The sequence below is a fragment of the Oncorhynchus gorbuscha genome, linkage group LG13 (assembly GCF_021184085.1).
Source record: "Oncorhynchus gorbuscha isolate QuinsamMale2020 ecotype Even-year linkage group LG13, OgorEven_v1.0, whole genome shotgun sequence".
NCBI lineage: Eukaryota > Metazoa > Chordata > Actinopteri > Salmoniformes > Salmonidae > Oncorhynchus > Oncorhynchus gorbuscha.
Genome location: NC_060185.1, coordinates 101,361,957 through 101,505,005, shown reverse-complemented (window position 1 = coordinate 101,505,005; position 143,049 = coordinate 101,361,957). Strand labels below are relative to the sequence as shown.

The 143,049-nt window shown below is 47.1% G+C and overlaps 2 protein-coding genes across 3 annotated transcripts in view; both read right to left on the bottom strand.

The window, feature by feature from the left end:
• The window catches only part of rps6kal (ribosomal protein S6 kinase a, like), a 144,068-nt gene extending 133,818 nt beyond the window's left edge, over positions 1-10,250 (bottom strand). The window contains exons 1-2 of the mRNA XM_046296269.1: positions 9,880-10,250; positions 344-403 (exon numbers count right to left, since the gene is read on the bottom strand). Of these exons, the coding sequence (XP_046152225.1) occupies positions 344-403; positions 9,880-9,942 (123 nt within the window). The 5' untranslated portion in view covers positions 9,943-10,250. The remainder of the gene's footprint in view (positions 1-343; positions 404-9,879) is intronic.
• Positions 10,251-55,404: 45,154 nt separating this feature from the next.
• Positions 55,405-132,911, bottom strand: LOC123994229 (highly divergent homeobox-like). Of its 2 annotated transcripts, XM_046296767.1 has the most exons (7): positions 132,745-132,911; positions 101,190-101,383; positions 85,835-85,981; positions 79,139-80,287; positions 56,638-56,730; positions 56,382-56,504; positions 55,405-55,816 (listed from the first exon to the last, which is right to left on the bottom strand). In XM_046296767.1, the coding sequence occupies exons 2-7, from the start codon at positions 101,256-101,258 to the stop codon at positions 55,553-55,555; spliced, it is 1,845 nt and encodes a 614-aa protein (XP_046152723.1). In that variant the 5' UTR covers positions 101,259-101,383; positions 132,745-132,911; the 3' UTR covers positions 55,405-55,552. The 2 variants fall into 2 exon arrangements, with proteins under 2 accessions (XP_046152723.1, XP_046152724.1); XM_046296768.1 differs by lacking the exon at positions 132,745-132,911 and having other exon boundaries at positions 101,190-101,619.
• Positions 132,912-143,049: the final 10,138 nt, after the last annotated feature.

Sequence of the window (143,049 nt, the reverse complement as noted above, 5' to 3'; positions counted from 1 at the left end):
TCCTCACACCCTCCATGTTCCTCACAGTGAGACACACCCCCATGTTCCTCACCCCCATGTTCCTCACAGTGAGACACACCCTCCATGTTCCTCACCCCCCATGTTCCTCACCCCCATGTTCCTCACACCCCCATGTTCCTCACAGTGACACACACCCTCCATGTTCCTCACACCCTCCATGTTCCTCACACCCTCCATGTTCCTCACACCCTCCATGTTCCTCACACCCTCCATGTTCCTCACACCCTCCATGTTCCTCACACCCTCCATGTTCCTCACACCCTCCATGTTCCTCACACCCCCCATGTTCCTCACAGTGACACACACCCTCCATGTTACTCACACAATGAGTAAAAGACTCTCCCTCGTCCATCGGCTCATCCAGGATCTGGTGACCATTAACCTGGAACACACACACACAGTAAACAACCACGTCAACACAAATTACACAACAACAGAGCTGACACACAACACGATGGGAGCGTTCCAGCAGGTCAATTTGGCTAAAACAAGAGCTGTTACAGACGAAATAAAATCTTAGTCGCCTGTTCATTCAACCAATCGGACATTTTTAAATTAGTATTTTTCCATATATAGACACACCCTATGTTTCATTAAAAAAAACAACTATATGCATTGAGCTTGACTGATGCTTAAAGCTTATGGTTTGATGAAATGAGACAAATGCCCCAAGAGGGAGTTAGAGATCTAGATGAACAGAAGAAAAAAAAACATTGCCCCAACTATTCTCCTCCTGCTTGCTTTCGCAGATTCTGCCATTATTCCTGAAGCTACCGGTAAAAGGCGGGGAGACTGCAGCCCTATGTGGAATGCCAATTTATCTTACCATTTCACCAATCTGCGTGCGTGCAAGTTATGGTTTTCACATGTACATTTTTGTGAAAGCTTCATTTAATTGATAACATCTAAATACCTCAATCATTGTCATGGGGTTAACCAAAAGTATATATATAAATCTAAATGCAAATTATACTAACCAAGAAATGTACTTCTATTGTCAACTACAGCACATTCGGGAAAGTATTCAGACCACTTGACTTTTATAAGATTTTGTTAAAATGGATTAAATACATGTTTTCCTCATCTACATACAATACCCCATAATGACGAAGCGGAAACAGGTTTTATTTTATTATATATATATATTTTTAAATGTACGTTAGTATTCAGTCCCTTTGCTATGAGACTCGAAATTCAGCCCACGTGCATCCTGTTTCCATTGATCATCCTTGATGTTTCTACAACTTGATTGGAGTCCAGCTGTGGTAGATTCAATTGATTGGACATGATTTGGAAAGGCACACACCTGTCTATATAAGGTTCCACAGTTGACAGTGTATGTTAGAGCAAAAACCAATCCATGAGGTCGAAGGAAATGTCCATAGCGCTCAGAGACAGGATTGTGTCCAGGCACAGATCTGGGGAAGGGTACCAAAAAATGTCTGCAGCATTGAAGGTCCCCAAGAACACAATGGCCTCCATCATTATTAAATGGAAGAAGTTTGGAACAACCAAGACTCTTCCTAGAGCTGGCTGCCCAGATAAACTGATCAATCGGGGAGAAGGGCCTTGGTCAGGGAGTTGACCAAGAAACCGATGGTCACTATGACAGCACTCCAGAGTTCCTCTGTGGAGATGGGAGAACCTTCCAGAAAGACAATCAGCTCTGCAGCACTCCACCAAGCAGGCCTTTATGGTAGAGTGACCAGACGGAAGCCACTCCTCAGTAAAGGGCACGACAGCCGGCATGGAGTTTGACAAAAAGCACCTAAAGGACTCTCAGACAATTAGAAACAAGATTCTCTGATCTGATGAAACCAAGATTGAACTCTTTGGCCTGAATGCCAAGCGTCAAATCTGGAAGAAACCCAGCACCAACCCTACAGTGAAGCATGGTGGTGGCAGCATCATGCTGTGGGGATGTTTTTCAGAGGCAGGGACTGGGAGACTAGTCAGGATCAGGGGAAAGATGAACGGAGCAAAGCACAGGGAGACCTTTGATGAAAACCTGCTCCAGAGCACGCAGGACCTCTGGACCTACCTGGGGCAAAGGTTCACCTTCCAACAGGACAACAATCCTAAGCACAAAGCCAAGACAACGCAGGAGTTGCTTCGGGACAAGTCTCTGAATGTCCTTGAGTGTCCCAGCCAGAGCCTGGACTTGAACCTGATCAAACATCTCTGGAGACCTGAAAATAGCTGTGCAATGGAGCTCCCCATCCAACCTGACAGAGCTTGATAGGATCTTCAGAGAAGAGAAACTACCCAAATAGAGCTGTGCCAAGCTTTTAGCGTAATACCCAAGAAGACTTGAGGCTGTAAACGCTGCCAAAGGTGCTTCATCAAAGTACTGAGTAAAGGCTCTAAATACTTATGTTAATGTGATTTATTTTTATACATACACATTTGCACAAATTTCTGAACCTGTTTTTGCTTTGTCATTATGGAGTATTGTGAGTAGATTGATGAGGGGAAAAAACAATTTAAATCAATTTTAGAATAACGTAACAAAATGTGTAAAAGTGTCTGAATCCAAGGGCACTGTAATATTCACTACCGAGCAACAGTTTTACAACACCGACTCATTCAAGGGTGTTTCTTTCTTTTTACATTGTAGAATAATAGTTTAGACATCAAAACTATGAAATAACAGATATGGAATAATTTAGTAACCAAGTGTTAAATCAAAATATATTTTATATTTGAGATTTTTCATATTGCCACCCTTTGCCTTGATGACAGCTATGCACACTTGGCATTCTCTCAACCAGCTTCACCTGGAATGCTTTTTCAACAGTCATGAAGGTGAGCACTTGTTGGCTGCTTTTCCTTCACTCTGCAGTCCGACTTATCTCAAACCATATAAATTTGGTTGAGGTCGGGTGGTTGTGAAGGCCAGGTCATCTGATGCAGCACGCCATCACTCTGCTTCTTGGTCAAATAGCCCTTACACAGCCTGGAGGTGTTTTGAGTCATTGTCCTGTTGAAAAACAAATACTAAGCCCAAACCAGATGGGATGGCGTATCGCTGCAAAATGCTGTGGTAGCCATGCTGGTTAAGTGTGCTTGAATATCTAAATAAATCACTGACAGTGTCACCAGCAAAGCACCCTCCACTAAACACCTCCTGCTCCATTCTTTACAGATGGAAACACACATGTGGATATCATCTGCTCACCCACACTGCATCTCACAAACACAAGGCAGTTGGGAACCAAAAATCTCCAATTTGGACTCCAGATCAAAGGACAAATTTCCACCGGTCTAAAGTCCATTGCTCGTGTTTCTTGGCTCAAGCAAGTCTCTTCTTATCATTGGTGTCCTTTAGTGGTGGTTTCTTTGCAGCAATTCAACCATAAAGGCCTGACTCAGAGTATCCACTCCTCCTGACTCACAGTAGTACCCGCAAAATCACCAGTCTCAACGTCAACAGTGAATAGACGACTCTGGAATGCCTGCCTTCTGGCAGAGTTGCAAAGAAAAAGCCATATCTCAGACTGGCCAATATTTATTTATTTATTAAGATGGGCAAAGGAACACAGACATTGGACAGAGGAACTCTGCCTACAAAGCAAGCATCCCTCTTCACTGTTGACTTTGAGACTGGTGTTTTGCGGATACTATTTAATGAAGCTGCCAGTTGAGGACTTCTGAGGCATGTTTCTCAAACTAGACACTAATGTACTTGTCCCCATGTTCAGTTGTGCACCGGGGCCTCCCACTCCTCTTTCTATTCCGCTTAGAGCTAGTTTGCACTGTTCTATGAAGGGAGTAGTACACAGCGTTGTATGAGTTCTTCCATTTCTTGGCAATTTCTCGCATGGAATAGACTTAATTTCTCAGTACAAGAATAGCCTGATGAGTTTCAGAAGAAAGTGTTTTGTTTCTGGCCATTTTGAGCCTGTAATCGAACCCACAAATGCTGATTCTTCAGATACTCAACTAGTCTAAAGGCCAGTTTTACTGCTTCTTTAAATCAGAAGTTTTCAGCTGTGCCAACATAATTGCAAAAGGGGTTTCTAATGCTCATAATTGCCTTTTAAAATGATAAACTTGGATAAGCTAACACAACGTGCCATTGAAACACAGGGATGATGGTTGCTGATAATGGGCCTCTGTACAACTATATAGATATTCCATTTAAAAATCAGCCGTTTCCAGCTACAATAGTCATTTACAACATTAACAATGTCTACACTGTATTTCTGATCAATTGGATGTTATTTTAATGGACAAAAAAAATGTGCTTTTCTTATTTATATGTGAGACTCCGTGTACACAGAGCATATGTCTACATATCGACTGCATGAACTTGTGATCAAAGTTCATGCAGGTTTTTATGAAGCCGCCTCAAGTCGCTGCAGTTACTCAAACAAGGGCAACACTGCCATGTTACACAGAGCCTTGATGTAGGCAACAACCGTGTCCGACTCCCAGATCCCCTGACGTTCGTCTACAGCTGGTCTTACTGCACAGCCAATGACTGCAGACCCTGTTAATATGACGCCAGATCAACATTCAAACTAGAGTCGATTGACGCACCTGTGGATAACAAAACAATACGCACCTGTGCATAACAAAACAATACGCACCTGTGCATAACAAAACAATACGCACCTGTGCTGTGGATAACAAAACAATACGCACCTGTGCATAACAAAACAATACGCACCTGTGCATAACAAAACAATACGCACCTGTGGATAACAAAACAATACGCACCTGTGGATAACAAAACAATACGCACCTGTGGATAACAAAACAATACGCACCTGTGGATAACAAAACAATACGCACCTGTGCATAACAAAACAATACGCACCTGTGCATAACAAAACAATACGCACCTGTGCATAACAAAACAATACGCACCTGTGCATAACAAAACAATACGCACCTGTGGATAACAAAACAATACGCACCTGTGCATAACAAAACAATACGCACCTGTGGATAACAAAACAATACGCACCTGTGGATAACAAAACAATACGCACCTGTGCATAACAAAACAATACGCACCTGTGGATAACAAAACAATACGCACCTGTGCATAACAAAACAATACGCACCTGTGCATAACAAAACAATCCACATAAAAAAATCTGTCAGTTTAAGCTGGGGATGTTTTTTTTGTTTTGCATTGGATGAGTCTCAAGACATAGGCATCTGACAATGTCTCACTTCCAGGCTGAAAGATGGCAGAACTAGAGTGGTGTTTGTCAGACCAGGAGACATCCCGAATATCTTCTCACAAAAACATCTGCAGCGTCCGAATCTATTATGACCACTCTACGGAAAGGGGAGACTCATGAATATGATGATGTTCTCCGTTCAGAGACGTCTCTGTACCGTCGACGTGACAACTTCTGTTTGGTCCAAACCGTTTGGGCTACAAACAAGTGTCACAGGACTCCTCTGAAGGTAACCAGTACCAGGCTTTTTTAAACAAATGGATGGTAGTTTTGAGGTGAAATGTGTCAAAACCAGCCTCTTCCAGATACACCAGCCTCTTCCAGATACACCAGCCTCTTCCAGATACACCAGCCTCTTCCAGATACACCAGCCTCTTCCAGATACACCAGCCTCTTCCAGATACACCAGCCTCTTCCAGATACACCAGCCTCTTCCAGATACACCAGCCTCTTCCAGATACACCAGCCTCTTCCAGATACACCAGCCTCTTCCAGATACACCAGCCTCTTCCACCCTACACCAGCCTCTTCCACCCTACACCAGCCTCTTCCACCCTACACCAGCCTCTACTGGCCTCAACCAGGAACACCAGCCTCTACCAGATACACCAGCCTCTACCAGATACACCAGCCTCTACCAGATACACCAGCCTCTACCAGATACACCAGCCTCTACCAGATACACCAGCCTCTACCAGATACACCAGCCTCTTCCAGATACACCAGCCTCTACCATCCTCCACCAGGAACACCAGCCTCTTCCAGATACACCATCCTCCACCAGATACACCAGCCTCCACCAGATACACCAGCCTCCACCAGGAACACCAGCCTCCACCAGCCTCCACCAGCCTCTACCATCCTACACCAGCCTCTACCATCCTACACCAGCCTCTACCATCCTACACCAGCCTCTACCATCCTACACCAGCCTCTTCCATCCTACACCAGCCTCTTCCATCCTACACCAGCCTCTTCCATCCTACACCAGCCTCTTCCATCCTACACCAGCCTCTTCCATCCTACACCAGCCTCTTCCATCCTACACCAGCCTCTTCCATCCTACACCAGCCTCTTCCATCCTACACCAGCCTCTTCCATCCTACACCAGCCTCTTCCATCCTACACCAGCCTCTTCCATCCTACACCAGCCTCTTCCATCCTACACCAGCCTCTACTGTCCTCAAACAGGAACATCGGCCTCTACTATCCTCCACCAGACATACAAGCCCACTGATAATCTCCCTCGATCTGGGGCTCCACGCAAGATCTCACCCCGTGGGGTGAAAATTATTACAAGAACGGTGAGCAAAAATCCCAGAACCACACGGGGGGGACCTAGTGAATGACCTGCAGAGAGCTGAGACCAAAGTAACAAAGCCTACCATCAGTAACACACTACGCCGCCAGGGACTCAAATCCTGCAGTGCCAGACGTGTCCCCCTGCTTATTAAGCCAGTACATGTCCAAGCCCGTCTGAAGTTTGCTAGAGAGCATTTGGATGATCCAGAAGAAGATTGGGAGAATGTCATATGGTCAGATTAATCCAAAATATAACTTTTTGGTAAAAACTCAACTCGTCGTATTTGGAAGACAAAGAATTCTGAGTTGCATCCAAAGAACACCAAACCTACTGTGAAGCATGGGGGTGGAAACATCATGCTTTGGGGCTGTTTTTCTGCAAAAGGACCAGGACGACTGATCCGTGTAAAGGAAAGAATGAATTGGGCCATGTATCGTGAGATTTTGAGTGAAAACCTCCTTCCATCAGCAAGGGCTTTGAAGATGAAATGTGGCTGGGTCTTTCAGCATGACAATGATCCCAAACACACTGCCCGGGCAACGAAGGAGTGGCTTCGTAAGATGCATTTCAAGGTCCTGGAGTGGCCTAGCCAGTCTCCAGATCTCAACTCCATAGAAAATCTTTGTTGCCCAGCAACAGCCCCAAAACATCAAGGCTCTAGAGGAGATCTATCTGCATGGAGGAATGGGCCAACAGTGTGTGAAAACCTTGTGAAGACAGAAAACGTTTGCTAACAAAGGGTATATAAACAAAGTATTGACATAAACTTTTGTTATTGACCAAATATTTATTTTACACCATAATTTGCAAATAAATTCATTAAAAAAATCCTACAATGTGATTTTCTGGAATTTTTTCTCTCATTTTGTCTGTCATAGTTGAAGTATACCTATGATGAAAATTACAGGCCTCTCATCTTTTTAAGTGGGAGAACTTGCACAATTGGTGGCTGACTAAATACTTTTTTGCCCCACTGTGTGTGTGTGTGTATATATATATATTGCTCAAAAAAATAAAGGGAACACTAAAATAACACATCCTAGATCTGAATGAATGAAATATTCTTATTAAATACATTTTTCTTTACATAGTTGAATGTGCTGACAACAAATTCACACAAGAATTATCAATGGATATCAAAGTTATCAACCCATGGAGGTCTGGATTTGGAGTCACACTCAAAATGAAAGTGGAAAACCATACTACAGGCTGATCCAACATTGATGTAATGTCCTTAAAACAAGTCAAAATGAGGCTCAGTAGTGTGTGTGTGACCTCCACGTGCCTGTATGACCTCCCTACAACGCCTGGGCATGCTCCTGATGAGGTGGCGGATGGTCTCCTGAGGGATGTGGTGCAGCGTTGGTGGATGGATCGAGACATGATGTCCCAGATGTGCTCAATTGGATTCAGGTCTGGGGAACGGGCGGGCCAGTCCATGGCATCAATGCCTTCCTCTTGCAGGAACTGCTGACACACTCCAGCCACATGAGGTCTTGCATTGTCTTGCATTAGGAGGAACCCAGGGCCAACCGCACCAGCATATGGTCTCACAAGGGGTCTGAGGATCTCATCTCGGTACCTAATGACAGTCAGGCTACCTCTGGCGAGCACATGGAGGGCTGTGTGGCCCCCCAAAGAAATGCCACCCCACACCATGACTGACCCACCTCCAAACCGGTCATGCTGGAGGATACTGCAGGCAGCAGAATGTTCTCCACGGCGTCTCCAGACTCTGTCACATGTACTCAGTGTGAACCTGCTTTCATCTGTGAAGAGCACAGGGCGCCAGTGGCGAATTTGCCAATCTTGGTGTTCTCTGGCAAATGCCAAACGTCCTGCACGGTGTTGGGCTGTATAAGCACAACCCCCACCTGTGGACATCGAGCCCTCATACCACCCTCATGGAGTCTGTTTCTGATCGTTTGAGCAGACACATGCACATTTGTGGCCTGCTGGAGGTCATTTTGCAGGGCTCTGGCAGTGCTCCTCCTTGCACAAAGGCGGAGGTAGCGGTCCAGCTGCTGGGTTGTTGCCCTCCTACGGCCTCCTCCACGTCTCCTGATGTACTGGCCTGTCTCCTGGTAGCGCCTCCATGCTCTGGACACTACGCTGACAGACACAGCAAGCCTTCTGGCCACAGCTCGCATTGATGTCCCATCCTGGATGAGCTGCACTACCTGAGCCACTTGTGTGGGTTGTAAACTCCGTGTCATGCTACCACTAGAGTGAAAGCACCGCCAGCATTCAAAAGTGACCAAAACATCAGCCAGGAAGCATAGGAACTGAGAAGTGGTCTGTGGTCACCACCTGCAGAACCACTCCTTTATTGGGGGTGTCTTGCTAATTGCCTATAATTTTCACCTGTTGTCTATCCCATTTGCACAACAGCATGTGAAATTTATTGTCAATCAGTGTTGCTTCCTAAGTGGACAGTTTGATTTCACAGAAGTGTGATTGACTTGGAGTTACATTGTGTTGTTTAAGTGTTCCCTTTATTGTTTTGAGCAGTGTATATATATAAAGAAAAAAATACAATGGCAAAAGTAAAAGATTTTTGTTGCATTTCAGCTAACTCTACCCCTCACCTCCTTCTCATAACAAGTCAAACTCTACCCCTCACCTCCTTCTCATAACAAGTCAAACTCTACCCCTCACCTCCTTCTCATAACAAGTCAACCTCTACCCCTCACCTCCTTCTCATAACAAGTCAAACTCTACCCCTCACCTCCTTCTCATAACAAGTCAAACTCTACCCCTCACCTCCTTCTCATAACAAGTCAAACTCTACCCCTCACCTCCTTCTCATAACAAGTCCAATCTGACGTGAATTTGACTGAATCTAGACCCATGATGACCGGCCCACCAGCCGTGTCTGAACGGTGGGACCGGGGACTCTGCTGGCAGCTACAACGTCAACACTAGCGCATTACAGTTTCATGTCTGGTACAGTCCCCAGCACGTCGAAACACGCGGATGGTTTACCGAACAATAGAAATGATGTAGTTATTAAGGACTGACTTTATAGCTAACGCAGTGACAGCCGCCGGTAATTGAGGCGTTAACGTTACTAGCCTGATAAATGAACGGACAAAACAACAGCTAACATCCACTCCAGCACCGAAGGAACTGGTGAAAACAGCCCAATATGAACCCGATACATTTCATCAAGGACAACAGTTGCTGCCTCAAAATAAACACAGTTCGCATAAATAATCTGCTAGTTTGCACCACTAGCATTAACCTGCTGCTCCTTTAGCATGCATGTTGTCTCACAGTTATATAGTCGCAATTTCATACGTTTTGCTGGGACATAAAACAGCCTTCCATCCCATGCAGAAGCTATAATAGTGAACTAACCTCACTACTAACACTGGTCACCTCCATTTTGTCCCAGGGTTCGTGCGGCTGGGAGAACGGCATCGTAGTCGGAGATAGACCGCTGCTCCAAGCCGAATCCCCCCCGCTGATAGCCCACCGGAGATTCTGCCTTCACGGTCGGGCACGAGACAGATCTGGGTCGCCGGCGCCTACTGCCCGGGGAAGATCAGACATATGGCAACCGATTTTACGTTCTTCTCCCATAGATTAATATGGGCGTCTCTATCCTCAGCATCAATGCACTGAGAGGCCATTGACGTAGCTCTGACGCAATTCAGTTAAGGATTTCCCCCATAATAGGCAAACAAACAAAGCAGGGAGAGCAGAGCAGAGGGGGAGAGGAAAGGAGAGCAGAGGAGAGGAAAGGAGAGCAGAGGAGAGGAAAGGAGAGCAGAGGAGAGGAAAGGAGAGCAGAGCAGAGCAGAGGGGGAGAGGAAAGGAGAGCAGAGGAGAGGAAAGGAGAGCAGAGGAGAGGAAAGGAGAGCAGAGGAGAGGAAAGGAGAGCAGAGCAGAGCAGAGGGGGAGAGGAAAGGAGAGCAGAGGAGAGCAGAGGGGAGAGGAAAGGAGAGCAGAGCAGAGGGGAGAGGAAAGGAGAGCAGAGCAGAGCAGAGGGGGAGAGGAAAGGAGAGCAGAGGAGAGGAGAGGAAAGGAGAGCAGAGGGGGAGAGGAAAGGAGAGCAGAGCAGAGGGGGAGAGGAAAGGAGAGCAGAGCAGAGTAGAGGGGGAGAGGAAAGGAGAGCAGAGCAGAGCAGAGGGGGAGAGGAAAGGAGAGCAGAGCAGAGGGGGAGAGCAGAGCAGAGCAGAGCAGAGCAGAGCAGAGGGGGAGAGGAAAGGAGAGCAGAGGAGAGGAAAGGAGAGCAGAGCAGAGCAGAGCAGAGCAGAGCAGAGGGGGAGAGGAAAGGAGAGCAGAGGAGAGGAAAGGAGAGCAGAGGAGAGGAAAGGAGAGCAGAGGAGAGGAAAGGAGAGCAGAGCAGAGCAGAGGGGGAGAGGAAAGGAGAGCAGAGGAGAGGAAAGGAGAGCAGAGGAGAGGAAAGGAGAGCAGAGGAGAGGAAAGGAGAGCAGAGGAGAGGAAAGGAGAGCAGAGCAGAGCAGAGGGGGAGAGGAAAGGAGAGCAGAGGAGAGCAGAGGGGGAGAGGAAAGGAGAGCAGAGCAGAGGGGGAGAGGAAAGGAGAGCAGAGCAGAGCAGAGCAGAGGGGGAGAGGAAAGGAGAGCAGAGGAGAGGAGAGGAAAGGAGAGCAGAGGGGGAGAGGAAAGGAGAGCAGAGCAGAGGGGGAGAGGAAAGGAGAGCAGAGCAGAGCAGAGGGGGAGAGGAAAGGAGAGCAGAGCAGAGCAGAGGGGGAGAGGAAAGGAGAGCAGAGCAGAGGGGGAGAGCAGAGCAGAGCAGAGCAGAGCAGAGCAGAGGGGGAGAGGAAAGGAGAGCAGAGGAGAGGAAAGGAGAGCAGAGCAGAGCAGAGCAGAGCAGAGCAGAGCAGAGGGGGAGAGGAAAGGAGAGCAGAGGAGAGCAGAGCAGAGCAGAGGGGGAGAGGAAAGGAGAGCAGAGGAGAGGAAAGGAGAGCAGAGCAGAGGGGGAGAGGAAAGGAGAGCAGAGGAGAGGAAAGGAGAGCAGAGCAGAGGGGGAGAGGAAAGAGAAAGGAGAGCAGAGCAGAGCAGAGCAGAGCAGAGCAGAGCAGAGCAGAGGGGGAGAGGAAAGGAGAGCAGAGCAGAGCAGAGGGGGAGAGGAAAGGAGAGCAGAGCAGAGCAGAGCAGAGGGGGAGAGGAAAGGAGAGCAGAGCAGAGCAGAGCAGAGGGGGAGAGGAGAGCAGAGCAGAGCAGAGGAAAGGAGAGCAGAGGGGGAGAGGAAAGGAGAGCAGAGCAGAGCAGAGGAAAGGAGAGCAGAGGGGGAGAGGAAAGGAGAGCAGAGCAGAGCAGAGGGGGAGAGGAAAGGAAAGGAGAGCAGAGCAGAGGGGGAGAGGAAAGGAGAGCAGAGCAGAGCAGAGCAGAGGGGGAGAGGAAAGGAGAGCAGAGGAGAGGGGGAGAGGAAAGGAGAGCAGAGCAGAGCAGAGCAGAGGGGGTGAGGAAAGGAGAGCAGAGCAGAGCAGAGCAGAGCAGAGGGGGAGAGGAAAGGAGAGCAGAGCAGAGCAGAGCAGAGGGGGAGAGGAAAGGAGAGCAGAGCAGAGCAGAGCAGAGGGGGAGAGGAAAGGAGAGCAGAGCAGAGCAGAGCAGAGGAGAGCAGAGCAGAGGGGGAGAGGAAAGGAGAGCAGAGCAGAGCAGAGGGGGAGAGGAAAGGAGAGCAGAGCAGAGGGGGAGAGGAAAGGAGAGCAGAGCAGAGGGGAGAGGAAAGGAGAGCAGAGCAGAGCAGAGCAGAGGGGGAGAGGAAAGGAGAGCAGAGCAGAGGAAAGGAGAGCAGAGCAGAGGGGGAGAGGAAAGGAGAGCAGAGCAGAGCAGAGGGGGAGAGGAAAGGAGAGCAGAGCAGAGGAAAGGAGAGCAGAGCAGAGGGGGAGAGGAAAGGAGAGCAGAGCAGAGCAGAGGGGGAGAGGAAAGGAGAGCAGAGCAGAGGGGGAGAGGAAAGGAGAGCAGAGCAGAGGGGGAGAGGAAAGGAGAGCAGAGCAGAGGGGGAGAGGAAAGGAGAGCAGAGCAGAGGAAAGGAGAGCAGAGCAGAGGAAAGGAGAGCAGAGCAGAGCAGAGGGGGAGAGGAAAGGAGAGAAGTGCAGAGGGGAAGAGGAAAGGAGAGAAGTGCAGAAGGGAAGAGGAAAGGAGAGCAGAGCAGAGCAGAGCAGAGGGGGAGAGGAAAGGAGAGCAGAGCAGAGGGGGAGAGGAAAGGAGAGCAGAGCAGAGCAGAGCAGAGCAGAGCAGAGGGGGGGAGGAAAGGAAAGGAGAGCAGAGCAGAGGGGGAGAGGAAAGGAGAGAAGTGCAGAGGGGAAGAGGAAAGGAGAGAAGTGCAGAAGGGAAGAGGAAAGGAGAGAAGTGCAGAGGGGAAGAGGAAAGGAGAGAAGTGCAGAGGGGAAGAGGAAAGGAGAGAAGTGCAGAGGGGAAGAGGAAAGAAGAGAAGAGGAGTGGAAAGGAGTGGGAGAGGGAGAAAAAAGGAGGGGAGAGGGAGAAGAGAGGAGAACAGAGAGGGAGAGGAGGAGGAGGAGAGCTTGGGGGGGGGAGAAGAGCACAGGGGGAGAGGAAAGGAGAGGCGAGGGAGAAGGCCGGGGGGGCATCGTACTATGTAGCAAGACATTAGAGCAGTCAACATTAGAAATGGCAGTGTGTAACAACGATGGCTACAAGGCATGGAGATGTTATCGCCCAGGCTCTTTGATGGATCCTAGTTACAATGTAATTCCACCAATCACATCCATATTTATTATAGTAGCTACTGTATCTCTCTATTCATCTTCAGAACAGGACAACAAGAACAAACCATGAAATCACACTTGATGTGCCAACTTCATTGTAAATGCCAAAAGGAGAACTTTGTACTATAGTAAAGGGCCAGGTCTAGACCTACTAGTGTTAGAATAGTAAAGGGCCAGGTCTAGACCTACTGGTGTTAGAATAGTAAAGGGCCAGGTCTAGACCTACTAGTGTTAGAATAGTAAAGGGCCAGGTCTAGACCTAGAAGTGTTAGAATAGTAAAGGGCCAGGTCTAGACCTACTAGTGTTAGAATAGTAAAGGGCCAGGTCTAGACCTACTAGTGTTAGAATAGTAAAGGGCCAGGTCTAGACCTACTAGTGTTGGAAGAGTAAAGGGCCAGGTCTAGACCTACTAGTGTTAGAATAGTAAAGGGCCAGGTCTAGACCTACTAGTGTTAGAATAGTAAAGGGCCAGGTCTAGACCTACTAGTGTTAGAATAGTAAAGGGCCAGGTCTAGACCTACTAGTGTTGGAAGAGTAAAGGGCCAGGTCTAGACCTACTAGTGTTGGAAGAGTAAAGGGCCAGGTCTAGACCTACCCACCACATAACCCCCCTATAGAACTCTCCCACCACATAACTCCCCTATAGAACTCTCCCTCCACATAACTCCCCTATAGAACTCTCCCACCACATAACCCCCCTATAGAACTCTCCCACCACATAACTCCCCTATAGAACTCTCCCACCACATAACCCCCCTATAGAACTCTCCCTCCACATAACTCCCCTATAGAAGTCTCCCTCCACATAACTCTCATATAGAACTATCCCACCACATAACTCTCCTATCACACTCCTACCACTCCTACCACAAACACACACACACACACACATACTTAGGTGTCTGGTGAGACTGTAAACTCTCCTTCCAGACCCATATCAAACATCTCCAATCCAAAGTTAAATCTAGAATTGGCTTCCTATTTCGCAACAAAGCATCCTTCACTCATGCTGCCAAACATACCCTTGTAAAACTGACCATCCTACCAATCCTCGACTTTGGCGATGTCATTTACAAAATAGCCTCCAATACCCTACTCAACAAATTGGATGCAATCTATCACTGTGCAATCCGTTTTGTCACCAAAGCCCCATATACTACCCACCATTGCGACCTGTACGCTCTCGTTGACTGGCCCTCGCTTCATACTCGTCGCCAAACCCACTGGCTCCATGTCATCGACAAGAACCTGCTAGGTATATTCCCCCCTTACCTCAGCTCGCTGGTCACCATAGCATCTCCCACCTGTAGCACACGCTCCAGCAGGTATATCTCTCTAGTCACCCCCAAAACCAATTCTTTCTTTGGCCGCCTCTCCTTCCAGTTCTCTGCTGCCAATGACTGGAACGAACTACAAAATTCTCTGAAACTGGGAACACTTATCTCCCTCACTAGCTTTAAGCACCAGCTGTCAGAGCAGCTCACAGATTACTGCACCTGTACATAGCCCACCTATAATTTAGCCCACACAACTACCTCTTTCCCAACTGCATTTAATTTATTTATTTTGCTCCTTTGCACCCCATTATTTTTATTTCTACTTTGCACATTCTTCCATTGCAAAACTACCATTCCAGTGTTTTACTTGCTATATTGTATTTACTTTGCCACCATGGCCTTTTTTGCCTTTACCTCCCTTATCTCACATAATTTGCTCACATCGTATATAGACTTGTTTATACTGTATTATTGACTGTATGTTTGTTTTACTCCATGTGTAACTCTGTGTCGTTGTATGTGTCGAACTGCTTTGCTTTATCTTGGCCAGGTCGCAATTGTAAATGAGAACTTGTTCTCAACTTGCCTACCTGGTTAAATAAAGGTGAAATAAAAAAATAAAAATAAAACATAACTCTCCTATAGAACTCTCCCTCCACATAACCCCCCTATAGAACTCTCCCTCCACATAACCCCCCTATAGAACTCTCCCTCCACATAACCCCCCTATAGAACTCTCCCTCCACATAACCCCCCTATAGAACTCTCCCTCCACATAACCCCCCTATAGAACTCTCCCTCCACATAACCCCCTATAGAACTCTCCCACCACATAACTCTCCTATAGAACTCTCCCTCCACATAACCCCCTATAGAACTCTCCTCCACATAACCCCCTATAGAACTCTCCCTCCACATAACCCCCTATAGAACTCTCCCTCCACATAACCCCCTATAGAACTCTCCCTCCACATAACCCCCTATAGAACTCTCCCTCCACATAACCCCCTATAGAACTCTCCCTCCACATAACTCCCCTATAGAACTCTCCCTCCACATAACCCACCTATAGAACTCTCCCTCCACATAACCCCCCTATAGAACTCTCCCTCCACATAACCCCCCTATAGAACTCTCCCTCCACATAACTCTCCTATAGCACTCTCCTATAGATTTCACCCCTCACATAACTCTCCAGTCCTTGTGCGCAACAGGCTATAGGCTACACAAATACCTCTCCACAATAGGCATTGATTCCTCTTCTCGTGAAATCCCAGGAAAGCCATAGGCTACAAAAGCTATTCGACTAGCCGTAGTATAGTCGATGAGCACAGTGGACAATAACACCCAAAGGAATTCCAGGTGTATTTTTACCTGTTTTTTAAATCTGATTTTGCTGCTGCATCAGTTACTTGATGTGGAATAGAGTTCCATGTAGTCATGGCTCTATGTTGTGGGCCAAGTGGCACAGCGGTCTAAGGCCGTCAATACAGACCTGGGTTCGATCCCGGGCTGTATCTCAACCGGCCATGATCGGGAGTCCTACAGGGCGGCACGCAATTGGCTCAGCGTCGTCTGGGTTAGAGGAGGGTTTGGCAGGGGTAAGCCGTCATTGTAAATAAGTATTTGTTCTTAACTGACTTGCCAAGTTGAATAAAGGTTAAATAAACAAAAAATATATATGTAGTAATGTGTGCCTCCCATAGTCTGTTCTGGACTTGGAGACTGTGATGAGACCTCTGGTGGCATGTCTTGTAGGGTATGTATGGGTGTCCGATCTGTGTGCCAGTAGTTCAAATAGACAGCTCATTCAACATGTCAATACCTCTCATAAATACAGGTAGTGATGAAGTCAATCTCTCCTCCATTTTCAGCCAGGAGAGATTAAGATCAATGTTAGCTCTCTGTGTACATCCAAGGGTCAACCGTACTGCCCTGTTCTGAGCGAATTGCAAGTCCCTCTTTGAGGCACCTGACCACATGACCAAACAGTAGTCAAGGTGCGACACAACTAGGGCCTGTATTTGTATTTATTATGAATCCCCATTAGTTCTGCCAAGGCAGCAGCTACTCTTTCTGGGGTTTATTATGGATCCCCATTAGTTCTGCCAAGGCAGCAGCTACTCTTCCTGGGGTTTATTATGGATCCCCATTAGTTCTGCCAAGGCAGCAGCTTGTCTTCCTGGGGTTTATTATGGATCCCCATTAGTTCTGCCAAGGCAGCAGATACTCTTCCTGGGTCCAAACCTATTAAAGCTCTTACATTACATATAAAACTAAAGATAAAACAGACCATCATATAACATTATTACACCACTACATAGCTGCAGTACAAATCGTATAATACCACCATACAACAATATTACCATGTGTGTGTGTGTGTGTGTCTTCACAGTCCCCGCTGTTCCATAAGGTGTATTTTTACCTGTTTTTTTATCTGATTTTACTGCTGCATCAGTTACCTGAGTTCCATGTAGTCATAGCTCTATGTAGTACTGTGCATCTCCTATAGTCTGTTCTGGACTTGGGTCCTGTGAAAAGACCTAAGAGAGAACAGTAGAGGGCACACGTCAGACGTGTGATTTATGACCCTATGTCATGGATCACGTGTGTATGCCCATATATGGGCCTCCTGTCAGGACATCCTTAGTGGGAACTTATCACGTGCTCTAGGGAGTGCCCATATGGGCATCCTGTCATTCCTGTTCTCACGCGTTAGAGCGTTAATTTTGCATATATTTAATCTGTTCCTTTGAAGCGGTTATGTTGATTGATGTCTAGGGACCTCGTTGAACTGAGGGATGTGTTTGACCATTTCAAAGAGTATGGCCCCCACCCTGTTTTAGTGACCTTAGGGCTGTTGTCTACGAAACAGGAATGTCTGGGGGTATTGGGGGGACAGACGCATTTTAAATAAGCCCCAGAACACCACAAGCGCCCACGATAAACCACTAAAGAAATGTAATTTGTATTTTTGTGATCAGTGAAACAACCGACCATAACAACAGAAGCGGGATCTCGTTGAAACATAGAGAAAGGTCAGAGTACAAAGCATCAATATACGATGCACCAAAACGGGTTCTAAATATGTATAGAACCCAAATACCACCCGCAACTGCGCTGAAAGATCAAGTGATGATGTCTAATGGACAACTATTATCTGTTTGATTACCCGGCCAGTAGAGTGAAACTACCATAGCCGAAGGAGAAGAATATACAGACCAGACTTTAAGACTGGACTACTGGCAGGTTGTTCGCAAGGTGGTGTGTCCCGAACTGAGAGTTATCACAAAGGGGTATAGCTTGTTCACAGGCTATGAGACCCGTTGGGAACTTACCCCTAACTCCTCAGGAAGAATGTTTCACTGGGTGAAAATACAGAGAAAGACTTCATGTGGCTGAGTTCTATATCAGCAACGAAGAAATCCGCAACCAAAACATTCGTGATGGTGGCCTGACTGGGGATTTGCATGATATATACGAATCCTGAGGATTATGATTCAAAGGAACCCCAAGAAGTGTCATCCTCAGAAGGGTCAGCCCCCGAAGAAAACTAAGTACGCGGCTGCTACGTTAACCATGCCCCGATACCAAAGGACTGTTTCAACAATAAAACGAGTGCCCATAAAGCCTCCGGTTCTTCATTTCAGCATATACCATGGATATTCATATACCAGGACTCTGATACGCCATGGGTACCAGACCCTAAGGACTGTATGCCTCACAGCCCTCCATTCTACTCCCCCCAGGCAAGACCCCCGACACCCCCTACATGTACACAGCCTGAGGATGTGTTTGATGGGGTGGTCAGTACTATTTCTGTGGACACCATCAAGGCCTCTGTAGCCTTTTAGACGTGGTGATTGGAGAGTATATAGGAGAAAAATGCATCGGTTGTGAGATCAATCACCTCAGCCAACGACGTGTTTATACCCCCAAGGTACTACTTCTTCTACCACTTTGAGGAGCTGGTGAAAAGACTGTGGTCCTGCAGGTTCATACATTTGATGGTCAGAGCCCTAGAGTCTATGGGTCTTGTGCCGTCTATTCCCTGAGTTTACGGGGTAACTGAGGCTTTCCTACCTGAACTGAAGGAGGTGATCTACATCCACGAGAAACTCAAAGAAATCCGGCACACCCTGGTGGACGACAACAAATACAGGGAAGCTGTGGTGTCTGATGTGATGACTTTCTGGCTCAATAAACCCCAAGAGACCGAGTAACAATACACATTTTCTAGTTAGATGTAAAGCATACGATGTTAGAGAGAATAAATGCCTTTTTTCTTTTGAGAGAACTTACAAATGTTATGCAACAAATTATTGAAAATAAAGTGAACAATGTATCGCTCTACACAACCCACAATACTGGGGTTAATGCAGAGAGTGTGCTAAAAATGGGGCAAATCATGAGTCATGTACGACATGCGGGCGAGAGTCTACAATGGACACAACTGGTATCCCGTCTTGTGGATGATTTTGAAGAACTAGAAACAACCTTGTCTAAGATTTTACTTTATTTGTTTGAAACATATTTGTTGTTTATATACATATATAACGGGTGTGTGTGTTTTAAAAATTCAGCTACACAAGCCTGTAAATGTAAACCAAATATACAGGGTGTTGCATGCTGGGATCGCTGAGAAAACAAAGACTAGTATCCTGCTACGAATCCTGAATTGTCTGTATTTGTAATAATTGAAATGCAAAAATAAAAATGAAATGTTGTCGTTATTTGAAAGGGGCTCATTAACGCTGTTGTACATCAGAGAGGCAAGAAGGATGGTGGAGCAGATGTTGAAAAACATGTATTATACCCCCTCTAACCCAGGGTCTTATGGTGGGAAGGAGAGGTTCCAGAGAGCAATAGCAGGTAGCAGGTTAGGCACTGCTCAAGTGAATGATTGGCTAGCAGAGCAGGATGCTTACACTCTGCATAAACCTGTGCAAAAACTATTTCCACAAAATAGAGTTTTTCCTACCCATCCCTTGTCCCAGTTTCAGGCAGATCTATGTGACATGCAGGCCCTTGCAGATAAAAATGATGGAAATCACTACATGCTAACGGTTATAGATATTTTCTCTAAAATAGCATTTGTAAGGGTCTTAAAAAATAAGAGTGGGGCAGAGGTGACCCGGGCCTTTGACTCGATCTTGAAGGAACGAGGAGCCCCCCAAAAAGTGCAGACTGACGGCGGAAGAAGCACAATATTGTACATTTTGCTACAGGTTGGGATTTGAAAGCTTTAGTTGTTGAACGCTTTAACAGAACTTTGAAGGAGAGGATGTGGAAATATTTTACAGGCACAACACACATAGATATATCGATATTGTTCAAGATTCAGTAAAGGGGTACAACAACAGCTACCATAAGAGTATACGGATGAAGCCCTCCGAGGTCTCTTCTGAAAACTCTTTTCAAGTCTTTAAAAATCTGTATGGTTTATTCTCCCTTCGTCGTAAGAAACAATTTATTTACTTTTTTATATTTTATTTTTGCATTTTCCAATTAAGAACATTCAAAACAAAAGTGAAAAGATATTAGACAACGATAGGACAAACTGACAGTAACACACGAGCGTAACAAAAATAAATTATAATTATATAAACAAACATACAATAAGAAAAAAACTAAAATAAATTATAATTATATAAACAAACATACAATAAGAAAAAAACTAAAATAAATTATAATTATATAAACAAACATACAATAAGAAAAAAACTAAAATAAATTATAATTATATAAACAAACATACAATAAGAAAAAAACTAAAATTAGCGAGACATTGGATCACCTGCCGTAGGCTACATAATATACATTACGTGTGAAACATTATGTGAAGATTATATATAGATTCAATCAATGAGATGTGGGGGGAGAATCTTCATATAGTCAATAAAAGGTTGCCAAACTCTGTAAAATGTCTAACTTATTCCTCAAGCAGTAAGTGATTTTCTCCAAAGGGATACAACTATTAACTTCTGAAAGCCACATTGCAACTGGCAGGGAGGAATCCAATTTCCATTTCAAGGCAATACATTTCTTGGCAATCGCTAGCAATATTTCTGTTAGCTTTATAGTATGGCTTTGCCTAAGATTGGTGTTAGTAAAGTTACCCAGTAGACAGACCTCCGGGTCTAAAGGGAATGCAACTCCGTGAATTGAGGATATGGTATCACATACCCCCTGCCAGAAACCGTGTAGTTTTGAACACTGCCAAGTGGAATGGAGGAATGTTCCTTCATCTGAGCCACATCTAAAACATAGGGAGGAGATATCTGGGTTGAACTTGTGCAGTCTAGATGGGGTGATATAGAGCTGATGGAGGAAATTAAACTGGATCAGTCTGTATCTGGAGTTCAATGTGGATGTAACACCATCCCTGCATAGGTCACTCCATAGACCCTCATCAAGATCAATACCCAGATCTTTCTCCCATCTAAGTCGGGGTTTATCTAGCCCAGGCAGTGTTAGTCCTGACATAAGAGCATTGTAAACACGGGAAATGGTCTTGAACAGTGGTTGGTCTGCGTGGCAGAGTTGTTCAATAGGTGACATCTTAGGTAGGTTTCATTGTCCCTTGAGAGTAACCCTAATAAAGTTTCGTAGTTGTAGGTAGCTAAAGAAGTCCCTGTTAGGCAAGTGGTATTTCTGTTTCAGCTGATCAAAAGACATAAGAACTCCCTCCTCGTAACAATGTTCCAGAAGAGTGATCCCCTTATCAGACCTTGGTCTAAAGTTACTATTCTGGAAAAACATAGGGATCAATCTATTGTTCCATAAAGGGGTTTTAGGGGAAAGGAATCCCCCTCGTCCGAACAGCTCATGCAGTTTGCACCATGCCAGGACAGAATGTATGATTAAAGGGTTGTCTGTGATGGTTTTTATAGATTTTCTGTCCCATTTGTAAAACAAATCTGCCCCAGTGTCATCATTTACCTCAAGCTTTTCAATGTTCAACCATGAGGGAGAGGGACCATTGTCAAACCTCTGAGCCAGAAACCTAGACTGTGCAGCCCAGTAGTACATTCTAAAATTGGGGAGGTTTAAGCCCCCTTGACTGTAATCGAGGGTCAGTTTATCCAGGCCAACTCTAGGGGTTTTGCCGTGCCAGATAAACCGTCTGGTCAGCTTGTCGAGAGAGGAAAAAAACAGGGATAGGGATAGGGATAGGGAGAGATTGAAACAGATATAGAAACCTGGGCAGGACATTCATTTTAATGACATTGATTCTACCCAGTAGAGCACATATGTCAGAGTCAAGGCCCGCGGGCCACATCCGGCCCGCGAGAAGGTTTTTTACGGCCCCTGGGATGATCTTGATTTATTATTAGAACCGGCCCGCAGACCGCAGCAAGCCGGCAGCCCGCAGATCTTTTACACGCACCAATACTACATTTCCCACAATGCAACGGTGACGCACCGAGCAGTAGGCTGCTTCATTTCAATATTTATTGGCACAGCAGTTGTCAGCATCACAGTAAAATTAACTTTCAGATACCCATCAAAAATGGCAAAACGGAAGGTGGACACTGAGAACCGGGGGGTTTCAAACAAGGTGGGAGTCGGAGTATTTGTTCACGGAGGTAGCTGGAAAACCTGTGTGTCTTCTGTGTGGAGAAAGTGTGGCGGTACTGAAAGAGTATAATCTGAGACGACATTATGAAACGAAACACGCGGACAAAAACAAGAATATGGACATGGAACAAAGGCTACAAAAGGCAGAGGAATTAAAACGAGGCCTCAAATCTCGACAGGCTCTGTTCAAAAAAGCCAAATCACAAGGCCAGGCTGCTGTCAAGGCCAGTTTTATTTTGGCAGAAGAGATCGCTAAATCAGCCCGGCCATTTACGGAGGGGGGATTTCATCAAAAACTGCATGATTAAAGTTTGTGACGAAGTTTGCCCAGAAAAAAGGCAACTCTTTTTAAATGTGAGTCTGAGCAGAAACACCATTGCCGAGAGAGTAGACCAGTTGTCCATCAATCTAAAAGAGCAGCTTGTGAAAAAGGGAAAAGATTTCATTGCATATTCCTTGGCTGTGGATGAGAGCACCGACATTGCCCAGTTGTCAATTTTCATCCGCGGAGTGGACTCCAGCCTAAGCGTGACAGAGGAGTTTTTGGCTTTACGTCCTATGCATGGCACAACTACGGGGCATGATTTGTATGAAGAGGTGTCAAGATGTGTAAATGAGATGGAGCTGCCTTGGGAAAAACTCGTGGGTTTGACAACCGACGGAGCACCTGCGATGTGTGGACACAGGAGCGGACTGGTGGCAAAGATACGGGAAAAGATGCAAGAGGAAAACGCGACAGGTGAGCTGACAGCTTATCATTGTATCATACACCAGGAAGCGTTGTGCGGTAAAGCCTTGAAAATGGAGCATGTAATGAGCATCATCACACGCACAGTTAACTTTATCAGAGCCAAAGGTTTGAATCACCGCCAGTTCAAGGCATTTCTGACGGAGTTAGAAACGGAGCATGGTGATTTGCCTTATCACACAGAGGTGCGATGGCTAAGCCAGGGAAAGGTGCTTCAAAGATGTTTCGAGCTTCGCGAGGAGATTTGTCTGTTCTTGGACAGCAAAGGGAAAGACACAACACAACTCCGAGACGAAATGTTTCTGTGTGAAATGGCTTTTCTGTGTGACATTACGAGTCATCTGAATGCAATGAACTTGCAGCTGCAGGGTCGGGATCGTGTCATCTCTGATATGTACAGTACAGTGAAGGCATTTAAAACCAAACTGACTCTGTGGGAGACGCAGATGCGGAAAGAAAATTTGAGCCACTTTCCCAGCTGCCAGACCATGAAAGAGAAGCTCTCTACCAGTGCGTTCCCGAGCGCACAGTTGGCTGATAAAATAGGTATGCTTGCCGCTGACTTTCGACGCCGATTTGCTGACTTTGAAGCACAAAAAGCAGGTTGGAACTGCTCGGTAACCCATTTGCTGTTGACGTGGAAAGCTCACCACCAAACCTCCAAATGGAGTTGATTGACCTCCAATGCAATGATGCACTGAGGGCAAAATATGCGGCAGTGGGTGCTGCGGAGTTCGCCCGTTTCCTCCCGACACAATGCCCCAGCTGCGCATCCAGGCTGCTCAAACGTTGTCTATGTTTGGCAGCACATACCTGTGTGAACAACTGTTTTCTTTGATGAACTTGAACAAAACATCACACAGAAGTCGACTTACTGCTGAACACCTCCACTCAATTCTGAGGATTTCCTCAGCTCAGAGCCTTACCCCGAACATTGATGAACTTGTGGAAAAGATGGGACACCACCAAGTATCACCCTCAACCTCAAACAAGTGAACATTACTGTGCAATCACATATTTAGAGTTTTTACTCAGTTCAAGTTTAAAAGTTAAAGTTTAATATTTGTTTTCACTGCATGTTACTTCTCCTTAAACAAAGTGTTGTTTTTGATTAATAGATTTTTGCACTTTATTTTATTGTATTTCAATCCAATTATATTTTAAAAATATTTCAGTTGAGTGGATGATAGAAAATTGCTATTATTGTTTTTTTCTTTGAAGTAAATTTAGCCCACTTTTGCTAAAATAGAAAATATAGGCTACTGATGGTGCCTTGAATACCGGTTTCTTTCATTTAATGTTCATGTTATGGGGATTTTTATATAAAGGAAATTTGTCTTTTGTGTCTGTTGAAAATTAAAGATTACTGACAGAGCCATAAGAAAATATTGCTTTATTTATCTGATCATATTGGAATATATTTGTTAGGTTTTCAGTAGGTTCAATTAGGTTCACTAGACTATATGCGTCATTTAAAAAATTTTCAATGAACATTCGAACAGTCCGGCCCTCGGCTTGTAGCTAAATTTTTTATTTGGCCCTCCGTCCATTTGACTTTGACACCCCTGCAGTAGAGTGAGAGGTAAGTCCATCCATTTACAAAGGTCAACCTCCACCTTTTGCAACAAACTGGCCAGATTGAGTTTGTAGAGGTTGTTCAGATTACCATCCACCATTATGCCCAAATATGTGAAGCCCATTGGCGACCATCTGAAAGGAAACTTGTGCTTGATGGTATGATGGTCAAAGACAGACAACGGTAAGATTTAACTTTTATCAAAATTGACCTTATATCCAGAGAAAGAACTATAACACTGTAGTAGGATCTGCAAGTGAGAGAGGGAGTGTTCTGGGTTTGTTAGAAATAAGATAAGGTCGTCCGCAAAGAGTGATAATTTATAGGTATGGGGGCCCACCTCAAAGCCATGTATGTCAGGACACTTTCTAATAGCCTCAGCCAACGGTTCGATGGCGAGGGCAAGGAGGTGGGGGCTAATTGGGCAACCTTGTCTGTTCCCCCTATAAAGGGAAAGAGGAGGAAGTAATCCCATTGGTAGCAATCCTAGTTTAAGGAGATTTGTAGAGTGATTTTATCAAATTTACAAACACGGTACCTAAACCCAAATTTTCCAAGACGCGAAAGAGGTATGGCCATTCAACCCTATCAAAGGCCTTTTCAGCGTCGAGGGAGACTGCGACACCAGGTATTTTGTTTTTGTTAGCAAGGTGAATTATATCAAAGAACCTTCTGAGATTATTGGAGGACAATCTATTAATTATGAAGCCAGTCTGATCTGGGTTGACCAACAGGGGAAGACATGACTCCATTCTCTTACATAGCATCTTGGTGACCAGTTTACAATCTGTGTTAAGGAGAGAGATTGGTCTATAGGAGGCGCACTTTAGCGGGTTTTTCCCTTTCTTGTGGATTACAGTAATCACTGCTTGAGAGAAGGACTCTGGAAAGCAGTTGTCTTCTCTGGCTTTTTTAAGTACCTCCATAAGGTAGGGGACCAACAGCTCCCTAAATTCTTTATAGAACTCTGGAGGGAAGCCATCCTCCCCAGGAGATTTATTAGAAGGTAAGGATTTAAAGGCCTCCAACAATTCAGGAACTGAGAAGTGTTCACATGGGAGGTTGAGAGAAGAGTCTATCTCTGATAGATCATCGCTTGATTGGGAAGTGTAGAGGTCTTCATAGTATTTCTTAAAAGTATTATTAATTTCAGTAGGGTCGAAAGATATCTCTTTAGTGAGAGTTTCTATGGCATTAATTGTCCTCTTACTTTCCTCTGCTTTCAGTTGCCATGCCAATACTTTGTGTGCTTTCTCTCCAAGCTCATAATAACGCTGTTTTGATTTAGTGATGGCCCTCTCAGCTTGATATGTGTTCAGAATATTATATTTAAGTTTTTTATTTACCAAAAGCCTGTATAGATCTTTAGTCGGGCCTCTTTGGTAGGTTCTCTAGCTCGGAGATTTCAGATTCAAGAGCACTCAGTTCCGCACCGTGTTTTTTCTTCAGCCCTTTAGGATAGGAAATAATCTGTCCCCTCAGGTAGGCCTTCAATGTGTCCCAAAGAATGAAGCTGTCAGGAGCAGAGGGTTTGTTTGTCAAAGTAAAACATATTCATTTGCTCTTTGAAGAATGCACAAAATTCAGGTTGCTTTAGAAGTGTAGAATTTAGTCTCCATCTATATGCTCCATTTACCTTGGTAGGAATGGAGATTGATAATACCAGAGGAGAATGGTCACGAAGCAATCTGGGAAGATACTCGACATCTAACACTCTATGAAACAGTTGTGTCGAAAGTAAAAAGTTATCTATGCGTGTGTGTGTCTTGTGTGGGTGTGAATAAAAAGAGTAGTCCCTATCCTGTGGGTGCAACTGTCTCCAGATGTCTAGTAAATTGAGATCTTTCATGAATGACATGGTGAGCTTGCCGGCTTTGGTAAGAAGTGAGGGTTTATCAGAAGACCTATCAAGAACTGTATCTAAGCAAAAATTAAAATCTCCTCCAACCAGTAGTCATCCTGGTGATGCTTGAGCAACCTGAAGGAAGACATTCTGAATAAACATATGGTCATCGAAGTTAGGAGCAGAAATATTCAATAGGGTCCAAGACTCTAAAAACATATGCCCCTGCACCAAAACAAACCTGCCAGAGGGATCAGAGATGGTGTTGTTGACGCAGAAGGGGATGTGTCTACTTATCAAAATTGCAGTTCCTCTTGCTTTGGAGTTAAAATAGGATGCAAAAACTTGTCCTACCCATTCCCTCTTCAATTTCTTGTTCACTGGCTGTAAGATGTGTTTCTTGTAAAAACACAATGTCAGCCTTTAATTTCTTAAGATATGTATAGACTCTTTTCTTTTTAATCGGGCTGTTAAGACCTTTTATGTTGAATGTGACATATGTTAATGGCTTAAGCATAGGTTGGGTTTCAAATATGTAACTGAATAGAAATCTATCATATGCAGATAATTAGGAAATGTTTCAACTTTGGTTTGAGCACAAAAGTGACATGTGTCTCTTTAGGGAGGATACAATAAACATAGAAAAAAGGAAAAAAAATATATAAAAATCCCACCCACCCCGATTGTCAGACTAGAACAACAGTCCCAACAATCAAACATGAATACACTTGTAGAGATACGTTGCTGCTCGCTTTCCATCTTGCTCTTACTAGCTAAACCTTGGCGTAAACTAAAACAAACGTTGTGAATAGATATTTATGGCTGAATATTTACTGCCCACGGTAAGGGATGCTTGAGTCTCTTACAAAAGATTAACATAAATGAGGGGGAAAGCAGTGGGCCTAAACCCACTTATTGCTTCGCCCAGTAGATATGGACTAAACCAAAATATACTCTCCTGTAAATGTAATAGAACTCACCCCGGGAAGATACGGTTAGTTGACAATGTACAAATCAATTAAAGTGACCGGGAGATACCAGCAGTTCAATCCGGATAAGAGAAAACAAACAAACTGCATTTTATCCCCCAGAGAGACCGTCCTGGCTCAGACGTTGCTCAGTTCTTTGAGAAAAGTGTGCACTTCTCCCGGTGTGTTGAAGAGATGGCTTCGGCCTTTGTACTGAACTTTCATCCGCGCAGGGTGGATGAGGTAGCCGGTGATGTTCTTCTCCTTCAGTGCTTTGGCGGCAGGTCTGAACTGCTTGCGGCGTCTGCCGAGATCCGCGCTCATATCTGGAAAAAGGCTGACCCTCTTTCCATCAATGGTGATGTCCCCTTTGGCTCTTGCGAGTTGCAGTATCTTCTCTCTGTCTTGGAAACGGATGAACCTGATCAGGGGGCTCATCTGGCCGGGGTTTCGGTGCTGATGTTCTGTGGGCGCGTTCGATTTCCAGCGGCTTGGTGAAGTTGATTATGCCTAGGACCTCCGGGATCCATTGAGTGAAGAAACGGACCGGGTCACAACCCTCGCTGTCCTCTTTCAATCCCACCACACAGATTTTACTACGTCTACTCTGGTTCTCCATCTGATCTACCTTGTTTTTGAGGTAGGCATTGTCCTTTTGCAGTTGTGTCAAGACCTGGTCATGTCTAGCGATGGTATCTTCAACTGTGCTAATGCGCAACTCTGCCTCAGTCGTTCTCAAAAGGAGATCATTCATGGAGGATTTCAGGTCGTCAATGGAAGAATGTAGTTCAGCCGATTTCTTATCGATTTCCAGAGAAAGACCTCTGTTACCATCCTGAATTTCCCGGAGGAGAGTAGCCAGCATGTCGGCAGGCTCGCAAGAGGCTGCTGAGAGCAACAGTCTGGAACTGTCGTCTGAGTTATGAGGGCTAATGCCAATCTTGCTATCTGTAGCGTTATCGTTATCTTGGGAATCAACAAAGTTTTGGTCGTCCTTCTTGTCTCTCGGTCGGAGGTCCATGGCTCTTTGCGAGCCGATGTTAGATTATTGTTTCAACGTTGTTATTTAGGTAAAAATATAATAACTTTGAAGAGCTCGGTTTGTCAACGTCTGCTCAGCTCCGCGGCATCACGTGCTCCCCCCGTAAGAAACAATTTGATTTTAAATTCACGGTGGGGGACTTGGTACTCAACTTGGTATATCCAAGTGTTTTTGACAAAAAAATACAGCGATGTTCACAGTTACTGAATGTCTACCATGGATACCACAGAAAGGGAAAGGGGGATACCTAGTCAGTTGTACAACACAAATGGAAAGGGGGATACCTAGTCAGTTATACAACAGAAAGGGGGATACCTAGTCAGTTATAGAACAGAAAGGGGGATACCTAGTCAGTTATAGAACAGAAAGGGGGATACCTAGTCAGTTATACAACAGAAAGGGGGATACCTAGTCAGTTATACAACAGAAAGGGGGATACCTAGTCAGTTATACAACAGAAAGGGGGATACCTAGTCAGTTGTACAACACAAATGGAAAGGGGGATACCTAGTCAGTTATACAACAGAAAGGGGGATACCTAGTCAGTTATACAACAGAAAGGGGGATACCTAGTCAGTTGTACAACACAAATGGAAAGGGGGATACCTAGTCAGTTATACAACAGAAAGGGGGATACCTAGTCAGTTATACAACAGAAAGGGGGATACCTAGTCAGTTATACAACAGAAAGGGGGATACCTAGTCAGTTATACAACAGAAAGGGGGATACCTAGTCAGTTATACAACAGAAAGGGAAAGGGAGATACCTAGTCAGTTATACAACAGAAAGGGGGATACCTAGTCAGTTATACAACAGAAAGGGGGATACCTAGTCAGTTATACAACAGAAAGGGAAAGGGGGATACCTAGTCAGTTATACAACAGAAAGGGAAAGGGAGATACCTAGTCAGTTATACAACAGAAAGGGGGATACCTAGTCAGTTATACAACAGAAAGGGGGATACCTAGTCAGTTATACAACAGAAAGGGAAAGGGAGATACCTAGTCAGTTATACAACAGAAAGGGAGATACCTAGTCAGTTATACAACAGAAAGGGAAAGGGAGATACCTAGTCAGTTATACAACAGAAAGGGAGATACCTAGTCAGTTATACAACAGAAAGGGGGATACCTAGTCAGTTATACAACAGAAAGGGGGATACCTAGTCAGTTATACAACAGAAAGGGAAAGGGAGATACCTAGTCAGTTATACAACAGAAAGGGAAAGGGGGATACCTAGTCAGTTATACAACAGAAAGGGGGATACCTAGTCAGTTATACAACAGAAAGGGAGATACCTAGTCAGTTATACAACAGAAAGGGGGATACCTAGTCAGTTATACAACAGAAAGGGAAAGGGGGATACCTAGTCAGTTATACAACAGAAAGGGAGATACCTAGTCAGTTATACAACAGAAAGGGAGATACCTAGTCAGTTATACAACAGAAAGGGGGATACCTAGTCAGTTATACAACAGAAAGGGAAAGGGAGATACCTAGTCAGTTATACAACAGAAAGGGAGATACCTAGTCAGTTATACAACAGAAAGGGAGATACCTAGTCAGTTATACAACAGAAAGGGGGATACCTAGTCAGTTATACAACAGAAAGGGAAAGGGAGATACCTAGTCAGTTATACAACAGAAAGGGGGATACCTAGTCAGTTATACAACAGAAAGGGGGATACCTAGTCAGTTATACAACAGAAAGGGAAAGGGAGATACCTAGTCAGTTATACAACAGAAAGGGGGATACCTAGTCAGTTATACAACAGAAAGGGGGATACCTAGTCAGTTATACAACAGAAAGGGAAAGGGGGATACCTAGTCAGTTATACAACAGAAAGGGAAAGGGAGATACCTAGTCAGTTATACAACAGAAAGGGGGATACCTAGTCAGTTATACAACAGAAAGGGGGATACCTAGTCAGTTATACAACAGAAAGGGAAAGGGAGATACCTAGTCAGTTATACAACAGAAAGGGAGATACCTAGTCAGTTATACAACAGAAAGGGAAAGGGAGATACCTAGTCAGTTATACAACAGAAAGGGAGATACCTAGTCAGTTATACAACAGAAAGGGGGATACCTAGTCAGTTATACAACAGAAAGGGGGATACCTAGTCAGTTATACAACAGAAAGGGTGATACCTAGTCAGTTATACAACAGAAAGGGAAAGGGAGATACCTAGTCAGTTATACAACAGAAAGGGAAAGGGGGATACCTAGTCAGTTATACAACAGAAAGGGGGATACCTAGTCAGTTATACAACAGAAAGGGAGATACCTAGTCAGTTATACAACAGAAAGGGGGATACCTAGTCAGTTATACAACAGAAAGGGAAAGGGGGATACCTAGTCAGTTATACAACAGAAAGGGAAAGGGGGATACCTAGTCAGTTATACAACAGAAAGGGAAAGGGGGATACCTAGTCAGTTATACAACAGAAAGGGGGATACCTAGTCAGTTATACAACAGAAAGGGGGATACCTAGTCAGTTATACAACAGAAAGGGAAAGGGGGATACCTAGTCAGTTATACAACAGAAAGGGGGAAACCTAGTCAGTTATACAACAGAAAGGGGGATACCTAGTCAGTTATACAACAGAAAGGGGGATTCCTAGTCAGTTATACAACAGAAAGGGGGATACCTAGTCAGTTATACAACAGAAAGGGGGATACCTAGTCAGTTATACAACAGAACGGGGGATACCTAGTCAGTTATACAACAGAAAGGGGGATACCTAGTCAGTTATACAACAGAAAGGGGGATACCTAGTCAGTTATACAACAGAAAGGGAAAGGGTGTTATGCAGGTGAATGAGGACCCAAAAGCGACTTGGCGAAAACAGAGTCTTTAATCCAGTAAAGTAAATATACAATCATAAAGCACAAATCCACTCGTAATGACGAGAACGGACTGGAGACTCGATCATGAACTGCAGGTTGCCTCGGGAAGGCACTTGAACGTAGCAGACTCAGACACCTGCTCACCACGCAGCATCTGAGGGAAACACGACACGACAGGGCGATACACAGACACAGCACGGTGAACAATAGACAAGGATCCGACAGGGCAGAAACGGAAAACAAGGGGAGAAATAGGGACTCTAATCAGGGAAAAAGATAGGGAACAGGTGTGGGAAGACTAAATGATTGATTAGGGGAATAGGAACAGCTGGGAGCAGGAACGGAACGATAGAGAGAAGAGAGAGAGAGAGAGAGAGAGAGAGAGAGAGAGAGAGAGAGAGAGAGAGAGAGAGAGAGAGAGAGAGAGAGAGAGAGAGAGAGAGAGAAAAAAAGGGAACGAACCTAAAAAGACCAGCAGGGGGAAACGAACAGAAGGGAAAGCATAATGACAAGACAATATAAGACAAAACATGACAGTACCCCCCCACTCACCGAGCGCCTCCTGGCGCTCTCGAGGAGGAACACTGGCGGCAACGGAGGAAATCATAGATCACAAACGGTCCAGCACGTCCCGAGAAAGAACCCAACTCCTCTCCTCAGGACCGTAACGGAAAACGAAAAAAAGGGAAACTAGGGTACTACTCTAAAAAAAAATGAGACACGGGTAGAGAACTGAAAGCTTTAGAGCAAACAGGACCAAACAGGCCAGGAGAGTAACAACAAGGGACAGACTGAGACACAGCAAGGGCAGGAACAAGAACAGGAGAGATGCGATGGCAGGGAACAGACTGAGACCCAGCAAGACCAGGAGCAGAAGCAGAAAAAAAATTACCAGACTTATTCTGCGCGCAGTCCGAACACGCAGCCACGAAACGGCGCGTGTCACGCTCCTGAGTAGGCCACCAAAACCGCTGGCGAATAGAAGCAAGAGTACCTCGAACGCCGGGATGGCCAGCTAACTTGGCAGAGTGAGCCCACTGAAGAACAGCCAGACGAGTAGAAACAGGAACGAAAAGAAGGTTACTAGGACAAGCGCGCGGCGACGCAGTGTGCGTGAGTGCTTGCTTAACCTGTCTTTCAATTCCCCAGACTGTCAACCCGACAACACGCCCAACAGGAAGGATCCCCTCGGGATCGGTAGAAGCCACAGAAGAACTAAAGAGACGGGATAAAGCATGAGGCTTGGTGTTCTTAGTACCCGGGCAATAAGAAATAACGAACTCGAAACGAGCGAAAAACAACGCCCAACGAGCATGACGCGCATTCAGTCGTTTGGCAGAACGGATGTACTCAAGGTTCCTTTGGTCAGTCCAAACGACAAAAGGAACGGTCGCCCCTCCAACCACTGTCGCCATTTGCCTAGGGCTAAACGGATGGCGAGCAGTTCGCGGTTAGCCACATTATAGTTACGTTCCGACGGTGACAGGCGATGAGAAAAATACGCACAAGGGTGGACCCCATCGTCAGTATCGGAGCGCTGGGACAGAATGGCTCCCACGCCCACCCCGACGCGTCAACCTCAACAATAAACTGTTTAGTGACGTCAGGTGCAACAAGGATAGGAGCGGATGCAAAACGCTTCTTAAAGAGATCAGAACAACAATCATACGACCGGTGAGGAGGAAGGGAGTTGGTTCTGGACCGACTGAAGACCGTGCGCAGACCATGATATTCCTCCGGCACTCCTGTCAAATCACCAGGTTCCTCCTGAGAAGAGGGGACAGAACAAACAGGAGAAATAGCAGACATTAAACACTTCACATGACAAGAAACGTTCCAGGAAAGGATAGAATTACTAGACCAATCAAAAGAAGGATTATGACACACTAGCCAGGGATGACCCAAAACAACAGGTGTAAAAGGTGAACAAAAAATCAAAAAGAAATGGTCTCACTATGGTTACCAGATACAGTGAGGGTTAAAGGTAGTGTTTCACATAATATACTGGGGAGAGGACTACCATCCAAGGCGAACATGACCGTGGGCTCCCTAACTGTCTGAGAGGAATGTCATGTTCCCGAGCCCAGGCTTCGTCCATAAAACAGCCCTCCGCCCCAGAGTCTATTAATGCACTGCAGGAAGCTGCCGATCCGGTCCAGCGTAGATGGACCGGTAAAGTAGTACAGGTACTTGACGGAGAGGACCGTCTAGTAGCGCTTATCAGTCGCCCTCCGCTTACTGATGAGCTCTGGCCTTTAACTGGACATGAAATGACAAAATGACCAGCGGAACCGCAATAGAGACAGAGGCGGTTGGTGATTCTCCGTTCCCTCTCCTTAGTGGAAATGCGAATACCCCCCAGCTGCATGGGCTCAACACCAGAGTCAGTGGGGAAAGATGGTAGTGTCGGAGAGAGGGGAGACACAGTTAACGCGAGCTCTCTTCTATGAGCTCGGTGACGAAGATCTACCCGTCGTTCAATGCGAATAGCGAGTTCAATCAAAGAATCCACGCTGGATGGAACCTCCCGAGAGAGAATCTCATCCTTAACCTTAGCGTGGAGTCCCTCCAGAAAACGAGCGAGCAACGCCTGCTCGTTCCAGTTACTGGAGGCAGCAAGAGTGCGAAACTCTATAGAGTAATCCGTTATGGATCGATTACCTTGACATAGGGAAGACAGGGACCAGGAAGCTTCTTTCCCAAAAACTGAACGATCAAAACCTCTTATCATCTCCTCTTTAAAGTTCAGATAATTGTTAGTACACTCAGCGCTTGCCTCCCAGATAGCTGTGCCCCACTGCCGAGCCCGACCAGTAAGGAGTGATATGACGTAGGCAATCCGAGCTCTCTCTCTTGAGTATGTGTTGGGTTGGAGAGAGAACACTATATCACACTGGGTGAGAAAGGAGCGGCACTCAGTGGGCTGCCCAGAATAACATGGTGGGTTATTAACCCTAGGTTCCGGAGGCTCGGAAGACCCGGAAGTAGCTGGTGGCACGAGACGAAGACTCTGATACTGTCCTGAGAGGTCGGAGACCTGAGCGGCCAGGGTCTCAACGGCATGCCGAGCAGCAGACAATTCCTGCTCGTGTCTGCCGAGCATCGCTCCCTGGAACTCGAGAGTAGAGTAGAGAGAATCCATAGTCGCTGGGTCCATTCTTGGTCGGATCCTTCTGTTATGCAGGTGAATGAGGACCCAAAAGCGACTTGGCGAAAACAGAGTCTTTAATCCAGTAAAGTAAATATACAATCATAAAGCACAAATCCACTCGTAATGACGAGAACGGACTGGAGACTCGATCATGAACTGCAGGTTGCCTCGGGAAGGCACTTGAACGTAGCAGACTCAGACACCTGCTCACCACGCAGCATCTGAGGGAAACACGACACGACAGGGCGATACACAGACACAGCACGGTGAACAATAGACAAGGATCCGACAGGGCAGAAACGGAAAACAAGGGGAGAAATAGGGACTCTAATCAGGGAAAAAGATAGGGAACAGGTGTGGGAAGACTAAATGATTGATTAGGGGAATAGGAACAGCTGGGAGCAGGAACGGAACGATAGAGAGAAGAGAGAGAGAGAGAGAGAGAGAGAAAAAGGGAACGAACCTAAAAAGACCAGCAGGGGGAAACGAACAGAAGGGAAAGCATAATGACAAGACAATATAAGACAAAACATGACAAAGGGGGGATACCTAGTCAGTTATACAACAGAAAGGGAAAGGGAGATACCTAGTCAGTTATACAACAGAAAGGGAAAGGGGGGGATACCTAGTCAGTTATACAACAGAAAGGGAAAGGGGGATACCTAGTCAGTTATACAACAGAAAGGGGGATACCTAGTCAGTTATACAACAGAAAGGGAGATACCTAGTCAGTTATACAACAGAAAGGGAAAGGGAGATACCTAGTCAGTTATACAACAGAAAGGGAGATACCTAGTCAGTTATACAACAGAAAGGGGGATACCTAGTCAGTTATACAACAGAAAGGGGGATACCTAGTCAGTTATACAACAGAAAGGGAAAGGGGGATACCTAGTCAGTTATACAACAGAAAGGGGGATACCTAGTCAGTTATACAACAGAAAGGGGGATACCTAGTCAGTTATACAACAGAAAGGGGGATACCTAGTCAGTTATACAACAGAAAGGGAAAGGGAGATACCTAGTCAGTTATACAACAGAAAGGGAAAGGGGGATACCTAGTCAGTTATACAACAGAAAGGGAGATACCTAGTCAGTTATACAACAGAAAGGGGGATACCTAGTCAGTTATACAACAGAAAGGGAAAGGGGGATACCTAGTCAGTTATACAACAGAAAGGGGGATACCTAGTCAGTTATACAACAGAAAGGGGGATACCTAGTCAGTTATACAACAGAAAGGGAAAGGGGGATACCTAGTCAGTTATACAACAGAAAGGGAAAGGGGGATACCAAGTCAGTTATACAACAGAAAGGGAAAGGGGGATACCTAGTCAGTTATACAACAGAAAGGGGGATACCTAGTCAGTTATACAACAGAAAAGGGGGATACCTAGTCAGTTATACAACAGAAAGGGGGATACCTAGTCAGTTATACAACAGAAAGGGAAAGGGGGATACCTAGTCAGTTATACAACAGAAAGGGGGATACCTAGTCAGTTATACAACAGAAAGGGAGATACCTAGTCAGTTGTACAACAGAAAGGGAAAGGGGGATACCTAGTCAGTTATACAACAGAAAGGGAGATACCTAGTCAGTTATACAACAGAAAGGGGGATACCTAGTCAGTTATACAACAGAAAGGGAGATACCTAGTCAGTTATACAACAGAAAGGGAAAGGGGATACCTAGTCAGTTATACAACAGAAAGGGGGATACCTAGTCAGTTATACAACAGAAAGGGAAAGGGAGATACCTAGTCAGTTATACAACAGAAAGGGAAAGGGGGATACCTAGTCAGTTATACAACAGAAAGGGAGATACCTAGTCAGTTATACAACAGAAAGGGAAAGGGGGATACCTAGTCAGTTATACAACAGAAAGGGGATACCTAGTCAGTTATACAACAGAAAGGGGGATACCTAGTCAGTTATACAACAGAAAGGGAGATACCTAGTCAGTTATACAACAGAAAGGGAAAGGGGGATACCTAGTCAGTTATACAACAGAAAGGGGGATACCTAGTCAGTTATACAACAGAAAGGGAAAGGGGGATACCTAGTCAGTTATACAACAGAAAGGGAAAGGGGGATACCTAGTCAGTTATACAACAGAAAAGGAAAGGGGGATACCTAGTCAGTTATATAACAGAAAGGGAAAGGGGGATACCAAGTCAGTTATACAACAGAAAGGGAAAGGGGGATACCTAGTCAGTTATACAACAGAAAGGGGGATACCTAGTCAGTTATACAACAGAAAGGGGGATACCTAGTCAGTTATACAACAGAAAGGGGGATACCTAGTCAGTTATACAACAGAAAGGGGGATACCTAGTCAGTTATACAACAGAAAGGGAAAGGGGGATACCTAGTCAGTTATAAAACAGAAAGGGGGATACCTAGTCAGTTATACAACAGAAAGGGAGATACCTAGTCAGTTGTACAACAGAAAGGGAAAGGGGGATACCTAGTCAGTTATACAACAGAAAGGGGGATACCTAGTCAGTTATACAACAGAAAGGGGGATACCTAGTCAGTTATACAACAGAAAGGGGGATACCTAGTCAGTTATACAACAGAAAGGGAGATACCTAGTCAGTTATACAACAGAAAGGGAAAGGGAGATACCTAGTCAGTTATACAACAGAAAGGGAAAGGGGGATACCTAGTCAGTTATACAACAGAAAGGGAGATACCTAGTCAGTTATACAACAGAAAGGGAAAGGGGGATACCTAGTTAGTTATACAACAGAAAGGGGGATACCTAGTGTGACGGCCCTGAATTTTTCTGAACCGTCTCAGTGCAGCTCCTTCCAATAGGGCGCTTTCCCTTTAATTCCCAATTAAATAGCCAGTATCAGCTGCGCAAAAGTGGGGGGTTGTGATGGAGACGTGACTAAGGATGTGTTCAACCCTCAGTTCCGAAGCTTCTCTATTCCGTTTGTTTTGTTGCCGTTAAACGTGTGTTTTGTAGCCTAAGAGAGTTTACCCAGGATCGGATCCACTCTTTGCGTCCCTGGACTACACCTCTCCGTTCTTCGTGGCCTTTCCCCGCTGGAGATCTATTGGCGGATTGGATTGTCTGACTGACCGACTGACTACCACCTTTTTGTATACGGTATTTCATTTGTTTGGATGTGATGTATACTGTGATTTGTGTAGTTAGTGGTAGTTGAGGACTTAATTAAGAGTTGATCCGCTTTAAGGTTCTGTGGTAAAGTAATTGTTATATTGATTGTATGTTTAATACTGGGTTTACGCTACACGGAACGAACGGACAAACATCGCGTGACAAAAGTCACTTGAGTTCACTGAACTCCTTTACCGGGCAGGACTCTTTTTAGGCCAGAGGTACAGGACATTTCTGGAGGAACCAGAACTCATTGTGATATTATTATATATGTGTGTAATCATTGTTGTTGCTAATACAACCCACGCAACAGAATATAATTGTTTTTGAAGTTCTTTTCAATGTTTTAAGGGTTTATGAAAAGTTTATTTCCATCCTGACTTTTACATACGTCCTTTGTATTGGTGTAGACTTGACGGACCAGATGGGACTCATTCCCACCCAAACTAAAAGGAGAAACTAATGTTTTCTCTGGTAGGCACAACCTACCTGGCACCCCTATAAATAATAACCTCAAGTCAAAACCGTTACATAAAAAAATGGCACCCCAGATGGGACAGCTCAACATTGAGAACTAACCAAAGCAAATATTTTGTGTGGAATTAAAACAATGGATTCACCCCAAGATAATGTGCTCATCCATGTCATACCTGTCAATGGGAATACACAGGGCCATTCTGACCATCAAGCTGACAACACAAATCATAATGTGAATGGAGATAATGGAGTTGATTTGGGCCAGAGCCCTGGGAATCTGAATGCTCTGTCTGAGCCACAGGCCACAGGAGGTCTAACCAGTTACTCACTTATTGACATGGATCTGTGTGGAAGTACTGAGCTAGCCCTCCCTCTGACACCCAACCTTCCTCCATTGTCTGGGTTATCTCCAGAGGTTGTAGTTTTACAACTTCAAGGTGACATCCTTGATATTCGTCGGACTCAACAACATCTCCAAACTCTTATCCACCATAATTTCAAATGTCTAAGGGAAGAGCAACAACAGAGTGCCATGGAATTCAGAAACTCAATGAACACTCTAACCCACATGCTGATAGAGCTCAGTGAGAGTGGAAGACGGGAAATTACTGGTGCCATGGACAGGCAGTTTGACTACCAACGAAACCAACTCACTGCCACTCTCCAATGGCGCCTGCAACATCACCACACTGAGGTCCTCAAGGATGTTGAATTCTGTTTTTTCTCCCATGGTTAACACTGTAGGCCACTTGCAGAGAGAACTCTCTAATTGTGTTAAAATGTTGGATGACTTGTCTGTGGACATGGCCTCCATTAGGCACAACTCCTTACACAGAGTTTCTCTGGTGTCCACTTCTGTTCAGACCACTGAGGGCCAAGCTGGCACCTCTGAACAGCCAAGACAAGGCCATGCTACAGTCACCACTGTCGATGGACTGGTTCGCTTGGGACAGCAGTTTGAGAAGGACAGAGAATGCCAACAGCAATATGTCCAGAGAAAGAAACAGACACCCAAGACAGACTATCAACAACAGCCAGAGAATCCAGCCAAGACCCCTCTCATGTTTTGTTGGAGATGTAGCCAAAAGGGACATTCTTCAGCTACATGTCCAAGACCGTATCAAGTAAACCCTTCCAGAAACCACAAATCACAACAGGCCAACACACCTAACTCTCTTCGCAGCAATGACCATCCTTCTCTGGGTGCTTTAACCAGAGCTGAAACCCCAAGAGTCACTGCCTACGCCCCCCCATCGACATCCCCATCCTTTCAGTTAATACCGCACCAATCAGAAGCTAAAAAGTTACATGATTGGGGTTCAAATGTGGCACTCTTCTCTGCCGTTGCTCCGGTACCACTAACCCTTGATAATCCTTCTGACGATCTCCTTTTACAGGCTGTGAGAAGAGCTCAGCTGGAACAGCCAGAGGAGTTACGGCTGTTGGAACAGCTGCAGAATAATGCTGATGTATGTACTTCAAAGCTAGGACGCACCGGGCTCCTGAAGCACAAAATATTCCTTACACAGGAAATGCCGATCAAGCAAAAGCCATATCGTTTGTCCCCAGCGAAGCTAATCATCCAAAAGGGACTCATAAATGATATGTTAGCACAAGATATAATAGAACGTTCCTCCTCTCCCTGGGCTGCTCCTGTTGTCCTCATCCCAAAAAGACTGGTGGTCTTAGATTTTGTGTGGACTATAGGAAGACCAACAATGTTTCTCAGACTGATGCATATCCTCTTCCTACCATCCATGAGATCCTGGAGTCATTGTCTGGCGCTGTTGTGTTCACTACCCTTGACCTCAATAGTGGTTATTGGCAGGTTGAGATGGACCAGGAAAGCAAGGACAAGACTGCTTTTGTCTGTGCTGAGGGCTTGTTTTCCTTTAAGGTGATGCCCTTTGGATTAAAGAATGCCCCTGCCACTTTCCAAAGACTCATGGAGATTGCGTTAGGTGAGCTCAAAGGGAAGATCTGTTTCGTCTACCTGGACGATATAATTATCTACTCTCAGAACAGAGAAAGACACTTTCAAGATCTTCAAGCAGTGTTGGACAAGCTAAGAGAAGCTGGTCTGACCTTAAATATGAAGAAGAGCAACTTCTGCCAAACCTCCCTGAAGTTCCTTGGCCATATTGTGTCTTTCGACGGCATTCATGTGGATCCTGAAAAGACAAAGGCTGTACAAGACTTCCCTGTGCCAACCACACTCAAGGCCCTTCAACGGTTCCTTGGTATGGCTGGATGGTACCATCGGTTTGTGTCGAACTTCTCCCAGGTGGCAGAACCCCTCAACGCGATGAAGCGAAAAGGAGCGAAATTCCAATGGACGGCAGAGTGCCAGACTTCCTTTGAAACCCTGAAACGACATCTCGTCACACCTCCCATTTTAGGTCATCCCAACTTTGATTGCCCTTTTGTTGTTTACACTGATGCAAGTGATGTTGGACTTGGTGCTGTCCTAGTCCAACAGACTGGACTTGGCACTGAAGAAGTGCTAGCATTCGCCAGTCGGACATTGAATGGAGCAGAACGGAACTACTCCACAACAGAGCAAGAGTGCCTTGCAGTGGTCTGGGCTTTGGAAAAGTGGAGGTACTACTTGGAGGGAAGACACTTCACTGTGGTCACTGACCATTCCTCCCTTGTGTGGGTGTTCAAGACCAACAAACCAAGCACCAGACTCATAAGATGGGCTCTACGGTTGCAAGAGTTCACATTTGCAGTGGAATACAGGAAAGGAAAATACAACACTGTTCCAGATGCCTTGTCCAGAGCTCCTACTTGTGATAACGGTGGCCCTGATCTTACATGTGCTACTGTCCTGTCAAGCAGTCGAGACTCGCCCAAAACAGACTTTCCCATCTCTGATGAGGCAATATGGAAAGCTCAACAGGATGATCCAGAAGTACAGGCTTTGTACCAGACTATCCTGGAAGATGGAGAAAAGATGGTCAATCCTACCACAAAGCTGACCATCATTGAAGATAAAGTCTACCGAGTCGTACAACTACCTCACAGAACACTCTACCAAATGTACATACCGGACACTCTACGCCTACAACTGCTTCAACATTTCCATGAAGACCCATTAGCTGGTCATTTGGGCAGGTTCAAAACCTACAAGCGGTTGCAAGCGTTACTCTACTGGCCACATCTGAGCATGGATGTGAAGTCACACATCCGAAATTGTCAGGTTTGTCAAATGTACAAACCAGAAGGTAGAAAGCCTGCTGGCAAGTTGCAGCAAACGGTGGTTACCCGACCTTGGGAAATGTTAGGAGTGGATTTGATGGGTCCATTTCCTAGAAGCTCCAATCAGAATGTGTACATACTTGTTTTTGTTGATTACTATTCAAAGTGGGTGGAACTCTTTTCCCTGCGTCAGGCCACAGCAAGGACCGTCTCTAACATCCTTACGAAAGAGATCCTGACTCGCTGGGGAGTGCCTGATTACATCCTGTCTGATCGAGGTTCCCAATTTGTCTCTGATCTCTTTGAGGAGACCTGCCAAAGATGGAACCTGAGGCAGAAGTTGACCACGGCCTATCACCCACAGACCAATCTCACTGAGAGAGTAAATCGAACCTTGAAGACAATGATTGCTTCCTATGTAGGGACCCAGCACAAACACTGGGACAAGCACCTTCATGAGTTTCGATTTGCCCTGAATTCTGCTGTGCAAGAGTCCACTGGAGTCACACCTGCAGAGCTGAACCTAAGTCGTCCTCTCCGAGGACCCTTGGATATGGTGCTACAGCCCCAGCAGCTTACTCCAGACGCTGCTTGCTATGACCAGGTAGGCCATCTCCATGACTTGAGAGCTCTTGTCTCAAAGAACATGATCCAGGCTCGACTCAAGCAGAAGAGAAATTATGATAAGAACAGACGAGACATGCAGTTCCAGCTTCGTGATCGGGTGTGGCTTCGCTCTCATCCTTACTCGAAAGCTGAACAATTCTTCTCGGCCAAGCTCGCTCCTAAATGGCAAGGACCATATAGGATTGTGGAGCAGATGGGCCCTTTGAACTACCGAGTGGTGAAAGAGGACACAGGTGAAGATATGCGCATCGTCCATGTCTCACGCCTTAAGGCCTGTTACCCCTCGGCTGAGGAATTGGAGGCGATTGAGCGCCGCAAGGTCCTGGATATCTTTGAAGAGGATAGTGAGGATACTTTTCTCGGATTCCCAGACCCAGAAGTCTCGCACCTTAAGGCCTGTGACTCCTCAGCTGAGGAGCGTGAGCTCCAAAAAGTAATGAATCTTTTTGTAGAGGAAAGTGATGAGGAGACCTTTCTCGGTTTCCCCGACCAAGATGTGCCTTCCAGGGCAATGGTCGGCTTTTTCCAGGGGAAGGGGTGTGTGACGGCCCTGAATTTCTCTGAACCGTCTCAGTGCAGCTCCTTCCAATAGGGCGCTTTCCCTTTAATTCCCAATTAAATAGCCAGTATCAGCTGCGCAAAAGTGGGGGGTTGTGATGGAGACGTGACTAAGGATGTGTTCAACCCTCAGTTCCGAAGCTTCTCTATTCCGTTTGTTTTGTTGCCGTTAAACGTGTGTTTTGTAGCCTAAGAGAGTTTACCCAGGATCGGATCCACTCTTTGCGTCCCTGGACTACACCTCTCCGTTCTTCGTGGCCTTTCCCGCTGGAGATCTATTGGCGGATTGGATTGTCTGACTGACCGACTGACTACCACCTTTTTGTATACGGTATTTCATTTGTTTGGATGTGATGTATACTGTGATTTGTGTAGTTAGTGGTAGTTGAGGACTTAATTAAGAGTTGATCCGCTTTAAGGTTCTGTGGTAAAGTAATTGTTATATTGATTGTATGTTTAATACTGGGTTTACGCTACACGGAACGAACGGACAAACATCGCGTGACAAAAGTCACTTGAGTTCACTGAACTCCTTTACCGGGCAGGACTCTTTTTAGGCCCGAGGTACAGGACATTTCTGGAGGAACCAGAACTCATTGTGATATTATTATATATGTGTGTAATCATTGTTGTTGCTAATACAACCCACGCAACAGAATATAATTGTTTTTGAAGTTCTTTTCAATGTTTTATGGGTTTATGAAAAGTTTATTTCCATCCTGACTTTTACATACGTCCTTTGTATTGGTGTAGACTTGACGGACCAGATGGGACTCATTCCCACCCAAACTAAAAGGAGAAACTAATGTTTTCTCTGGTAGGCACAACCTACCTGGCACCCCTATAAATAATAACCTCAAGTCAAAACCGTTACACTAGTCAGTTATACAACAGAAAGGGGGATACCTAGTCAGTTATACAACAGAAAGGGAGATACCTAGTCAGTTATACAACAGAAAGGGAAAGGGGATACCTAGTCAGTTATACAACAGAAAGGGGGATACCTAGTCAGTTATACAACAGAAAGGGAAAGGGAGATACCTAGTCAGTTATACAACAGAAAGGGAAAGGGGGATACCTAGTCAGTTATACAACAGAAAGGGGGATACCTAGTCAGTTATACAACAGAAAGGGGGATACCTAGTCAGTTGTACAACAGAAAGGGGGATACCTAGTCAGTTATACAACAGAAAGGGGGATACCTAGTCAGTTATACAACAGAAAGGGGGATACCTAGTCAGTTATACAACAGAAAGGGAAAGGGGGATACCTAGTCAGTTATACAACAGAAATGGGGATACCTAGTCAGTTATACAACAGAAAGGGAAAGGGGGATACCCAGTCAGTTATACAACAGAAAGGGAAAGGGGGATACCCAGTCAGTTATACAACAGAGAGGGAGATACCTAGTCAGTTATACAACAGAAAGGGAAAGGGGGATACCTAGTCAGTTATACAACAGCAAGGGGGATACCTAGTCAGTTATACAACAGAAAGGGGGATACCTAGTCAGTTATACAACAGAAAGGGAGATACCTAGTCAGTTATACAACAGAAAGGGAAAGGGGGATACCTAGTCAGTTATACAACAGAAAGGGAAAGGGGATACCTAGTCAGTTATACAACAGAAAGGGGGATACCTAGTCAGTTGTACAACAGAAAGGGGGATACCTAGTCAGTTATACAACAGAAAGGGGGATACCTAGTCAGTTATACAACAGAAAGGGAGATACCTAGTCAGTTATATAACAGAAAGGGAAAGGGGGATACCTAGTCAGTTATACAACAGAAAGGGAAAGGGGGATACCTAGTCAGTTATACAACAGAAAGGGGGATACCTAGTCAGTTGTACAACAGAAAGGGGGATACCTAGTCAGTTATACAACAGAAAGGGGGATACCTAGTCAGTTATACAACAGAAAGGGGGATACCTAGTCAGTTGTACAACAGAAAGGGGGATACCTAGTCAGTTATACAACAGAAAGGGGGATACCTAGTCAGTTATACAACAGAAAGGGAAAGGGGGATACCTAGTCAGTTATACAACAGAAAGGGAAAGGGGGATACCTAGTCAGTTATACAACAGAAAGGGGGATACCTAGTCAGTTATACAACAGAAAGGGGGATACCTAGTCAGTTATACAACAGAAAGGGGGATACCTAGTCAGTTATACAACAGAAAGGGGGATACCTAGTCAGTTATACAACAGAAAGGGGGATACCTAGTCAGTTATACAACAGAAAGGGGGATACCTAGTCAGTTATACAACAGAAAGGGAAAGGGGGATACCTAGTCAGTTATACAACAGAAAGGGGGATACCTAGTCAGTTATACAACAGAAAGGGGGATACCTAGTCAGTTATACAACAGAAAGGGGGATACCTAGTCAGTTATACAACAGAAAGGGGATACCTAGTCAGTTATACAACAGAAAGGGGATACCTAGTCAGTTATACAACAGAAAGGGAAAGGGGGATACCTAGTCAGTTATACAACAGAAAGGGAAAGGGGGATACCTAGTCAGTTATACAACAGAAAGGGGGATACCTAGTCAGTTATACAACAGAAAGGGGGATACCTAGTCAGTTATACAACAGAAAGGGGGATACCTAGTCAGTTATACAACAGAAAGGGAAAGGGGGATACCTAGTCAGTTATACAACAGAAAGGGAAAGGGGATACCTAGTCAGTTATACAACAGAAAGGGAAAGGGGGATACCTAGTCAGTTATACAACAGAAAGGGAAAGGGGATACCTAGTCAGTTATACAACAGAAAGGGAAAGGGGGATACCTAGTCAGTTATACAACAGAAAGGGAGATACCTAGTCAGTTATATAACAGAAAGGAAAGGGGGATACCTAGTCAGTTATACAACAGAAAGGGGGGATACCTAGTCAGTTATACAACAGAAAGGGGGATACCTAGTCAGTTATACAACAGAAAGGAAAGGGGGATACCTAGTCAGTTATACAACAGAAAAGGGGATACCTAGTCAGTTATACAACAGAAAGGGAAAGGGGGATACCTAGTCAGTTATACAACAGAAAGGGAAGGGGGATACCTAGTCAGTTATACAACAGAAAGGGGGATACCTAGTCAGTTATACAACAGAAAGGGGATACCTAGTCAGTTGTACAACAGAAAGGGGGATACCTAGTCAGTTATACAACAGAAAGGGGGATACCTAGTCAGTTATACAACAGAAAGGGGGATACCTAGTCAGTTATACAACAGAAAGGGGGATACCTAGTCAGTTATACAAAAGAAAGGGGGATACCTAGTCAGTTGTACAACAGAAAGGGGATACCTAGTCAGTTATACAACAGAAAGGGGATACCTAGTCAGTTATACAACAGAAAGGGGGATACCTAGTCAGTTATACAACAGAAAGGGAAAGGGGGATACCTAGTCAGTTATACAACAGAAAGGGAAAGGGGGATACCTAGTCAGTTATACAACAGAAAGGGAAAGGGGGATACCTAGTCAGTTATACAACAGAAAGGGAGATACCTAGTCAGTTATATAACAGAAAGGGAAAGGGGGATACCTAGTCAGTTATACAACAGAAAGGGAAAGGGGGATACCTAGTCAGTTATACAACAGAAAGGGAAAGGGGGATACCTAGTCAGTTATATAACAGAAAGGGAAAGGGGGATACCTAGTCAGTTATACAACAGAAAGGGAAAGGGGGATACCTAGTCAGTTATATAACAGAAAGGGAAAGGGGGATACCTAGTCAGTTATACAACAGAAAGGGAAAGGGGGATACCTAGTCAGTTATACAACAGAAAGGGAAAGGGGGATACCTAGTCAGTTATACAACAGAAAGGGAAAGGGGGATACCTAGTCAGTTATACAACAGAAAGGGAGATACCTAGTCAGTTATATAACAGAAAGGGAAAGGGGATACCTAGTCAGTTATACAACAGAAAGGGAAAGGGGGATACCTAGTCAGTTATACAACAGAAAGGGAAAGGGGGATACCTAGTCAGTTATACAACAGAAAGGGAAAGGGGATACCTAGTCAGTTATACAACAGAAAGGGAGATACCTAGTCAGTTATACAACAGAAAGGGAGATACCTAGTCAGTTATACAACAGAAAGGGAAAGGGGATACCTAGTCAGTTATACAACAGAAAGGAAAGGGAGATACCTAGTCAGTTATACAACAGAAAGGGAAAGGGGGATACCTAGTCAGTTATACAACAGAAAGGGGATACCTAGTCAGTTATACAACAGAAAGGGAAAGGGGGATACCTAGTCAGTTATACAACAGAAAGGGAAAGGGGGATACCTAGTCAGTTATACAACAGAAAGGGAAAGGGGGATACCTAGTCAGTTATACAACAGAAAGGGGGATACCTAGTCAGTTGTACAACAGAAAGGGGGATACCTAGTCAGTTATACAACAGAAAGGGGGATACCTAGTCAGTTGTACAACAGAAAGGGGGATACCTAGTCAGTTATACAACAGAAAGGGAAAGGGGGATACCTAGTCAGTTATACAACAGAAAGGGAAAGGGGGATACCTAGTCAGTTATACAACAGAAAGGGAAAGGGGGATACCTAGTCAGTTATACAACAGAAAGGGGGATACCTAGTCAGTTGTACAACAGAAAGGGGGATACCTAGTCAGTTGTACAACAGAAATGGGGATACCTAGTCAGTTATACAACAGAAAGGGAAAGGGGGATACCTAGTCAGTTATACAACAGAATGGGAAAGGGGATACCCAGGTTATACAACAGAAGGGGATACCTAGTCAGTTATACAACAGAAAGGGAAAGGGGGATACCTAGTCAGTTATACAACAGCAAGGGGGATACCTAGTCAGTTATACAACAGAAAGGGGGATACCTAGTCAGTTATACAACAGAAAGGGAGATACCTAGTCAGTTATACAACAGAAAGGGAAAGGGGGATACCTAGTCAGTTATACAACAGAAAGGGGGATTCCTAGTCAGTTATACAACAGAAAGGGAAAGGGAGATACCTAGTCAGTTATACAAAAGGGAAAGGGGGATACCTAGTCAGTTATACAACAGAAAGGGGGATACCTAGTCAGTTATACAACAGAAAGGGGGATACCTAGTCAGTTATACAACAGAAAGGGGGATAAGTCAGTTATACAACAGAAAGGGGATACCTAGTCAGTTATACAACAGAAAGGGGGATACCTAGTCAGTTATACAACAGAAAGGAAAGGGGGATACCTAGTCAGTTATACAACAGAAAGGAAAGGGGGATACCTAGTCAGTTATACAACAGAAAGGGAAAGGGGATACCTAGTCAGTTATACAACAGAAAGGGGGATACCTAGTCAGTTATACAACAGAAAGGGGGATACCTAGTCAGTTATACAACAGAAAGGGAAAGGGAGATACCTAGTCAGTTATACAACAGAAAGGGAAAGGGGGATACCTAGTCAGTTATACAACAGAAAGGGAAAGGGGGATACCTAGTCAGTTATACAACAGAAAGGGAGATACCTAGTCAGTTATATAACAGAAAGGGAAAGGGGGATACCTAGTCAGTTATACAACAGAAAGGGAAAGGGGATACCTAGTCAGTTATACAACAGAAAGGGGGGATACCTAGTCAGTTATACAACAGAAAGGAAAGGGGGATACCTAGTCAGTTATACAACAGAAAGGGGGATACCTAGTCAGTTATACAACAGAAAGGGAAAGGGGATACCTAGTCAGTTATACAACAGAAAGGAAGGGGGATACCTAGTCAGTTATACAACAGAAAGGGGATACCTAGTCAGTTATACAACAGAAAGGGAAAGGGGATACCTAGTCAGTTATACAACAGAAAGGGAAAGGGGGATACCTAGTCAGTTATACAACAGAAAGGGAAAGGGGGATACCTAGTCAGTTATACAACAGAAAGGGGGATACCTAGTCAGTTATACAACAGAAAGGGAAAGGGGGATACCTAGTCAGTTATACAACAGAAAGGAAAGGGGATACCTAGTCAGTTATACAACAGAAAGGGGGATACCTAGTCAGTTATACAACAGAAAGGGAAAGGGGGATACCTAGTCAGTTATACAACAGAAAGGGAAAGGGGGATACCTAGTCAGTTATACAACAGAAAGGGGGATACCTAGTCAGTTATACAACAGAAAGGGGGATACAACTAGTCAGTTATACAACAGAAAGGGGGATACCTAGTCAGTTATACAACAGAAAGGGGGATACCTAGTCAGTTATACAACAACAGAAAGGGGGATACCTAGTCAGTTATACAACAGAAAGGGGGATACCTAGTCAGAAAGGGGATACAATACAACAGAAAGGGGGATACCTAGTCAGTTATACAACAGAAAGGGGGATACCTAGTCAGTTATACAACAGAAAGGGGGATACCTAGTCAGTTATACAACAGAAAGGGAAAGGGGATACCTAGTCAGTTATACAACAGAAAGGGAAAGGGGGATACCTAGTCAGTTATACAACAGAAAGGAAAGGGGGATACCTAGTCAGTTATATAACAGAAAGGGAAAGGGGGATACCTAGTCAGTTATACAACAGAAAGGGGATACCTAGTCAGTTATACAACAGAAAGGGAAAGGGGGATACCTAGTCAGTTATACAACAGAAAGGGAAAGGGGGATACCTAGTCAGTTATATAACAGAAAGGGAAAGGGGGATACCTAGTCAGTTATACAACAGAAAGGGAAAGGGGGATACCTAGTCAGTTATACAACAGAAAGGGAGATACCTAGTCAGTTATACAACAGAAAGGGAAAGGGGGATACCTAGTCAGTTATACAACAGAAAGGGGGATACCTAGTCAGTTATACAACAGAAAGGAAAGGGGATACCTAGTCAGTTATACAACAGAAAGGGGGGGATACCTAGTCAGTTATACAACAGAAAGGGAAAGGGGGATACCTAGTCAGTTATACAACAGAAAGGGAAAGGGGGATACCTAGTCAGTTATACAACAGAAAGGAAAGGGGGATACCTAGTCAGTTATACAACAGAAAGGGGGATACCTAGTCAGTTATACAACAGAAAGGGAAAGGGGGATACCTAGTCAGTTATACAACAGAAAGGGAAAGGGGGATACCTAGTCAGTTATACAACAGAAAGGGGGATACCTAGTCAGTTATACAACAGAAAGGGGGATACCTAGTCAGTTATACAACAGAAAGGGAAAGGGGGATACCTAGTCAGTTATACAACAGAAAGGGAGATACCTAGTCAGTTATACAACAGAAAGGAAAGGGGATACCTAGTCAGTTATACAACAGAAAGGGGATACCTAGTCAGTTATACAACAGAAAGGAAAGGGGATACCTAGTCAGTTATACAACAGAAAGGGAAAGGGGATACCTAGTCAGTTATACAACAGAAAGGGGGATACCTAGTCAGTTATACAACAGAAAGGGGATACCTAGTCAGTTATACAACAGAAAGGAGGGGGATACCTAGTCAGTTATACAACAGAAAGGAAAGGGGGATACCTAGTCAGTTATACAACAGAAAGGGAAAGGGGATACCTAGTCAGTTATACAACAGAAAGGGAAAGGGGGATACCTAGTCAGTTATACAACAGAAAGGGAAAGGGGGATACCTAGTCAGTTATACAACAGAAAGGAAAGGGGATACCTAGTCAGTTATACAACAGAAAGGGAAAGGGGATACCTAGTCAGTTATACAACAGAAAGGAAAGGGGGATACCTAGTCAGTTATACAACAGAAAGGGGGGATACCTAGTCAGTTATACAACAGAAAGGGAAAGGGGGATACCTAGTCAGTTATACAACAGAAAGGGGGATACCTAGTCAGTTATACAACAGAAAAGATACCTAGTCAGTTATACAACAGAAAGGGGGATACCTAGTCAGTTATACAACAGAAAGGAAAGGGGATACCTAGTCAGTTATACAACAGAAAGGGAGATACCTAGTCAGTTATACAACAGAAAGGGAAAGGGGATACCTAGTCAGTTATACAACAGAAAGGGGGATACCTAGTCAGTTATACAACAGAAAGGGGATACCTAGTCAGTTATACAACAGAAAGGGAAAGGGGGATACCTAGTCAGTTATACAACAGAAAGGGGGGATACCTAGTCAGTTATACAACAGAAAGGGGGATACCTAGTCAGTTATACAACAGAAAGGGGGATACCTAGTCAGTTATACAACAGAAAGGGGGATACCTAGTCAGTTATACAACAGAAAGGGGGATACCTAGTCAGTTATACAACAGAAAGGGGGATACCTAGTCAGTTATACAACAGAAAGGGGGATACCTAGTCAGTTATACAACAGAAAGGGGGATACCTAGTCAGTTATACAACAGAAAGGGGGGGATACCTAGTCAGTTATACAACAGAAAGGGGATACCTAGTCAGTTATACAACAGAAAGGGATACCTAGTCAGTTATACAACAGAAAGGGGATACCTAGTCAGTTATACAACAGAAAGGGGATACCTAGTCAGTTATACAACAGAAAGGGGATACCTAGTCAGTTATACAACAGAAAGGGGGATACCTAGTCAGTTATACAACAGAAAGGGGATACCTAGTCAGTTATACAACAGAAAAAGGGGATACCTAGTCAGTTATACAACAGAAAGGGAAAGGGGGAAGTCAGTTATACAACAGAAAGGGGATACCTAGTCAGTTATACAACAGAAGGGAAAGGGGATACCTAGTCAGTTATACAACAGAAAGGGAAAGGGGGATAAGTCAGTTATACAACAGAAAGGGGATACCTAGTCAGTTATACAACAGAAAGGGGGATACCTAGTCAGTTATACAACAGAAAGGGGATACCTAGTCAGTTATACAACAGAAAGGGGGGATACCTAGTCAGTTATACAACAGAAAGGGGGATACCTAGTCAGTTATACAACAGAAAGGGGGATACCTAGTCAGTTATACAACAGAAAGGAAAGGGGATACCTAGTCAGTTATACAACAGAAAGGGAAAGGGGGATACCTAGTCAGTTATACAACAGAAAGGGAAAGGGGGATACCTAGTCAGTTATACAACAGAAAGGGGGATAAGTCAGGAAAGGGGATACCTAGTCAGTTATACAACAGAAAGGGAAAGGGGATACCTAGTCAGTTATACAACAGAAAGGAAAGGGGGATACCTAGTCAGTTATACAACAGAAAGGGGGATACCTAGTCAGTTATACAACAGAAAGGAAAGGGGATACCTAGTCAGTTATACAACAGAAAGGGAAAGGGGATACCTAGTCAGTTATACAACAGAAAGGGAAAGGGGGATACCTAGTCAGTTAGTCAGTTATACAACAGAAAGGAAAGGGGGATACCTAGTCAGTTATACAACAGAAAGGGGATACCTAGTCAGTTATACAACAGAAAGGGAAAGGGGGATACCTAGTCAGTTATACAACAGAAAGGGAAAGGGGGATACCTAGTCAGTTATACAACAGAAAGGAAAGGGGATACCTAGTCAGTTATACAACAGAAAGGGAAAGGGGGATACCTAGTCAGTTATACAACAGAAAGGGGGATACCTAGTCAGTTATACAACAGAAAGGGAAAGGGGGATACCTAGTCAGTTATACAACAGAAAGGAAAGGGGATACCTAGTCAGTTATACAACAGAAAGGGAAAGGGGGATACCTAGTCAGTTATACAACAGAAAGGAAAGGGGGATACCTAGTCAGTTATACAACAGAAAGGGGGATACCTAGTCAGTTATACAACAGAAAGGGGGATACCTAGTCAGTTATACAACAGAAAGGGAAAGGGGATACCTAGTCAGTTATACAACAGAAAGGGAGATACCTAGTCAGTTATACAACAGAAAGGGAAAGGGGATACCTAGTCAGTTATACAACAGAAAGGGGATACCTAGTCAGTTATACAACAGAAAGGGAAAGGGGGATACCTAGTCAGTTATACAACAGAAAGGGAAAGGGGGATACCTAGTCAGTTATACAACAGAAAGGGGATACCTAGTCAGTTATACAACAGAAAGGGGGATACCTAGTCAGTTATACAACAGAAAGGAAAGGGGGATACCTAGTCAGTTATACAACAGAAAGGGAAAGGGGGATACCTAGTCAGTTATACAACAGAAAGGGGGATACCTAGTCAGTTATACAACAGAAAGGGGGATACCTAGTCAGTTATACAACAGAAAGGGAAAGGGGATACCTAGTCAGTTATACAACAGAAAGGGGGATACCTAGTCAGTTATACAACAGAAAGGAAAGGGGGATACCTAGTCAGTTATACAACAGAAAGGGGGATACCTAGTCAGTTATACAACAGAAAGGAAAGGGGGATACCTAGTCAGTTATACAACAGAAAGGGAAAGGGGGGATACCTAGTCAGTTATACAACAGAAAGGGAAAGGGGATACCTAGTCAGTTATACAACAGAAAGGAAAGGGGAGATACCTAGTCAGTTATACAACAGAAAGGGAAAGGGGGGATACCTAGTCAGTTATACAACAGAAAGGGAAAGGGGATACCTAGTCAGTTATACAACAGAAAGGGAGATACCTAGTCAGTTATACAACAGAAAGGGAAAGGGGGATACCTAGTCAGTTATACAACAGAAAGGGGGATACCTAGTCAGTTATACAACAGAAAGGGGATACCTAGTCAGTTATACAACAGAAAGGGGGATACCTAGTCAGTTATACAACAGAAAGGGGGATACCTAGTCAGTTATACAACAGAAAGAAAGGGGATACCTAGTCAGTTATACAACAGAAAGGGGGATACCTAGTCAGTTATACAACAGAAAGGAAAGGGGGAAAGTTATACAACAGAAAGGGAAAGGGGGATACCTAGTCAGTTATACAACAGAAAGGGAAAGGGGGATACCTAGTCAGTTATACAACAGAAAGAAAGGGGATACCTAGTCAGTTATACAACAGAAAGGAAAGGGGATACCTAGTCAGTTATACATTACAACAGAAAGGGGGATACCTAGTCAGTTATACAACAGAAAGGGAAAGGGAGATACCTAGTCAGTTATACAACAGAAAGGGAAAGGGAGATACCTAGTCAGTTATACAACAGAAAGGGAAAGGGGGATACCTAGTCAGTTATACAACAGAAAAGGAAAGGGAGATACCTAGTCAGTTATACAACAGAAAGGGAAAGGGGGATACCTAGTCAGTTATACAACAGAAAGGGGGATACCTAGTCAGTTATACAACAGAAAGGGAAAGGGAGATACCTAGTCAGTTATACAACAGAAAGGGGGATACCTAGTCAGTTATACAACAGAAAGGGAAAGGGGGATACCTAGTCAGTTATACAACAGAAAGGAATGGGAGATACCTAGTCAGTTATACAACAGAAAGGGAAAGGGAGATACCTAGTCAGTTATACAACAGAAAGGGAAAGGGGATACCTAGTCAGTTATACAACAGAAAGGGGGATACCTAGTCAGTTATACAACAGAAAGGGAAAGGGGGATACCTAGTCAGTTATACAACAGAAAGGGAATGGGAGACACCTAGTCAGTTATACAACAGAAAGGGAAAGGGAGATACCTAGTCAGTTATACAACAGAAAGGGAGATACCTAGTCAGTTATACAACAGAAAGGGAAAGGGGGATACCTAGTCAGTTATACAACAGAAAGGGGGATACCTAGTCAGTTATACAACAGAAAGGGAAAGGGGGATACCTAGTCAGTTATACAACAGAAAGGGAAAGGGAGATACCTAGTCAGTTATACAACAGAAAGGGAAAGGGGGATACCTAGTCAGTTATACAACAGAAAGGGAAAGGGGGATACCTAGTCAGTTATACAACAGAAAGGGGGATACCTAGTCAGTTATACAACAGAAAGGGAGATACCTAGTCAGTTATACAACAGAAAGGGAAAGGGGGATACCTAGTCAGTTATACAACAGAAAGGGAGATACCTAGTCAGTTATACAACAGAAAGGGAAAGGGGGATACCTAGTCAGTTATACAACAGAAAGGGAAAGGGGGATACCTAGTCAGTTATACAACAGAAAGGGAGATACCTAGTCAGTTATACAACAGAAAGGAAAGGGGGATACCTAGTCAGTTATACAACAGAAAGGGAAAGGGGGATACCTAGTCAGTTATACAACAGAAAGGGGATACCTAGTCAGTTATACAACAGAAAGGGGGATACCTAGTCAGTTATACAACAGAAAGGGAAAGGGGGATACCTAGTCAGTTATACAACAGAAAGGAGATACCTAGGGTTATACAACAGAAAGGGGGATACCTAGTCAGTTATACAACAGAAAGGGAAAGGGGGATACCTAGTCAGTTATACAACAGAAAGGGAAAGGGGATACCTAGTCAGTTATACAACAGAAAGGGGGATACCTAGTCAGTTATACAACAGAAAGGGGATACCTAGTCAGTTATACAACAGAAAGGGAAAGGGGGATACCTAGTCAGTTATACAACAGAAAGGGAGATACCTAGTCAGTTATACAACAGAAAGGGAAAGGGGGATACCTAGTCAGTTATACAACAGAAAGGGGGATACCTAGTCAGTTATACAACAGAAAGGGGGATACCTAGTCAGTTATACAACAGAAAGGGAAAGGGGGATACCTAGTCAGTTATACAACAGAAAGGGAAAGGGAGATACCTAGTCAGTTATACAACAGAAAGGGAAAGGGGGATACCTAGTCAGTTATACAACAGAAAGGGAAAGGGAGATACCTAGTCAGTTATACAACAGAAAGGGGGATACCTAGTCAGTTATACAACAGAAAGGGGGATACCTAGTCAGTTAGATGGTAACAGACATTCTGGATGGTAACAGACAGTAACAGACATTCTGGATGGTAACAGACAGTAACAGACATTCTGCATGGTAACAGACAGTAACAGACATTCTGCATGGTAACAGACAGTAACAGACATTCTGCATGGTAACAGACAGTAACAGACATTCTGGATGGTAACAGACAGTAACAGACATTCTGCATGGTAACAGACAGTAACAGACATTCTGGGTGGTAACAGACAGTAACAGACATTCTGGATGGTAACAGACAGTAACAGACATTCTGGATGGTAACAGACAGTAACAGACATTCTGGATGGTAACAGACAGTAACAGACATTCTGCATGGTAACAGACAGTCACAGACATTCTGGGCAGAGTAACAACAGACAGAGTCGTCAGGTCAGTTATTATGGAGTCTGTTTATTGTTGTGTCTGATACTAGACCAGACAAGGCGTAGTGATAAGTAATAGAAAAGGCATTGTGAGCCCAGCACAGTTAGTTTAGCATCCTTCCACAGGCACAGGGTGTGGAGTGTTTGTGTGTGTCAGTACAGTCACTCTGGTCCGGTCTCAGTTTCTACTTCCTCTGATACAGACGACTCGTTGAGCTCAGCAATCAATGAACCGTCTTCGTTTAGAGTGACCAATGGGAGGTCCTTGTTGGGGTTGACCAATGGTGTTTCGTCGTTGCTCCTGGCGGCCAATGGGGAATCGTGATTGTCTGCAGAGTGTGTTGTTCTGGAGATGGAGTTGGCTCCTCCCTCTGGACTCATGTCCCAGTCCTGATCTGCAGGCTGAGGTAGACTGGCTAGGAGCTCCTACACACACACACACACACACACACACACACACACACACACACACACACACACACACACACACACACACACACACACACACACACACACACACACACACACACACACACACACACACACACACACACACAGTTATACACTGTGTGTGTGTGTGTAAGTGAGAGAGTGTGTGTGTGTAAGTGAGAGAGTGTGTGTGTGTAAGTGAGAGAGAGAGTGTGTGTGTGTATATGTGTGCGTGTGTGTGTAAGTGAGAGAGAGTGTGTGTGTATGTGTGCGTGTGTGTGTAAGTGAGAGAGAGTGTGTGTGTGTGTGTGTGTGTGTGTGTGTGTGTGTGTGTGTGTGTGTGTGTGTGTGTGTGTGTGTGTGTGTGTGTGTGTGTGTGTGTGTGTGTGTGTGTGTGTGTGTGTGTGTGTGTGTGTGTGTGTGTGTGTGTGAGTAAGTGAGAGAGAGTGTGTGTGTGTGTGTGTGTGTGTGTGTGTGTGTGTGTGTGTGTGTGTGTGTGTGTGTGTGTGTGTGTGTGTGTGTGTGTGTGTGTGTGTGTGTGTGTGTGTGTGTGTGTGTGTACCTGTTGTCTGTCCAGGTTGTTGGTCCTTACAGCGGTCAGAAGACTGTTGGTAAAGGTCTCCAACTCATAATATCGCTGATTCTGATTCTCTAGTTGGCTCTCCAGATACTGCACCTCCTCAAGCTGAACACACACACACACACACATCAGGGGGTGGGAGGGGTGTGTGTGTGTGTGTGTGTGTGTGTGTGTGTGTGTGTGTGTGTGTGTGTGTGTGTGTGTGTGTGTGTGTGTGTGTGTGTGTGTGTTCCATCACCTTAAACTCCAGGAGGTTCTGCATGTTTTCCATATCAGATCCGACCATCTCAACACCATCATCATCATCATCATCATCAATCACCTCTATCTTCTGTTAAGAAACACAACCCTTTACAATCAGTGGCTAAATCTGTACACAACTAGTGTATCTCCAGTGTATTGTACTAGTGTAGTACCAGTGTAGTAACAGTGTATTGTACTAGTGTAGTAACAGTGTATCTCTAGTGTAGGAACAGTGTATTGTACTAGTGTAGTAACAGTGTATCTCTAGTGTAGTAACAGTGTATCTCTAGAGTAGTAACAGTGTTGTACTAGTGTAGTAACAGTGTATATCTAGTGTAGTAACAGTGTATATCTAGTGTAGTAACAGTGTATCTCTAGTGTAGTAACAGTGTATCTCTAGTGTAGTAACAGTATTGTACTAGTGTAGTAACAGTATATCTCTAGTGTAGTAACAGTGTATCTCTAGTGTAGTAACAGTGTATCTCTAGTGTAGTAACAGTGTATCTCTAGTGTAGTAACAGTGTATCTCTAGAGTAGTAACAGTGTATCTCTAGTGTAGTAACAGTATTGTACTAGTGTAGTAACAGTATATCTCTAGTGTAGTAACAGTGTATTGTACTAGTGTAGTAACAGTGTATCTCTAGTGTAGTAACAGTGTATTGCACTAGTGTAGTAACAGTGTCTCTAGTGTAGTAACAGTGTATCTCTAGTGTAGTAACAGTGCATCTCTAGTGTAGTGACAGTGTATCTCTAGTGTAGTAACAGTGTATTGTACTAGTGTAGTAACAGTATATCTCTAGTGTAGTAACAGTGTATTGTACTAGTGTAGTAACAGTGTATTGCACTAGTGTAGTAACAGTGTATTGCACTAGTGTAGTAACATTATATTGTACTAGTGTAGTAACAGTGTATTGTACTAGTGTAGTAACAGTGTATTGTACTAGTGTAGTAACAGTGTATTGTACTAGAGTAGTAACAGTGTATTGTACTAGTGTAGTAACAGTGTATTGTACTAGTGTAGTAACAGTGTACTGTACTAGTGTAGTAACAGTGTATTGTACTAGTGTAGTAACAGTGTATTGCACTAGTGTAGTAACAGTGTATTGCACTAGTGTAGTAACAGTGTATTGCACTAGTGTAGTAACAGTGTATTGCACTAGTGTAGTAACAGTGTATTGCACTAGTGTAGTAACAGTATATTGTACTAGTGTAATAACAGTGTATTGTACTAGAGTAGTAACAGTGTATTGTACTAGTGTAGTAACAGTGTATTGTACTAGTGTAGTAACAGTGTATTGTACTAGTGTAGTAACAGTGTATTGTACTCGTGTAGTAACAGTGTCTCTCTAGTGTAGTAACAGTGTATTGTACTAGTGTAGTAACAGTGTCTCTCTAGTGTAGTAACAGTGTATCTCTAGTGTAGTAACAGTGTATCTAGTGTAGTAACAGTGTCTCTCTAGTGTAGTAACAGTGTCTCTCTAGTGTAGTAACAGTGTATTGTACTAGTGTAGTAACAGTGTCTCTAGTGTAGTAACAGCGTATTGTACTAGTGTAGTAACAGTGTCTCTCTAGTGTAGTAACAGTGTATTGTACTAGTGTAGTAACAGTGTATTGTACTAGTGTAGTAACAGTGTCTCTCTAGTGTAGTAACAGTATATCTCTAGTGTAGTAACAGTGTCTCTCTAGTGTAGTAACAGTGTATCTCTAGTGTAGTAACAGTGTATTGTACTAGTGTAGTAACAGTGTATTGTACTAGTGTAGTAACAGTGTATCTCTAGTGTAGTAACAGTGTATCTCTAGTGTAGTAACAGTGTATTGTACTAGTGTAGTAACAGTGTATTGTACTAGTGTAGTAACAGTGTCTCTCTAGTGTAGTAACAGTGTATTGTACTAGTGTAGTAACAGTGTCTCTCTAGTGTAGTAACAGTGTATCTCTAGTGTAGTAACAGTGTATTGTACTGGTGTAGTAACAGTGTATCTCTAGTGTAGTAACAGTGTATTGTACTAGTGTAGTAACAGTGTATTGTACTAGTGTAGTAACAGTGTATCTCTGGGGAGAAGGGAGGAGGAAAGAGTAGGAGGGAGGAGGAAAGAGGAGAAGGGAGGAGGAAAGAGGAGAAGGGAGGAGGAAAGAGGAGAAGGGAGGAGGAAAGAGGAGAAGGGAGGAGGAAAGGTGAGAAGGGAGGAGGTTTGAGGAGGAGGGAGGAGGAAAGAGTAGAAGGGAGGAGGAATGAGGAGAAGGAAGGAGGGAAGCGGTTTGAGGAGGGAGGAGGAAAGAGGAGAAGGGAGGAGGAGGTATGAGGACAGAGAAGGGAGGAGGAAATAGAAGGAGGGGGGAGAAAAGAGGAGGGGGAGGAAAGAGAAGGGAGAAGGTTGAGGAGGAGGGAGGAGGGAAGAGGAGAAGGGAGGAGGAAAGAGGAGAGAGGAGGAAAGAAGGACGGAGGAGGAAAGAGAAGAAGGGAGGAGGAAAGAGGAAATAGTGAAGAGGAAAGGTGAGGAGGAAAGAGGCGAGGAGGGAAGGGAAGGAGAGAGGAGGAGGAAATAGTAGGAGGGAGGTGGTGAGAGAAGGAGGGAGGGAGGAGGAAAGAGGAGGAGGGAGGTGGAAAGGGGAGAGGAGGAAAGAGGGGAGAGGAGGGGAGGTAAGAGAAGGAGGGATGAGGAAAGAGAAGGAAGGAGGAGGAAAGAGGGGGAGGGAGGAACGAGGAGAAGGGAATGAGGAGGCAGGAGGAAAGAGGGGGAGGGAGGAAAAAGAAGGAGGAAAGAGGAGAAGGGAGGAGGAAAGAGGAGGAGGGAGGAGAAAAGAGGGGAGGAGAGGTGAGGAGGAAAGAGGAGGAGGGAAGAGAAAAGAGAAGGGAGGAGGAAAGAGGAGAAGGGATGAGGAAAGAGTAGAAGGGAGGAGGAAAGAGTAGAAGGGAGGAGCAAAGAGTAGGAGTGAGGAGGAAAGAGGGGGAGGGAGGAGGAAAGAGGAGAAGGGAGGAGGAAAGAGGAGAAGGGAGGAGGAAAGAGGAGAAGGAAAGAGAAAGGAGCAAAGAGAAGAGGGGAGGAGGAAAGAGGAGAAGGGAGGAGGAAAGTGGAGAAGGGAGGAGGAAAGAGGGGAAGGGAGGAGGAAAGAGAAGGGGAGGGAGGAGGAAAGAGGAGAAGGAAGGAGGAAAGAGGAGAAGGAAGGAGGAAAGAGGAGAAGGGAGGAGGAAAGAGTAGGATGGAGGAGGAAAGAGTAGGAGGGAGGAGGAAAGAGTAGGAGGGAGGAGGAAAGAGTAGGTGGGAGGAGGAAAGAGGAGAAGGGAGGAGGAAAGAGGAGAAGGAGGAGGGAGGAAAGAGGAAAGAGAAGGAAAGAGGAGAAGGGAGGAGGAATGAGGAGAAGGGAGGAGGGAAGAGGTTTGAGGAGGAAAGAGGAGAAGGGAGGAGGAATGAGGAGAAGGGAGGAGGGAAGAGGAGAAGGAGGAGGAAAGAGGAGGAGAGAGGAGGAAAGAAGGACGGAGGAGGAAAGAGAAGAAGGAGGAGGAAAGAGGAAATAGTGAAGAGGAAAGGTGAGGAGGAAAGAGGCGAGGAGGGAAGGGAAGGAGAGAGGAGGAGGAAATAGTAGGAGGGAGGTGGTGAGAGAAGGAGGGAGGGAGGAGGAAAGAGGAGGAGGGAGGTGGAAAGGGGAGAGGAGGAAAGAGGGGAGAGGAGGGAGGGGAGGTAAGAGAAGGAGGGATGAGGAAAGAGAAGGAAGGAGGAGGAAAGAGGGGGAGGGAGGAACGAGGAGAAGGGAATGAGGAGGCAGGAGGAAAGAGGGGAGGGAGGAAAAAGAAGGAGGAAAGAGGAGAAGGGAGGAGGAAAGAGGAGGAGGGAGGAGAAAAGAGGGGAGGAGAGGTGAGGAGGAAAGAGGAGGAGGGAAGAGAAAAGAGAAGGGAGGAGGAAAGAGGAGAAGGGATGAGGAAAGAGTAGAAGGGAGGAGGAAAGAGTAGAAGGGAGGAGCAAAGAGTAGGAGTGAGGAGGAAAGAGGGGGAGGGAGGAGGAAAGAGGAGAAGGGAGGAGGAAAGAGGAGAAGGGAGGAGGAAAGAGGAGAAGGAAAGAAAGGAGCAAAGAGAAGGGGGAGGAGGAAAGAGGAGAAGGGAGGAGGAAAGTGGAGAAGGGAGGAGGAAAGAGGGAAGGGAGGAGGAAAGAGAAGGGGAGGGAGGAGGAAGAGGAGAAGGAAGGAGGAAAGGAGAAGGAAGGAGGAAAGAGGAGAAGGGAGGAGGAAAGAGTAGGATGGAGGAGGAAAGAGTAGGAGGGAGGAGGAAAGAGTAGGAGGGAGGAGGAAAGAGTAGAGGGAGGAGGAAAGAGGAGAAGGATGGAGGAGGAAAGAGGAGAAGGAAGGAGGAAAGAGGAGAAGGGAGGAGGAAAGAGGAGAAGGGAGGAGGAATGAGGAGAAGGGGGAGGAGGGAGAGAGGTTTGAGGAGGAAAGAGGAGAAGGGAGGAGGAATGAGGAGAAGGGAGGAGGAAGAGGAGAAGGGGAGGAGGAAAGAGAGAAGGGAGGAGGAAAGAGTAGGAGTGAGGAGGAAAGAGGGGGAGGGAGGAGGAAAGAGGAGAAGGGAGGAGGAAAGAGGAGAAGGGAGGAGGCAAGAGGAGAAGGAAAGGAGGGAAAGGAGCAAAGAGAAGAGGGGAGGAGGAAAGAGGAGGGGAGGAGGAAAAGGAGAAGGGAGGAGGAAAGAGGGGAAGGGAGGAGGAAAGAGAAGGGGAGGGAGGGGAGGAAAGAGGAGAAGGAAGGAGGAAGAGGGGAGGGAGGAACGAGGAGAAGGGAATGAGGAGGCAGGAGGAAAGAGGGGGAGGGAGGAAAAAAGAAGGAGGAAAGAGGAGAAGGGAGGAGGAAAGAGGAGGAGGGAGGAGAAAAGGGGAGGAGAGGTGAGGAGGAAAGAGGAGGAGGGAAGAGAAAAGAGAAGGGAGGAGGAAAGAGGAGAAGGGATGAGGAAAGAGTAGAAGGGAGGAGGAAAGAGTAGAAGGGAGGAGCAAAGAGTAGGAGTGAGGAGGAAAGAGGGGGAGGGAGGAGGAAAGAGGAGAAGGGAGGAGGAAAGAGGAGAAGGGAGGAAAAGAGGAGAAGGAAAGAGAAAGGAGCAAAGAGAAGAGGGAGGAGGAAAGAGGAGAAGGGAGGAGGAAAGAGGAGAAGGGAGGAGGAAAGAGGGGAAGGAGGAGGAAAGAGAAGGGGAGGGAGGAGGAAAGAGAAGAAGGAAGGAGGAAAGAGGAGAAGGAAGGAGGAAAGAGGAGAAGGGAGGAGGAAAGAGTAGGATGGAGGAGGAAAGAGTAGGAGGGAGGAGGAAAGAGTAGGAGGGAGGAGGAAAGAGTAGGTGGGAGGAGGAAAGAGGAGAAGGGAGGAGGAAAGAGGAGAAGGAAGGAGGAAAGAGGAGAAGGGAGGAGGAAAGAGGAGAAGGGAGGAGGAATGAGGAGAAGGGAGGAGGGAAGAGGTTTGAGGAGGAAAGAGGAGAAGGGAGGAGGAATGAGGAGAAGGGAGGAGGGAAGAGGAGAAGGGAGGAGGAAAGAGGAGGAGAGAGGAGGAAAGAGAAGGACAGAGCAGGAAAGAGAAGAAGGGAGGAGGAAAGAGGAAATAGTGAAGAGGAAAGGTGAGGAGGAAAGAGGCGAGGAGGGAAGGGAAGGAGAGAGGAGGAGGAAATAGTAGGAGGGAGGTGGTGAGAGAAGGAGGGAGGGAGGAGGAAAGAGGGGAGAGGAGGGGAGGGGAGGTAAGAGAAGGAGGGAGGAGGAAAGAGAAGGAAGGAGGAGGAAAGAGGGGGAGGGAGGAACGAGGAGAAGGGAATGAGGAGGCAGGAGGAAAGAGGGGGAGGAGGAAAGGAAGAGGAAAGAGGAGAAGGGAGGAGGAAAGAGGAGGAGGGAGGAGAAAGAGGGGGAGAGGTGAGGAGGAAAGAGGAGGAGGAGAGAAAAGGAAGGGAGGAAAGAGGAGAAGGGATGAGGAAAGAGAGAAGGGAGGAGGAAAGAGTAGAAGGGAGGAGCAAAGAGCAGGAGGAGGAGGAAAGAGGAGGAGGGAGGAGGAAAGAGGAGAAGGGAGGAGGAAAGAGTAGGATGGAGGAGGAAAGAGTAGGAGGGAGGAGGAAAGAGTAGGAGGGAGGAGGAAAGAGTAGGTGGGAGGAGGAAAGAGGAGAAGGGAGGAGGAAAGAGGAGAAGGAAGGAGGAAAGAGGAGAAGGGAGGAGGAAAGAGGAGAAGGGAGGAGGAATGAGGAGAAGGGAGGAGGGAAGAGGTTTGAGGAGGAAAGAGGAGAAGGGAGGAGGAATGAGGAGAAGGGAGGAGGGAAGAGGAGAAGGGAGGAGGAAAGAGTAGAAGGGAGGAGGAAAGAGTAGGAGTGAGGAGGAAAGAGGGGGAGGGAGGAGGAAAGAGGAGAAGGGAGGAGGAAAGAGGAGAAGGGAGGAGGCAAGAGGAGAAGGAAAGAGAAAGGAGCAAAGAGAAGAGGGGAGGAGGAAAGAGGAGAAGGGAGGAGGAAAGTGGAGAAGGGAGGAGGAAAGAGGGGAAGGGAGGAGGAAAGAGAAGGGAGGGAGGAGGAAAGAGGAGAAGGAAGGAGGAAAGGGGGGAGGGAGGAACGAGGGAGAAGGGAATGAGAAGGCAGGAGGAAAGAGGGGGAGGGAGGGAAAAGAAGGAGGAAAGAGGAGAAGGGAGGAGGAAAGAGGAGGAGGGAGGAGAAAGAGGGGAGGAGAGGTGAGGAGGAAAGAGGAGGAGGGAGGGAGAAAAGAGAAGGGAGGAGGAAAGAGGAGAAGGGATGAGGAAAGAGTAGAAGGGAGGAGGAAAGAGGGGGAGGGAGGAGGAAAGAGGAGAAGGGAGGAGGAAAGAGGAGAAGGGAGGAGGAAAGAGGAGGAGGAAAGAGAAAGGAGCAAAGAGAAGGGAGGAGGAAAGAGGAGAAGGGAGGAGGAAAGGAGAAGGGAGGAGGAAAGAGGGAAGGGAGGAGGAAAGAGAAGGGAGGGAGGAGGAAAGAGGAGAAGGAAGGAGGAAAGAGGAGAAGGAGGAGGAAAGAGGAGAAGGGAGGAGGAAAGAGGAGGGATGGAGGAGGAAAGAGTAGGAGGGAGGAGGAAAGAGTAGGAGGGAGGAGGAAAGAGGAGGAGGGAGGAGGAAAGAGGAGAAGGGAGGAGGAAAGAGGAGAAGGAAGGAGGAAAGAGGAGAAGGGAGGAGGAAAGAGGAGAAGGGAGGAGGGAATGAGGAGAAGGGAGGAGGGAAGAGGGAGGAGGAAAGAGGAGAAGGGAGGAGGAATGAGGAGAAGGGAGGAGGGAAAGAGAAGGGAGGAGGAAAGAGGAGGAGAGAGGAGGAAAGAGAAGGACGGAGCAGGAAAGAGGAGAAGGGAGGAGGAAAGAGGAAATAGGGAGGAGGAAAGGTGAGGAGGAAAGAGGGAGGGAGGAAGGAAGGAGAGAGGAGGAGGAAATAGTAGGAGGGAGGGGTGAGAGAAGGAGGGAAGGGAGGAGGAAAGAGGGGAGAGGAGGGAGGGGAGGTAAGAGAAGGAGGGAGGAGGAAAGAGAAGGAAGGAGGAGGAAAGAGGGGGAGGAGGAACGAGGAGAAGGGAATGAGGAGGCAGGAGGAAAGAGGGGGAGGGAGGAAAGAGAAGGAGGAAAGAGGAGAAGGGAGGAGGAAAGAGGAGGAGGGAGGAGAAAAGAGGGGAGGAGAGGTGAGGAGGAAAGAGGAGGAGGGAAGAGAAAAGAGAAGGGAGGAGGAAAGAGGAGAAGGGAGAGGGAAGAGAGAAGGAGGAGGAAGATAGAAGGGAGGAGCAAAGAGCAGGAGTGAGGAGGAAGGAGGGGAGGGAGGGAGGAAAGAGGAGAAGGGAGGAGGAAAGTGGAAGGGAGGAGGAGGAAAGAGCAAAGAGAGGGGGAGGAGGAAAGAGGAGAAGGGAGGAGGAAAGAGGGGAAGGGAGGAGGAAAGAGAAGGGGGAGGAGGAAAGAGGAGAAGGAGGAGGAAAGAGAAGGGAGGAGGAAAGAGGAGAAGGGAGGAGGAAAGAGGAGGAGGGAGGAGGAAAGAGTAGGAGGGAGGAGGAAAGAGTAGGAGGGAGGAGGAAAGAGGAGGATGGGGGGAAAGAGGAGAAGGGAGGAGGAAAGAGAAAGGAGCAAAGAGAAGGGGGGAGGAGGAAAGAGGAGAAGGGAGGAGGAAAGAGGAGAAGGGAGGAGGAAAGAGGAGAAGGGAGGAGGAAAGAGGGGAAGGGAGGAGGAAAGGTGAAGAGGAAAGAGGATGAGGGAGGAAAGAGGAGAAGGGAGGAGGAAAGAGAAGGGGAGGGAGGAGGAAAGAGGGAGAAGGAAGGAGGAAAGAGGAGAAGGAAGGAGGAAAGAGGAGAAGGGAGGAGGAAAGAGAGGATGGAGGAGGAAAGAGTAGGAGGGAGGAGGAAAGAGTAGGAGGGAGGAGGAAAGAGTAGGTGGGAGGAGGAAAGAGGAGAAGGGAGGAGGAAAGAGGAGAAGGAGGAGGAAAGAGGAGAAGGGTGGAGGAAAGAGGAGAAGGAGGAGGAATGAGGAGAAGGGAGGAGGGAAGAGGTTTGAGGAGGAGGGAGGAGGAAAGAGGAGAAGGGAGGAGGAATGAGGACAGAGAAGGAGGAGGAAATAGAAGGAGGGGGAGAAAAGAGGAGGGGAGGGGGAAAGGGGGGAGGGAGGAAAGAGAAGGGGAGGAGGAAAGAGAAGGAGGGAGGGGGAAAGTGGGGGAGGGAGGAAAGAGAAGGGGGAGGAGGAAAGGGGAGAAGGGAGGAGGAAAGAATAGGAGGGAGGAGGAAAGAGGAGAAGGGAGGAGGAAAGAGGAGAAGGGAGGAGGAAAGAGGAGAAGGGAGGAGGAAAGAGGAGAAGGGAGGAGGAAAGAGGGGAAGGGAGGAGGAAAGGTGAAGAGGAAAGAGGATGAGGGAGGAAAGAGGAGGAGGGAAGAGAAAAGAGAAGGGAGGAGGAAAGAGAAGAAGGGAGGAGGAAAGAGGAGAAGGGAGGAGGAAAGAGGGGAGAGGAGGGGAGGTAAGAGAAGGAGGGAGGAGGAAAGAGAAGGAAGGAGGAGGAAAGAGGGGGAGGGAGGAACGAGGAGAAGGGAATGAGGAGGAGGAGGAAAGAGGGGGAGGGAGGAAAGAGAAGGAGGAAAGAGGAGAAGGGAGGAGGAAAGAGGAGGAGGGAGGAGAAAAGAGGGGAGGAGAGGTGAGGAGGAAAGAGGAGGAGGGAAGAGAAAAGAGAAGGGATGAGGAAAGAGTAGAAGGGAGGAGGGAAGAGTAGAAGGGAGGAGCAAAGAGTAGGAGTGAGGAGGAAAGAGGGGGAGGGAGGAGGAAAGAGGAGAAGGGAGGAGGAAAGAGGAGAAGGGAGGAGGAAAGAGGAGAAGGGAGGAGGAAAGAGGAGAAGGGAGGAGGAAAGAGGGGAAGGGAGGAGGGAAGAGGTTTGAGGAGGAGGGAGGGGGAAAGAGGAGAAGGGAGGAGGAGGTATGAGGACAGAGAAGGGAGGAGGAAATAGAAGGAGGGGGAGAAAAGAGGGGGGAGGAAAGAGGAGAAGGGGGAGGTTGAGGAGGAGGGAGGAGGGAAGAGGAGAAGGGAGGAGGAAAGAGGAGGAGAGAGGAGGAAAGAGAAGGACGGAGGAGGAAAGAGAAGAAGGGAGGAGGAAAGAGGAAATAGTGAAGAGGAAAGGTGAGGAGGAAAGAGGCGAGGAGGGAAGGGAAGGAGAGAGGAGGAGGAAATAGTAGGAGGGAGGTGAAGGAGAGAGAAGGAGGGAGGGAGGAGGAAAGAGGAGGAGGGAGGTGGAAAGGGGAGAGGAGGAAAGAGGGGAGAGGAGGAAAGTGGGGAGAGGAGGGGAGGGGAGGAAAGAGAAGGAGGGAGGAGGAAAGAGAAGGAAGGAGGAGGAAAGAGGGGGAGGGAGGAACGAGGAGAAGGGAATGAGGAGGCAGGAGGAAAGAGGGGGAGGGAGGAAAGAGAAGGAGGAAAGAGGAGAAGGGAGGAGGAAAGAGGAGGAGGGAGGAGAAAAGAGGGGAGGAGAGGTGAGGAGGAAAGAGGAGGAGGGAAGAGAAAAGAGAAGGGATGAGGAAAGAGTAGAAGGGAGGAGGGAAGAGTAGAAGGGAGGAGCAAAGAGTAGGAGTGAGGAGGAAAGAGGGGGAGGGAGGAGGAAAGAGGAGAAGGGAGGAGGAAAGAGGAGAAGGGAGGAGGAAAGAGGAGAAGGGAGGAGGAAAGAGGGGAAGGGAGGAGGGAAGAGGTTTGAGGAGGAGGGAGGAGGAAAGAGGAGAAGGGAGGAGGAGGTATGAGGACAGAGAAGGAGGAGGAAATAGAAGGAGGGGGGAGAAAAGAGGAGGGGGAGGAAAGGGAGAAGGGTGGAGGTTGAGGAGGAGGGAGGAGGGAAGAGGAGAAGGGAGGAGGAAAGAGGAGGAGAGAGGAGGAAAGAGAAGGAGGAGGAGGAAAGAGAAGAAGGGAGGAGGAAAGAGGAAATAGTGAAGAGGAAAGGTGAGGAGGAAAGAGGCGAGGAGGGAAGGGAAGGAGAGAGGAGGAGGAAATAGTAGGAGGGAGGTGGTGAGAGAAGGAGGGAGGGAGGAGGAAAGAGGAGGAGGGAGGTGGAAAGGGGAGAGGAGGAAAGAGGGGAGAGGAGGAAAGAGGGGAGAGGAGGGGAGGGGAGGTAAGAGAAGGAGGGAGGAGGAAAGAGAAGGAAGGAGGAGGAAAGAGGGGGAGGGAGGAACGAGGAGAAGGGAATGAGGAGGCAGGAGGAAAGAGGGGGAGGGAGGAAAGAGAAGGAGGAAAGAGGAGAAGGGAGGAGGAAAGAGGAGGAGGGAGGAGAAAAGAGGGGAGGAGAGGTGAGGAGGAAAGAGGAGGAGGGAAGAGAAAAGAGGAGAAGGGAGGAGGAAAGAGGAGAAGGGAGGAGGAAAGAGTAGGAGGGAGGAGGAAAGAGTAGGAGGGAGGAGGAAAGAGTAGGAGGGAGGAGGAAAGAGTAGGAGGGAGGAGGAAAGAGGAGAAGGGAGGAGGAAAGAGGAGAAGGGAGGAGGAAAGAGAAAGGAGCAAAGAGAAGGGGGGAGGAGGAAAGAGGAGAAGGGAGGAGGAAAGAGGAGAAGGGAGGAGGAAAGAGGAGAAGGGAGGAGGAAAGAGGGGAAGGTAGGAGGAAAGGTGAAGAGGAAAGAGGATGAGGGAGGAAAGAGGAGAAGGGAGGAGGAAAGAGAAGGGAGGGAGGAGGAAAGAGGAGAAGGGAAGGAGGAAAGAGGAGAAGGAAGGAGGAAAGAGGAGAAGGGAGGAGGAAAGAGAGGATGGAGGAGGAAAGAGAGGAGGAGGAGGAAAGAGTAGGAAGGGAGGAGAAAGAGAGGAGGGAGGAGGAAAGAGGAGAAGGGAGGAGGAAAGAGGAGAAGGAGGAAAGAGGAGAAGGGTGGAGGAAAGAGGAGAAGGGAGGAGGAATGAGGAGAAGGGAGGAGGAAGAGGAGGAAGGAGGGAGGAGGAAAGAGGAGGAAGGGAGGAGGAGGATGGAGGACAGAGAAGGGAGGAGGAAAGAGAAGGAGGGAGAGAAAAGAGGAGGGGGAGGGGGAAAGTGGAGGGAGGAGGAAAGAGAACGGGGGAGGAGGAAAGAGAAGGAGGGAGGGGGAAAGAGGAGGGGAGGGAGGAAAGAGAAGGGGGAGGAGGAAAGGGGAGAAGGAGGAGGAAAGAGGAGAAGGGAGGAGGAAAGAGGAGAAGGGAGGAGGAAAGAGAGAAGGGAGGAGGAAAGAGGAGAAGGGGAGGAGGAAATAGGGGAAGGGAGGAGGAAAGGTGAAGAGAAAGAGGATGAGGGAGGAAAGAGGAGGAGGGAGGAGAAAAGAGAAGGGAGGAGAAAGGAAGAAGGGAGGAGGAAAGAGGAGAAGGGAGGAGGAAAGAGGAGAAGGGAGGAGGAAAGAGGAGAAGGGAGGAGGAAAGAGGAGAAGGGAGGAGGAAAGGTGAGATGGAGGAGGTTTGAGAGAGGAGGGAGGAGGAAAGAGTAGGAGGGAGGGAGGAAAGAGTAGGTGGGAGGAGGAAAGAGGAGAAGGGAGGAGGAAAGAGGAGAAGGAAGGAGGAAAGAGGAGAAGGGTGGAGGAAAGAGGAGAAGGGAGGAGGAATGAGGAGAAGGGAGGAGGGAAGAGGTTTGAGGAGGAGGGAGGAGGAAAGAGGGAAGGGAGGAGGAGGAAGGAGAGAAGGGAGGAGGAAATAGAAGGAGGGGGGAGAAAAGAGGGGGGGAGGGGGAAAGTGGGGGAGGGAGGAAAGGGGGGAGGAGGAAAGAGAAGGAGGGAGGGGGGAAAGTGGGGGAGGGAGGAAAGAGAAGGGGGAGGAGGAAAGGGAGAAGGGAGGAGGAAAGAGGAGAGGGAGGAGGAAAGAGGAGAAGGGAGGAGGAAAGAGGAGAAGGGAGGAGGAAAGAGGAGAAGGGAGGAGGAAAGAGGGGAAGGGAGGAGGAAAGGTGAAGAGGAAAGAGGATGAGGGAGGAAAGAGGAGGAGGGAAGAGAAAAGAGAAGGGAGGAGGAAAGAGAAGAAGGGAGGAGGAAAGAGGAGAAGGGAGGAGGAAAGAGGGGAAGGGAGGAGGAAAGGTGAGAAGGGAGGAGGTTTGAGGAGGAGGGAGGAGGAAAGAGTAGAAGGGAGGAGGAGGTATGAGGAGAAGGGAGGAGGAATGAGGAGAAGGGAGGAGGGAAGCGGTTTGAGGAGGGAGGAGGAAAGAGGAGAAGGGAGGAGGAGGTATGAGGACAAGAGAAGGGAGGAGGAAATAGAAGGAGGGAGAGAAAAAGAGGAGGGAGGAAAGAGGAGAATGGAGGAGGTTGAGGAGGAGGGAGGAGGGAAGAGGAGAAGGGAGGAGGAAAGAGGAGGAGAGAGGAGGAAAAGAGGACGGAGGAGGAAAGAGAAGAAGGGAGGAGGAAAGAGGAAATAGTGAAGAGGAAAGGTGAGGAGGAAAGAGGCGAGGAGGGAAGGGAAGGAGAGAGGAGGAGGAAATAGTAGGAGGGAGGTGGTGAGAGAAGGAGGGGGGAGGAGGAAAGAGGAGGAGGGAGGTGGAAAGGGGAGAGGAGGAAAGAGGGGAGAGGGAGGGGAGGGGAGGTAAGAGAAGGAGGGAGGAGGAAAGAGAAGGAAGGAGGAGGAAAGAGGGGGAGGGAGGAACGAGGAGAAGGGAATGAGGAGGCAGGAGGAAAGAGGGGAGGGAGGAAAGAGAAGGAGGAAAGAGGAGAAGGGAGGAGGAAAGAGGAGGAGGGAGGAGAAAAGAGGAGGAGAGGGAGGAGGAAAGAGGAGGAGGGAAGAGAAAAGAGAAGGGATGAGGAAAGAGTAGAAGGGAGGAGGGAAGAAGAAGGGAGGAGCAAAGAGAGGAGTGAGGAGGAAAGAGGGGGAGGGAGGAGGGAGGAGAAGGGAGGAGGAAAGAGGAGAAGGGAGGAGGAAAGAGAGAAGGGAGGAGGAAAGAGGAGAAGGGAGGAGGAGGGAAGGAGGAAAGAGGAGGAGGGAGGAGGAAAGAGGAGAAGGGAGGAGGAAGAGGACAAGAGAAGGGAGGAGGAAAGGAGGGGGAGAAAAGAGGAGGGGGAGGAAAGAGGAGAAGGGAGGAAGGAGGAGGGAGGAGGAAAGAGGAGAAGGGAGGAGGGAGGAGGAAAGAGAAAGAGAAGGGAGGAGGAAAGAGGAGAAGGGAGGAGGAAAGAGGAAATAGTGAAGAGAAAGGTGAGGAGGAAAGAGGGGAGGAGGAAGGAAGGAGAGGGAGGGAGGAAAAGTAGGAGGGAGGTGGGAAGGAGGAAAGGGAGGGGAGGAGGAAAGAGGAGGAAAGAGGGAGGAGGAAAGAGGGGAGAGGAGGAGGAGGAAGAGAAGAAGGGGAGGAGGAGGAAAGAGAAGGAAGGAGGAGGAAAGAGGGGGAGGGAGGGAGGAGAAGGGAATGAGGAGGAGGAAAGAGGGGAGGAGGGAAAGAAAGAGGGAGGGAGGAGGAAAGAGGAGGAGGGAGGAGAAAGAGGAGGAGAGGGAGGAGGAAAGAGGAGGAGGAGGAAAGAGGAGAAGGGAGGAGGAAAGAGAGAAGGGAGGAGGAAAGAGAAAGGAGCAAAGAGAAGAGGGAGGAGGAAAGGAGGAAGGAGGAGGAAGAGGAGAAGGGAGGGAGGAAGAGGAGAAATGAGGAGGAGGAGGAAAGAGGGGGAGGAGGAAAGAGAAGGAGGAAAGAGGAGAAGGGAGGAGGAAAGAGGAGGAGGGAGGAGAAAAGAGGAGGGAGGAGAGAGTAGAGGGAGGAGGAAAGAGGAGGAGGGAGGAGAAAAGAGAAGGGGGAGGAAAGAGTAGAAGGGAGGAGGGAAGAGGAGAAGGGAGGAGCAAAGAGTGGGAGGAGGAGGAAAGAGGAGAAGGGAGGAGGAAAGAGGGGAGGGAGGAGGAAAGAGGAGAAGGGAGGAGGAAAGAATAGAAGGGAGGAGGAAAGAGGAGAGGAGGGAGGAGGAAAGAGGAGAAGGGAGGAGGAAGGAGGAGAGAGAAGGAGGAGGAAAGGAGAAGGAGGGGGAGGAGGGGGAGGAAAGAGGAGAATGGAGGAGGTTGAGGAGGAGGGAGGAGGGAAGAGGAGAAGGGAGGAGGAAAGAGGAGGAGAGAGAAGGAAGGGAGGAGGAAAGAGAAGGGAGGAGGAAAGAGGAAAGTGAAGAGGAAAGGGAGGAGGAAAGAGGGAGGAGGGAAGGGAAGGAGGGAAGAGAGGAGGAGGAGGAAATAGAAGGAGGGAGGTATGGGAGGAAGGAGGGAGGGAGGAGGAGAGGAGGAGGGAGGAGGGGAGAGGAGGAGAGGGGAGAGGAGGGGAGGAAGAGAAGGAGGGAGGAGGAAAGAGAAGGAGGAGGAGGAAAGAGGGGAGGGAGGAGGAGGAGAAGGGAATGAGGAGGGAGGAGGAAAGAGGAGGGGAGGAGGAAAGAGAGGAGGAGGAAAGAGGAGAAGGGAGGAGGAAAGAGGAGGAGGGAGGAGAAAGAGGGGAGGAGAGGGAGGAGGAAAGAGGAGGAGGGAAGAGAAAAGGAAGGGAGAGGAAAGAGAAGGGAGGAGGGAAAGAGAAGGGAGGAGGAAGGAGTGAGGAGGAAGAGGGGGAGGGAGGAGGAAAGAGGAGAAGGGAGGAGGAAAGAGGGAAGGGAGGAGGAAAGAGGAGAAGGGAGGAGGGAGGAGAAGGAGGAGGAAAGAGGGGAAGGGAGGAGGGAAGAGGTTTGAGGAGGAGGGAGGGGGAAAGAGAGAAGGGAGGAGGAGGTATGAGGACAGAGAAGGGAGGAGGAAATAGAAGGAGGGGGGAGAAAAGAGGGGGGGGAGGGAGGAGAAGGGGTGGAGGTGGGGGGAGGGAGGAGGGAAGAGGAGAAGGGAGGAGGAAAGAGGAGAGAGAGGAGGAAAGAGAAGGACGGAGGAGGAAAGAGAAGTAGGGAGGAGGAAAGAGGAAGTGAAGAGGAAAGGTGAGGAGGAAAGAGGCGAGGAGGGAAGGGAAGGAGAGAGGAGGAGGAAATAGTAGGAGGGAGGTGGTGAGAGAAGGAGGGAGGGAGGAGGAAAGAGGAGGAGGAGGTGGAAAGAGGAGGAAAGAGGGGGAGGAGGAAAGGGGGAGAGGAGGGGAGGGGAGGAAAGAAGGAGGGAAGGAAAGAGAAGGAAGGAGGAGGAAAGAGGGGGAGGGAGGAACGAGGAGAAGGGAATGAGGAGGAGGAGGAAAGAGGGGGAGGGAGGAAAGAGAAGGAGGAAAGAGGAGAAGGAGGAGGAAAGAGGAGGAGGGAGGAGAAAAGAGGGGAGGAGAGGTGAGGAGGAAAGAGGAGGAGGGAAGAGAAAAGAGGAGAAGGGAGGAGGAAAGAGGAGAAGGGAGGAGGAAAGAGAAAGGAGCAAAGAGAAGGAGGGAGGAGAAAGAGGAGAAGGAGGAGGAAAGAGAGGGAGGGAGGAGGAAAGAGGAGAAGGGAGGAGGAAAGAGGAGGAGGGAGGAGGAAAGAGGAGAAGGAAGGAGGAAAGAGAAAGGGAGGAGAAGGGGGAGGAGTGAAAGAGGAAAGGGAGGAGGAAAGAGGAGAAGGGAGGAGGAAAGAGGAGAAGGGAGGAGGAAAAGAGGGGAGGGAGGTGGTGAGAGGAAAGAGAGGAGGAAAGAGGAGAAGGGAGGAGGAAAGAGAAGGGAGGGAGGAGGAAAGAGGAGAAGGAAGGAGGAAAGAGGGAGAAGGAAGGAGGAAAGAGGAGAAGGGAGGAGGAAAAGAGATGGAGGAGGAAAGAAGGAGGGAGGAGGAAAGAGAGGAGGGGAGGAGGAAAGAGTAGGTGGGAGGAGGAAAGAGGAGAAGGGAGGAGGAAAGAGGAGAAGGAAGGAGGAAAGAGAGAAGGGTGGAGGAAAGAGGAGAAGGGAGGAGGAATGAGGAGAAGGGAGGAGGGAAGAGTTTGAGGAGGAGGGAGGAGGAAAGAGGGAGAGGGAGGGAGGAGGAAAGAGGAGAGAAGGGAGGAGGAGAAGGAGGGGGAGGAAAGAGAGGGGAGGGGGAGGGGGGAGGAGGAAAGAGAAGGAGGAGGAAAGAGAAGGGGGAGGAAAGTGGGGGAGGAGAAAGAGAAGGGGGAGGAGGAAAGAGGAGAAGGGAGGAGGAAAGAGGAGAAGGGAGGAGGAAAGAGAGAAGGAGGAGGAGGAAAGAGGGGAAGGGAGGAGGAAAGGTGAAGAGGAAAGAGGATGAGGGAGGAAAGAGGAGAGGGAAGAGAAAAGAGAAGGGAGGAGGAAAGAGAAGAAGGGAGGAGGAAAGAGGAGAAGGGAGGAGGAAAGAGGGGAAGGGAGGAGGAAAGGTGAGAAGGGAGGAGGTTTGAGGAGGAGGGAGGAGGAAAAGAGAAGGGAGGAGGAGGATGAGGAGAAGGGAGGAGGAATGAGGAGAAGAGAGGAGGGAAGCGGTTTGAGGAGGGAGGAGGAAAGAGGAGAAGGGAGGAGGAGGATGAGGACAAGAGAAGGGAGGAGGAAAGGAGAAGGAGGGGGAGAAAAGAGGAGGGGAGGAAGGAGGAGAATGGAGGAGGTTGAGGAGGAGGGAGGAGGAAGAGGAGAAGGGAGGAGGAAAGAGGAGGAGAGAGGAGGAAAGAGAAGGACGGAGGAGGAAAGAGAAGAAGGGAGGAGGAAAGAGGAAATAGTGAAGAGGAAAGGTGAGGAGGAAAGAGGCGAGGGAGGGAAGGGAAGGAGAGAGGAGGAGGAAAGAGTAGGAGGGAGGTGGTGAGAGAAGGAGGGAGGAGGAGGAAAGAGGAGGAGGGAGGTGGAAAGGGGAGAGGAGGAAAGAGGGGAGAGGAGGGAGGGGAGGTAAGAGAAGGAGGGAGGAGGAAAGAGAAGGAAGGAGGAGGAAAGAGGGGGAGGGAGAACGAGGAGAAGAGGAATGAGGAGGAGGAGGAAAGAGGGGAGGGAGGAAAGAGAAGGAGGAAAGAGGAGAAGGGAGGAGGAAAGAGGAGGAGGGAGGAGAAAAGAGGGAGGGGAGGTGAGGAGGAAAGAGGAGGAGGGAAGAGAAAAGAGAAGGGATGAGGAAAGAGAGAAGGGAGGAGGGAAGAGTAGAAGGGAGGAGCAAAGGGGAGTGAGGAGGAAAGAGGGGAGGGAGGAGGAAAGAGGAGAAGGGAGGAGGAAGAGGAGGGGAGGAGGAAAGAGGAGAAGGGAGGAGGAAGAGGTTTGAGGAGGAGGGGGAAAGAGGAGGGGAGGAGGAGGAAAGGAGGACAGAGAAGGGAGGAGGGAAGGAGGGGGAGAAAAGAGGAGGGGGGAGGAAAGAGGAGAAGGGAGGAGGAAAGAGGAGGAGGGAGGAGGAAGAGGAGGAGGGAGGAGGAAAGAGGAGGAGGGAGGAGGAAAGAGGAGGAGGGAGGAGGAAAGAGGAGAAGGGAGGAGGAAAGAGGAAATAGTGAAGAGAAAGGTGAGGGGAAAGAGGAAGGGAAGAGGAAGAAGAGGAGGAGGAAAGAGGAGGAGGGAAGAGAGAAGGAGAAGGGAGGAGGAAAGAGGAGAAGGGAGGTGGAAAGGGAGAGGAGGAAAGAGGGGAGAGGAGGAGGAAAGGTGAGAAGGGAGGAGGTTTGAGGAGGAGGGAGGAGGAAAGAGTAGAAGGGAGGAGGAGGTATGAGGAGAAGGGAGGAGGAATGAGGAGAAGGGAGGAGGGAAGCGGTTTGAGGAGGGAGGAGGAAAGAGGAGAAGGGAGGAGGAGGTATGAGGACAAGAGAAGGGAGGAGGAAATAGAAGGAGGGGGAGAAAAGAGGAGGGGGAGGAAAGAGGAGAATGGAGGAGGTTGAGGAGGAGGGAGGAGGGAAGAGGAGAAGGGAGGAGGAAAGAGGAGGAGAGAGGAGGAAAGAGAAGGACGGAGGAGGAAAGAGAAGAAGGGAGGAGGAAAGAGGAAATAGTGAAGAGGAAAGGTGAGGAGGAAAGAGGCGAGGAGGGAAGGGAAGGAGAGAGGAGGAGGAAATAGTAGGAGGGAGGTGGTGAGAGAAGGAGGGAGGGAGGAGGAAAGAGGAGGAGGGAGGTGGAAAGGGGAGAGGAGGAAAGAGGGGAGAGGAGGGGAGGGGAGGTAAGAGAAGGAGGGAGGAGGAAAGAGAAGGAAGGAGGAGGAAAGAGGGGGAGGGAGGAACGAGGAGAAGGGAATGAGGAGGCAGGAGGAAAGAGGGGGAGGGAGGAAAGAGAAGGAGGAAAGAGGAGAAGGGAGGAGGAAAGAGGAGGAGGGAGGAGAAAAGAGGGGAGGAGAGGTGAGGAGGAAAGAGGAGGAGGGAAGAGAAAAGAGAAGGGATGAGGAAAGAGTAGAAGGGAGGAGGGAAGAGTAGAAGGAGGAGCAAAGAGTAGGAGTGAGGAGGAAAGAGGGGGAGGGAGGAGGAAAGAGGAGGAGGGAGGAGGAAAGAGGAGAAGGGAGGAGGAAAGAGGAGAAGGGAGGAGGAAAGAGGAGAAGGAGGAGGGAAGAGGTTTGAGAGGAGGGAGGAGGAAAGAGGAGAAGGGAGGAGGAGGTATGAGGACAGAGAAGGAGGAGGAAATAGAAGGGGGGGAGGAAAAGAGGGGAGGGGGAGGAGGAGAAGGGTGGAGGTTGAGGAGGAGGGAGGAGGAAGAGGAGAAGGAGGAGGAAAGAGGAGGAAAGGAGAAAGAGAAGGACGGAGGAGGAAAGAGAAGAAGGGAGGAGGAAAGAGGAAATAGTGAAGAGGAAAGGTGAGGAGGAAAGAGGGAGAAGGGAGGAAGGAGAGAGGAGGAGGAAAGAGGAGGAGGGAGGTGGAAAGGGGGAAGGGAGGAGGAAAAGGGAAGGAGGAAAGAGGGGAGGGAGGGAGGGAGGAGGAAGAGAAGGAGGGGAGGAGGAGGAAAGAGAAGAAGGAGGAGGAAAGAGGGGGAGGGAGGGAGGAGAAGGAATGAGGAGGCAGGAGGAAAGAGGGAGGGAGGGAGGAAAATAGGAGAAGGGAGGAGGAAAGAGGAGGAGGGAGGAGAAAGAGGAGGAGGGAGGAGGAAAGAGGAGAAGGGAGGAAAAGAGGAGAAGGGAGGAGGAGGAGAAGAGGAGGAAAGAGAAGGCAAAGAGGAGGAGGAAAGAGGAGAAGGGAGGAGGAAAGAGAAGGAGGGAGGAGGAAAGAGGAGGGAGGAGGAAAGAGAAGGGAGGGAGGAGGAGGAAGGAAGGAGGAAAGAGAAGGGAGGAGGAAAAGAGGAGAAGGGAGGAGGAAAGAGGAGGAGGGAGGAGGAAAGAGGGGGAGGGAGGAGGAAAGAGAAGGGAGGAGGAAAGAGGAGGAGGAGGAGGAAAAGAGGAGGGAGGAAAGAGAGGGGGGAGGAGGAAAGAGGAGAAGGGAGGAGGAAAGAGGGGAGGGAGGGAGGAGGAAAGAGAGGGGAGGGAGGAGGAAAGAGGAGAAGGAAGGAGGAAAGAGAAGGGAGGAGGAAAGAGGAGAAGGGAGGAGGAAAGAGGGAGGGAGGAGGAAAGGTAGAGGAGGAGGAAAGAGAGGAGGGAGGAGGAAGAGGGAGGAGGAAGGAAAGAGAAGGGAGGAGGAAAGAGAGAAGGGAGGAGGAAAGAGGAGAAGGGAGGAGAAAGAGAAAGGAGAAGGGAGGAGGAAAAGGAGAAGGAGGAGGAAAGAGGAGAGGAGGGGAGGAAAGAGGGGGAAGGGAGGAGGAAAGGGAGAGGAAGGAGGATGAGGGAGGAAGAGGAGGAGGGAAGGAAAGGAGAAGGGAGGGAGGAGGAAAGAGGAGAGGAGGAGGGAGGAAAGGAAGGAGAGGAGAAGGGAGGAGGAAAGGTAGGATGGAGGAGGAAAGAGTAGGAGGGAGGAGGAAAGAGAAGGAGGGGGAGGAAAGAGAGGTGGGAGGAGGAAAGAGGAGAAGGGAGGAGGAAAGAGGGAGGAAGGAGGAAAGAGGAGAAGGGTGGAGGAAAGAGGAGAAGGGAGGAGGAATGAGGAGAAGGGAGGAGGGAAGAGGTTTGAGGAGGGAGGGAGGAGGAAAAGAGGAGAAGGAGGAGGAGGTGAGGATGAGGACAGAGAAGGGAGGAGGAAATAGGAAGGAGGGGGAGAAAAGAGGAGGGGAGGGGGGTGGGGGAGGGAGGAAAGAGGAGGGGAGGAGGAAAGAGAAGGAGGGAGGGGGAAAGTGGGGGAGGGAGGAAAGAGAAGGGGGAGGAGGAGGGGAGAAGGGAGGAGGAAAGGGAGGGAGGAGGAAAGAGAGAAGGGAGGAGGAAAGAGGAGAAGGGAGGAGGAAGAGGAGAAGGGAGGAGGAAAGAGGGGAAGGAGGAGGAAAGGTGAAGAGGAAAGAGGATGAGGAGGAAAGAGGAGGAGGGAAGAGAAAAGAGAAGGGAGGAGGAAAGAGAAGAAGGGAGGAGGAAAGAGGAGAAGGGAGGAGGAAAGAGGGGAAGGGAGGAGGAAAGGTGAGAAGGGAGGAGGTTTGAGGAGGAGGGAGGAGGAAAGAGTAGAAGGGAGGAGGAGGTATGAGGAGAAGGGAGGAGGAATGAGGAGAAGGGAGGAGGAAGCGGTTTGAGGAGGGAGGAGGAAAGAGGAGAAGGGAGGAGGAGGTATGAGGACAAGAGAAGGGAGGAGGAAATAGAAGGAGGGGGAGAAAAGAGGAGGGGGAGGAAAGAGGAGGAATGGAGGAGGTTGAGGAGGAGGGAGGGGGGAAGAGGAGAAGGGAGGAGGAAAGAGGAGGAGAGAGGAGGAAAGAGAAGGAGGAGGAGGAAAGAGAAGAAGGGAGGAGGAAAGAGGAAATAGTGAAGAGGAAAGGTGAGGAGGAAAGAGGCGAGGAGGGAAGGGAAGAGAGAGGAGGAGGAAATAGTAGGAGGGAGGTGGTGAGAGAAGGAGGGAGGGAGGAGGAAAGAGGAGGAGGGAGGTGGAAAGGGAGAGGAGGAAAGAGGGGAGAGGAGGGAGGGGAGGTAAGAGAAGGAGGGAGGAGGAAAGAGAAGGAAGGAGGAGGAAAGAGGGGAGGGAGGAACGAGGAGAAGGGAATGAGGAGGCAGGAGGAAAGAGGGGAGGGAGGAAAGAGAAGGAGGAAAGAGGAGAAGGGAGGAGGAAAGAGGAGGAGAGGAGGAGAAAAGAGGGGAGGGAGGTGAGGAGGAAAGAGGAGGAGGAAGAGAAAAGAGAAGGGATGAGGAAAGAGTAGAAGGGAGGAGGGAAGAGGAAGGGAGGAGCAAAGAGAAGGAGGGAGGAGGAAAGAGGGGGAGGGAGGAGGAAAGAGGAGAAGGGAGGAGGAAAGAGGAGAAGGGAGGAGGGAGGAGAAGGAGGAGGAAAGAGGGGGAGGGAGGAGGAAGAGGGAGGAGGAGGGAGAAGAAAGAGGAGAAGGGAGGAGGAGGTATGAGGACAGAGAAGGGAGGAGGAAATAGAAGGAGGGGGGAGAAAAGAGGAGGGGGAGGAAAGAGGAGAAGGGTGGAGGTTGAGGAGGAGGGAGGAGGGAAGAGGAGAAGGGAGGAGGAAAGAGGAGGAGAGAGGAGGAAAGAGAAGGACGGAGGAGGAAAGAGAAGAAGGGAGGAGGAAAGAGGAAATAGTGAAGAGGAAAGGTGAGGAGGAAAGAGGCGAGGAGGGAAGGGAAGGAGAGAGGAGGAGGAAATAGTAGGAGGGAGGTGGTGAGAGAAGGAGGGAGGGAGGAGGAAAGAGGAGGAGGGAGGTGGAAAGGGGAGAGGAGGAAAGAGGGGAGAGGAGGAAAGAGGGGAGAGGAGGAAAGAGGGGAGGGGAGGTAAGAGAAGGAGGGAGGAGGAAAGAGAAGGAAGGAGGAGGAAAGAGGGGGAGGGAGGAACGAGGAGAAGGGAATGAGGAGGCAGGAGGAAAGAGGGGGAGGGAGGAAAGAGAAGGAGGAAAGAGGAGAAGGGAGGAGGAAAGAGGAGGAGGGAGGAGAAAAGAGGGGAGGAGAGGTGAGGAGGAAAGAGGAGGGAAGAGAAAAGAGGAGAAGGGAGGAGGAAAGAGGAGAAGGGAGGAGGAAAGAGGGGAAGGGAGGAGGAAAGGTGAAGAGGAAAGAGGATGAGGGAGGAAAGAGGAGAAGGGAGGAGGAAAGAGAAGAAGGGAGGAGCAGAGGAGGAGGAGAGAGGAGGAAATAGTAGGAGGGAGGTGGTGAGAAAAGGAGGGAGGAGGAAAGAGGAGGAAAGAGGGGAGAGGAGGAAAGAAGGGAGAGGAGGAAAGAGGGGAGAGGAGGGGGAGAGGGGGGGGAGGAGGGGGGGGAGAGGGAGGGGAAGAGAAGGGAGAGGAGGAAAGAAGGGAGAGGAGGAAAGAGGGGAGAGGAGGTGAGAGGGGAGAGGAGGGGAGTGGTGAGAGGGGAGGATGAACCCCTACCTGTATACTAGGGGAGGTCTGTAGTTTTGTAGTAACTGGGTAGCTGTCCCGAGGATATGGACCAGGCCTGGAGCTGCTGAGGACCAGGGAGGGGGATGTGAGGTTTCTACCCCCAGATCCCTGTTCGCTGCTGGGGCTGAGGCTGTCCCTCACCCCCTGGCCTCTCTGGAGGTCCCCGTGTGTCGTAGCAGCCATGTTGGATAACTCTTCCTCCCTCCGCCACTCATCCTCTTCATCACCCGTCTCCATGGCGATTGAGAGGCAGCCAATAGCGTCCAAAGGGCGGGTAGACTGTCTGTGTCTCTCTTGCCTGCTGTTATCAGAAGGCTGTCCTTGTCCTAGTCCCTCCCCCTCCCCCCTCTCTAATATGCTGAAGACCTGATGAATGCGGGGGGAGTGGTCTGAAGGGGGAGGGTTGGAAGGATGGGGCCTTGGGGGGTGAGGTTGGGGAGTCTGGGGGTTGGAGTGAGGCGTGGGCTGGAGCTGGGAGGGACAGGGGCCGGACTGGAGAGAACCATACTGTCTAGCCCAGCTCTGAGGTACCCCCCTCCCTGACCCAGCCCTTCCTACTGCCCACCCTGCCCCACCAGTTGTGAAACCACACCTCTTGGACAGATAGTGGATGGGGCGGCTGGGGGATGAGGAGAAGGAGGGGGATGAGGAGAAGGAGGGGGAAGAGGAGAGGGAGAGGGGTTTACAGCGAGGAAGTGACATGGTACCCGATCTAGAGTGGAGCTGGAGGGGGGAGGAGACAGAACTATTCCTCCTGTGCTGTGATTGGTTGAGCAGAGTTTGTTGGACATCTACAGGGAGCTCAAGGTCAGAGTGACAGGAGAGGGGCTTAACAGTGGGCTGGGAACGAGAAGTGGAGCCTAGAGAGTAAATCCCTGTCAGGATGACATCGTTGTTGTTGTTGACAGAGCTGAGACGAGAGGAGGAGGAAGAGGAGGGAGGGAGGTGGGAGGATCCTCTCTGGATATTCTGAGCTGCCGCCATCTCCCCTGTCAGCATTGCGCCCGCCACTAGAGCCCCGCCCGTTAACATGTGGTTGGACAGAGCTCCCGTAGCCAGGCTGTGATTGGAGTGGGACATGCCTGTGTTCTGGTCCGCCCTGGAGGCCAGCTTCCGCCTCTTGTTGCCTACCCAGGTCTGGAGAGAGAGAGACACATAGTTAACACCACTACTACCACCACCACCACTACTACCACTACTACTACCACCACTACTACCACCACTACTACCACTACTACCACCACCACTACTACCACCACTACTACCACTACTACCACCACCACCACCACTACTACCACTACTAGCGTCTGCTAAATGGCATATATTATATTATTATATTACTACTACCACCACTACTACCACTACTACCACCACCACCACCACTACTACCACTACTACCACCACTACCACCACCACCACTACTACTACCACCACCACACTACTACTACCACTACCACTACTACCACCACTACTACCACCACCACTACCACCACTACCACCACTACTACCACCACTACTACCACTACTACCACCACAGTAAAATGAGTCCTATATCGACATATCCTGAAAGGCCACTCTGCAAGGACGAAGCCACTGCTCCAAAACCACCATAAAAAAGACAGACTATGGTTTGCAACTGCACATGGGGACAAAGATAGTACTTTTTGGATAAATGTCCTCTGGTCTTATGAAACAAAAATATAACTGTTTGGCCATAATGACCATCGTTATGTTTGGAGGAAAAAGGGGGAGGCTTGCAAGCCGAAGAACACTATCCCAACCGTGAAGCACGGGGGTGGCAGCATCATGTTGTGGGGGTGATTTGCTGCAGGAGGGACTGGTGCACTTCACAAAATAGATGGCATCATGAGGGAGGAAAATTATGTTGATATATAGAAGCAACATCTCAAGACATCAATCAGGAAGTTAAAGCTTGGTCGCATATGGGTATTCCAAATAGACAATGACCCCAAGCATACTTCCAAAGTTGTGGCAAAATAGCTTAAGGACAAGACAAGGTATTGGAGTGGCCATCAAAGCCCTGACCTCAATGCTATAGAAAGTTTGTGGGCAGAACTGAAAAAGCGTGTGTGAGCAAGGAGGCCTACAAACCTGACTCAGTTACACCAGCTCTGTCAGGAGGAATGGACCAAAATTCACTCAACTTGTTGTGGGAAGCTTGTGGAAGGCTACCCGAAACATATGACCCAAGATAAACAATTTAAAGGCAATGCTACCAAATACTAATTGAGTGTATGTAAACTTTCGACCCACTGGGAATGTGATGAAATAAAAGCTGAAATAAATCACTCACGCTACAGTCATGGCCAAATGTTTAGAGAATTAATTCATTTTCACAGTCTGCTGCCTCAGTTTGTATGATGGCAATTTGCATATACTCCAGAATGTTATGACGAGTAATCAGATGAATTGCAATTAATTGCAAAGTCCCTCTTTGCCATTCAAATGAACTGAATCCCCAAAAAACATTTCCACTGCATTTCAGCCCTGTTAAACACAGCTGTGAGTGTTGACGAGGACAAGGCTGGAGATCACTCTGTCATGCTGATTGAGTTCAAATAACAGACTGGAAGCTTCAAAGGAGGGTGGTGCATGGAATCATTATTCTTCCTCTGTCAACCATGGTTGCCTGCAAGGAAACGAGCCTTCATCAGTGCTTTGCACAAAAAGGGCTTCACAGGCAAGGATATTGCTGCCAGTAAGATTGAACCTAAATCAACAATTTATCGAATCATCAAGAAATTCAAGGACAGCGGTTAAATTGTTGTGAAGGCGGCTTCAGGATGCCTAAGAAAGTCCAGCAAGCGCCAGGACCGTCTCCTAAAGTTGATTCAGCTGCGGGATCGGGGCACCACCAGTACAGAGCTTGCTCAGGAATAGCAGCAGGCAGGTGTGAGTTGAGTACATCTGCATGCACAGCGAGGCGAAGACTTTTGGAGGATGGCCTGGTGTCAAGAAGGGCAGCAAAGGAGCAAATCCAGGGAAAACAGTGGGGACAGACTGATATTCTGCAAAAGGTACAGGGATTGGACTGCTGAGGACTGGGGTAAATTAATTTTCTCTGAATCCCCTTTACGATCGTTTGGGGCATCCGGAAAAAAGCTTGTCCGGAGAAGACAAGGTGAACGCTACCATCAGTCCTGTGTCATGCCAACAGTAAAGCATCCTGAGACCATTCATGTGTGGGGTTGCTTCTCAGCCAAGGGAGTGGGTTCACTCACAATTTTGCCTAAGAACACAGCCATGAATAAAGAATGGTACCAACACATCCTCCGAGAGCAACTTCTCCCCAACCATCCAGGAGCAGTCTTGTGACCAACAATGCCTTTTCCAGCATGATGGAGCACCTTGCCATAAGGCAAAAGTGAAAACTAAGTGGCTCGGGGAACAAAACATCGATATTATAGGTCCATGGCCAGGAAACTCCCCAGACCTTAATCCCATTGAGAACTTGTGGTCAATCCTCAAGAGGCGGGTGGACAAACATAAACCCACAAATTCTGACAAACTCCAAGCATTGATTATGCAAGAATGGGCTGCCATCAGTCAGGATGTGTACGCCTATGTAGATATTCCATAAAAACTCAGCTGTTTCCAGCTACAATAGTAATTTACAACATTAACAAATGTCTACACTGTATTTCTGATCAATTTGATGTTATTTTAGCGGGCAAAAAATGTGCTTTTCTTTCAAAAACAAGGAAATTTCAAAGTGACCCCAAACATTTGAACGGTAATATATGTATGCATGCATGTATATAGTACCAGTCAAAAGCTTACACACCTACTCATTCCAGGGTTTCTTTATTTTGATATTGTAGAATAATAGTGAAGACATCAAAACTATGAAATCACACATGAATCATGTAGTAACCAAAGTGTTAAACAAATCAAAATATATTTTATATTTGAGATTCTTCAAAGTAGCTTTGCACACTCTTGACATTCTCTCAACCAGGTTCATGAGGTAGTCACCTGGAACGCATTTCAATTAACAGGTGTGCCTTGTTAAGTTAATTTGTGGAATTTAATTTCTTCTTAATGCGTTTTAGCAAATTAGTTGTGTGTTTGAGCCAATCAGTTGTGTTGTGACAAGGTAGGGTTGGTATACAGAAGATATCCCTATTTGGTAAAAAAAAACACATTACGGCAAGAACAGCTCAAATAAGAGAAACGAGAGTCCATCATTACTTTAATGACAAAACAAAAACTGGTTCGAATTTTTATTATTATTATTTATTTTTTAAGTGAAATATCACATTTACATAGGTATTCAAACTCTTTACTCAGTACTTTGATGAAGCACCTTTGGCAGCGATTAAAGACTGGAGTCTTCTTGGGTATGACGCTACAAGCTTGGCACACCTGTATTTGGGGAGTTTCTCCCATTCTTCTCTGCAGATCCTCTCAAGCTCTGTCAGGATGGATGGGGAGCGTCGCTGCACAGCTATTTTCAGATCTCTCCAGAGATGTTCGATCAGTTTCAAGTCCGGACTATGGCTGGGCACCTCAAGGACATTCAAAAAGACTTGTCCGGAAGCCACTCCTGCGTTGTCTTGGCTGTGTGCTTAGGGTTGTTGTCTGGTTGGAAGGTGAACATTTGCCTCAGTCTGAGGTCCTGAGCAGATTTTCATCAAGGATCTCTCTGTACTTTGCGCCATTCACCTTTCCCTCGATCCTGACTAGTCTCCCAGTCCCTGCTGCTGTAAAAACATCCCCACAACATGATGCTGCCACCACCATGCTTCACCTTAGGGATGGTGCCAGGTTTCCTCCAGATGTGACACTTGGCATTCAGGCCAAAGACTTCAATCTTGGTTACATCAGAACAGAGAATCTTCTTTCTCATGGTCTGAGAGCCCTTTAGGTGCCTTTTGGCAAATTCCAAGAGGGCTGTCATTTGCCTTTTACTAAAGAGTGGCTTCTGTCTGGCCACTCTACTATAAAGTCCTGATTGGTGGAGTGCTGAGATGGCTGTGCTTCTGGAAGGTTCTCCCATCTCCACTGAGGAACTCTGGAGCTCTGTGAGAGTGACCATCGGGTTCTTGGTCACCTCCCTGACCAAGGGCCTTCTTCCTCGATTGCTCAGTTTGGCTGAGCGACCAGCTCTAGGAAGAGCCTTGGTGTTTCCAAACTTCTTTCATTTAATAATGATGGAGGCCACTGTGTTCTTGGGGACCTTCAATGCTGCAGAATGATGGAGGCCACTGTGTTCTTGGGGATTCAAGAATGATGGAGGCCACTGTGTTCTTGGGGACCTTCAATGCTGCAGATTTTTTTGTACCCTTCCCCAGATCTGTGCCTGGACACAATCCTGTCTCGGAGCTCTATGGACAATTTATTTGACCTCATGGATTGGTTTTTGCTCTGACATGCACTGTCAACTGTGGGACCTTATATAGGCAGGTGTTTGCCTATCCAAATCATGTCCAATCTATTTACTTTACCACAGGTGGACTCCAATCAAGTTGTACAAACAATGATAATTAATCAATGGAAACAGGATGCACTTGAGCTCAATTGAGTCTCATAGCAAACAGTCTGAATACTTATGTAACTAAGGAAAATGTGTTTTGTATGTACTTTCCGAATTCACTGTATGTATGCATGTATGTGTGTATATAGACAACCCTTCAAATTGGCTATTTCAACCACACCCATTGCTGACAGGTATATAAAATGGAGCACACCGCCATGCAATCTCCAAAGATATGTGGACGCCTAATCGGTTGAGGGCTGGGTTCTGTGCAGGCCAAGCAAGTTCTTCCACACCAATCTCGACAAACCATATCTGTATGGACCACGCTTTGTGCATGGGGCATTGCCATGCTGAAACAGGAAAGGGCCTTCCCCAAACTGTTGTCACAAAGTTGGAAGCACATTCTGGAATTCTGGAATGTAATTGTATGCTGTAGCATTAATATTTCCCCTCACTTCAACTAAGGGGCCCGAAACTTTATTGTTGGCACTATACATTGGGACAGGTAGTGTTCTCCTGGCATCCGCCAAACCCAGATTAATCTGTCAGACGGTGAAGCGTGATTCATCACTCCAGAGAACACGTTTCCACAGCTCCAGAGTCCAATGGCGTTGAGCTTTACACCACTCCAGCCAACGCTTGTCATTGCGCATGGTGATCTTAGGCTTGTGTGTGGCTGCTATGCCATGGAAACCCATTTCACGAAGCACCCGACTAACAATTATTGTGCTGACGTTGCTTCCAGAGGCAGTTCGGAACTCGGTAGTGAGTGTTGCAACCGAGGACAGACAATGTTTATGTGCTACGTGCTTCAGCACTCTGCGGTCCAGTTCTGTGAGCTTGTGTGGTCTACCACTTCACGACTGAGCCATTGTTGCTCCTAGATGTTTCCACTTCACAATAACAGCACTTTAAAATCAACTCTACCATCACATGCACTACAAAAAAAAACACTTAAACAGCCTCTTGCTAGGTGCACACAAAACAAATCTACATTTCTCAATTTTCCCAGAACCCAAAAGTTGTCTCCTGGTGTGGTTTAAGCACGTTTGTGGACTTACCCAATTGAGTTGTTTTTCAATTAAAGTGTGACTGAGAGCAAAAACTGAGGAAAACAGAAACCTGGAAAAACAAAAAAACTGAAAAAACAAAAGCATTTCTGAGATTTATAGAGCCCTACATACCCGCACCACACTGAAGTCCAGCTTGGTCTCCTGAGAACACTGAAGGATCAGCTGGAAGCAGCTCTTGCTCTGATTGGTCATCCCGTTGTCATAGTAGCTATCCAGGACTCGCTGCTGCTCCAGTGTGAACACAGACCGCAGGTTCATCTGACAAACACATGTAATTGGTCAATAAACTAGCCAATGAAAACAACATTGAGTTCACTAATCATATCACATTTTATTGATCACATACACATGGTTAGCAGATGTTAATGGGAGTGTAGCGAAATGCTTGTGCTTCTAGTTCCGACCATGCAGTAATATCTAACAAGTAATTTAACAATTTCACAACAACTACCTTATACACACAAACGTAAGGGACGGATAAGAATATGTACATAAAAATATATGAATGAGTGATGGCCGTATGGCATAGGCAAGATGCAGTAGATTGTATAGAACAGTACATACAGTTGAAGTCAGAAGTTTACACACACTTAGGTTGGAGTCATTAAAACTCGTTTTTCAACCACTCCACACATTTCTTGTTAACAAACTATAGATGTGGCAAGTCGGTTAGGACATCAACTTTGTCCATGACAAGTAATTTTTCCAACAATTGTTTACAGACAGATTATTTCACTTATAATTCACTGTATCACAATTCCAGTGGGTCAGAAGTTTACATACACTAAGTTGGCTGTGCCTTTAAACAGGTTGGAAAATTCCATAAAATTATGTCATGGCCTTAGAAGCTTCTGAAAGGCTAATTGAGATCATTTGAGTAAATTTGAGGTGTACCTGTGGATTTATTTCAAGGCCACCTTCAAACTAGGTGCCTTTTTGTTTGACATCATAAGAAAATCAAAAGAAATCAGCCAAGACCTTTGAAAAATAATTGTAGACCTACACAAGTCTGGTTCATCCTTGGGAGCAATTTCCAAACGCCTGAAGGTACCACGTTCATCTGTACACAAACAATAGTACACAAGTATAAACACCATGGGACCACGCAGCCGTCATACCGCTCAGGAAGGAGACGTGTTTTGTCTCCTAGAGATGAATGTACTTTGGTGCAAAAAGTTCAAATCAATCCCAGAACAACAGTGCAGGACCTTGTGAAGATGCTGGAGGAAACAGGGACAAAAGTATCTATATCCACAGTAAAATGAGTCCAATATCAACATAACCTGAAAGGCCGTTCAACAAGGAAGAAGCCGCTGCTCCAAAACCGCCATAAAAAAAAACAGTTTGTTTGGAGGAAGAAGGGGAGGCTTGCAAGCCGAAGTACACCATCCCAACCGTGAAGCATGGGGGTGGCAGCATCATGTTGTCGGGGTGCTCAGCTGCGGGAGGGACTGGTGCACATCACAAAATAGATGGCATCATGAGGGAGGAAAATTATGTTGATATATTGAAGCAACATCTCAAGACATCAGTCAGGAAGTTAAAGCTTGGTTGCAAATAATTATTCCAAATGGACAACGACCCCAAGCATACTTCCAAAGTTGTGGCAAATGGCTTAAGGACAACAAAGTCAAGGTATTGGAGTAGCCATCACAAAGCCCTGACCTCAATCCTCTAGAAAGTTTGTGGGCAGAACTGAAAAAGTGTCTGTGAGCAAGGAGTCCCTCAAACCTGACTCAGTTACACCAGCTCTGTCAGGAGGAATGGGCCAAAATTCACCCAACTTATTGTGGGAAGCTTCTGGAAGGCTACCCGAAACGTTTGATCCAAGTTAAACAATTTAAAGGCAATGCTACCAAATACTAATTGATAAGGGAGTGTATTTAAACTTCTGACCCACTGGGAATGTGCTGAAAAATAAAAGCTGAAATAAATAATTCTCTCTACTATTATTCTCACATTTCACATTCTTAAAATAAAGTGGTGATACTAACGGACCTAAAACAGAGAGTTTTTACTAGGATAAAATGTCAGAAATTGTGAAAAGTTTAGATGAGTGATGTTGGTTATGTAAACATTATTAAAGTGGCGTTATATATAACGTGACTAATGACAGACATAGGCAAGATGCTGTAGATGGTATAGAACAGTATATACATATGAGATGAGTAATGTTTGTTATGTAAACTAGCTCTTCCCTTCAACCACAAATGTGCTTCTAGTCTGTACCCAGTCTGTATGTACACCTACAGTGGGGCAAAAAAGTATTTAGTCAGCCACCAATTGTGCAAGTTCTCCCACTTAAAAAGATGAGAGAAGCCTGTAATTTTCATCATAGGTACACTTCAACTATGACAGACAAAATTAGAAAAAAAAATCCAGAAAATCACATTGTAGGATTTTTTAAATGTTTTTTTGTTTATTAAGTTTTACACACACACAAATATAAATAATATACTCAACTAGAACAAAAAATACAAATAAAAATACAAATAAAAAAATAGCTTTGAAGATACCATACTTTAGACAAGTTAAACACACCAGGCAGAAAGCTAGAGGTTAAAGGGCAATCTATAGTACAGGGACAGAGCAAACACCTCCCCATTGTTCCTGTAAACAGTCAAGGGATAAGGGTGGAGAAATGCAACCACTCACAGAGAGTCATGGCCACAGACCGACCATCCACTGGACCAAAAATAAAGTTTACAATGCTTTAAAATAAAAAATAGAATGATTATTCATGTAGGCGTGAACAAAGTGTAAAAATAACTGGGAAAAACAAGCTCACACTTCAGTCTCTGCCTGGGCAAGATGAACAAGGCATCCGCGGATCACAATCAATAAGCACATGGACCTTAATGCCCCCCCAGCAAAAACACAGAGAGAGGCTCCTCCAACCCTTAAGTCACAGGGGGGTCAAATACAGACTGATTTTAGTATTAATTGGAATGCCATCAGAGGATGGACTGTTTAAAGTAAGACCGGAATGGAGCCCAAGCCTCATCAAACAGTTTGGGGTTCCCACGTGAATTGAATTGAATTTCTTTCTAGTTTCAGAGAGCACAACACATCCCTCACCCAATATTTATAAGATGGGGGAGCTGCCATCTTCCAGTTCTGTAGTATTAGCCGTCTAGCTAAAAGAGTTGTATAAGCAACAGTGTCCAACTGGAGTCTTGATAGGGGGGTACCTATGGGCAGTACTTCAAAAAGGGCTGTAAGGGGAGATGGATCTATAATAGTGTCATATATATCAGAGAAACATTTAAATATTAATTCCCAGAAACCTGACAGTTTATGACAGCCCCAAAACATATGCAACAGTGTGGCTGGTTCCACTTTACATCTGACACAGGTAGGATCAAAATCAGAGAATATTCTTCCAAGTTTGGCCCCCGACCAGTGAATACGGTGAACCACCTTGAATTGAATGAGGCTGTGTCTAGTGCTAAAAGAGGACGAGTGCACCCTGTGCAGCACAGATTCCCAGGCGTCTTCCCCAAGTTCCTCCCCCAAATCCTTTTCCCATCGAGTCTTTAAAGGCACCAAAGAAGGGTTCTGTAAGTCATGAATGATTGCATATACATCTGAAATTGCACCCCTAGGAAGCTTGTTCAACTCCAAGATGCTCTCTATAGCTGTATTCGCAGGCCTATTGGGAAATCCAGGTGTGTTAGCTCTGACAAAGTTTCTAGTCTGGAGATAGCGGAAAAAGTGGGATTGGGGGAGATTGAACTTTTCCTGCAGCTGAGAAAAAGAGGCAAATGTATCATCAAATAATAATTGGTCTAGCGAGGAGAGGCCTAGTGAGTGCCAAATGCCAAAAGCCCCATCATTCAAAGATGGAGGAAATAAAATGTTCTGATTGATTGGGCCTGATAGAGAAAAGCCTCGGAGGCTAAAGGCTAAACGGAACTGATTCCAAATTTTAAGAGACTGCTTTACAATTGGGTTGACACACCTTTTGCCTAGGGACACTGGGAGAGACGAGCACAACACAGAGGAAAGTGCTGCAGGTTTACACGATTCAGACTCCATCTGGACCCAGAGTGGTCTAGGGCCAGTAGGATCAGTCTGCAGCCAGTACAGAACGGCTCTGAAATTTGCAGCCCAGTAGTATGTCTGAAAATTTGGTAGAGCTAAATCCCCCAATGACCTAGGCTTCTGTAAATGTTTTCTACCAATCCGTGGTACCTTGCCATCCCAAATAAAATGCATGACTGTTTGATCCAGTGAAATAAAAAAATATTTTGGAATAAAAATGGGTAAACATTGAAATAAATATAAAGATTTGGGCAACACATTCATTTTAATGAAATGAATCCTTCCGATAAGAGAAAGAGGTAGCGAATTCCAAAAAGTAAAAGATTGTTTCAAGCTGTCTGCTAGAGCAACAAAGTTTTCCTGAAACAAATTTGAATATTTCCTTGTCACTTTTACTCCCAAGTAGGTGAATTCCCGGACAATCCTAAACTGAGAACTTGTAAAAGAAAACTTTAAAACTTTAAAGCAGCCTTGTTTACCGGAAAAAGCTCACTCTTGCCTAGATTCAGCTTGTACCCTGAGATTGATCCAAACTTTTTAAGAACAGATAGGGCACGTGGCAATGAGGTATCGGGGTTGGAGATAAACAAAAGGAGGTCGTCATCACATAGCGAGACTTTCTGCTCCCAGCCCACCCTGATTATACCTTGAATGGTATCATTAGAGCGTAGTGCAATGGCGAGAGGCTCGATTGCCAAAGCAAACAACAAGGGGGAGAGTGGACAACCCTGTCTGGATCCGCGGTGCAAGGGAAAATAGTCAGAGGACAAGTTATAAGTCCGTACCGAAGCCATGGGGGAAAAATAAAGAATCTTTATCCACCCTATGAATTTGGGGCCAAAGCCAAATCTATAAAGGTCAGCTGTTAGGTAATCCCACTCAACACGGTCAAACACTTTTTCGGCATCAAGTGAGACCACCACTTCCGGGTCCTCCGACGCTGGGGAGTGCAGTATATTCATAAGGCGCGTAATATTGAAGAATAAATGCCTATTTCTCACAAAGCCAGTCTGGTCAGAGTGTATGACTTGGTGCAGCAAGCCTTCCATACGGATGGCTAAAAGCTTAGCTAGGATTTTGTAATCACAGTTTAAAAGCGAGATTGGGCGATAGAAAGAACCCCTCCACATTCCAGGGGGTCTTTGTTTTTCTTTAGTAGTAATGAAATTGAATGAAATTGAAGCCTGATAAAGACTAGGCGGTAGCTTTGAAGGATTGAGGCACTCTGCAAATAGTTGAGACAAGAATGGGCAAAGCAGACCAGAAAACGTCCTGTAAAATTCGGTTGGAAAACCGTCTGGACCCGGTGATTCCACTTTTCATTGCGGACACTGCTGTGGCAATCTCCTCAAGCGTAAATTCTTCTTCTAGACAGTCATGGGAGTCTGTATCAATTGAAGGCATATTCAAGTCATTAAAGAAGGAGTCAATCAGCAAAGGGTCTTGAGGGGATTCAGAGGTGTATAGCGCAGAGTAAAATTGTTTAAATTGATCATTGATCTCTTTATGTCTAACTGTGGTGGCACCAGACGGGGTCCTTACTTGTGGGATTAAACGTGAGGCCTCAGATTTACGGATCTGATGCGCAAGGAGTTTACTGGCCTTGTCGCCTTGTTCATAGACTTTGTATCGAGCTCGCAATAGTAACTGTTCAGCTTGCCTGGTAGAAAGCTCATCAAATTCAGATTGGAGCAGTTGGCGCTCTTTATGCAGATCAGAGGAAGGATCTGTAGCATATTTCTCATCCAATGTGGCTATGGACTCGCTCAGGTCCCAAAGTCGCTGGGAGCGAACTCTGTTTTGGTTGGCTGTATAAGAAATAATTTGGCCACGTACGTATGCTTTGAGAGACTCCCATATGGTAGAGTAGGACAAGGTGATTTCAGAAGAAATGAAATTGACAAACTCCTTATCTGAGAGTAAAATGTGTTTGAGGCGCCATTGATAATACATAGGAGGTCGCTGGGGAAACTCTAGTTCAAGCACTAATGGTGAATGGTCAGTGATAACAACACTCTCGTAAGTACACTGCCGAAGGTTAGGCAGAAGTTTTTTGTCCAAAAAGAATGAATCATTCCTGGAGTATGTTTGATGAACATGAGAATAAAAGGAATACTGTCTTTCTGTAGGATGTAGGAAACGCCAGGCCTCAAACATAGCATATTTCTGAAGAAAGGATTGAATAAGTAGGGCACATTTAGATGGGCCTGTATTTGTTTGTGAGGATTGGGGACATTTTACAGTTGAAATCCACCCTAAAATCAACAAATGAGAATCTAAATTGGGAATAGCAGACAGAAAGGAAGAAATGAAACGTGTGTCATCCCAATTGGGAGCATAAACACTAGCCAAGACAAGAGGGGTAGAAAACAGTTCACCGGTTACTATGACGTATCGTCCCTGAGGATCAGCAATAACCTCAGAAGCTACAAAGGGAGTAGCTTTATCAACCAGAATAGCAGCATCTCTTGATTTACTATGAAAGTTCGAGTGGAACACTTGACCAACCCAGTTCTTACGCATCCTAAAATGCTCACCAGTCCTCAAGTGAGTCTCTTGTAGAAATGCAATATTTGCATTCAAACCCTTTAAGTGTGTCAACACCCTCTTACGCTTCACCGAGTTGTTGACCCCTTTAGGGTTCCATAAAATGTATTTGCTCGCATTATTTCAGCCCCTCTGGGCATTCCCGTTATTCAACCCTGTCATTAGAGCATAGAATGGAAAAGCAATGAGCGCCCAAAACCCCCAGAATAATTTGTCACACGGTGGTAAATGTTTGGAAAAAGTACAGGAAAAAAAAGACAGAATTACAACATTAGAACTGAACAATTCAACCTGCCCCCCCACCCCCTCCCCCCATCCCAGACAATACCTCCCCAAACGAGGTACAAGCCTAAATAGAACATGTTCTCTTCGCACAGTATGTCTGTGAGAGTGCGGTCTTAAACCTAAACCCACAGTCCCGCTCTTTAAAGTCCCGTTTTGTAAGTGGATCTAGCAGCAAAAAGAAAGATTTCAAGGCGAATCCCTTGTGCAAACGGAATGACAAAAGCACCACTTGTAGATGTATATAATTTATATTCCCAGTCTTATAACAGGCATTGAGAGGGAAAATAAATAAAATGTATAAAGGCTCTCAGCCAGAAATCTAATTTGAAGTAAGGAAATCATAGTAAGACAATCACAAATAAGAGTAATTATAATAGTAGTCTAGTTGACGCTTAGACGTGTGCGCAATGTTGAACGTTTGCTGGGCATAAATGACGCTCAAAACTTTAAAAATTAAAGTGAGACCCCAAAAACCGTGTAGCCTCGGGAGACATTTACTGTTTACTGGGTCAATGCAAACGGATGCAGTAAACAAATAAACAAAAATATTTTGAGTCACTGAGACACTGTGTAAACAAACTAAATCGGTGAGCGAGAAGCCTAGAAACACAGGAGTTAAGTAAAACCTTAATACAATTACATTTAAATGACTGAATGCTTGTAAGGCACGCACACTAGATGATCAAAACATTAGATCACATCAAATAAGCTTGAATAGTTTTGCCAACTATACAAGACTTTTTAATTACCGTTTCTATTTTTGTTTTTTTACCTCAACTTTTTCACTCCGGACACTTTATCTGGACACGATTCGTCAGGACCTCCAACAGCCGAAGCTAAGTAGTAACATTAACATGATGCCTTCTAATTGTAGTCGCTGTACTCACCTTACAGCGAGGATAGCTGTGCTACAAGCCCAGCTTCAGATGCAATCGTTAGGCAAGGGTAATTTCAGTGTAGGAAATGATGAAACAGCGTCTGTGCCACCAGTAAGTACAGATAGAAGTATAAATCCCCTGGCACAGTCCCCGCAGCCGGACAACCTTCTCACGGTTTCTGGAAGGAAATGCTGTAGGAACGCTCAACCGGTGTCGCTCATTCAGCCGACAGAAACTTTCAACTGGTTTTCAGAGTCAGAGGCTGAGTCTTCTCTGGTCTCTACTCCTCCCGTTACGGGGTCTGAGACGCCGAAGCTTCCCACCATTAGCTCTGACAAATTGAAAACTCTAGTCATTGGCGACTCCATTACCCGCAGTATTAGACTTAAAACGAATCATCCAGCGATCATACACTGTTTACCAGGGGGCAGAGCTACCGACGTTAAGGCTAATCTGAAGATGGTGCTGGCTAAAGCTAAAACTGATGAGTGTAGAGAGTATAGAGATATTGTTATCCACGTCGGCACCAACAATGTTAGGATGAAACAGTCAGAGAGCTTCTGCGTGTAAATCAGCTAGAAAGATGTGTCGGCATCGAGTAATTGTCTCTGGCCCCCTCCCAGTTAGGGGGAGTGATGAGCTCTACAGCAGATTCTCACAACTCAATCGCTGGTTGAAAACTGTTTTCTGCCCCTCCCAAAAGATAGAATTTGTAGATAATTGGCCCTATTTCTGGGACTCACCCACAAACAGGACCAAGCCTGACCTGCTGAGGAGTGACGGACTCCATCCTAGCTGGAGGGGTGCTCTCATCTTATCTACCAACATAGACAGGACTCTAACTCCTCTAGCTCCACAATGAGATAGGGTGCAGGCCAGGCAGCAGGCTGTTAGCCAGCCTGCCAGCATAGTGGAGTCTGCCACTAGCACAGTCAGTGTAGTCAGCTCAGTTATCACCATTGAGACCGTGTCTGTGCCTCGACCAAGGTTGGGCAAAACTAAACATGGCAGTGTTCGCCTTACCAATCTCACTAGAATAAAGACCTCCTCCATTCCTGCCATTATTGAAAGAGATCATGATACCTCACATCTCAAAATAGGGCTACTTAATGTTAGATCCCTTACTTCAAAGGCAATTATAGTCAATGAACTAATCACTGATCATAATCTTGATGTGATTGGCCTGACTGAAACATGGCTTAAGCCTGATGAATTTACTGTGTTAAATGAGGCCTCACCTCCTGACTACACTAGTGACCATATCCCCCGTGCATCCCGCAAAGGCGGAGGTGTTGCTGACATTTACGATAGCAAATTTCAATTGACAAAAAAAGAATGACGTTTTCGTCTTTTGAGCTTCTAGTCATGAAATCTATGCAGCTTACTCAATCACTTTTTATAGCTACTGTTTACAGGCCTCCTGGGCCATATACAGCGTTCCTCACTGAGTTCCCTGAATTCCTATCGGACCTTGTAGTCATAACAGATAATATTCTAATCTTTGGTGACTTTAATATTCACATGGAAAAGTCCACAGACCCACTCCAAAAGGCTTTCGGAGCCATCATCGACTCAGTGGGATTTGTCCTACATGTCTCTGGACCCACTCACTGTCACAGTCATACGCTGGACCTAGTTTTGTCCCATGGAATAAATGTTGTGGATCTTAATGTTTTTCCTCATAATCCTGGACAATCGATCCACCATTTTATTACGTTTGCAATTGAAACAAATAATCTGCTCAGACCCCAACCAAGGAACATCAAAAGTCGTGCTATAAATTCACAGACAACACAAAGATTCCTTGATGTCCTTCCAGAACCCCTCTGTCTACCCAAGGATGCCAGAGGACAAAAATCAGTTAACCACCAAACTGAGGAACTCAATTTAACCTTGCGCAATACCCTAGATGCAGTTGCACCCCTAAAAACTAAAACCATATTTCATAAGAAACTAGCATCCCTGGTACACAGAAAATACCCGAGCTCTGAAGCAAGCTTCCAGACAATTGGAATGGACATGGCGCAACACCAAACTGGAAGTCTATTTTTCTTAATTGAGGAAAATAAGAACAATCCGAAAGTCCTTTTTGATAATTGGAAAGACAGTACCAGTGATAAATTCATTAACCTTTGAGGAAAAGATTATGATTATTAGAAAGCAAATTACAGCCCTTTAAATCTGCTGCTGAGCCAGGACCTAGGATCATCCTATCTTTACAATGATGAAAATAAATGGCCTCTAAAATCAAGCTGCTCACTGGAAAATAGAAAAGGCTATGTTGAACATAATAAACGCTCTCTATCCACCGGATGTGTACCAAACTCACTAAAAGTGGCAGTGATAAAGCCTTCCTGAAGACAAACAATGTATATGAATCTTCCATTCCTCTCAAAAATGCTTCAGTCTGGTTTTAGACCCCATCATAGCACTGAGACGGCACTTGTGAAGTTGGTAAATGACATTTTAATGGCATCGGATCGAGGCTCTGCATCTGTCCTCATGCTCCTAGACCTTAGTGCTGCTTTTGATACCATCAATCACCACATTCTTTTGGAGAGATTGGAAACCCAAATTGGTCTACACGGACATGTTCTGGCCTGGTTTGGATCTTATCTGTCGGAACGATATCAGTTTGTCTCTGTGAATGGTTTGTCCTCTGACAAATCAACTGTAAATTTCGGTGTTCCTCAAGGTTCCGTTTTAGGGCCACTATTGTTTTCACTATATATTTTACCTCTTGGGGATGTTATTCGAAAACATAATGTTAACTTTCACTACTATGCGGATGACACACAGCTGTACATTTCAATGAAACATGGTGAAGCCCCAAAATTGCCCTTGCTAGAAACATGTGTTTCAGACATAAGGAAGTGGATGGCTGCAAACGTTCTACTTTTAAACTCGGACAAAAACAGAGATACTTGTTCTAGGTCCCAAGAAACAAAGAGATCTTCTGTTGAATCTGACAATTAATCTTAATGGTTGTACAGTCGTCTCAAATAAAACTGAAGGACCTCGGCGTTACTCTGGACCCTGATCTCTCTTTTGAAGAACATATCAAGACCATTTCAAGGACAGCTTTTTGCAAAAATCAGAAACTTTGTCAAAAAATGAGGCAGAAAAATTATCCATGCTTTTGTCACTTCTAGGTTAGACTACTGCAATGCTCTACTTTCCGGCTACCAGGATAAAGCACTAAATAAATTTCAGTTAGTGCTAAATACGGCTGCTAGAACCCTGACTAGAACCAACAAATTGGATCATATTACTCCAGTGCTAGCCTCTCTACACTGGCTTCCTGTCAAAGCAAGGGCTGATTTCAAGGTTTTACTGCTAACCTACAAAGCATTACATGGGCTTGCTCCTACCTCTCTCTCTAATTTGGTCCTGCCGTACATACCTACACGTACGCTATGGTCACAAGACACAGGCCTCCTAATTGTCCCTAGACTTTCTAAGCAAACAGCTGGAGGCAGGGCTTTCTCCTATAGAGCTCCATTTTTATGGAACGGTCTGCCTACCCATGTGAGAGACGCAAACTCGGTCTCAACCTTTAAGGCTTTACTGAAGACTCATCTCTTCAGTGGGTCATACGATTGAGTGTAGTCTGTCCCAGGAGTGGGAGGGTGAACGGAAAGGCTCTGGAGCAACGAACCGCCCTTGCTGTCTCTGCCTGGCCAGTTCCCCTCTTTCCACTGGGATTCTCTGCCTCTAACCCTATTACAGGGGCTGAGTCACTGGCCTACTGGGGCTCTCTCATGCCGTCCCTAGAAGGGGTGCGTCACCTGAGTGGGTTGATTCACTGATGTGGTCATCCTGTCTGGGTTGGCACCCCCCTTGGGTTGTGCCATGGCGGAGATCTTTGTGGGCTATACTCAGCCTTGTCTCAGGATAATATAATAATAATATAATAATATATGCCATTTAGCAGACGCTTTTATCCAAAGCGACTTACAGTCATGTGTGCATACATTCTACGTATGGGTGGTCCCGGAGATCGAACCCACTACCCTGGCGTTACAAGCGCCATGCTCTACCAACTGAGCTACAGAAGGACAGAAGGAAGGTAAGTTGGTGGTTGAAGATATCCATCTAGTGGTGTGGGGGCTGTGCTTTGGCAAAGTGGGTGGGGTGGGGTTATATCCTTCCTGTTTGGCCCTCTCCGGGGGTGTCCTCGTATGGGGCCACAGTGTCTCCTGACCCCTCCTGTCTCAGCCTCTAGTATTTATGCTGCAGTAGTTTGTGTCGGGGGGCTAGGGTCAGTTTGTTATATCTGGAGTCCTATTCGGTGTCCTGTGTGAATCTAAGTGTACGTTCCCCAATTCTCTCCTTCTGTCTTTCTTTCTCTCTTTTGGAGGACCTGAGCCCTAGGACCATGCCCCAGGACTACCTGACATGATGACTCCTTGCTGTCCCCAGTCCACCTGGCCGTGCTGCTGCTCCAGTTTCAACTGTTCTGCCTTACTATTATTCGACCATGCTGGTCATTTATGAACATTTGAACATCTTGGCCATGTTCTGTTATAATCTCCACCCGGCACAGCCAGAAGAGGACTGGCCACCTCACATAGCCTGGTTCCTCTCTAGGTTTCTTCCTAGGTTTTGGCCTTTCTAGGGAGTTTTTCCTAGCCACCGTGCTTCTACACCTGCATTGCTTGCTGTTTGGGGTTTTAGGCTGGGTTTATGTACAGCACTTTGAGATATCAGCTGATGTACAAAGGGCTATATAAATACATTTTATTTTATTTGATTTAGCCTGTTATATCTAAACATAATTGTACCACAGGTGGGTTACTTACTATCCACAGTTGCTGAACTGTGAGCATATTCAAGACTTCTTGATGTGACATTGAATGTGAGCCATAGCCTCATCCGGAGATTCAAATGTGAAGTCTTCATGAGATAGCCATAAACGGGTCCGGAATCGCAGTCCATACTTCACACTTGGATGGTCCCGAAGTACTCGTTTGGCCTGTCCGAAAGCTGCGCGCTGCCTGGAAACAGTGGGGGAGTAGTCCTGGTAGATGGAGAAGCTCTGTCCTTGAAAGCTCAGAGTGGTATTGCGGGCTCGTCGGAGGATCTCCATCTTCTCATGAAAAAAGTGCACTCGAAGAATGTCATGGGGCCTCTCCCCATCCCGGGGCTTTGGGCGCAGCGACCGGTGGGCTCGATCAATCAGGGGCTTTTCATCTAAGGCAAGAACATCCTTCAGCAGCCCTGAAACTAAATCCGTGGCGCGATGCATTCCGCTGACTCTGGGACCGATACAAGTCTCAGATTATTGCGGGAGAGAATCCCTCTAAACTCACACAGCTCTCCTTCACCTTTTTCAAATCCGCAGCTAGGTGTTTAACTTCAGCCTCCAGGGATGTAGTTAAATCGGAGACATTACTAGCGGAGGTCTCCAGTGCTGCAATCGTTGTAGTGTGTGACGCAGTTGTTTTGAGTAATGTGATTGCTGGCACAGGCTCGTTCCACAGGATGGTTAAATCTGCTTTTAAAGTATCAGAAACCTCCTGTATTCTGGCCTCAATCGTAGCAACCACCTGTGTTTTCATTTAAACTATCTCAGAGCATAGTAGTTTGATGGCCTCGAGAATGTTCATTTCAGCACCGCCAGGCCAAGCCGCACCCCCGGGTAAAGTGTGCGTCCCCGGGCCCTCAGACTCAGGAGAGGGCGGTGATGAGAGCGGGTCTTGTAGGCCGGGTTTTCTCAAAATCATGCTTTTGGCCTTATGTTTGGTCAACCTGCTGACATTCAGAAGCAAAGTAGGTCTTGGTTTTTACGGAAAGGGATCACCAAATTAATATTTGAAAATAAATACGGTTCTGCTGCAAAATTCACAAACTTTAAGAATACCACGGGAGCAAACGGAAAACACGTCAGTCGCACATGGCATCCTTCCTATCCCCCACATTGTAGGATTTTTAATGAATTGATTTGCAAATTATGGTGGAAAATAAGTATTTGGTCAATAACAAAAGTTTCTCAATACTTTGTTATATACCCTTTGTTGGCAATGACAAGGGGTCAAATATTTTCTGTAAGTCTTCACAAGGTTTTCACACACTGTTGCTGGTATTTTGGCCCATTCCTCCATGCAGATCTCCTCTAGAGCAGTGATGTTTTGGGGCCGTTGCTGGGCAACACAGACTTTCAACTCCCCTCAAAGATTTTCTATGGGGTTGAGATCTGGAGACTGGCTAGGCCACTCCAGGACCTTGAAATGCTTCTTACGAAGCCGCTCCTTCGTTGCCCGGGCGGTGTGTTTGGGATCATTTTCATGCTGAAAGATTCTTTGTCCTCCAAACACGACGAGTTGAGTTTTTAACAAAAAGTTTTATTTTGGTTTCATCTGACCATATGACATTCTCCCAATCTTCTTCTGGATCATCCAAATGCTCTCTAGCAAACTTCAGACGGGCCTGGACATGTCTGGCTTAAGCAGGATTTGAGTCCCTGGCGGCGTAGTGTGTTACTGATGGTAGGCTTTGTTACTTTGTTCTCAGAGCTCTGCAGGTCATTCACTAGGTCCCCCCGTGTGGTTCTGGGATTTTTGCTCAACGTTCTTGTGATCATTTTGACCCCACGGGGTGAGATCTTGCGTGGAGCCCCAGATCGAGGGAGATTATCAGTGGTCTTGTATGTCTTACATTTCCTAATAATTGCTCCCACAGTTGATTTCTTCAAACCAAGTTGCTTACCTTCATTAAAAATCCTACAATGTGATGTTCTCATTTTGTCTGTCATAGTTGAAGTGTACCTATGATGAAAATTACAGGCCTCTCATCTTTTTAAGTGGGAGAACTTGCACAATTGGTGGCTGACTAAATACTTTTTTGCTCTACTGTATATACACAGTGGACAAAACATCGACATAGCTTTTACCTGGTCAGTCTACGATTCCTTATTGATGTCACTTGTTAAATCCACTTCAATCAGTGTGGGGGAAGAGACAGGTTAATGAAGGATTTTTAAGCCTTGAGACAATTGAGAAATGGAACACCGTCCTAATATTGAGTTTCATCCCCTCAGAACAGCCTCAATTCATCTGGGCATGGATTCTACAAGGTATCGAAAGCGTTCCACAGGGATGCTGGTCCATGTTGACTCCACAAGGTATCGAAAGCGTTCCACAGGGATGCTGGTCCCATGTTGACTCTACAAAGTGTTGAAAGCGTTCCACAGGGATGCTGGCCCATGTTGACTCTACAAGGTGTTGAAAGCGTTCCACAGGGATGCTGGCCCATGTTGACTCTACAAGGTATCGAAAGCGTTCCACAGGGATGCTGGCCCATGTTGACTCCAATGCTTCCCAGTTTTGTCAAGTTGGCTGGATGTCATTTGGGTGGTGGACCATTCTTGATTACACGGGAAACTGTTGAGTGTGAAAAATCGAGCAGCGTTGCAGTTCTTGACACAAACCGGTGCGCTTGGCACCTACTACCATATCCTGTTCAAAGACACTTTCATCTTCCGATTCACCCTCTGAATTCTCAAAGGCTTGAAATTCCTTCTTTAACCTGTCTCCTCCACTGACTGAAGTGGATTTAACAGGTGACATCAATAAAAGATCATAGACTGACCAGGTGAATCCAAGTGAAAGCTATGTTATAGAAAGAGCAGGTGTTCCTAATGTTTTGTGCACTCAGTGTATGTAATAGGTACATTAGAATATAAAGGCCCAGGTGATGGTTTCTCTACTTACTGTCTGCAGGCCTCGTTTCTCCTGCCATTCCTCCATACTGCTGCTACTGCAGGGGGGCAGATCAGCCATACAGCAGAACCACGAGCAGGGCCAGGCCTATCTATCCATCTGTCCGGGGGTTGTGGTGGTCTGGCTGGACATGCTAGCTCAGTCTTCCGGGCTGCAGGGTGCGGTGTCTTTGTCTCCCTGAGGTTCTGCAAGACACGAGAGCGTCATCAGTTAGAGTGGAATCAATGGAAACGTTATGAACCAGAACATCTCATTTTAGCTTTTCCATAATAGACTGCTTTATATGTTTATATTTATAGTTGTCATATTTTTATAACATCACACTTATTCTATGGTGGTGTGTTTTAATCATAGAGAATGATAGACTGCCAGCAGAAAACCACCCTGCATACCACTGCTGGCTTGCTTCTGAAGCTAAGCAGAGTCGGTCCTGGTCAGTCCCTGGATGGGAGACCAGATGCTGCTGGAAGTGGTGTTGGAGGGCCAGTAGGAGGCACTCCTTCCCAATGCCCCAGGGCTGTGATTGGGCACACTGCCCTGTGTAGGGTGCTGTCTTTCGGATGGGATGTTAAACAGGTGTCTTGACTCTCTGAGGTCATTAAAGATCCCATGGCACTTATCGTAAGAGTAGGGGTGTTAACCTCAGTGTCCTGGCTAAATTCCCAATCTGGCCATCAAACCATCACGGTCCCCTAATAATTCCCAGTTTACAATTGGCTCATTCATCCCAGGTTAATGAGAATGTGTTCTTAGTCAACTTACCTGGTAAAATAATGGATAAATAAAAAATGGATGTGTGGGCATGGGCAGCACCATTGAGGCCATCTCCATTTTGAAGTGGTACATTTTTTGCTTCTACTAATTCTATGAGTTGGTAATCAAACTGAAAGGGTGCATACTGCCCCTTGGAGGGTGTTGTCTGAACAGGTATAAAGACAAGGTTGGTGATTTACTGTCACCTCCAGTTATGGAATGTTTGCTCACAAGATAGTATAATTCATTGGCTGATCCCTCCCAATGACCTGGATGGAATTATGTGATCCTTCCTTAACCCATAGGAAGTCCCACCCAGTTGACTACTTCAAAGTGGTGAGAGTCCTCAATGGCGCTGCCCATGTTAAAACTGGCTTTTAGGCACTAGTGATCACTATGGTTTTAATAGACTGGAAGAGAGTTGTCACTTGACCATCACATGAAATGAAATTGGACAGGTAACACACCTGTGGACATTTCATACACTCAGATTATAAAACTATAGAAGTAAAGTAGACCTGGATCAGAGCTAGCTAGCTGAGTGGGACCTGGATCAAAGCTAACTTAGCTAGCTGAGTGGGACCTGGATCAGAGCTAACTTAGCTAGCTGAGTGGGACCTGGATCAGAGCTAACTTAGCTAGTTGAGTGGGACCTGGATCAGAGCTAACTTAGCTAGTTGAGTGGGACCTGGATCAGAGCTAACTTAGCTAGTTGAGTGGGACCTGGATCAGAGCTAACTTAGCTAGTTGAGTGGGACCTGGATCAGAGCTAGCTAGCTGAGTGGGACCTGGATCAGAGCACTCTAAATGAGTGGGACCTGGATCAAAGCTAACTTAGCTAGCTGAGTGGGACCTGGATCAGAGCTAACTTAGCTAGTTGAGTGGGACCTGGATCAGAGCTAACTTAGCTAGTTGAGTGGGACCTGGATCAGAGCTAATTTAGCTAGTTGAGTGGGACCTGGATCAGAGCTAATTTAGCTAGTTGAGTGGGACCTGGATCAGAGCTAACTTACCTAGTTGAGTGGGACCTGGATCAGAGCTAGCTGGTTGAGTGGGACCTGGAACAGATTTAGCTAGTTGTGTGGGACCTGGATCAGAGCAAACTAGATGAGTGGGACCAGGATCAGAGCTAACTAAATGAGAGGGACCAGGATCAGAGCTAACTAAATGAGTGGGAGCTGGATCAGAGCTACCTAGATGAGTGGGACCTGGATCAGAGCTAATGTAGCTAGCTGAGTGGGACCTGGATCAGAGCTAACTTAGCTAGTTGAGTGGGACCTGGATCAGAGCTAACTTAGCTTGCTGAGTGGGACCTGGATCAGAGCTAATTTAGCTAGTTGAGTGGGACCTGGATCAGAGCTAGCTGATGAGTGGGACCTGGATCAGAGCTAGCTGATGAGTGGGACCTGGATCAGAGCTAGCTGATGAGTGGGACCAGGATCAGAGCTAGCTGATGAGTGGGACCTGGATTAGAGCTAGCTGATGAGTGGGACCTGGATCAAAGCTAACTTAGCTAGCTGAGTGGGACCTGGATCAGAGCTAGCTGATGAGTGGGACCTGGATCAAAGCTAACTTAGCTAGCTGAGTGGGACCTGGATCAGAGCTAACATAGCTAGCTGAGTGGGACCTGGATCAGATTTAGCTAGTTGAGTGGGACCTGGATCAGATTTAGCTAGTTGTGTGGGACCTGGATCAGATTTAGCTAGTTGAGTGGGACCTGAATCAGAGCTAACTTAGCTAGCTGTGTGGGACCTGGATCAGAGCAAGCTGATGAGTGGGACCTGGATCAGAGCTAGCTAGCTGAGTGGGACCTGGATCAGAGCTAGCTAGCTGAGTGGGACCTGGATCAGAGCTAACTTAGCTAGCTGAGTGGGACCTGGATCAGAGCTAATTTAGCTAGTTGAGTGGGACCTGGATCAGAGCTAGCTGATGAGTGGGACCTTGATCAGAGCTAGCTTAGCTGAGTGGGACCTGGATCAGAGCTAGCTAGCTGAGTGGGACCTGGATCAGAGCTAACTTACCTAGTTGAGTGGGACCTGGATCAGAGCTAACTTACCTAGTTGAGAGGGACCTGGATCAGAGCTAGCTAGCTGAGTGGACCTGGATCAGAGCTAACTTAGCTAGCTGAGTGGGACCTGAATCAGAGCTAGCTAGCTGAGTGGGACCTGGATCAGAGCAAACTAAATGAGTGGGACCTGGATCAAAGCTAACTTAGCTAGCTGAGTGGGACCTGGATCAGAGCTAACTTAGCTAGTTGAGTGGGACCTGGATCAGAGCTAACTTAGCTAGTTGAGTGGGACCTGGATCAGAGCTAACTTAGCTAGTTGAGTGGGACCTGGATCAGAGCTAATTTAGCTAGTTGAGTGGGACCTGGATCAGAGCTAGCTGGTTGAGTGGGACCTGGAACAGATTTAGCTAGTTGTGTGGGACCTGGAACAGAGCAAACTAGATGAGTGGGACCAGGATCAGAGCTAACTAAATGAGAGGGAGCTGGATCAGAGCTAACTAAATGAGTGGGAGCTGGATCAGAGCTACCTAGATGAGTGGGACCTGGATCAGAGCTAACTAGATGAGTGGGACATGGATCAGAGCTAACGTAGCTAGCTGAGTGGGACCTGGATCAGATTTAGCTAGTTGTGTGGGACCTGGATCAGAGCTACCTAGATGAGTGGGACCTGGATCAGAGCTAACTAGATGAGTGGGACATGGATCACAGCTAACGTAGCTAGCTGAGTGGGACCTGGATCAGAGCTAATTTAGCTTGCTGAGTGGGACCTGGATCAGAGCTAACTTAGCTAGCTGAGTGGGACCTGGATCAGAGCTAGCTGATGAGTGGGACCTGGATCAGAGCTAGCTGATGAGTGGGACCTGGATCAGAGCTAGCTGATGAGTGGGACCTGGATCAGAGCTAGCTGATGAGTGGGACCTGGATCAAAGCTAACTTAGCTAGCTGAGTGGGACCTGGATCAGAGCTAACATAGCTAGCTGAGTGGGACCTGGATCAGATTTAGCTAGTTGAGTGGAACCTGGATCAGATTTAGCTAGTTGTGTGGGACCTGGATCAGATTTAGCTAGTTGAGTGGGACCTGAATCAGAGCTAACTTAGCTAGCTGTGTGGGACCTGGATCAGAGCAAGCTGATGAGTGGGACCTGGATCAGAGCTAGCTAGCTGAGTGGGACCTGGATCAGAGCTAATTTAGCTAGTTGAGTGGGACCTGGATCAGAGCTAGCTGATGAGTGGGACCTTGATCAGAGCTAACTTAGCTAGCTGAGTGGGACCTGGATCAGAGCTAGCTGATGAGTGGGACCTGGATCAGAGCTAGCTAGCTGAGTGGGACCTGGATCAGAGCTAGTAAGCTGAGTGGGACCTGGATCAGAGCTAACTTAGCTAGCTGAGTGGGACCTGAATCAGAGCTAACTTCGCTAGCTGTGTGGGACCTGGATCAGAGCTAGTTAGCTGAGTGGGACCTGGATCAGAGCTAACTTAGCTAGCTGAGTGGGACCTGGATCAGAGCTAGCTGATGAGTGGGACCTGGATCAGAGCTAGCTAGCTGAGTGGGACCTGGATCAGAGCTAACTTACCTAGTTGAGTGGGACCTGGATCAGAGCTAACTTACCTAGTTGAGAGGGACCTGGATCAGAGCTAGTAAGCTGAGTGGGACCTGGATCAGAGCTAGTAAGCTGAGTGGGACCTGGATCAGAGCTAACTTAGCTAGCTGAGTGGGACCTGAATCAGAGCTAACTTCGCTAGCTGAGTGGGACCTGAATCAGAGCTAACTTCGCTAGCTGTGTGGGACCTGGATCAGAGCTAGTTAGCTGAGTGGGACCTGGATCAGAGCTAACTTAGCTAGCTGAGTGGGACCTGGATCAGAGCTAATTTAGCTAGTTGAGTGGGACCTGGATCAGAGCTAATTTAGCTAGTTGAGTGGGACCTGGATCAGAGCTAGCTAGCTGAGTGGGACCTGGATCAGAGCTAGCTGATGAGTGGGACCTGGATCAGAGCTAGCTAGCTGAGTGGGACCTGGATCAGAGCTAACTTACCTAGTTGAGTGGGACCTGGATCAGAGCTAACTTAGCTAGCTGAGTGGGACCTGAATCAGAGCTAACTTCGCTAGCTGTGTGGGACCTGGATCAGAGCTAGTTAGCTGAGTGGGACCTGGATCAGAGCTAACTTAGCTAGCTGAGTGGGACCTGGATCAGAGCTAATTTAGCTAGTTGAGTGGGACCTGGATCAGAGCTAATTTAGCTAGTTGAGTGGGACCTGGATCAGAGCTAGCTAGCTGAGTGGGACCTGGATCAGAGCTAGCTGATGAGTGGGACCTGGATCAGAGCTAGCTGATGAGTGGGACCTGGATCAAAGCTAACTTAGCTAGCTGAGTGGGATCTGGATCAGAGCTAACTTCGCTAGCTGTGTGGGACCTTGATCAGAGCTAGTTAGCTGAGTGGGACCTGGATCAGAGCTAATTTAGCTAGTTGAGTGGGATCTGGATCAGAGCTAATTTAGCTAGTTGAGTGGGACCTGGATCAGAGCTAACTTAGCTAGCTGAGTAGGACCTGGATCAGATGTAGCTAGTTGTGTGGGACCTGGATCAGAGCTAACTGATGAGTGGCACCTGGATCAGAGCTAACTTAGCTCGCTGAGTGGGACCTAGATCAGAGCTAACTTAGCTAGCTGCGTGGGACCTGGATCAGAGCTAACTTAGCTAGCTGAGTGGGACCTGGATCAGAGCTAACTTAGCTCGCTGAGTGGGACCTGGATCAGAGGTAACTTAGCTAGCTGAGTGGGACCTGAATCAGAGCTAGCTAGCTGAGTGGGACTTGGATCAGAGCAAACTAAATGAGTGGGACCTGGATCAAAGCTAACTTAGCTAGCTGAGTGGGACCTGGATCAGAGCTAACTTAGCTAGTTGAGTGGGACCTGGATCAGAGCTAACTTAGCTAGTTGAGTGAGACCTGGATCAGAGCTAATTTAGCTAGTTGAGTGGGACCTGGATCAGAGCTAACTTACCTAGTTGAGTGGGACCTGGATCAGAGCTAATTTAGCTAGTTGAGTGGGACCTGGATCAGAGCTAGCTGGTTGAGTGGGACCTGGAACAGATTTAGCTAGTTGAGTGGGACCTGGATCAGAGCTAATTTAGCTAGTTGAGTGGGACCTGGATCAGAGCTAGCTGGTTGAGTGGGACCTGGAACAGATTTAGCTAGTTGTGTGGGACCTGGAACAGAGCAAACTAGATGAGTGGGACCAGGATCAGAGCTAACTAAATGAGAGGGAGCTGGATCAGAGCTAACTAAATGAGTGGGAGCTGGATCAGAGCTACCTAGATGAGTGGGACCTGGATCAGAGCTACCTAGATGAGTGGGACATGGATCAGAGCTAACGTAGCTAGCTGAGTGGGACCTGGATCAGATTTAGCTAGTTGTATGGGACCTGGATCAGAGCTACCTAGATGAGTGGGACCTGGATCAGAGCTAACTAGATGAGTGGGACATGGATCACAGCTAACGTAGCTAGCTGAGTGGGACATGGATCAGAGCTAATTTAGCTTGCTGAGTGGGACCTGGATCAGAGCTAATTTAGCTAGTTGAGTGGGACCTGGATCAGAGCTAACATAGCTAGCTGTGTGGGACCAGGATCAGAGCAAGCTGATGAGTGGGACCTGGATCAGAGCTAGCTAGCTGAGTGGGACCTGGATCAGAGCTAATTTAGCTAGTTGAGTGGGACCTGGATCAGAGCTAGCTGATGAGTGGGACCTTGATCAGAGCTAGCTTAGCTGAGTGGGACCTGGATCAGAGCTAGTTAACTGAGTGGGACCTGGATCAGAGCTAACTTAGCTAGCTGAGTGGGACCTGGATCAGAGCTAGCTGATGAGTGGGACCTGGATCAGAGCTAGCTAGCTGAGTGGGACCTGGATCAGAGCTAACTTACCTAGTTGAGTGGGACCTGGATCAGAGCTAACTTACCTAGTTGAGTGGGACCTGGATCAGAGCTAATTTATCTAGTTGAGAGGGACCTGGATCAGAGCTAGCTAGCTGAGTGGGACCTGGATCAGAGCTAGTAAGCTGAGTGGGACCTGGATCAGAGCTAACTTAGCTAGCTGAGTGGGACCTGAATCAGAGCTAACTTCGCTAGCTGTGTGGGACCTGGATCAGAGCTAGTTAGCTGAGTGGGGCCTGGATCAGAGCTAACTTAGCTAGCTGAGTGGGACCTGGATCAGAGCTAGCTGATGAGTGGGACCTGGATCAGAGCTAACTTACCTAGTTGAGTGGGACCTGGATCAGAGCTAACTTACCTAGTTGAGTGGGACCTGGATCAGAGCTAACTTACCTAGTTGAGAGGGACCTGGATCAGAGCTAGTAAGCTGAGTGGGACCTGGATCAGAGCTAACTTAGCTAGCTGAGTAGGACCTGGATCAGATTTAGCTAGTTGTGTGGGACCTGGATCAGAGCTAACTGATGAGTGGGACCTGGATCAGAGCTAACTTAGCTCGCTGAGTGGGACCTAGATCAGAGCTAACTTAGCTAGCTGCGTGGGACCTGGATCAGAGCTAACTTAGCTAGCTGAGTGGGACCTGGATCAGAGCTAACTTAGCTCGCTGAGTGGGACCTGGATCAGAGGTAACTTAGCTCGCTGATTGGGACCTGGATCAGAGCTCGCTGATGAGTGGGACCTGGATCAGAGCTAGCTAGCTGAGTGGGACCTGGATCAGAGCTAGCTAGCTGAGTGGGACCTGGATCAGAGCTAGTTAGCTGAGTGGGAACTGGATCAGAGCTAACTGATGAGTGGCACCTGGATCAGAGCTAACTTAGCTCGCTGAGTGGGACCTAGATCAGAGCTAACTTAGCTAGCTGCGTGGGACCTGGATCAGAGCTAACTTAGCTAGCTGAGTGGGACCTGGATCAGAGCTAACTTAGCTCGCTGAGTGGGACCTGGATCAGAGGTAACTTAGCTAGCTGAGTGGGACCTGAATCAGAGCTAGCTAGCTGAGTGGGACTTGGATCAGAGCAAACTAAATGAGTGGGACCTGGATCAAAGCTAACTTAGCTAGCTGAGTGGGACCTGGATCAGAGCTAACTTAGCTAGTTGAGTGGGACCTGGATCAGAGCTAACTTAGCTAGTTGAGTGAGACCTGGATCAGAGCTAATTTAGCTAGTTGAGTGGGACCTGGATCAGAGCTAACTTACCTAGTTGAGTGGGACCTGGATCAGAGCTAATTTAGCTAGTTGAGTGGGACCTGGATCAGAGCTAGCTGGTTGAGTGGGACCTGGAACAGATTTAGCTAGTTGAGTGGGACCTGGATCAGAGCTAATTTAGCTAGTTGAGTGGGACCTGGATCAGAGCTAGCTGGTTGAGTGGGACCTGGAACAGATTTAGCTAGTTGTGTGGGACCTGGAACAGAGCAAACTAGATGAGTGGGACCAGGATCAGAGCTAACTAAATGAGAGGGAGCTGGATCAGAACTAGCTAGCTTAGTGGGACCTGGATCAGAGCTAGTTAGCTGAGTGGGACCTGGATCAGAGCTAGCTAGCTGAGTGGGAGCTGGATCAGAGCTAGCTAGCTGAGTGGGACCTGGATCAGAGCTAACTTAGCTAGCTGAGTGGCACCTGGATCAGCGCTAACTTAGCTAGCTGAGTGGGACCTGGATCAGAGCTAACTTAGCTCGCTGAGTGGGACCTGGATCAGAGCTAGTTAGCCGAGTGGGACCTGGATGAGAGCTAACTTAGCTAGCTGAGTGGGACCTGGATCAGAGCTAGTTAGCTGAGTGGGAGCTGGATCAGAGCTAGCTAGCTGAGTGGGACCTGGATCAGAGCTAGCTAGCTGAGTGGGACCTGGATCAGAGCTAGTTAGCTGAGTGGGACCTGGATCAGAGCTAACTTAGCTAGCTGAGTGGGACCTGGATCAGAGCTAACTTAGCTAGCTGAGTGGGACCTGGATCAGAGCTAGCTAGCTGAGTGGGAGCTGGATCAGAGCTAGCTAGCTGAGTGGGACCTGGATCAGAGCTAACTTAGCTAGTTGAGTGCGACCTGGATCAGAGCTAGCTAGCTGAGTGGGAGCTGGATCAGAGCTAGCTAGCTGAGTGGGACCTGGATCAGAGCTAGCTAGCTGAGTGGGACCTGGATCAGAGCTAGCTAGCTGAGTGGGAGCTGGATCAGAGCTAGCTAGCTGAGTGGGAGCTGGATCAGAGCTAGCTAGCTGAGTGGGACCTGGATCAGAGCTAGCTAGCTGAGTGGGACCTGGATCAGAGCTAGCTAGCTGAGTGGGAGCTGGATCAGAGCTAGCTAGCTGAGTGGGAGCTGGATCAGAGCTAGCTAGCTGAGTGGGACCTGGATCAGAGCTAGTTAGCTGAGTGGGACCTGGATCAGAGCTAGCTAGCTGAGTGGGAGCTGGATCAGAGCTAGCTAGCTGAGTGGGACCTGGATCAGAGCTAACTTAGCTAGCTGAGTGGGACCTGGATCAGAGCTAACTTAGCTAGCTGAGTGGGACCTGAATCAGAGCTAGCTAGCTGATTGGGAGCTGGATCAGATTTAGCTAGTTGTGTGGGACCTGGATCAGAGCTAACTGATGAGTGGCACCTGGATCAGAGCTAACTTAGCTCGCTGAGTGGGACCTAGATCAGAGCTAACTTAGCTAGCTGCGTGGGACCTGGATCAGAGCTAACTTAGCTAGCTGAGTGGGACCTGGATCAGAGCTAACTTAGCTCGCTGAGTGGGACCTGGATCAGAGGTAACTTAGCTCGCTGAGTGGGACCTGGATCAGAGCTCGCTGATGAGTGGGACCTGGATCAGAGCTAGCTAGCTGAGTGGGACCTGGATCAGAGCTAGTTAGCTGAGTGGGAACTGGATCAGAGCTAACTTAGCTAGTTGAGTGCGACCTGGATCAGAGCTAGTTAGCTGAGTGGGACCTGGATCAGAGCTAACTTAGCTAGCTGAGTGGGACCTGGATCAGAGCTAACTTAGCTAGCTGAGTGGGACCTGGATCAGAGCTAGCTGAGTGGGAGCTGGATCAGATTTAGCTAGTTGTGTGGGACCTGGATCAGAGCTAACTGATGAGTGGCACCTGGATCAGAGCTAACTTAGCTCGCTGAGTGGGACCTAGATCAGAGCTAACTTAGCTAGCTGCGTGGGACCTGGATCAGAGCTAACTTAGCTAGCTGAGTGGGACCTGGATCAGAGCTAACTTAGCTCGCTGAGTGGGACCTGGATCAGAGGTAACTTAGCTCGCTGAGTGGGACCTGGATCAGAGCTCGCTGATGAGTGGGACCTGGATCAGAACTAGCTAGCTGAGTGGGACCTGGATCAGAGCTAACTTAGCTAGTTGAGTGCGACCTGGATCAGAGCTAGTTAGCTGAGTGGGACCTGGATCAGAGCTAACTTAGCTAGCTGAGTGGGACCTGGATCAGAGCTAGCTAGCTGAGTGGGAGCTGGATCAGAACTAGCTAGCTGAGTGGGACCTGGATCAGAGCTAGTTAGCTGAGTGGGACCTGGATCAGAGCTAGCTAGCTGAGTGGGAGCTGGATCAGAGCTAGCTAGCTGAGTGGGACCTGGATCAGAGCTAACTTAGCTAGCTGAGTGGGACCTGGATCAGAGCTAACTTAGCTAGCTGAGTGGGACCTGGATCAGAGCTAGCTAGCTGAGTGGGAGCTGGATCAGAGCTAGCTAGCTGAGTGGGACCTGGATCAGAGCTAACTTAGCTAGTTGAGTGCGACCTGGATCAGAGCTAGTTAGCTGAGTGGGACCTGGATGAGAGCTAACTTAGCTAGCTGAGTGGGACCTGGATCAGAGCTAGTTAGCTGAGTGGGAGCTGGATCAGAGCTAGCTAGCTGAGTGGGAGCTGGATCAGAGCTAGCTAGCTGAGTGGGACCTGGATCAGAGCTAGCTAGCTGAGTGGGACCTGGATCAGAGCTAGTTAGCTGAGTGGGACCTGGATCAGAGCTAACTTAGCTAGCTGAGTGGGACCTGGATCAGAGCTAACTTAGCTAGCTGAGTGGGACCTGGATCAGAGCTAGCTAGCTGAGTGGGAGCTGGATCAGAGCTAGCTAGCTGAGTGGGACCTGGATCAGAGCTAACTTAGCTAGTTGAGTGCGACCTGGATCAGAGCTAGCTAGCTGAGTGGGAGCTGGATCAGAGCTAGCTAGCTGAGTGGGACCTGGATCAGAGCTAGCTAGCTGAGTGGGAGCTGGATCAGAGCTAGCTAGCTGAGTGGGAGCTGGATCAGAGCTAGCTAGCTGAGTGGGAGCTGGATCAGAGCTAGCTAGCTGAGTGGGAGCTGGATCAGAGCTAGCTAGCTGAGTGGGAGCTGGATCAGAGCTAACTTAGCTAGCTGAGTGGGACCTGGATCAGAGCTAACTTAGCTAGCTGAGTGGGACCTGGATCAGAGCTAGCTAGCTGAGTGGGAGCTAGATCAGAGCTAGCTAGCTGAGTGGGAGCTGGATCAGAGCTAGCTAGCTGAGTGGGACCTGGATCAGAGCTAGTTAGCTGAGTGGGACCTGGATCAGAGCTAGCTAGCTGAGTGGGAGCTGGATCAGAGCTAGCTAGCTGAGTGGGACCTGGATCAGAGCTAACTTAGCTAGCTGAGTGGGACCTGGATCAGAGCTAACTTAGCTAGCTGAGTGGGACCTGGATCAGAGCTAGCTAGCTGAGTGGGAGCTGGATCAGAGCTAGCTAGCTGAGTGGGACCTGGATCAGAGCTAACTTAGCTAGTTGAGTGGGACCTGGATCAGAGCTAGTTAGCTGAGTGGGACCTGGATCAGAGCTAACTTAGCTAGCTGAGTGGGACCTGGATCAGAGCTAGCTAGCTGAGTGGGAGCTGGATCAGAACTAGCTAGCTGAGTGGGACCTGGATCAGAGCTAGTTAGCTGAGTGGGACCTGGATCAGAGCTAGCTAGCTGAGTGGGACCTGGATCAGAGCTAACTTAGCTAGCTGAGTGGGACCTGGATCAGAGCTAACTTAGCTAGCTGAGTGGGACCTGGATCAGAGCTAACTTAGCTAGCTGAGTGGGACCTGGATCAGAGCTAGCTAGCTGAGTGGGAGCTGGATCAGAGCTAGCTAGCTGAGTGGGACCTGGATCAGAGCTAACTTAGCTAGTTGAGTGCGACCTGGATCAGAGCTAGTTAGCTGAGTGGGACCTGGATGAGAGCTAACTTAGCTAGCTGAGTGGGACCTGGATCAGAGCTAACTTAGCTCGCTGAGTGGGACCTGGATCAGAGGTAACTTAGCTCGCTGAGTGGGACCTGGATCAGAGCTCGCTGATGAGTGGGACCTGGATCAGAACTAGCTAGCTGAGTGGGACCTGGATCAGAGCTAACTTAGCTAGCTGAGTGGGACCTGGATCAGAGCTAACTTAGCTAGCTGAGTGGGACCTGGATCAGAGCTAGTTAGCTGAGTGGGACCTGGATCAGAGCTAACTTAGCTAGCTGAGTGGGACCTGGATCAGAGCTAGCTAGCTGAGTGGGAGCTGGATCAGAACTAGCTAGCTGAGTGGGACCTGGATCAGAGCTAGTTAGCTGAGTGGGACCTGGATCAGAGCTAACTTAGCTAGCTGAGTGGGACCTGGATCAGAGCTAACTTAGCTAGCTGAGTGGGACCTGGATCAGAGCTAGCTAGCTGAGTGGGAGCTGGATCAGAGCTAGCTAGCTGAGTGGGACCTGGATCAGAGCTAACTTAGCTAGTTGAGTGCGACCTGGATCAGAGCTAGTTAGCTGAGTGGGACCTGGATGAGAGCTAACTTAGCTAGCTGAGTGGGACCTGGATCAGAGCTAGTTAGCTGAGTGGGAGCTGGATCAGAGCTAGCTAGCTGAGTGGGAGCTGGATCAGAGCTAGCTAGCTGAGTGGGACCTGGATCAGAGCTAGCTAGCTGAGTGGGACCTGGATCAGAGCTAGTTAGCTGAGTGGGACCTGGATCAGAGCTAACTTAGCTAGCTGAGTGGGACCTGGATCAGAGCTAACTTAGCTAGTTGAGTGCGACCTGGATCAGAGCTAGTTAGCTGAGTGGGACCTGGATGAGAGCTAACTTAGCTAGCTGAGTGGGACCTGGATCAGAGCTAACTTAGCTCGCTGAGTGGGACCTGGATCAGAGGTAACTTAGCTCGCTGAGTGGGACCTGGATCAGAGCTCGCTGATGAGTGGGACCTGGATCAGAACTAGCTAGCTGAGTGGGACCTGGATCAGAGCTAACTTAGCTAGTTGAGTGCGACCTGGATCAGAGCTAGTTAGCTGAGTGGGACCTGGATCAGAGCTAACTTAGCTAGCTGAGTGGGACCTGGATCAGAGCTAGCTAGCTGAGTGGGAGCTGGATCAGAACTAGCTAGCTGAGTGGGACCTGGATCAGAGCTAGTTAGCTGAGTGGGACCTGGATCAGAGCTAGCTAGCTGAGTGGGAGCTGGATCAGAGCTAGCTAGCTGAGTGGGACCTGGATCAGAGCTAACTTAGCTAGCTGAGTGGGACCTGGATCAGAGCTAACTTAGCTAGCTGAGTGGGACCTGGATCAGAGCTAGCTAGCTGAGTGGGAGCTGGATCAGAGCTAGCTAGCTGAGTGGGACCTGGATCAGAGCTAACTTAGCTAGTTGAGTGCGACCTGGATCAGAGCTAGTTAGCTGAGTGGGACCTGGATGAGAGCTAACTTAGCTAGCTGAGTGGGACCTGGATCAGAGCTAGTTAGCTGAGTGGGAGCTGGATCAGAGCTAGCTAGCTGAGTGGGACCTGGATCAGAGCTAGCTAGCTGAGTGGGAGCTGGATCAGAGCTAGCTAGCTGAGTGGGACCTGGATCAGAGCTAACTTAGCTAGTTGAGTGCGACCTGGATCAGAGCTAGCTAGCTGAGTGGGAGCTGGATCAGAGCTAGCTAGCTGAGTGGGACCTGGATCAGAGCTAGCTAGCTGAGTGGGAGCTGGATCAGAGCTAGCTAGCTGAGTGGGAGCTGGATCAGAGCTAGCTAGCTGAGTGGGAGCTGGATCAGAGCTAGCTAGCTGAGTGGGAGCTGGATCAGAGCTAACTTAGCTAGCTGAGTGGGACCTGGATCAGAGCTAACTTAGCTAGCTGAGTGGGACCTGGATCAGAGCTAGCTAGCTGAGTGGGAGCTGGATCAGAGCTAGCTAGCTGAGTGGGAGCTGGATCAGAGCTAGCTAGCTGAGTGGGACCTGGATCAGAGCTAGTTAGCTGAGTGGGACCTGGATCAGAGCTAGCTAGCTGAGTGGGAGCTGGATCAGAGCTAGCTAGCTGAGTGGGACCTGGATCAGAGCTAACTTAGCTAGCTGAGTGGGACCTGGATCAGAGCTAACTTAGCTAGCTGAGTGGGACCTGGATCAGAGCTAGCTAGCTGAGTGGGACCTGGATCAGAGCTAACTTAGCTAGTTGAGTGGGACCTGGATCAGAGCTAGTTAGCTGAGTGGGACCTGGATCAGAGCTAACTTAGCTAGCTGAGTGGGACTTGGATCAGAGCTAGCTAGCTGAGTGGGAGCTGGATCAGAGCTAGCTAGCGGAGTGGGACCTGGATCAGAGCTAACTTAGCTAGCTGAGTGGGAGCTGGATCAGAGCTAGCTAGCTGAGTGGGAGCTGGATCAGAGCTAGCTAGCTGAGTGGGACCTGGATCAGAGCTAACTTAGCTAGTTGAGTGGGACCTGGATCAGAGCTAACTTAGCTAGTTGAGTGGGACCTGGATCAGAGCTAGTTAGCTGAGTGGGACCTGGATCAGAGCTAGTTAGCTGAGTGGGACCTGGATCAGAGATAACTTAGCTAGTTGAGTGGGACCTGGATCAGAGCTAACTTACCTAGTTGAGTGGGACCTGGATCAGAGCTAACTTAGCTAGCTGAGTGGGACCTGAATCAGAGCTAACTTCGCTAGCTGTGTGGGACCTGGATCAGAGCTAGTTAGCTGAGTGGGACCTGGATCAGAGCTAACTTAGCTAGCTGAGTGGGACCTGGATCAGAGCTAATTTAGCTAGTTGAGTGGGACCTGGATCAGAGCTAATTTAGCTAGTTGAGTGGGACCTGGATCAGAGCTAGCTAGCTGAGTGGGACCTGGATCAGAGCTAGCTGATGAGTGGGACCTGGATCAGAGCTAGCTGATGAGTGGGACCTGGATCAGAGCTAATTTAGCTAGTTGAGTGGGATCTGGATCAGAGCTAATTTAGCTAGTTGAGTGGGACCTGGATCAGAGCTAACTTAGCTAGCTGAGTAGGACCTGGATCAGATGTAGCTAGTTGTGTGGGACCTGGATCAGAGCTAACTGATGAGTGGCACCTGGATCAGAGCTAACTTAGCTCGCTGAGTGGGACCTAGATCAGAGCTAACTTAGCTAGCTGCGTGGGACCTGGATCAGAGCTAACTTAGCTAGCTGAGTGGGACCTGGATCAGAGCTAACTTAGCTCGCTGAGTGGGACCTGGATCAGAGGTAACTTAGCTAGCTGAGTGGGACCTGAATCAGAGCTAGCTAGCTGAGTGGGACTTGGATCAGAGCAAACTAAATGAGTGGGACCTGGATCAAAGCTAACTTAGCTAGCTGAGTGGGACCTGGATCAGAGCTAACTTAGCTAGTTGAGTGGGACCTGGATCAGAGCTAACTTAGCTAGTTGAGTGAGACCTGGATCAGAGCTAATTTAGCTAGTTGAGTGGGACCTGGATCAGAGCTAACTTACCTAGTTGAGTGGGACCTGGATCAGAGCTAATTTAGCTAGTTGAGTGGGACCTGGATCAGAGCTAGCTGGTTGAGTGGGACCTGGAACAGATTTAGCTAGTTGAGTGGGACCTGGATCAGAGCTAATTTAGCTAGTTGAGTGGGACCTGGATCAGAGCTAGCTGGTTGAGTGGGACCTGGAACAGATTTAGCTAGTTGTGTGGGACCTGGAACAGAGCAAACTAGATGAGTGGGACCAGGATCAGAGCTAACTAAATGAGAGGGAGCTGGATCAGAGCTAACTAAATGAGTGGGAGCTGGATCAGAGCTACCTAGATGAGTGGGACCTGGATCAGAGCTACCTAGATGAGTGGGACATGGATCAGAGCTAACGTAGCTAGCTGAGTGGGACCTGGATCAGATTTAGCTAGTTGTGTGGGACCTGGATCAGAGCTACCTAGATGAGTGGGACCTGGATCAGAGCTAACTAGATGAGTGGGACATGGATCACAGCTAACGTAGCTAGCTGAGTGGGACATGGATCAGAGCTAATTTAGCTTGCTGAGTGGGACCTGGATCAGAGCTAATTTAGCTAGTTGAGTGGGACCTGGATCAGAGCTAACATAGCTAGCTGTGTGGGACCTGGATCAGAGCAAGCTGATGAGTGGGACCTGGATCAGAGCTAGCTAGCTGAGTGGGACCTGGATCAGAGCTAATTTAGCTAGTTGAGTGGGACCTGGATCAGAGCTAGCTGATGAGTGGGACCTTGATCAGAGCTAGCTTAGCTGAGTGGGACCTGGATCAGAGCTAGTTAACTGAGTGGGACCTGGATCAGAGCTAACTTAGCTAGCTGAGTGGGACCTGGATCAGAGCTAGCTGATGAGTGGGACCTGGATCAGAGCTAGCTAGCTGAGTGGGACCTGGATCAGAGCTAACTTACCTAGTTGAGTGGGACCTGGATCAGAGCTAACTTACCTAGTTGAGTGGGACCTGGATCAGAGCTAATTTATCTAGTTGAGAGGGACCTGGATCAGAGCTAGCTAGCTGAGTGGGACCTGGATCAGAGCTAGTAAGCTGAGTGGGACCTGGATCAGAGCTAACTTAGCTAGCTGAGTGGGACCTGAATCAGAGCTAACTTCGCTAGCTGTGTGGGACCTGGATCAGAGCTAGTTAGCTGAGTGGGGCCTGGATCAGAGCTAACTTAGCTAGCTGAGTGGGACCTGGATCAGAGCTAGCTGATGAGTGGGACCTGGATCAGAGCTAGCTAGCTGAGTGGGACCTGGATCAGAGCTAACTTACCTAGTTGAGTGGGACCTGGATCAGAGCTAACTTACCTAGTTGAGAGGGACCTGGATCAGAGCTAGTAAGCTGAGTGGGACCTGGATCAGAGCTAACTTAGCTAGCTGAGTAGGACCTGGATCAGATTTAGCTAGTTGTGTGGGACCTGGATCAGAGCTAACTGATGAGTGGGACCTGGATCAGAGCTAACTTAGCTCGCTGAGTGGGACCTAGATCAGAGCTAACTTAGCTAGCTGCGTGGGACCTGGATCAGAGCTAACTTAGCTAGCTGAGTGGGACCTGGATCAGAGCTAACTTAGCTCGCTGAGTGGGACCTGGATCAGAGGTAACTTAGCTCGCTGATTGGGACCTGGATCAGAGCTCGCTGATGAGTGGGACCTGGATCAGAGCTAGCTAGCTGAGTGGGACCTGGATCAGAGCTAGCTAGCTGAGTGGGACCTGGATCAGAGCTAGTTAGCTGAGTGGGAACTGGATCAGAGCTAACTTAGCTAGTTGAGTGCGACCTGGATCAGAGCTAGTTAGCTGAGTGGGACCTGGATCAGAGCTAACTTAGCTAGCTGAGTGGGACCTGGATCAGAGCTAGCTAGCTGAGTGGGAGCTGGATCAGAACTAGCTAGCTGAGTGGGACCTGGATCAGAGCTAGTTAGCTGAGTGGGACCTGGATCAGAGCTAGCTAGCTGAGTGGGAGCTGGATCAGAGCTAGCTAGCTGAGTGGGACCTGGATCAGAGCTAACTTAGCTAGCTGAGTGGCACCTGGATCAGCGCTAACTTAGCTAGCTGAGTGGGACCTGGATCAGAGCTAACTTAGCTCGCTGAGTGGGACCTGGATCAGAGCTAGTTAGCCGAGTGGGACCTGGATGAGAGCTAACTTAGCTAGCTGAGTGGGACCTGGATCAGAGCTAGTTAGCTGAGTGGGAGCTGGATCAGAGCTAGCTAGCTGAGTGGGACCTGGATCAGAGCTAGCTAGCTGAGTGGGACCTGGATCAGAGCTAGTTAGCTGAGTGGGACCTGGATCAGAGCTAACTTAGCTAGCTGAGTGGGACCTGGATCAGAGCTAACTTAGCTAGCTGAGTGGGACCTGGATCAGAGCTAGCTAGCTGAGTGGGAGCTGGATCAGAGCTAGCTAGCTGAGTGGGACCTGGATCAGAGCTAACTTAGCTAGTTGAGTGCGACCTGGATCAGAGCTAGCTAGCTGAGTGGGAGCTGGATCAGAGCTAGCTAGCTGAGTGGGACCTGGATCAGAGCTAGCTAGCTGAGTGGGACCTGGATCAGAGCTAGCTAGCTGAGTGGGAGCTGGATCAGAGCTAGCTAGCTGAGTGGGAGCTGGATCAGAGCTAGCTAGCTGAGTGGGACCTGGATCAGAGCTAGTTAGCTGAGTGGGACCTGGATCAGAGCTAGCTAGCTGAGTGGGAGCTGGATCAGAGCTAGCTAGCTGAGTGGGACCTGGATCAGAGCTAACTTAGCTAGCTGAGTGGGACCTGGATCAGAGCTAACTTAGCTAGCTGAGTGGGACCTGAATCAGAGCTAGCTAGCTGATTGGGAGCTGGATCAGATTTAGCTAGTTGTGTGGGACCTGGATCAGAGCTAACTGATGAGTGGCACCTGGATCAGAGCTAACTTAGCTCGCTGAGTGGGACCTAGATCAGAGCTAACTTAGCTAGCTGCGTTGGACCTGGATCAGAGCTAACTTAGCTAGCTGAGTGGGACCTGGATCAGAGCTAACTTAGCTCGCTGAGTGGGACCTGGATCAGAGGTAACTTAGCTCGCTGAGTGGGACCTGGATCAGAGCTCGCTGATGAGTGGGACCTGGATCAGAGCTAGCTAGCTGAGTGGGACCTGGATCAGAGCTAGTTAGCTGAGTGGGAACTGGATCAGAGCTAACTTAGCTAGTTGAGTGCGACCTGGATCAGAGCTAGTTAGCTGAGTGGGACCTGGATCAGAGCTAACTTAGCTAGCTGAGTGGGACCTGGATCAGAGCTAACTTAGCTAGCTGAGTGGGACCTGGATCAGAGCTAGCTAGCTGAGTGGGAGCTGGATCAGATTTAGCTAGTTGTGTGGGACCTGGATCAGAGCTAACTGATGAGTGGCACCTGGATCAGAGCTAACTTAGCTCGCTGAGTGGGACCTAGATCAGAGCTAACTTAGCTAGCTGCGTGGGACCTGGATCAGAGCTAACTTAGCTAGCTGAGTGGGACCTGGATCAGAGCTAACTTAGCTCGCTGAGTGGGACCTGGATCAGAGGTAACTTAGCTCGCTGAGTGGGACCTGGATCAGAGCTCGCTGATGAGTGGGACCTGGATCAGAACTAGCTAGCTGAGTGGGACCTGGATCAGAGCTAACTTAGCTAGTTGAGTGCGACCTGGATCAGAGCTAGTTAGCTGAGTGGGACCTGGATCAGAGCTAACTTAGCTAGCTGAGTGGGACCTGGATCAGAGCTAGCTAGCTGAGTGGGAGCTGGATCAGAACTAGCTAGCTGAGTGGGACCTGGATCAGAGCTAGTTAGCTGAGTGGGACCTGGATCAGAGCTAGCTAGCTGAGTGGGACCTGGATCAGAGCTAACTTAGCTAGCTGAGTGGGACCTGGATCAGAGCTAACTTAGCTAGCTGAGTGGGACCTGGATCAGAGCTAACTTAGCTAGCTGAGTGGGACCTGGATCAGAGCTAGCTAGCTGAGTGGGAGCTGGATCAGAGCTAGCTAGCTGAGTGGGACCTGGATCAGAGCTAACTTAGCTAGTTGAGTGCGACCTGGATCAGAGCTAGTTAGCTGAGTGGGACCTGGATGAGAGCTAACTTAGCTAGCTGAGTGGGACCTGGATCAGAGCTAACTTAGCTCGCTGAGTGGGACCTGGATCAGAGGTAACTTAGCTCGCTGAGTGGGACCTGGATCAGAGCTCGCTGATGAGTGGGACCTGGATCAGAACTAGCTAGCTGAGTGGGACCTGGATCAGAGCTAACTTAGCTAGTTGAGTGCGACCTGGATCAGAGCTAGTTAGCTGAGTGGGACCTGGATCAGAGCTAACTTAGCTAGCTGAGTGGGACCTGGATCAGAGCTAGCTAGCTGAGTGGGAGCTGGATCAGAACTAGCTAGCTGAGTGGGAGCTGGATCAGAGCTAGTTAGCTGAGTGGGACCTGGATCAGAGCTAGTTAGCTGAGTGGGACCTGGATCAGAGCTAACTTAGCTAGCTGAGTGGGACCTGGATCAGAGCTAATTTAGCTAGTTGAGTGGGACCTGGATCAGAGCTAATTTAGCTAGTTGAGTGGGACCTGGATCAGAGCTAGCTAGCTGAGTGGGAGCTGGATCAGAACTAGCTAGCTGAGTGGGAGCTGGATCAGAGCTAGTTAGCTGAGTGGGACCTGGATCAGAGCTAGCTAGCTGAGTGGGAGCTGGATCAGAGCTAGCTAGCTGAGTGGGACCTGGATCAGAGCTAACTTAGCTAGCTGAGTGGGACCTGGATCAGAGCTAACTTAGCTAGCTGAGTGGGACCTGGATCAGAGCTAGCTAGCTGAGTGGGAGCTGGATCAGAGCTAGCTAGCTGAGTGGGACCTGGATCAGAGCTAACTTAGCTAGTTGAGTGCGACCTGGATCAGAGCTAGTTAGCTGAGTGGGACCTGGATGAGAGCTAACTTAGCTAGCTGAGTGGGACCTGGATCAGAGCTAGTTAGCTGAGTGGGAGCTGGATCAGAGCTAGCTAGCTGAGTGGGAGCTGGATCAGAGCTAGCTAGCTGAGTGGGACCTGGATCAGAGCTAGCTAGCTGAGTGGGACCTGGATCAGAGCTAGTTAGCTGAGTGGGACCTGGATCAGAGCTAACTTAGCTAGCTGAGTGGGACCTGGATCAGAGCTAGCTAGCTGAGTGGGACCTGGATCAGAGCTAACTTAGCTAGTTGAGTGCGACCTGGATCAGAGCTAGCTAGCTGAGTGGGAGCTGGATCAGAGCTAGCTAGCTGAGTGGGACCTGGATCAGAGCTAGCTAGCTGAGTGGGAGCTGGATCAGAGCTAGCTAGCTGAGTGGGAGCTGGATCAGAGCTAGCTAGCTGAGTGGGAGCTGGATCAGAGCTAGCTAGCTGAGTGGGACCTGGATCAGAGCTAACTTAGCTAGCTGAGTGGGACCTGGATCAGAGCTAACTTAGCTAGCTGAGTGGGACCTGGATCAGAGCTAGCTAGCTGAGTGGGAGCTGGATCAGAGCTAGCTAGCTGAGTGGGAGCTGGATCAGAGCTAGCTAGCTGAGTGGGACCTGGATCAGAGCTAGTTAGCTGAGTGGGACCTGGATCAGAGCTAGCTAGCTGGTGGGAGCTGGATCAGAGCTAGCTAGCTGAGTGGGACCTGGATCAGAGCTAACTTAGCTAGCTGGTGGGACCTGGATCAGAGCTAACTTAGCTAGCTGAGTGGGACCTGGATCAGAGCTAGCTAGCTGAGTGGGAGCTGGATCAGAGCTAGCAGCTGAGTGGGACCTGGATCAGAGCTAACTTAGCTAGTTGAGTGGGACCTGGATCAGAGCTAGTTAGCTGAGTGGGACCTGGATCAGAGCTAACTTAGCTAGCTGAGTGGGACTTGGATCAGAGCTAGCTAGCTGAGTGGGAGCTGGATCAGAGCTAGCTAGCGGAGTGGGACCTGGATCAGAGCTAACTTAGCTAGCTGAGTGGGAGCTGGATCAGAGCTAGCTAGCTGAGTGGGAGCTGGATCAGAGCTAGCTAGCTGAGTGGGACCTGGATCAGAGCTAACTTAGCTAGTTGAGTGGGACCTGGATCAGAGCTAACTTAGCTAGTTGAGTGGGACCTGGATCAGAGCTAGTTAGCTGAGTGGGACCTGGATCAGAGCTAGTTAGCTGAGTGGGACCTGGATCAGAGATAACTTAGCTAGTTGAGTGGGACCTGGATCAGAGCTAACTTAGCTAGTTGAGTGGGACCTGGATCAGAGCTAACTTAGCTAGCTGAGTGGGACCTGGATCAGAGCTAGCTAGCTGAGTGGGAGCTGGATCAGAGCTAACTAGCTGAGTGGGAGCTGGATCAGAGCTAGCTAGCTGAGTGGGACCTGGATCAGAGCTAACTTAGCTAGCTGAGTGGGAGCTGGATCAGAGCTAGCTAGCTGAGTGGGACCTGGATCAGAGCTAGCTAGCTGAGTGGGAGCTGGATCAGAGCTAGCTAGCGGAGTGGGACCTGGATCAGAGCTAACTTAGCTAGCTGAGTGGGAGCTGGATCAGAGCTAGCTAGCTGAGTGGGAGCTGGATCAGAGCTAGCTAGCTGAGTGGGACCTGGATCAGAGCTAACTTAGCTAGTTGAGTGGGACCTGGATCAGAGCTAACTTAGCTAGTTGAGTGGGACCTGGATCAGAGCTAGTTAGCTGAGTGGGACCTGGATCAGAGCTAGTTAGCTGAGTGGGACCTGGATCAGAGATAACTTAGCTAGTTGAGTGGGACCTGGATCAGAGCTAACTTAGCTAGTTGAGTGGGACCTGGATCAGAGCTAACTTAGCTAGCTGAGTGGGACCTGGATCAGAGCTAGCTAGCTGAGTGGGAGCTGGATCAGAGCTAACTAGCTGAGTGGGAGCTGGATCAGAGCTAGCTAGCTGAGTGGGACCTGGATCAGAGCTAACTTAGCTAGCTGAGTGGGAGCTGGATCAGAGCTAGCTAGCTGAGTGGGACCTGGATCAGAGCTAGTTAGCTGAGTGGGACCTGGATCAGAGCTAACTTAGCTTGTTGAGTGGGACCTGGATCATAGCTAACTAAGCTAGTTGAGTGGGACCTGGATCAGAGCTAACTTAGCTAGTTGAGTGGGACCTGGATCAGAGCTAACTTAGCTAGTTGAGTGGGACCTGGATCAGAGCTAACTTAGCTAGTTGAGAGGGACCTGGATCAGAGCTAACTTAGCTAGTTGAGTGGGACCTGGATCAGAGCTAGCTAGTTGAGAGGGACCTGGATCAGAGCTAACTAGTTGAGTGGGACCTGGATCAGATTTAGCTAGTTGTGTGGGACCTGGATCAGTACAAACTAAGAGAGTGGGAGCTGGATCAGAGCTACCTAGATGAGTGGGACCTGGATCAGAGCTAACTAGCTGAGTGGGACCTGGATCAGAGCTAGCTAGCTGAGTGGGACCTGGATCAGAGCTAGTTAGCTGAGTGGGACCTGGATCAGAGCTAACTTAGCTAGCTGAGTGGGAGCTGTATCAGAGCTAGCTAGTTGAGTGGGACCTGGATCAGAGCTAACTTAGCTAGCTGAGTGGGACCTGGATCAGAGCTAACTTAGCTAGTTGAGTGGGACCTGGATCAGATTTAGCTAGTTGTGTGGGACCTGGATCAGATTTAGCTAGTTGAGTGGGACCTGAATCAGAGCTAACTTAGCTAGCTGTGTGGGACCTGGATCAGAGCAAGCTGATGAGTGGGTCCTGGATCAGAGCTAGCTAGCTGAGTGGGACCTGGATCAGAGCTAGCTAGCTGAGTGGGACATGGATCAGAGCTAACTTAGCTAGCTGAGTGGGACCTGGATCAGAGCTAATTTAGCTAGTTGAGTGGGACCTGGATCAGAGCTAGCTGATGAGTGGGACCTTGATCAAAGCTAGCTGATGAGTGGGACCTGGATCAGAGCTAACTTAGCTCCCCGAGTGAGACCTAGATCATAGCTAACTTAGCTAGCTGAGTGGGACCTGGATCAGAGCTAACTTAGCTAGTTGAGAGGGACCTGGATCAGATTTAGCTAGCTTAGTGGGACCTGGATCAGATTTAGCTAGTTGAGTGGGACCTGGATCAGATTTAGCTAGTTGTGTGGGACCTGGATCAGATTTAGCTAGTTGAGTGGGACCTGGATCAGATTTAGCTAGTTGTGTGGGACCTGGATCAGATTTAGCTAGTTGAGTGGGACCTGAATCAGAGCTAACTTAGCTAGCTGTGTGGGACCTGGATCAGAGCAAGCTGATGAGTGGGACCTGGATCAGAGCTAGCTAGCTGAGTGGGACCTGGATCAGAGCTAGCTAGCTGAGTGGGACCTGGATCAGAGCTAATTTAGCTAGTTGAGTGGGACCTGGATCAGAGCTAGCTGATGAGTGGGACCTTGATCAGAGCTAGCTGATGAGTGGGACCTGGATCAGAGCTAGCTAGCTGAGTGGGACCTGGATCAGAGCTAACTGATGAGTGGCACCTGGATCAGAGCTAACTTAGCTCGCTGAGTGGGACCTAGATCAGAGCTAACTTAGCTAGCTGAGTGGGACCTGGATCAGAGCTAACTTAGCTAGCTGAGTGGGACCTGGATCAGAGCTCGCTGATGAGTGGGACCTGGATCAGAGCTAGCTAGCTGAGTGGAACTTGGATCAGAGCTAGCTAGCTGAGTGGGACCTGGATCAGAGCTAGCTAGCTGAGTGGGACCTGGATCAGAGCTAGCTAGTTGAGTGCGACCTGGATCAGAGCTAGTTAGCTGAGTGGGACCTGGATCAGAGCTAACTTAGCTAGCTGAGTGGGAGCTGGATCAGAGCTAGCTAGCTGAGTGGGACCTGGATCAGAGCTAACTTAGCTAGCTGAGTGGGACCTGGATCAGAGCTAACTTAGCTAGTTGAGTGGGACCTGGATCAGAGCTAACTTAGCTAGTTGAGTGGGACCTGGATCAGAGCTAACTTAGCTAGTTGAGTGGGACCTGGATAAGAGCAAACTTAGCTAGTTGAGAGGGACCTGTGGGACCTGTATCAGAGCTAGCTAGTTGAGCTAGTTGAGTGGGACCTGGATAGTTGAGTGGGACCTGGATCAGAGCTAGCTAGTTGAGAGGGACCTGGATCAGAGCTAACTTACCTAGTTGAGTGGGACCTGGATCAGAGCTAACTTAGCTAGTTGAGTGGGACCTGGATCAGAGCTAACTAGTTGAGTGAGACCTGGATCAGATTTAGCTAGTTGTGTGGGACCTGGATCAGAGCAAACTAGATGAGTGGGACCTGGATCAGAGCTAACTAAATGAGTGGGAGCTGGATCAGAGCTACCTTGATGAGTGGGACCTGGATCAGAGCTAACTATATGAGTGGGACCTGGATCAGAGCTAACGTAGCTAGTTGAGAGGGACCTGGATCACAGCTAACTAGTTGAGTGGGACCTGGATCAGATTTAGCTAGTTGAGTGGGACCTGGATCAGATGTAGCTAGTTGAGTGGGACCTGGATCAGATTTAGCTAGTTGTGTGGGACCTGGATCAGAGCAAACTAGATGAGTGGGACCTGGATCAGAGCTAACTAAATGAGTGGGAGCTGGATCAGAGCTACCTAGATGAGTGGGACCTGGATCAGAGCTAACTATATGAGTGGGACCTGGATCAGAGCTAACGTAGCTAGTTGAGAGGACCTGGATCAGAGCTAACTAGTTGAGTGGGACCTGCATCAGATTTAGCTAGTTGAGTGGGACCTGGATCAGATGTAGCTAGTTGAGTGGGACCTGGATCAGATTTAGCTAGTTGTGTGGGACCTGGATCAGAGCAAACTAGATGAGTGGGACCTGGATCAGAGCTACCTAGATGAGTGGGACCTGGATCAGAGCTAACTATATGAGTGGGACCTGGATCAGAGCTAAAGTAGCTAGCTGAGTGGCACCTGGATCAGAGCTAACTTAGCTCGCTGATTGGGACCTGGATTAGAGCTAATTTAGCTAGTTGAGTGGGATCTGGATCAGAGCTAGCTCGTTGAGTGGGACCTGGATCAGAGCTAGCTCGTTGAGTGGGACCTGGATCAGAGCTAGCTAGCTGAGTGGGACCTGGATCAGAGCTAGCTAGCTGAGTGGGACCTGGATCAGAGCTAACTGATGAGTGGCACCTGGATCAGAGCTAACTTAGCTCGCTGAGTGGGACCTAGATCACATTTACATTTACATTTAAGTCATTTAGCAGACGCTCTTATCCAGAGCGACTTACAAATTGGTGCATTCACCTTATGACATCCAGTGGGACAGTCACTTAACAATAGTGCATCTAAAACTTAGGGGGGGTGGGGTGAGAGGGATTACTTAACCTATCCTAGGTATTCCTTAAAGAGGTGGGGTTTCAGGTGTCTCCGGAAGGTGGTGATTGACTCCGCTGTCCTGGCGTCGTGAGGGAGTTTGTTCCACCATTGGGGGGCCAGGGCAGCGAACAGTTTTGACTGGGCTGAGCGGGAGCTGTACTTCCTCAGTGGTAGGGAGGCGAGCAGGCCAGAGGTGGATGAACGCAGTGCCCTTGTTTGGGTGTAGGGCCTGATCAGAGCCTGGAGGTACTGAGGTGCCGTTCCCCTCACAGCTCCGTAGGCAAGCACCATGGTCTTGTAGCGGATGCGAGCTTCAACTGGAAGCCAGTGGAGAGAACGGAGGAGCGGGGTGACGTGAGAGAACTTGGGAAGGTTGAACACCAGACGGGCTGCGGCGTTCTGGATGAGTTGAAGGGTTTAATGGCACAGGCAGGGAGCCCAGCCAACAGCGAGTTGCAGTAATCCAGACGGGAGATGACAAGTGCCTGGATTAGGACCTGCGCCGCTTCCTGTGTGAGGCAGGGTCGTACTCTGCGGATGTTGTAGAGCATGAACCTACAGGAACGGGCCACCGCCTTGATGTTAGTTGAGAACGACAGGGTGTTGTCCAGGATCACGCCAAGGTTCTTGGCGCTCTGGGAGGAGGACACAATGGAGTTGTCAACCGTGATGGCGAGATCATGGAACGGGCAGTCCTTCCCGGGAGGAAGAGCAGCTCCGTCTTGCCGAGGTTCAGCTTGAGGTGGTGATCCGTCATCCACACTGATATGTCTGCCAGACATGCAGAGATGCGATTCGCCACCTGGTCATCAGAAGGGGGAAAGGAGAAGATTAATTGTGTGTCGTCTGCATAGCAATGATAAGAGAGACCATGTGAGGTTATGACAGAGCCAAGTGACTTGGTGTATAGCGAGAATAGGAGAGGGCCAAGAACAGAGCCCTGGGGGACACCAGTGGTGAGAGCGCGTGGTGAGGAGACAGATTCTCGCCACGCCACCTGGTAGGAGCGACCTGTCAGGTAGGACGCAATCAAGCGTGGGCCGCGCCGGAGATGCCCAACTCGGAGAGGGTGGAGAGGAGGATCTGATGGTTCACAGTATCGAAGGCAGCCGATAGATCTAGAAGGATGAGAGCAGAGGAGAGAGAGTTAGCTTTAGCAGTGCGGAGCGCCTCCGTGATACAGAGGAGAGCAGTCTCAGTTGAATGACTAGTCTTGAAACCTGACTGATTTGGATCAAGAAGGTCATTCAGAGAGAGATAGCGGGAGAGCTGGCCAAGGACGGCACGTTCAAGAGTTTTGGAGAGAAAAGAAAGAAGGGATACTGGTCTGTAATTGTTGACATCGGAGGGATCGAGTGTAGGTTTTTTCAGAAGGGGTGCAACTCTCGCTCTCTTGAAGACGGAAGGGACGTAGCCAACGGTCAGGGATGAGTTGATGAGCGAGGTGAGGTAAGGGAGAAGGTCTCCGGAAATGGTCTGGAGAAGAGAGGAGGGGATCAGAGCTAACTTAGCTAGCTGAGTGGGACCTGGATCAGAGCTAATTTAGCTAGTTGAGTGGGACCTGGATCAGAGCTAGCTGATGAGTGGGACCTTGATCAGAGCTAGCTGATGAGTGGGACCTGGATCAGAGCTAGCTAGCTGAGTGGGACCTGGATCAGAGCTAACTGATGAGTGGCACCTGGATCAGAGCTAACTGATGAGTGGCACCTGGATCAGAGCTAACTTAGCTCGCTGAGTGGGACCTAGATCAGAGCTAACTTAGCTAGCTGAGTGGGACCTGGATCAGAGCTAACTTAGCTAGCTGAGTGGGACCTGGATCAGAGCTCGCTGATGAGTGGGACCTGGATCAGAGCTAGCTAGCTGAGTGGGACCTGGATCAGAGCTAGCTAGCTGAGTGGGACCTGGATCAGAGCTAGCTAGCTGAGTGGGACCTGGATCAGAGCTAGCTAGCTGAGTGGGACCTGGATCAGAGCTAGTTAGCTGAGTGGGACCTGGATCAGAGCTAACTTAGCTAGTTGAGTGCGACCTGGATCAGAGCTAGTTAGCTGAGTGGGACCTGGATCAGAGCTAACTTAGCTAGCTGAGTGGGAGCTGGATCAGAGCTAGCTAGCTGAGTGGGACCTGGATCAGAGCTAACTTAGCTAGCTGAGTGGGACCTGGATCAGAGCTAACTTAGCTAGTTGAGTGGGACCTGGATCAGAGCTAACTTAGCTAGTTGAGTGGGACCTGGATCAGAGCTAACTTAGCTAGTTGAGTGGGACCTGGATCAGAGCTAACTTAGCTAGTTGAGTGGGACCTGGATCAGAGCTAACTTAGCTAGTTGAGTGGGACCTGGATCAGAGCTAACTTAGCTAGTTGAGTGGGACCTGGATAAGAGCAAACTTAGCTAGTTGAGAGGGACCTGTGGGACCTGTATCGGAGCTAGCTAGTTGAGCTAGTTGAGTGGGACCTGGATAGTTGAGTGGGACCTGGATGGTCCTGTAGCTCAGTTGGTAGAGCATGGCGCTTGTAACGCCAGGGAAGTGGGTTCAATCCCCGGGACCACCCATACGTAGAATGTATGCACACATGACTGTAAGTCGCTTTGGATAAAAGCGTCTGCTAAATGGCATATATTATTATTATATTATTATATTAGCTAGCTAGTTGAGAGGGACCTGGATCAGAGCTAACTTACCTAGTTGAGTGGGACCTGGATCAGAGCTAGCTAGTTGAGTGGGACCTGGATCAGAGCTAACTTAGCTAGTTGAGTGGGACCTGGATCAGAGCTAGCTAGTTGAGAGGGACCTGGATCAGAGCTAACTAGTTGAGTGAGACCTGGATCAGATTTAGCTAGTTGTGTGGGACCTGGATCAGAGCAAACTAGATGAGTGGGACCTGGATCAGAGCAAACTAGATGAGTGGGACCTGGATCAGAGCTAACTAAATGAGTGGGAGCTGGATCAGAGCTACCTTGATGAGTGGGACCTGGATCAGAGCTAACTATATGAGTGGGATCTGGATAAGAGCTAACGTAGCTAGCTGAGTGGGACCTGGATCAGAGCTAACGTAGCTAGTTGAGAGGGACCTGGATCAGAGCTAACTAGTTGAGTGGGACCTGGATCAGATTTAGCTAGTTGAGTGGGACCTGGATCAGATGTAGCTAGTTGAGTGGGACCTGGATCAGATTTAGCTAGTTGTGTGGGACCTGGATCAGAGCAAACTAGATGAGTGGGACCTGGATCAGAGCTAACTAAATGAGTGGGAGCTGGATCAGAGCTACCTAGATGAGTGGGACCTGGATCAGAGCTAACTATATGAGTGGGACCTGGATCAGAGCTAACGTAGCTAGTTGAGAGGGACCTGGATCAGAGCTAACTAGTTGAGTGGGACCTGCATCAGATTTAGCTAGTTGAGTGGGACCTGGATCAGATGTAGCTAGTTGAGTGGGACCTGGATCAGATTTAGCTAGTTGTGTGGGACCTGGATCAGAGCAAACTAGATGAGTGGGACCTGGATCAGAGCTAACTATATGAGTGGGACCTGGATCAGAGCTAAAGTAGCTAGCTGAGTGGGACCTGGATCAGAGCTAACTTAGCTAGCTGATTGGGACCTGGATTAGAGCTAATTTAGCTAGTTGAGTGGGATCTGGATCAGAGCTAGCTCGTTGAGTGGGACCTGGATCAGAGCTAGCTCGTTGAGTGGGACCTGGATCAGAGCTAGCTAGATGAGTGGGACCTGTATCAGAGCTAGCTAGTTGTGTGGGACCTGGATCAGAGCTAGCTCGTTGAGTGGGACCTGGATCAGATTTAGCTAGTTGAGTGGGACCTGGATCAGAGCTAACTTAGCTAGTTGTGTGGGACCTGGATCAGAGCTAACTTAGCTAGTTGAGGGACCTGGATCAAAGCTAACTTAGCTAGTTGTGTAGGACCTGGATTAGAGCTAACTTAGCTAGTTGAGTGGGACCTGGATCAGAGCTAGTTAGCTGAGTGGGACCTGGATCAGAGCTAACGTAGCTAGTTGAGAGGGACCTGGATCAGAGCTAACTAGTTGAGTGGGACCTGGATCAGATTTAGATAGTTGAGTGGGACCTGGATCAGATTTAGCTAGTTGTGTGGGACCTGGATCAGAGCAAACTAGATGAGTGGGACCTGGATCAGAGCTAACTAAATGAGTGGGAGCTGGATCAGAGCTACCTAGATGAGTGGGACCTGGATCAGAGCTAACTATATGAGTGGGACCTGGATCAGAGCTAAAGTAGCTAGCTGAGTGGGACCTGGATCAGAGCTAAAGTAGATAGCTGAGTGGGACCTGGATCAGAGCTAAGTTAGCTAGTTGAGTGGGATCTGGATCAGAGCTAACGTAGCTAGCTGAGTGGGACCTGGATCAGAGCTAACTTAGCTAGCTGATTGGGACCTGGATTAGAGCTAATTTAGCTAGTTGAGTGGGATCTGGATCAGAGCTAGCTCGTTGAGTGGGACCTGGATCAGAGCTAGCTAGATGAGTGGGACCTGTATCAGAGCTAGCTAGTTGTGTGGGACCTGTATCAGAGCTAGCTAGTTGAGTGGGACCTGGATCAGATTTAGCTAGTTGAGTGGGACCTGGATCAGAGCTAGCTAGTTGTGTGGGACCTGGATCAGAGCTAGCTCGTTGAGTGGGACCTGGATCAGATTTAGCTAGTTGAGTGGGACCTGGATCAGAGCTAACTTAGCTAGTTGTGTGGGACCTGGATCAGAGCTAACTTAGCTAGTTGAGGGACCTGGATCAAAGCTACCTTAGCTAGTTGTGTGGGACCTGGATCAGAGCTAACTTAGCTAGTTGAGTGGGACCTGGATCAGAGCTAGTTAGCTGAGTGGGACCTGGATCAGAGCTAGCTAGGTGAGTGGGACCTGGATCAGAGCTAATTTAGCTGAGTGGGACCTGGATCAGAGCTAGCTAGTTGAGTGGGACCTGTATCAAAGCTAACTTAGCTAGTTGAGTGGGACCTGGATCAGAGCTAGCTAGTTGAGTGGGACCTGGATCAGAGCTAACTTAGCTAGTTGAGTGGGACCTGGATCAGAGCTAACTTAGCTAGTTGTGTGGGACCTGGATCAGAGCTAACTTAGCTAGTTGTGTGGGACCTGGATCAGAGCTAACTTAGCTAGTTGTGTGGGACCTGGATCAGAGCTAACTTAGCTAGTGGACCTGTTCAATCCTTCCTTGGTAGCGTGTGAGATGTGCAGGATGTCTTGCTAACGTTACTACCACCAAATCAGAGTATCGACTATGTGGAGCCATGCAACTAATGTATCGCGTTATAACTTGGAGGTTGCAATAACGCAACTTGCTCGATAGCTAGCTATAGTTAGCTTGTATTGATTGAGGTGGGCTAATACTAGAAAAGTGTCAGCGTCCTAAACATATATATAGCTAAGTTACTAGTTAGCTAGCTAAAAAGTCCAAAAGAGTTAGAGAAAATATTCTAGACTCGTTGAAAAGCAAAAGTTTGATGATTCTGCTGCTTGCCAGTCTCTTCTAACCCAACCATCCTCTCCCTCCCGTTTCAGCTCTCAAGCTCAGTGCGCATGGTCCCTGAATGAAAAAACATTGCAAAGCGAATTGATGTAGAAAACGCACATCCACCCATTCCGCCACAAGGGCAGAGAGAGAGATGGGGCAGAAATAGGATTCCCACACAGGAAGCGGAAAGATCCAACTTTCCGACAGCTAGTTTACAGACAGTCAACAACCCGCTGAAAGCAACACAACAATAACGCCTAGGGCACGTCATACGAGAAAGACAGGCCATGTCTGCCATAACCAGACCACTGGAGCCGAATAAACTTTTCCTTTAAATCTCTGATTTCTCCTGTCCTAACATGGTCACTCTGACCCCTGCCTACAGCGAACTGAAGGCACAACTCGTCGAAATCTGTCACAGTGAAAGTGTGAAAATCAGTTTAGCATGTACCTGTTTTTGTCGTCAAATCAAATGACCGCTCTAATTCAGCTGATTTCTTCAGCAGTCCCCGAGCCAGACAATGAAATCTCATCATCCGATCATCAATTCTAATCATGATCGTGACGTATTCGCAGACAGAAGCCAATTAGATCATGAAATCAGGGCTGTAACATTCAACCCAGTGATGTCCCGCCCAGCGGTGACTTTGTGGGGAGGAGAGAGAGAAAACCTTTATACTGAACAAAAATATAAACGCAACATGTAAATGCACAAAAAACGTAATCCTCAAAAAATAAATATTACAAACTTGTTTACATCCCTGTTAGTGAACAAATCCCCATTTGCCAAAATAATCCATCCACTTGCCAGATTAAATAGCATGCTGATGACACTGGTGCACCTTGTGCTGGGGACAATAAAAGGCCACTCTAAAATGTGACTCGTTTCAGGAAACTAGGCGTATGTCGCACGTTACTACTTCACATGAGAGGCATTTGAAAGTAAACATACATTTTAATCAAAATGTGTTTTTGTTTTTGGCAGAAATGCCTTCTGGAACTTGTGAACTTTCATGTGTCTAAATAAGAAACATATATGCAATTTTTAAATATGAATACAATTGTTAAATTACCAGCCTAGTTGGGTTAGCCACGGAAAAAGTCAGGGAACCTTTCCGTTAGCCATGATTGGCTGAGATAATAGATGGGCTGGACATGCTGAGAGATCAGTTCGGATTGGTCTGCCATGTAGCACGCTTCTGTCTATAACATGAGCTGCTCAGTATGTGTAGGTAATCCTTTCTAACGCAGCTTTTTTGAAAGATATCACTAGTGTAACAGTATAATTTTAAACCGTCCCCTCGCCCATACCCGGGCGTGAACCAGGGACCTTCTGCACACATCCACAACATTTGAAGCCACGGCTCTTGCAGAGCAAGGGGAACTACTACTTCAAGGTCTCAGAGCAAGTGACGTAACCGATTGAAACGCTATTTAGCGCGCACCGCTAACTAAGCTAGCCGTTTCACATCCGTTACACTAGGAACTGCAACAAAGAAGTTGACAGAGTTTTGAAATCAGTGGAATGCCCGGTGGAAGTATGATGGCTAAGGAGATGGAGAAAATTCTGCCGTTTGATTGCAAAAATTATGCAGAGGGAGTCGAAAAGAGAACACCTGTCTCTGGATTACATCTTCAAACAAAGGGCAACCATAGCATCTGTGACAGAGAGGGAAAAGCGTGAATCCATGTGTACGGGTAAGAGAGTCTAGCTAGCCACATTTTCAGATATTGTATATTTCTAATTTTGTCAGTCATTTTCATTGCAAGTTAAAACATACTATTAGCTAGCTAGCTAAAGTTAACTGGCTGGCATCGCTAACTAACATTATGTGTATGATCGGTGTATTAATATTATTAGTATCTCAGAAAGCAATTTGCATTGCTAGTTATAGCCTAATGTTAGCTAGCTAGCCGACATTGATACTGGTTGGTTAAATTTAGTTAGCTGCAGATTCATGCATGGTAGTAACGTTATGAGTTGGGATGATGGTTCATTGTTTAGTTACATGTCTAAACAAGACTCCACTATGCAAGAAAACATTTCACTGTGTCATTTACACCTTCTGTATCCTGTGCATGTGACAAAAAAATATATAGTGTGCATTTACCAGAGACTGTAATGTGAACAACATGACCTGCACCAGGGTCAAATTAGGATATAAAGTTAGGCCGACGAGACGCGGAAATCGACCCTGCCGCGTGCCGGACCACGGGCTCGAAGGTCGAGGGTTCGAGACCTGCTCCCTGCTGTTTCATTACATTGGTGTCAGATGTGATCCGACCTTGCATACACGACAGTGCGTGTGCTTGGCCGGTGAGCGCGTTCCTGTAAGACGTAGAGTCGCAACCTAGCGCGAGGACGCGCTCTTTGAAAGGAGGGAGTAGTGTAACGATCCTGGGTTTATAAGCGCGGAAATCGAATCCAGGTGGTCGGTCACAAATGTAGGCCTTCATTGTCATTAAGAATTTGTCCTTAGCTGACTTGCCTAGTTTAAAAAAAGGTTCAACAAAAAGTGCAGTTTTGTCATACAACACAATACCCCAAATGTCTCAAGTTTTGAAGGAGCGTACAATTCGCATGCTGACTGCAAAAAATGTCCACCAAAAACCACGTGTAACCACGCCAGCCGAGGACCTCCACATCTGGCATCTTCACCTGCGGGATCGTCTGAGACCAGCCACTCGGAGACTGCTGATTAAACTGAGGAGTATTTCTGGCTATAATAAAGCCCTGATTGGCTGTGACCCTGCCCAGTCATGTGCAATCTATAGATTCGGGCCGAATCAATTTATTTCAATTTAATGAATTCCTTGTATGAACTGTAACTTGGTAAATGCATTGAAATTGTTGCACATAACATTTATATTTTTGTTCAGTATAGTTGCCAGGACCATAAATACAAATTCCACCTCAACACTGTTGCCCTAGAGCACAAACAAAACTATACCTAAACATCAACACTACTTAACAGGTGATATTGTGCTTCTGTCCCCAACCAAGGAGGGCCTACATCCACAAATAGCTAAACTAGATATAGTTTAACCATAGTTCATAAGTCAGTTAAGAACATATTCTTATTTTCAATGAGGGCCTGGGAACAGTGGGTTAACTGCCTGTTCAGGGGCAGAACAACAGATTTGTACCTTGTCAGCTCGGGGGTTTGAACTCGCAACCGTCCGGTTACTAGTCCAACGCTCTAACCACTAGGCTACGCTGCCGCCCACATATATAACCCATTGGCCTCTATGGTTGTGAGGTCTGGGGTCCACTCATCCAACTAAGAATTTACAAAATGAGACAAAAATCAAACTGAGACTGCTGCAAAAACATCCCGTGTACACCTTAATCACCAGTAAATACAGGTAGTAGTGTTAATCATCAGTAAATACAGGTAGTGGTGTTAATCATCAGTAAATACAGGTAGTGGTGTTAATCACCAGTAAATACAGGTAGTAGTAGTAGTAATCATCAGTAAATACAGGTGCTAGTAGTAATCACCAGTAAATACAGGTAGTGGTGTTAATCACCAGTAAATACAGGTTGTAGTGTTAATCACCAGTAAATACAGGTAGTGTCCTCGGATGGGGCCACAGTGTCTCCTGACCCCTCCTGTCTCAGCCTCCAGTATTTATGCTGCAGTAGTTTATGTGTCGGGGGGCTAGGGTCAGTTTGTTTATCTGGAGTACTTCTCCTGTCCTATTCGGTGTCCTGTGTGAATCTAAGTGTGCGTTCTCTAATTCTCTCCTTCTCTCTTTCTCTCTCTCGGAGGACCTGAGCCCTAGGACCATGCCCCAGGACTACCTGACATGATGACTCCTTGCTGTCCCCAGTCCACCTGGCCATGCTGCTGCTCCAGTTTCAACTGGCCTGGGCCCTAGGACCATGTCCCAGGACTACCTGACATGAGGACTCCTTGCTGTCCCCAGTCCACCTGGCCATGCTCCTGCTCCAGTTTCAACTGTTCTGCCTTACTATTATTCAACCATGCTGGTCATTTATGAACATTTGAACATCTTGGCCACGTTCTGTTATAATCTCCACCCGGCACAGCCAGAAGAGGACTGGCCACCCCACATATGCTCTCTCTAATTCTCTCTTTCTTTCTCTCTCTCGGAGGACCTGAGCCCTAGGACCGTGCCCCAGGACTACCTGACATGATGGCTCCTTGCTGTCCCCAGTCCACCTGACTGTGCTGCTGCTCCAGTTTCAACTGTTCTGCCTTATTATTATTTGACCATGCTGGTCATTTATGAACATTTGAACATCTTGGTCATGTTCTGTTATAATCTCTACCCGGCACAGCCAGAAGAGGACTGGCCACCCCACATAGCCCGGTTCCTCTCTAGGTTTCTTCCTAGGTTTTGGCCTTTCTAGGGAGTTTTTCCTAGCCACCGTGCTTTTACACCTGCATTGTTTGCTGTTTGGGGTTTTAGGCTGGGTTTCTGTACAGCACTTTGAGATATCAGCTGATGTACGAAGGGCTATATAAATAAATTTGATTTGATTTGATTTGGTGTTAATCACCAGTAAATACAGGTAGTGGTGTTAATCACCAGTAAATACAGGTAGTAGTGTTAATCACCAGTAAATACAGGTAGTGGTGTTAATCACCAGTAAATACAGGTAGTAGTAGTAATCATTAGTAAATACAGGTACTATTGTTAATCACCAGTAAATACAGGTAGTGGTGTTAATCACCAGTAAATACAGGTAGTAGTGTTAAATACAGGTAGTAGTAGTAATCATCAGTAAATACAGGTAGTGGTGTTAATCACCAGTAAATACAGGTAGTGGTGTTAATCACCAGTAAATACAGGTAGTAGTGTTAATCACCAGTAAATACAGGTAGTAGTGTTAAATACAGGTAGTAGTAGTAATCACCAGTAAATACAGGTATTAGTGTTAATCATCAGTAAATACAGGTAGTAGTGGTAATCACAAGTAAATACAGGTACTAGTGTTAAATACAGGTAGTAGTGTTAATCACCAGTAAATACAGGTATTAGTGTTAATCATCAGTAAATACAGGTAGTAGTGGTAATCACAAGTAAATACAGGTACTAGTGTTAAATACAGGTAGTAGTGTTAATCACCAGTAAATACAGGTATTAGTGTTAATCACCAGTAAATACAGGTAGTAGTGTTAATGACCAGTAGATACAGGTAGTAGTTGTAATCACCAGTAAATACAGGTAGTAGTGTTCATCACCAGTAAATACAGGTAGTAGTTGTAATCACCAGTAAATACAGGTAGTGGTGTTAATCACCAGTAAATACAGGTAGTAGTTGTAATCACCAGTAAATACAGGTAGTAGTGTTAATCACCAGTAAATACAGGTAGTAGTTGTAATCACCAGTAAATACAGGTAGTAGTGTTAATCACCAGTAAATACAGGTAGTAGTGTTAATCACCAGTAAATACAGGTAGTAGTTGTAATCACCAGTAAATACAGGTAGTGGTGTTAATCATCCAGTAAATACAGGTACTAGTGTCAGTAAATACAGGTAGTAGTGTTAATCACCAGTAAATACAGGTAGTGGTGTTAATCACCAGTAAATACAGGTAGTGGTGTTAATCACCAGTAAATACAGGTAGTAGTGTTAATCATCAGTAAATACAGGTACTAGTGTTAATCAGTAAATAGTAGTAGTGTTAATCACCAGTAAATACAGGTAGTGGTGTTAATCACCAGTAAATACAGGTAGTAGTGTTTATCATCAGTAAATACAGGTACTATTGTTAATCACCAGTAAATACAGGTAGTAGTGGTAATCAGTAAATACAGGTAGTGGTGTTAATCACCAGTAAATACAGGTAGTAGTGGTAATCAGTAAATACAGGTAGTGGTGTTAATCACCAGTAAGTACAGGTACTATTGTTAATCACCAGTAAATACAGGTAGTAGTGGTAATCAGTAAATACAGGTAGTGGTGTTAATCACCAGTAAATACAGGTAGTAGTAGTAATCATTAGTAAATACAGGTACTATTGTTAATCACCAGTAAATACAGCTAGTGGTGTTAATCACCAGTAAATACAGGTAGTAGTAGTAATCATCAGTAAATACAGGTAGTGGTGTTAATCACCAGTAAATACAGGTAGTAGTGTTAATCACCAGTAAATACAGGTAGTAGTGTTAAATACAGGTAGTAGTAGTAATCATCAGTAAATACAGGTAGTAGTGTTAATCACCAGTAAATACAGGTAGTAGTGTTAATCACCAGTAAATACAGGTAGTAGTGTTAAATACAGGTAGTACTAGTAATCACCAGTAAATACAGGTATTAGTGTTAATCATCAGTAAATACAGGTAGTAGTGGTAATCACAAGTAAATACAGGTACTAGTGTTAAATACAGGTAGTAGTAGTAATCATCAGTAAATACAGGTAGTGGTGTTAATCACCAGTAAATACAGGTAGTAGTGTTAATCACCAGTAAATACAGGTAGTAGTGTTAAATACAGGTAGTAGTAGTAATCACCAGTAAATACAGGTATTAGTGTTAATCATCAGTAAATACAGGTAGTAGTGGTAATCACAAGTAAATACAGGTACTAGTGTTAAATACAGGTAGTAGTGTTAATCACCAGTAAATACAGGTAGTAGTGTTAAATACAGGTAGTAGTAGTAATCATCAGTAAATACAGGTAGTGGTGTTAATCATCAGTAAATACAGGTAGTGGTGTTAATCACCAGTACATACAGGTAGTAGTGTTAAATACAGGTAGTAGTAGTAATCATCAGTAAATACAGGTAGTGGTGTTAATCACCAGTAAATACAGGTAGTAGTGTTAAATACAGGTATTAGTAGTAATCACCAGTAAATACAGGTATTAGTGTTAATCATCAGTAAATACAGGTAGTAGTGGTAATCACAAGTAAATACAGGTAGTAGTGTTAATCACCAGTAAATACAGGTAGTGGTGTTAATCACCAGTAAATACAGGTACTAGTGTTAATCATCAGTAAATACAGGTATTAGTGTTAATCACCAGTAAATACAGGTAGTGGTGTTAATCACCAGTAAATACAGGTAGTGGTGTTAATCACCAGTAAATACAGGTAGTGGTGTTAATCACCAGTAAATACAGGTAGTAGTGTTTATCACCAGTAAATACAGGTAGTAGTGTTTATCACCAGTAAATACAGGTAGTAGTGTTAATCACCAGTAAATACAGGTAGTAGTGTTAATCACCAGTAAATACAGGTAGTAGTGTTAATCACCAGTAAATACAGGTAGTAGTGTTTATCATCAGTAAATACAGGTACTATTGTTAATCACCAGTAAATACAGGTAGTGGTGTTAATCACCAGTAAATACAGGTAGTGGTAGTAATCAGTAAATACAGGTATTAGTGTTAATCATCAGTAAATACAGGTAGTAGTGGTAATCACACGTAAATACAGGTAGTAGTGGTAATCACCAGTAAATACAGGTAGTGGTGTTAATCACCAATAAATACAGGTAGTGGTGTTAATCACCAGTAAATACAGGTAGTGGTGTTAATCACCAGTAAATACAGGTAGTGGTGTTAATCACCAGTAAATACAGGTAGTGGTGTTAATCACCGGTAAATACAGGTAGTGGGGTTAATCACCAGTAAATACAGGTAGTGGGGTTAATCACCAGTAAATACAGGTAGTAGTAGTAATCAGTAAATACAGGTAGTGGTGTTAATCACCAGTAAATACAGGTAGTGGTGTTAATCACCAGTAAATACAGGTAGTGGTGTTAATCACCAGTAAATACAGGTAGTGGTGTTAATCACCAGTAAATACAGGTAGTGGTGTTAATGACCAGTAAATACAGGTAGTGATGTTAATCACCAGTAGATACAGGTAGTAGTTGTAATCACCAGTAAATACAGGTAGTAGTGTTAATCACCAGTAAATACAGGTAGTAGTGTTAATCACCAGTAAATACAGGTAGTAGTGTTAATCACCAGTAAATACAGGTAGTAGGGTTAATCACCAGTAAATACAGGTTGTAGTGGTAATCACCAGTAAATACAGGTAGTGGTGTTAATCACCAGTAAATACAGGTAGTAGTGTTAATCATCAGTAAATACAGGTACTATTGTTAATCACCAGTAAATACAGGTAGTGGTGTTAATCACCAGTAAATACAGGTAGTGGTAGTAATCAGTAAATACAGGTATTAGTGTTAATCATCAGTAAATACAGGTAGTAGTGGTAATCACAAGTAAATACAGGTAGTAGTTGTAATCACCAGTAAATACAGGTAGTGGTGTTAATCACCAGTACATACAGGTAGTAGTGGTAATCACCAGTAAATACAGGTAGTGGTGTTAATCACCAGTAAATACAGGTAGTGGTGTTAATCACCAGTAAATACAGGTAGTAGTGTTAATCACCAGTAGATACAGGTAGTAGTTGTAATCACCAGTAAATACAGGTAGTAGTGTTAATCACCAGTAAATACAGGTAGTAGTGTAAATCACCAGTAAATACAGGTAGTAGTTGTAATCACCAGTAAATACAGGTAGTGGTGTTAATCACCAGTACATACAGGTAGTAGTGGTAATCACCAGTAAATACAGGTAGTGGTGTTAATCACCAGTAAATACAGGTAGTGGTGTTAATCACCAGTAAATACAGGTAGTAGTGTTAATCACCAGTAAATACAGGTAGTAGTGGTAATCACCAGTAAATACAGGTAGTGGTGTTAATCACCAGTAAATACAGGTAGTAGTGTTTATCATCAGTAAATACAGGTACTATTGTTAATCACCAGTAAATACAGGTAGTAGTAGTAATCAGTAAATACAGGTAGTGGTGTTAATCACCAGTAAATACAGGTAGTCATGTTAATCACCAGTAAATACAGGTAGTGGTGTTAATCACCAGTAAATACAGGTAGTAGTGGTAATCACCAGTAAATACAGGTAGTGGTGTTAATCACCAGTAAATACAGGTAGTAGTGTTAATCACCAGTAAATACAGGTAGTAGTGGTAATCACCAGTAAATACAGGTAGTAGTGTTAATCACCAGTAAATACAGGTAGTAGTGTTAATCACCAGTAAATACAGGTAGTAGTGTTAATCACCAGTAAATACAGGTAGTGGTGTTAATCACCAGTAAATACAGGTAGTAGTGTTAATCACCAGTAAATACAGGTAGTAGTGTTAATCACCAGTAAATACAGGTAGTAGTGTTAATCACCAGTAAATACAGGTAGTAGTGTTAATCACCAGTAAATACAGGTAGTGGTGTTAATCACCAGTAAATACAGGTAGTAGTAGTAATCAGTAAATACAGGTAGTGATGTTAATCACCAGTAAATACAGGTAGTGGTGTTAATCACCATTAAATACAGGTAGTGGTGTTAATCACCAGTAAATACAGGTAGTGGTGTTAATCACCAGTAAATACAGGTAGTGGTGTTAATCACCAGTAAATACAGGTAGTGGTGTTAATCACCCGTAAATACCGGTAGTAGTAGTAATAAGTAAACACAGGTATTAGTGTTAATCATCAGTAAATACAGGTAGTAGTGGTAATCACAAGTAAATACAGGTACTAGTGTTAATCATCAGTAAATACAGGTAGTGGTGTTAATCACCAGTAAATACAGGTAGTGGTGCTAATCACCAGTAAATACAGGTAGTAGTGTTAATCACCAGTAAATACAGGTAGTAGTGGTAATCACCAGTAAATACAGGTAGTGGTGTTAATCACCAGTAAATACAGGTAGTAGTGGTAATCAGTAAATACAGGTAGTGGTGTTAATCACCAGTAAATACAGGTAGTGGTGGTAATCACCAGTAAATACAGGTAGTGGTGTTAATCACCAGTAAATACAGGTAGTGGTGTTAATCACCAGTAAATACAGGTAGTAGTGTTAATCACCAGTAAATACAGGTAGTGGTGGTAATCACCAGTAAATACAGGTAGTGGTGTTAATCACCAGTAAATACAGGTAGTAGTAGTAATCAGTAAATACAGGTAGTGATGTTAATCACCAGTAAATACAGGTAGTGGTGTTAATCACCATTAAATACAGGTAGTGGTGTTAATCACCAGTAAATACAGGTAGTGGTGTTAATCACCAGTAAATACAGGTAGTGGTGTTAATCACCAGTAAATACAGGTAGTGGTGTTAATCACCAGTAAATACAGGTAGTAGTAGTAATCAGTAAATACAGGTAGTGATGTTAATCACCAGTAAATACAGGTAGTGGTGTTAATCACCATTAAATACAGGTAGTGGTGTTAATCACCAGTAAATACAGGTAGTGGTGTTAATCACCAGTAAATACAGGTAGTGGTGTTAATCACCAGTAAATACAGGTAGTGGTGTTAATCACCCGTAAATACCGGTAGTAGTAGTAATAAGTAAACACAGGTATTAGTGTTAATCATCAGTAAATACAGGTAGTAGTGGTAATCACAAGTAAATACAGGTACTAGTGTTAATCATCAGTAAATACAGGTAGTGGTGTTAATCACCAGTAAATACAGGTAGTGGTGCTAATCACCAGTAAATACAGGTAGTAGTGTTAATCACCAGTAAATACAGGTAGTAGTGGTAATCACCAGTAAATACAGGTAGTGGTGTTAATCACCAGTAAATACAGGTAGTAGTGGTAATCAGTAAATACAGGTAGTGGTGTTAATCACCAGTAAATACGGGTAGTGGTGGTAATCACCAGTAAATACAGGTAGTGGTGTTAATCACCAGTAAATACAGGTAGTGGTGTTAATCACCAGTAAATACAGGTAGTAGTGT

What these genes read in the sequence shown, in the direction of transcription:
- LOC123994229 (XM_046296767.1), bottom strand. Translation starts at nt 101,258, where the DNA reads ATGGCTGATCTGCCCCCCTGCAGTAGCAGCAGTATGGAGGAATGGCAG. An exon ending in AGACCTCCCCTAGTATACAG is followed by an intron (nt 56,731 to 79,138) that starts GTAGGGGTTCAT and finishes GTTTCTTAACAG; the next exon opens with AAGATAGAGGTGATTGATGA. An exon ending in AGAACCTCCTGGAGTTTAAG is followed by an intron (nt 56,505 to 56,637) that starts GTGATGGAACAC and finishes GTGTGTGTTCAG; the next exon opens with CTTGAGGAGGTGCAGTATCT.